Below are 121896 nucleotides of genomic sequence, written 5' to 3'. Positions count from 1 at the left end.
TCTACATCCTTTTTGCTGGATAGCAACAGTTCCATTTGTTGATTGAAAACACCATTTCAGTTGTTTTGACTTATCTGTATTATTCACTTTTCTTCTGTTGCTCTATTCTGCCATCTTCCATGTGTAAAATACAGTCATGCCATTATGATGTCACCATAGCATGTCACTCCCAGAAGGTTAAAAATGACAAATTTCAAACATAAGCATGTGGAGTATCATTTTAGACAACTTTAAGGTCCGCGATTATGAATATGATGTTATTTTTGACTTTTGATTCTTTACTAACAGTCTAACCTTCTATAGACCTCAATCTGTCTGGAGTTTTTTTTTTTTTTTTCTGTCCACCCTGGCCATCGGACCTTACTTATTCTATGTTAATTAATGTTGACTTATTTTAATTTTTTACTGTGTCTTCTATTTTTCTATTCTCCATTTTGTAAAGCATTTTGAGCTAAATATTTTTGTATGAAAATGTGCTATATAAATAAATGTTGTTGTTTTTGTTGTATCAGTGGGTGAAAAATTACAAATTTCTATTACACTCAAGAATGTTTTGACTTAGAACATTTCAATTGAAGCACACATTTTAATATTTGAAATATACTATGCAAATACTCATTAATTATAAACTTCTAATGAATCATTACATTTCTTATGAATACCCCAAATATTTTTCTTCAGAACAATTTTCTATTGGTTTTTATGAAGTGGGTTTGTTTTATATGTTTTTCTAAGTTTGTTGTTTATTTTTCTTTTCTTTTTCATACCCATTTAGAGTTTTGAACTATTTAAAGTTCAGTTTTAATAATAGTAATTTATGTTTGCATCTCTTTCCAGTGCCATTTTCTTTTGTATGGGCCAGTTTGTGGTGCGGTTGCCACTGCATTGCTAGATTATTATACCAAATATGCGTGACATGTGACATCACTGCCGCAATAGTATAAAGGGTAGCGGCATGCATTTCATGGCATCCAAGAGTGTGGGTATATCTCTTGATATTTAGCATGCAGATTTATTTTGTGTTTCCTAAATAATGAAGATTAGCTTTAAAGTTTGACTTTAATGTGCAGTTTTGTTTTTGGCTTGTTTCTGTAGTTTGAGTTTGTTGTTGCTCTGTTTTTTTTGTGTTTAAAGTTTTGTGTGCTTTTTTGCTATTGCTCTGTTTGTATGTTTCTTCTGTGGGTTATGCTCATTAGGTACATTTTTAGGTTTTTTGCGTGTTAGGCACACTGACTATACAAGACTATTAAGCTTTTCTGTGAATTAAATTTGTCTCATTGCTAGTTACTTTGATGCTATATAACTGCTAGTATCATGTGATTGGTGATATTATGGAAGCCATAATATAAAGGATGTCAAAGCGCATTTTCCCAACTTACCTTTTTAAGGAAAGATCTCACGAGATGCCACTACTCTGTTTTTGTTGATTTATTTTTATTTTTGTTAACATAAGCAAAAATTATGACTTTGATTTTTTTGTTTTTACTATGATTTTGGTTTTGTCCTGAACAGATTTTGGTGAATGATTTAATGAATCCTTGTGTAACAACCTTAGCTCAAGACAACAACAGTCCTTTAGTTTGGCCCTGTAAGAATCCTGCCTTTGATCTCTTTCACACTTTATTAATAAATCTGTCCAATGGAATATACTTTTCATTCATTGCAAAGAAGTAAAATGAATTACATACTGTACATACAGTACATTGAAAGTATTGTGATAAAAAGAGATGTTTTCGATAGATTTTAATGTTTAAGACACTACAGAACACAATTTGACCACATTTGGAGTGGTGAGTATCCTGTTGTGTGAACGTCTGCTTTTTGTGTCAGAATGCACGTCTATGGAAGGATAACTTAAAACAGACTGAGAACTGGCACAGTTATTACTGTTGTAAAATGCTATAAGTCTATTATTTTGTGAAAAGTTATTTCAGTAGGTCTTTCTCAACTGGGATAATGATTCTGTGTTTTTCACATAAATAGCCCTACAATATTTTACTGTTAAAACCACAGCTTTATGGACAGAAAGTAACTTGCAGCATGCATCCTGTTTTTGGAAATTGTGCCAGCACGAGAGTTGCTGGTGACAATGAAGTCATTTGTGTGGTGTGTTTTTGTGGCACACCTTCATGTAGGCACAGTGACAGGATATCGCAACATCGTTGGAAAGTCCTAGAGATGCTTTTGTGAACATGACAACGGCTCAGCTTAGTTCAGAGACTTCTTTAGCCACCACACCTCAGTTTAATCCTTTACCTCAAGCCAGCTAGTATTTATTAACTATTATTTGGAGTCAACTTTGGCCAGCATACTTATTCTGATTTTTTTTTTTTTTTTTGCATATTTTTAGGCTTCTTTGCCTGACTAATCTGACCTCTTCTGAGAAGACATTAAAATCATATAGCTTTTAGGCACGAGTACCTATTAAGTTGGCAGTTCAGAGTATGTTTTATATTTAAAATGGTTAACTTTCTACCTCAGTGGAAATGAAAAATACAAGTGTTGATCTTACCAAGTTAAGTGTAGAATGAATTGCAGCAAGCCTGTTCTGTCAGGCTATAATTTCACAATTATAATATGAAGTCATCCATAGACATTTCAAAGCATTTAAAACATTTTTAGTATAAAGAAAAATATGTGTAGGTTTGAGAAACTTGCATGAACTTAAAATCCAGCTCCTTCATTAACAACAGATGAGAACCTCTGATATAGCCGAACAGATACTGCAAAATTTCTTTCCATTCACTCACCATTGTGCTTATTTCTTCCAGGCTGTAATAATAACCAAATAGGTCATTATAGTTTCATTTCTTGGACGTTTTACAAAAACTGTACAAATAGAAAGTGCAATGACTTTACTGTATGGCAGGTGGACCTGGTGGTCCTGTAATTCCAGGCGGTCCTGGTGGCCCCATGGGGCCTTGATCACCTTTTGGTCCTGGAAGTCCATGAACTCCTGGCAAACCTGGGTGTCCTTGTACTCCTGTTGGTCCTTTAGGCCCAGGAAGTCCATCCGTACCTGGTGCCCCAAGATCACCCTTTTCTCCTTTAGCTCCATTTCCACCTGATACTCCAAAAGATCCTTTAATTCCCTTCATTCCTTGACTTCCTTTTGCTCCTTGAGGACCGTTTTCACCTGGGGGACCAAGAGGCCCAGTATTCCCTTTCTCACCTTGTATTCCACGACTTCCTAAATTACCTTGATCACCTTTCATTCCAGTTAGCCCTACAGGTCCTTTGGGGCCTTGTTCTCCTTTGCTTCCTTTTGGACCAGGGGGCCCTGGTAAACCTGTAAAGAATTTGGAAAACATTTAAAAAAATGTAAAACATTAGTTAAAGGTGGCAGGGACTAGTTGGCCTTGCCAACATTTTAGAAGAAATGGTTAAAAGCAGTGGTAGAGGTGATATCCCTTTGATTGGTACACTATACCATTCATACTGTACATTTTTATTCAAAAAATAAATTTTAGTTTGATTAATTTGTGTATTCTCACTGTATACAAAACACAAATATTAATATAAAATTGTCTTAAACATGATCCAAATTGTCCAGAAATGAGGAAGAAATTGATTTCTTGAACTGACAATATTAAATATTTATAAATTGTTTGTTGAAATTACTACATATGCAATAAACATATGAAAAGGGAATGAAAGATCTTTAGTGTTACACAAAGACTTTTTTTGTTTATAATGTAAAATCCTGTCTGAAAGACAGTTGTGCCACTAAATTAGTACAGTAAGCATATGTGTGCAGCTATATTTGATTGAGTGCTGACTTGCATCTCATTCTAGCCTTGCCATCATTCTTTAGCTTCAAGGATTGGGCTTTATTTTTTTAAAGGAAAAAATAACTTTTTGTACTAATTATGGAGTACTAAACTAAAGTAAAATAAAGAACTGGAATATAAAAACATTGTCCAGCGCTTTGGAAATTCCTCCATATCTATTATTTGGATCATTATTTAACTTTTAGTGGTCTTATGTGTCTTTAGCCACTGCCCCTTTGTAAGTAGTGTTTCCTGTTAATGCTTCATGGCATTTATAGTACTGACTCCCATTTACTAATACATCATAGTGTTTACTGTAAGTGCTGTTTTTTGAAGTAAGCTATTCAAAATTTGCTGGTTATCAAGCTTTTTTCCCCACTACTTTTATACTTTAGTAAAAAAAAGGCAGTCCCAAATAATTCTGAAAAGACATATAGATAACAGTTTATAAAACTTTTTACTTGCTCTAGTAATGAGATGTTCCAAAGCTTAAATATAAATACAACCAATTGTCAATAATTGAGCCTTAAGTATTTAAACATTGCAGAACCATTTGAACTTCCTGCAATTTCTTTGCAGCAGTAATAACCCCTTGGACTTTACCCAAGGCAGATTTCTGCCAAACTTTGAGGAGCTAGATATATATTGTATATTATTTTGCTTTTCCTGACATAAGATTGATGTAATCTACAAATAATAATACTGGTGAAAATATTGAGAAAACAAAAATGCTGCTGAAATCTGGATTAACAGCATCTTTAAATGAAAGGAAAGGCTAGAAAGTCTGATTTTTTCACAGCCTTATTTAGGAAGAAGAAGAAGAAGAAGAAGAATGTATGAAGAGGTTCAGTCCCTTAACATGCACACATACCGGTCCCGGTACATAACGACGATTTTACGACGTCACAATCATGTCACAGCCATGTGTGCATGCCCCTCTGTCATGCACCTCGACATACTACACATCAAATGAAAATTCAGAGTCTCGTCTTTCCGATGATATAAACCATTTTGACACACAACAACCACAGCACTGACACTAAATCCTTTTTTACAGAGAAGTAAATACTTTTTAAGAGCTGACTTTTCCTACCTTTGACTACCTTTGAAGGCTCTCTGCAAGTCAAACATCAATATTTCCGAGCAATATTGATTTCATTCTGTCTGTAAGGCTCCAGGGAATATAATCCAGTAAAACGATTAGGTCCAAAACACACGATAGATCCTCAAAGGGACAAAAACTCCAGAAAACGTTTTTTAACTCGAGACTAGCTCCGACTTTTTTTTTCAATTCTATTGGTCATATCAGACGTAATTTGTTTCTGGCACCTCGTATAGCCAACGAGTGTCACAGACAGCCGAACGATGACGCACAACTCCAAACCCTGGTAGAATCTACCAGTTTGATTGGACGCTGTGAGTGACACTCCAAACTTACAGCCAATGAGCAGCTCAGCACGTCGATATGTAACTTGCCATACCAACTTGTAAAAAACGATCGGAGCTGCGCGAAGCTGGCATTTGTGCCAGTCTGCAGACTTGGTGCGTGGTTGTTTATTGTGATTTCACCTAGTTTTTTCGCATTTTAAATATGGATAAAAGTACAGATAAACATAAATACACTCTCGATTAAATAATAGATGCATGTACGCGGCGTGACAGTGATCAATCAGACCAGGTGACGTCTAATGGCAGAGAGCGACATGTGACACGCCCTTGTGCTTTCTGCCTGCTAACGATTGCTACAATCAGTGGCACGTGGAAAAACGCTGAGCTGAATTGTAACAGTTTGTAACAAAATGTATATAGTTTGTGTGCATTTTATTAAAAAAAAAGTAAAAAATAAAATATATATATATATATTTTTAGCCCATAAGACTTGTTTTGACTATTTTTATATTGAAATGTGTATTTTTTATTGTTTTTATTATGGAATATGAATTTCCATAACTAATAGAGTGACACTGTATGTAGATATAGATTCCTTTATGTGTAAGCTTTCAGTAGAGCCCTCATTGATATCTGTGGGTTGAAGCATTCAAAAGTTATTGCACTTTTTCCATACGTTCCAAAATGTGGATAATGGATAAACCAGAGGTCCCTCTAAAAAGCCCCTGGACATGCCCACATAAAAAATGGTGTAAAAATGTCATTTTTACAGGTATTCTTTTCAAATTTGAAATGTGTGTAGTCAACAAGTTATTCTGTTGGTACATAGTGTGTTTCTGTCCCCACCTACCTACTGCAGCTATAGAGGCCTTTATTTTCACAAAAAAACTTAGGCGAGAACAAAAACATTCATTTTTTCTGTGAGTTCTAATGTGCATAACTTTTGATCAGTCACACCTACAGTGACTAGAGAATGTTACCTTTACAAAGAGACCAAACATGTGTTTATACTCCAGATAGTTCAATAACAGCAATGATTCTAATTTGGAGAGGTCAAATTACAAGCGATTTAGCAAAAATGACCCCGCTTGATAAGTTAAGAGCTTATTGTTTGTACTTGTGCATTGGAGGAAACTTAAGGGCTCTAAGGATGGTAATAACCCACCAAAACCTGGGGTGGAGCTGTTGTCTAATGCATTCTCTTTTCCTCCCTAAGCAGGATGGGAGACTGACTGTCATTCTACTACTGACGTTGCTTCCTCTGTCCACCCTCCTGGACCTGCCCCGTCCTGCTGGGATCATTTAAAAACACAGACATCGCTATCTTGAATCAATTTTATTTTGAACTTGCGTCTGAAAAGATGTCCTTTCAGTGTTGCTGAAAGCTATTTTGTTATTTATTTCTGTGCAATTATATGGGGTCACCTGGTTTGTGCTCTCGTTATAATGCATAACTGGCAGCACTGAGTGTAAGACAGGGAACACCTCTGGATTTGATACAAGTACTTTGCAGAGCACGCACATCCACATTTAGAGCCAATATTTAACTTAACATGAAGATCTTTTCTGTCCAAACTCCACAAAAAACACTTCCTGATAATCGTTTCATTTGCTTTCCTTTAACTTTTCATTTTTACTTGTACTCATCTCTCAATACAGACGTTTTGTTGATTTCATGTGAAGCACAATTTTAAACAATGAAAGCTGTTACTGTGCCAGACTCATTACCGATAAATGAAGCATGTGTGGGCACATTATATTTTTGTTTACAAGAGCATTTTCTGGAAGCAGTTTAACAATTTTTAACATTTAACAATATTTTAGTAAAAAAAACTGGATTGGATGACTTGACGAGAGGATTATGTACAACTATTAATCTCATGTTTTCGTGCAGAATGGGATAACAATGTTTCTGATATAATAGGGGATATGAAGCATATATTATCAATATTATCAAAACGTCCATGACATAATCTCACATTACATGTTGTTTTGTCTTTGTGGAGTTCTATATTACTCTACTTTCCACTTTTGTGTTCTTTATTGTGTAGCCTTTGTCAGAATGCCTAAACTCTCATAGACTTACCACTGTTATAAGGTATAAGGTACTTTATAATTTCTCCCCACCTTCCCGTCTACATCTGTAACCTCAGGTAATTACACAGAGTAAAAGACAAGCAGGAGTTTAGTTACAACTTTAAATAATGTATTACTGATAATATTCATAAAATAATAACAATAAGCAAAGTACATGTGAATATTGGCAACCACACAACCTGATAAATGCTAGATATGTAGTTTTTTGCGGCACACAGACTTGCAGTTACTTAAATGTCTTTAGTTAAGTCATCATTTGTAGCTTTTTTCAGGAACAGAAAATGAATAGAAAAAGGAATCAGAAGTAGCAAAATAACGGACTTAATTCTATAGTATATGAATAGCTAGATTCGACAGGGTTTACCCTCAATGAAAATATTTAACTTTCCGTGAGTTCACCCAGTAGCAGTACCGTAGTAATGTGTATGCCGCTTTTTAAATGAGTCTACCTTTAATTTATTGCTAAACTTTCATGACAATCTGTTTGTATGCATTCTTGATTTAGGGCCAATAATATAAGAATATAATGGGTTATATAGCAAGATTTCTCAAAGAAACCACCACTGAAAGTAGGCTAAGAGTAGAAAAAAGTAGTGTATACTGTGACAGTAACCAAGAGAAACATGCATAACACATTTCATGTAAATCAGTTGAATTGTTCTTGAGTGATGCCTGGACGTTCTTAACTTTATTTATATAAATATATGTGCGTGCGTGTTTATTTAGGGAGAGTACTGCGACAGGGCCAAGATCTTTAATTACAGTTTCAAAGGATTAACCCATGTCTTGCTTGTGTGTGTATATATATCTTGTCATGCAGATAAACACTTTTCTGGCTCATTTACAATACAATACAAAACAATTTATTTTTGTAGAGCCCAAAATCACACAAGAAGTGCCGCAATGGGTTTTAACAGGACCTGCCTCTTGACACCCTCCCCAGCCTTGACTCTCTAAGAAGATGAGGAAAAACTCCCAAAAAAACCCTTGTAGGAAAAAAAATGGAAGAAACCTTGGGAAAGGCAGTTCAAAAAGAGACCCCTTTCCAGGTAGGTTGGGCGTGCAGTGGGTGTCAAAAGTAGGGGGTCAATACAATACAATACACAGAACAGAACAAATCCTCAATACAGTATAAAAATAAAAAATTTACATGTACGAATCAGAATTTAACAGTAGATGATATCACATAATATGATTTGGATTTGTTTAGAGTCCTGGAGACCTCAGCCATCAAGCTGCCTTCCCCAATTGGCCATTACACAGCAGAAACATTGCTTGGCCAGCCAATCCGATGAAAGGACCCCTCTACCCCACGATTTCTGCGATCCTCCATCAGGAATGACTTCTTATGCAAGTTATGCAATACCCTGCCAGGTTAAAAGGGGGTGTTGTCAGTAATGATATAGTCTCTTTCCTTCCCTTCAGCACCAACAAGATGTCTCTTGAGGGCAACTAATCTGAGGTCTATAAAAACCTGATGCCCCGAATGTTGGCATCTCATTTGGAACGGGACTTAACAGAGGATGGAGCTACACAAGTCAGATCCACTCTTAATAGTCAGCCTCTTATAAATAGCCTTCCTGGATTCTCAGTTTGTCATATTTTGCACCCTCATGCACCTGTTTTGCTTAACAGCTGCTATTACAATTAAAATCAGCGACCCTCCTGGCACCCCAGTACTTCTCTGAACTCAGCCTGTGTGTTGTTCCACTCATCCACAAACTTAAGGACACAATAGCTTAAAAACCAATTAGTGAACCCCAATAAAATTTAAAACAGGTATTTGCATTGTAAGTGCTAGAAGCTTACTGATGTTGAACATAATAGCTCCAGTACATTTTTCTCCACAGAGATAATGGTTTTACACATTTTGGTACACATTTGTGCCACAAATGCAGCCTAAATTGGGAACAAGTTATGATTCTTTCATTTCACGCCACATAGGAAGATGCCGGTCAGCAATATTTTACTGCTAAAATCACATTTTTTTCCAATGAAAATCTTATTATTTAAACATTATTGTTTATAGCCAACTGCTTACGTAAAAGCAGTAAAAAAATTATTAGTAGCAAGCAAGTAAATTTAAAAGGAGCAGAAACGTATAATTTGAATACACCAGTGCACACTTAAACCCATGACAATAACAAGCATGTTTCAGAATTTCTAAAGATACACTATTATTAATCTCCAAGAGTGCAGTCATACTGTTAATGGGGGAGTCATCGGATAACAAGGATTGATATTAGATTAAGAAATTCACTGGGGCCACTAGGGCCCTCCAGGATTAGAGCTGGACCTTCTGCATGAAATTATACCATCTTCAGGATTTATTTTTGCAACTGTCTACCACTTTTAAAAGATGATCTACACAAAAAAAGTAAATTTATGGATTTCTACTAGGATTCTAAAGCTTAAATGGAATTTGAAAACAAAATATGATCAAAACAATTATGTTGATGATGTTTGCATCCTTTTACAGTATGACACAATACTTTTGTCTATTGAGCGGATAGCCCATTTTTCCATCTGGGATAGACATACTTGAGTGATTAAAGAAACTGTAAGTCTTAATTACAGTTGGGGATAACTGAGCCTGGAAATATAAATTAAAACATTTTTCCTTTCATTCAGAGACTACGAACAATAGTGTTTATTTTCTCATTGGAAAATAAAAGTCTGCTCTTTCCAAGTAACTTAGGCAATCATTGTTATTTTATTTGACTGTTTAGTACAAAAATCCTAAATTGCTTATTTTGTTCTCATATAGTGTATTGGAAGAGAAAAATATGTGTAAACAGGTTAGAAGCCTTTCACATAACAACAAGATTTTTGCCCAGTGTCCTGTATATAACAAATGACTGAAAGCTAATATTCACTTTCACATTATAGAGTCTTTGTCATTACACATAGAGATTCCATATTGTAGCATAATAAAAGGTGAAAACTCCAAAAACCTATGGGGCAGTGAATAGCTGCTACATCACTGTTGACTCAATGCCTGATATTGATGGTCAGTAAATGCTCTGTGACAGTCTGCACATATAAGTGGCAATGTGGCCTTGCCAAACAGATGGAAGTCCTCAGAGGAAAATTAAATATTTTTGTACCTCCAAAACAATCCATTAAGCCGGGGTGAAAAGAACTCAAATACTGTACCATGCAAGGGAGCTGAGGCATTATTATAGAAAGAACTGAATGGAACTGCCCCTGAACCTGAAGTAATTTGCCCTGTGGTTAAAACCCAGCAAAAGGAACATAAATGACCATCTCCTAACATGTTTTACAGAATTCATGTTGGGATTAAGGTAGAAGGAGGTATCAACATTAAGTTCATTATAGAGATAAGCCTAGAATAAATAAAAAAGAAAGAATGGTTTTGTATAGCAATCTTTCACCAGAGGAAAAATGAGTCTACCCTTGGCTGCTACATGAGCAAAATGGTTACTGGTAGGGTGTTGATACAGGAGATGCTCAAGGTGTTCTGTACAGGGGGCAGGTGGGTAAGCCTTCCTTTACAGTTTGCTAGGCACTTATTCATAATCTGTTTGGACTTCTTGAAGCAACAGTCATACAATTTTGCAGTATTTGACAATGAATTCACTATTTAGTTTCACTAGTCTATTTCAGCTCTGTTTGTGAGTAATCAGCAAAAGTTGGGACACCTGTGCAAATTGTTTGCTTCAACTTGCAAGTCTAAATTTACTCTAAATTTACTTTACTACAGAACATCTGTAGGTTGTAACCTATTTGATGTTCCTTGAAGAAGGCTCATTTGTAATATTGTGAAATGCAGTTTTTTTATATAGTTTTAGCTATACTAATCTTTAAATTTAAACTTCTGGAATATTATCACGTGCATGCGTATGGCGGGTGAGCAGCTTAAAGGCTCACATAATAGTAATATCCCACTGGAACACCAGAAGGCACTATTGACTAATACTTTTTCTTATTATCTCTCTGCAGATTAGAAGATTGACAACTTTAATATCTCTAAAGTCACCTCGGCGTTCACCTGCCTGGACATGCCTCTTCCTGCCAGGATGCCATATTTCCCGAAGCTCTGCCATCTTGAGGTAGTCTATTTAGTCATGGTGTTTATTTTTCAACACATTTATACAATTTTGTTTTGTTTGATCATACGGGGTTAGCCTTCAGTTGTCCCAAAACTTATCACTGCCTGACTCTTATACTACAGTATAAATATATCTCATTGTCCTTTAGGCCTTGTTTTCTGAAGATGAATCACTGCTCTGACATTTTCTGAATCTGCTTTTACCATTACAATGTTGCAGGGAGCTTACTTATATCATGGTAGAATTAGGCACAAGGTCAACATGTGTGGTCGAACTTGCTTACACATTTTAAGCCATTGCAATCTACTAAGCATTCATGTCTTTAGCATATGGAAATAAGCAACAATACTCAAGAAAACCCTTGCAGAAATATGCCATAATAGCATCACAACTGCTCATCTCATGATAGGCAACCATGAAATGGTAGCTAAAGTTATGTCTTACCTTTCAAAATGGTAAAGTTCTTGATAACCTGTGTATGTTTAATATCAACAAGCTTCATTTCCTCCATAACCATTGAAAGGTTTCTTATGTCAAAGTCAAGTCTTGAATTTAAGAAGCTGAACCGTTGCCTTAGTGATTCAGTGGTGTAGAGCATGTGAAGGACCGTTTGGTTAAGAAACTGGAGTTCCTCCGTGTGAGTATTCAGACCTGCAGTGCAAGACAGCCTTACATCATTAATGTACTTCAGCATGCTATGCACATGGTTATCAGTAGCATTGATATTAGCAAATATGGTACTTATTTCCATTTCATGGGATGTCATTCGTCCTTCGAGAGTCTCAAATCTTTCACTTGTCCTGTTCTCATAGTATTTTGAATGATAATGCAGATCTTGCATATTTTCTTCATGTTCATCCAGAAAGGCAGATATGTTGTCCAGTTGCATTTGCAGGTTCATTACTTGAAGTACGAGGTCATGCATGGTATCTGAATTGAGACTGATTCTTTGCAATGTGGTCGAGATACCATTTTGAATGCTTCTTGCAGCATCACTTGACTTGCTTGAAGAAGCTCTAATGGCTCCAAGAACTTTGCTGTAATTCTGCCAGTCTGTCACAATTTTTTGTAAAACCAGTGTCTCCTCCTCCGTCTTCCTCTGAATTGCACTTATCCATGAAGCACTTAACCCCACTGTAGAATTGATTTGGTGAACTGTGGCCTTCAAATCAAACTGATCTTGAACAAGGGATTTAAAGGATGAGTCAACTTCACTGATTACAATCTGCCAGCCATTTACCAACTCCAAATATCTTTCTAAAGACTGATTTATTAGCCTCAAAGAAAATGAGTAATTTTGAAAATCACGTAATAATCTGTTGTTTGAATAAAATAAAGTCTGTTGTGTTTTTGCTGCTTGGTCCAATGTCTGTTCCTGGACAAGAATCAATTTCTGAATATCTTCAAACTCCTCTTGTAACTTGTTGATCTCTAATACTGTGCCATGGCAGTCTGTACAGTTATTCGAAGATTTGCCATCTGAAATAAATTTTTAACAAACAAGCATAAGCTTTATACAGCTGTAATGTACACCAAATTTTAAAGTTGTTAAATTGACAATAATGTCACATTTTAAACAAGCAAATAGTTGAGATATATATACATAAATGAATAAAACTCCATTTAGAAAACATAAATATGTAAATAATTTCTGCATATTGTTAAGTCATTTAAGCTCCCTTTTTGAGCACCCAATCCCATACAAAACAATACACATTGGCATCAAAACACAAAATTATTAATTTTTTTTTCTTTTGTGCATAGCCTTAAAGAGGTTGTACAAGATTCCAAAACTATTTAACTGTTCTTGCATATGTTTTGTGTTGTTGGGAAGTTTTTTTCCTTGACTACATCATTTAGGAGCTAGCTGATTAGAAATGTGCTCAAATCTGGCCACGAAAGGGCAAATGAGTGAAGAATTTCCTTGTGGGTTTGACCTTAATGTTGTACCTAACCTATACTTTTTAAAAGCAGCACTATCAGTGTTCAAATTCTACTGAGAAAGCTACTGATTACCATGAATTAGCATTTTAATAACTGATTACGATTAATTTATATTGTGATAAGTAATTGTAATGAAGTAATGCAGCGTTTCCCAATCTTTTTTCTGTGGTGGAACACTCTTTGTAAGCAAAAACATCCCAAGACACACCACATTTTTTGGTAACCCCTAACACAGTATATCTCATACACATGCTCAACTGTCACAAGGGACTACCGGAGAAGCCAATAAAAAAGCAGCTGCAAGATCACAGACGTTGCAGAAATGACAGTTAGTGAGCACTTAGGTGGCTGCTCCCAAATGCTTCATCTCTTTGCCTACCCCTCTCTGCCTCAGAGGAAAGTCGTAATGCGCACTATCCACTAGTACTGTGAGGCTTGCTGGCGACACCCCAGCAGATGGACTTTAGGAGCCAGGAGATGTGTCTGAAGCACTCTCAACCTCCTGCAGAGCTTGTCCCTCTCAGGTTCAGACCCATTTGTACTGCACTAATATTTCCATGGCACATCTGCTTATCTCTCACAGCACACCACTGTGGTGCGGCACACTGATTGAAAAACACTGATGCAATGCTATTTGTAAACTGTGCTCCTGATGGCATAAGATGTACATACAGAGCCTATAAAAAGTATTTACCCTTTTGAAAGTTTTTACATTTTATTGTATTACATTGAATCAAGAGACCAGGTGGAAGGGGAGTAAGGCCAGGTGTATCTGAGGTGGATTCAAATTATTCTACGATGGTGTGGATGGGAGGAGAAATGGTGTAGGGGTTATCCTGAAGGAACAGCATGCCAAGAGTGTTTTGGAGGTGAAAACAGTGTCAGACAGAATGATGATTATGAAGATGGAAAATTAGGATGTGATGATGAATGTTGTTAGAGCATATGCCCCGCAAGTTGGGTGTGCGATGGATGAAAATGAAAATTTCTGGAGTGAGTTGGATGAAGGGGTGGAGAGTGTACCCAAGGGAGAGAGAGCGGTGATTGGAGTGGATTTCAATGGACATGTTTGTGAAGGGAACAGAGTAGAGATGGGTAGGCAAGGTGTCAAGGAGAGGAATGCAGAAGGTCAGATGATAGTGGATTTTGTGAAAAGGATGGACTTGGCTGAGGTGAATACCTATTTTAAGAAGACGGAGGAACACAGGATGATGTACAAGAGTGGAAGAAAATACACACAGGTAGATTATATACAATACAGGAGGGTCAGTCTGCAGAAGACTGGACACTGCAAAGTTGTATCAGGGGAAAGTATAGTTAGGCAGCATAGAATGGTGGTCTGTAAGATGAAGCTGGAAATCAACAAGAGGAGGAGAGTGAGGACAGAGCCATGGATCAATTGGTGGAAGTTGGAAAAGGAAGACAGTAAGGCTGAGTTCATGGAGGGGGTAAGACAGGCACTGGGTGACAGTGAAGAGTTACCAGATAGCTGGGCAACTACAGCACAAGAAGGAAGGGTGCCAACAAGAAGTGTGCTTGGTGTGACATCTGGACAGAGGAAGAAGGATAAGAAAACCTGGTGAAGGAATGGAGAAGTACAGGAGAGATACAGAGAAAGAGTTTGTTGAAGAAGATTTGTGATAAAGAGATGCAGAAAGTAGAAGTGGGATTACATCAGGAATCAGCTCTGAGCCCTTTCTTATTTGCAATGATGATGGACAGGTTGACAGAGAAGATTAGACAGGAGTCCCCATGGACTATGATGTTCACAGACGACATTGTCAGCTGTAGCAAGAGTGGGGAGCAGGTCGAGGACATCCTGGAGAGGTGGAGATATGCTCTAGAGAGGAGAGGAATGAAGGTCAGTAAGAACAAGACAGAATACATGTGTGTAAATGAGATGGTGGTCAGATCAATGGTGAGGATGCAGGGAGTAGAGTTGGCAAAGGTGGGTGAGTTTAACTACTTGGGATCAACAGTATAGAGTAACAGGGATTGTGAAGGAGAGATGAAGATGAGAGTGCAGGTAGGGTGGGATGGATGGAGAAAAGTGTCAAGAGTGATTTGTAACAGACGGATATCAGCAAGAGTGAAAGGGAAAGTCTACAAGACAATAGTGAGACCAGTTATGGGTTGGAGACGGTGGCATTGAACAAAAAACAAGAGACAGAACTGGAGGTGGTAGAGTTAAAGATGTTAAGATGTACATTGGGTGTAACAAAGATAGGCAGGATTAGACATGAGTAGAGACAAAGTCAGAGAGGAGATTGTATTGGTTATGGACATGTGCAGATGAGAGATGCTGGGTGTATTGGGAGAAGGGCGTAGCTGCCAGGTAAGAAAAGAGGATGGCCTAAGGACGGTTTGTGGATGTAGTGAGAGAAAACATGAAGGTGAGGGGTGTAACAGAGCAAGATGCAAAGGACAGGAAGATATGATGTGAACAGAGGTTTGTGAATGCACAATGCAATTGAAACATACAGACTTTCCTTTTGGGCATTTTGCCTTGCTATTAATAAAATAATTATCTAGTTACACTCATACTGTATACTCTTGGTCTCGAGTGAGTTCCTTCCATTGATGTCCAAATAAAAACACTGAGATGACAGGCTGCCCTCACTCTGCCAGACCACCCCTGCATTTTCTAATTTCTGAAGGTCTAGCCTATATTTTGTTAAGACCGTTTCCTCTCTTGAATCACTATGTAATTTATTCATGGAATGAGACAAATATTCTCTGGCAACATTTGGAAATATTTTGCAGCTGATGTGGCAATAATTTCAATAGTAAAATTGTCTAAGTAGACCAGTCATGACAGTAAAAGAATCATGCTATATACTGTTGTGACATTAAGAAAAAATGGTATCTCTCTTACCAAGTCCCTGGATCGTCTCCTGCACTGTGATGATTTTTTTCTCATAAAATGATTCTGATTTGACAAGATCATCTGAGAAAGAATCCACTTTCCTAAATACTGTTCAAAAGAAAATGAATATTTAATCACTTAATATTCTTACTGAAATCTTTTTCTGTTCTTACTTAACATTATTTGAACCAAAAGGTTTATATTCCATTTGCCGCTCATTATGTTTTCCATAACCTGTAAGTAAATACATTGTCCTTAAATAATACAGCCACCACTATGTCACATGTCAACAAGTTTGCATGCATGCCCCAGCACAGGGAGAATCTCCAACCATTATGATGTACAATGACACTGGTGATGTTATAAATCTATAAGACCTATATTAAATATTAAGTAGAAATGAAAAATAATAACATGAAAACAATGCTAACTTAAGCTTTGACAAGCATGCTCAAATAGATTGGTGTGTAAAATCACATGAACTTTTTACATTTTTAAAGACACATTATATAAAGGTGTTCTGTTAGAGTTGCTAATAAGGCAAGGGACACGGACCAAGCGATGGAGACAAAATCAAAAAATCAAATGGTGTTGTTGTGAAAGCCAGGACCAGCATGTGGGGTGAGTAGACAAGATGATCTCCTCAGGCAACACTTTGGTGAAGGTGGATCATTCATACAAGTGTACTATTTAACAATATGACATAATACAAAAATCATTACATATACTGTATGTTGAATGCCTAATTTATATGCTGGCTATAAAAATTGTGAGAGATATTTTTTTATTTTCAAAACATCTAATATGTCAGAGCTATTACAGGGAGTGCAGAATTATTAGGCAAGTTGTATTTTTGAGGATTAATTTTAATATGGAACAAACACAGTGCTATCAGTCAATCCAAAATGTTAATAAACCTGAAACCTGAATGTTTCACAACGGAAATGTGAGTGTGAACATCATCAGGGGAATACATATGTGCGCACAATTATTAGGCAACTATTAGTGTGCAGATTTATTATGCAACTAAAGGAAAAATGAAAATTTTCCCATCTCACTTGTTTATTTTCATCTGTTATAGTGAGAATAATAAACAAACACCTCAAAATTTACAAATAAACATCTCTGACATTTCAAAAAAAATAAATCAATCAATGAATGACCAATATAGCCACCCTTCTTTCCAATAACAGTCATAAGCCTTTCCATTCATGTAGTCTGTCAGTTTCTTGATCTGTTGACGATCAGCTTTTTGTGGAGCAGTGACTACAGCCTCCCAGACACTCTTCAGAGAGGTGTATTGTTTTTCTCCCCCGTAAATCTAGCGTTTAAGAAGTGCCCACAAGTTCTCGATAGGGTTTAGGTCAGATGAGGAAGGGGGGCCATGTCATTATTCCTTCATCTTTAAGGCCTTTACTGGCTGGCCACGCAGTGGAGAACTTCGATGCAAGTGATGGAGCATTGGCCTGCATAAAAATCATGGTCTTTTCCTGTATCACTGTTTGAAGAAAGTGTCTTCGAAAAACTGGCAGTAGGTTTGGGAGTTGATTTTGAGTTCATCTTCAATGCAAAAAGGTCCAACTTGCTCATCTTTAAAATACCAGGTCATACCTCCACGTTGGAGTGGAGCTCTGTGCCCATTACTGATCCACAGGTCCATCCATCTGGTCCATCAAGAGTCACTGTCATCTCATCGGTCCATAAAACCTTTGAAAAAAATCTGTCTTCAGATATTTCTTGGCCCAGTTTTGACGTTTCAACTTATGTTTCTTGTTCAGTGGTGGTTGGGTTTCAGCCCTCCTTACCTTGGCCATGTCTTTGAGCACTGAACACCTTGTACTTCTGGGCACTCCAGGTAGGTTGCAGCTCTGGAATATGAAAGTACTGGAGGATAATGGGTTCCTGGTAGCTTCACGTTTGATTCTTCTCAAATCTTTGGCAGCTAATTTATGTCTTTTGTTCTCAACACGTTTCTTGCGACCCTGTTGACTATTTGCAACAAAATGTTTGATGGTTCTGTGATCACACACCAATATCTTAGCAATTCCAAAAGTGCTGCATCCCTCTGAAAGACTTTTAACAATTTTTGACTTTTCAGAGTCAGTTAAATCTCTTTTTTGGCCCATTTTGCCTGAGGAAAACTAGCTGCCTAATAATTCTGCACACCTTGATATAGGGTGTTGATCTCCTTAGGCCACACCCTCCCTCATTACACAAATACACATCACCTGACGTGCTTAAATCCAATAAGCATTCAAGTTAATACAGCTTGGAGTTGAAATATACGCATTAAAAATGATGATATGGTCAAAATACTCACTTGCCTAATAATTGTGCACACAGTGTATTTGCACCACTTCACTGTACTGCGAACATCTGAGCATCAGAACCGCACATGTGCTTTTCAAGGCTATATGTCCATAACTGATACTTGCATTAATGTTGCTGATATTTCATATATTGTCTTGTGTATATATCGATAGCCATTTCTCTCTAGTTTTCTGCGTAAATTTCACATTTTGGCAATTCACATCAATTATCCATAACTCCAGCTCTTGATTTTACTTTTTTGTGTGTGTATGTGTTATATCTTTTTGAATATGTTTGTTAAGTTGGTGAGTTGAAGAGGTGGATATTTTTCCAGGTTAGGGTTATAGTACATGAAGTTTATATTACAGAGAACACCACACCTTTTCCAACTGTCTCTTGTTAATCTTTCATTCATTGAAAATGTTAAAATTACCGTGGGAGTGGGACTAAATCTAATATAGTATTTTTAGTTATTGAAAATGAGAATAACATGCAAAAAGGTTAAATCAGTCATGGTAGAAAGGAGTCCAATCCTTGAATAAAATGTCTTGTGACATTCACTTTTGGAGGCTCCATTTGGGAGTGACTTATACAAATCTATGTTCTGTCCTCTCCATCCTTTGCTCTCTATTGTCTTCCTGTTGACAAAAAAGGATGGTCTGAAAATGAAAAGGCACTTGAGGAATCATGTGGCCTCAAATGAGACAGCCCATGATGGCAGTGAAGGAGGTAGTGCTGAACAGAATACCTTATATTACAACGTTATGTTCCATTATCTTACTAAACATTAAGGGGTAACAATTTGTAACACCTAAATAAACTTGAGGGAGGGAGTGTTACACAGAGATTCTTTTTAGCTTGCATTCTGCTGTGCTGTACTTTTTTTTTTTTTTTTAATTTTGGTGCATTTATTTTAGGCTTCATTTTCTTTTTAGTTTTCTTATCTCTGATGTTTTTTTCTGCTTTTTAGAAGTGGGTTGTTTTAGACAGGCACTCACCACTAGCTACACAGTGGTCTCACCCTTGATATTTTTAATATACGTTTTTATGTTCCCTTTCATTTTCTAACTTTTAATTTTCTCTTTATTGATTGTTATTCATATATGAATCACTTACTGACAGTGTTAGTGTAGTTGCTTACCTTATGTCCACGTTAATGATGTTATTAAATCTATTAACTGTAATGGGATATGACCACTAATTGCTTAAAAGGCTTTTTAAACCAACATGTGGCCACTGCATCATTGAAATGGCATTAGTTTTAGTAAATATGTTTCACTAATGCTTTTCTCCTGTTTTATACATCTTGTGGTTTTGTGATCTCTTTCTACTCCATGTGACATCTTTTCTTCCTTCTTAGTCACAGCCAGTAACTCCCCATCTCTGCTTCCATAACCACCTCCTTCAGGGCCTTCCTCATTTTGGGTCGCTGGCACTCTAATGCTTCTTAATAAACGTTAAATGAATGATCCTACAAAATCTCAACCACCTACTTCTGTGGGATAGATGAATCCCCTCCATTCTGTTCTCTATACTTATGTCATTTAGACCTGTACACTTCTCTCTTTTCGTCTCATGTGTGGCCTCAAACCCTTCCTTCTATGAAACAGTGCTCTACAAGTATGGCTATCCTTGTGTCTGTAGACAAGAGTAAGATATCTAGCTAGAAATAAGCTATAGTAATCTCCTTTGAAAATCGGTGCTGACAGTTATGTTCTAGCTGCTTTCTGGCGCAAGAATTGATTCCTACTAGTGCTGGCAGCCCCCACTCCTTGTCTAATGTAGGAGATCAGGTGCAGGTGTTGAGAAGAGTGGACTCTGTTTGTCCCTTGTCTGCTTGTCTCCAGGATCTCTCTCAATTTCTTTATCACTTAGTTGGGTTGTCATCTTTAACAACTTGTACCAGCACAATTTTGTAGCTGGATAGGATATGCTGTAGTCTTGGGTTTGGGGCGGGCATTGAATAGCAGGTCATTTTCAGTGGAGCTACACCAAAGGCACAGGTTGGTGGAACTTGGAAGAATGTTATATGTGACTCTAATGAGGAAAAGCTATCTAGCTTGCAGTATTTGCAATGTGTCTTTCCAGTTCAGTTCTCATTTGACCACCCTCTCCCAGACTGTCCAGCCTTCTTTTCAATGCTGCCTTACTGCTTTCATGCTATAATAATAAACTCTTCCATTCTAAGTACTTCTGAGATTACCAGCTCTTTCCGCTCTTTTGTTGTGGCTGAGTTCCACGCCACAGGGGCTGTTGCTTAACTGAAATTCTTTCTCCCTGTTTGGGTTCTATCCAACACCTCCTGGTGTTTCAGTCTGTTAATGGCCTGGGGCAATGTCTAGCTCAGCCATCCAATTACAGTTTGTTTGGACCAGGGGTTTGGTATTCCTTGCAGACTAGTCTGGTGACCCTCTCATTCCAGCATTAGCCTTGCTTTCTTCTGTTTGTACCACATGCTAATTGACCTCAGTGGGAATAGGAGGATGCTCCTTCCAAACAGGTCCACATCAGACAGACACCATTGCAGGCTCGGCCATTTCTTTATGCAGTTGTTGGCCTTGGCATCCATCCTCAGTGTTATTGATGATGTGACTTCACAAAGCTTAAAGGGCCACATTAGTCTCTGGTATAAGGTGAACTGATATCACCAGGCCTTGTGTCTTGATCTATCCTTTGTAGACCTTCTGAGACTTGGTGTATGACATGGGTGCCATGTGTCTGTCAGAAAGCTCAGCTATGTAACATCTTCTTTGGCTCCAGATAGGCTGCTTCTCTACTAACAGCACTGGATCCTCTTCAGGTTGCCTACAAGGAACACAATTGATGACAGTATCATCCACTCATATATCCTGAGCAAAGCCCATCCCCAATTGGGGGAACGGGGCAATGGAGTGAGAATATTGGTTTTTTTTTTTACTTCCCTTGTGCATTCAGCACCGGGGAAGGTAAAACAGGCTTGATGCTACCACTTTTTATCTACAAGTCAATATCTGACCCATACAGTCAGTCATCTCTCAGGAGAATTCTTGTAACATCATCTATGCAACTCTGTAATCCTGGTAAACTCAGACCCGATTTTGAGTTAGCTCCTCAGGCCTTCTGTCTGCTGTTGATTGGAGTGATCTCCAAACCTACGGTGAAAAGGATGAAGAGGACGAGATTGAGCAATCCAGTGCTATGCCTTTTCCCAGCCAATGCTGGCAAGTTCTTGTGCCCCATGCAACTTGTAAGTCACTGAAGCACTGAAGTTGGTTATGAGATTCCAGATACATTTCTGGGATGTAAGAAATTCAAGGGCATATCCTTTCTTTTGCTTTTTTTTTTTTTTTTTTTTGAATTTCAAGACTTGAACTTAGTGTTTTGGATGTTGAATGTTGTTTTGAATTTTGTTTTTTAATATTGGGTTTTTAATTTGAACTTTGCATTATGTGATTTGTAACTTGGATTAATAGATAAAGTTTCCTTTATGGAGGGGTGTTTCTAGAGATTCTGCCCTTCTATATTGGGCGAATCACAATGCACAGGACACAGGTGAGCAAAGAAAACAATAGAGGACTCATCGCTATAGCATCTGCCTTTGGGATTCTTTATTTAGACTGTCACGGTCTTTTTTCAGTGCCTTTTACTGTATTTTTTGTCTTCCTATAACTAAATAAAAGCAAAGTGACTCTGCAGCACATTATTGGTCTTTACTAAACCTTTTTTATTTATTTTTAATTAAATTTATTTTTTATTTTTTTAATGCTGAGTCATGACATTATGATACTATTTGGACTTGTTAATTTTTGCATGGCATGGTAAACCTTTTGTCCTTTCATATTCTTAACCCAATCATTCTGTTATTGGGTTGTTGGGCCCCAAAGTTTATCCTAACGGCATTAGGGAGAAGACAGAAACCAGGCTAAAATGGAACTAAAATACATCTTGTATTGGGCAGATGTGAAGTCACCAAACTAACCTGCACACCTTTGAAAAGCAGAAGGAAATTCTACTTTCACAAAAATTGGGAAGACATACACCTGAACACCATGCTGTGATGAGGAGAGTTACTTTATATACCACTGTCCTTTAATGCTGCATATAAAAACATTTTGACCTGGATATTAAAATAGGAAATAGAAGGTAAAGCTATAAGGTTGCCCCTGTCTTCACTGTTCAATTATACATACCAGTGGATAGAGGTATTGAGTTAATGCATTGAAAATATTGTGCATTACATAGTCAGATTATGTTTTACACATTACTTATTATAGAAGCTTATTCCTGCCACTCCAAAATAAAAACTCAAAAATCACTGCACTATTTCACAGAAATACTGAGTTTTTTTGCGAAGATGTTGTGTCCTGTTGTTGGCGTAACATTCTACACGTGCACACAATTCTGCCATCTGCTGATAGCTGAGGAATAGTTTAGGCACTTGCATAGCTGGTAATTAAGTGAAAGAACTGAACAAAAGTTATTAGCATACATTTAATTCTTCATGTTCTGAGGGATAAATTTAATAGGCCTAGTTTAGAGACACAGGGATCCAGTGACTATCACAACACCACTAGGTGTAAGACAAGAAGCAAACGTGGTGGACCGGCACACCAGTCCTTTACAGGGCTCAGTCTCACAGCCAAGCAGAAAAGAGCGTGCAGCATGCAATATATGCACACAAACCTATAAATAAAGAATTAGTCTATTTGTGGTAGATATTTTGAAACAGTGTGACTGGGTGGCAGAGTGGCCAGTGTTCATACTATGAATCTTTAGGGGTTCAGGGTGTGGATGGAAAAAGGGATGAATGTTATTTACTTCACAGCACATGAAAGACTAAACACATTTATAACGCACAATAAATTAATCAAATATGGCTGTTTCTCTGATCAGTTTTATGAGGGTTCATATAAGGGCTAAGGTTTAATTAACAAATGATGACCACTGAAATGTGCAATTTTTCGTACAAAAGAAAAAAACATAACACAAAACTAATGCACTGTGTAAAACATTATGTTTTATAAGTAACAATATAACATATTTAGTTACTTTTTTTGTGAGTAATGAGACCTACCTGGAAAGAGGTCTCTCTTTGAACTGCCTTTCCTGAGGTTTCTTCCATTTTCTCCCTACAAAGGTTTTTTTTGGGAGTTTTTTCTTGTCTTCTGGGCAGCTGTCAAGAGGCAGGGCCTGTTAAAGCCCATTGTGTGCACTTCTTGTGTGATTTTGGGCTATACAAAAAATAAACTGTGTTGTATTGTATGTTATTGTAATGTAACTGAGAAGTAACATTCCCCAGCATTAGTATACAGAAGACTTTGATGGAATAGTTAACCTGCTTTGTTGGAACAGGAGGACATTTGGCTGAATAAATAAGAAGCTTCTGTAGCAGAGTAGGAGAACTGAGAACTTGAGATATAAATATTGCTCCTTGTGAATACCAAACAGGTTACTATGGAGTAAGAGTTCATTCACAGAGCCACAATTTTTCAGCCATGAGTCTTTAGTAATACTTTTCAAAGAGTAGGAGCCAAGACCTGACTTTAATAAAAACAGGATCACTTCTGTAGAACATTAGTTTTGTACTGCCTGTACAAATTTAATTTTAGTGGTATTATAGGTAACACAAGCTGGTCTGATTTCATCCCAAATCTGGATCAACCAGGAAGTAGACACTGGTTTATATTTCTGCCTAACCAATGATTAGTTTAGGCTGACCGCTGTCTGAGCTGTAACTAAATAAAATTCAGAGCACTGGCCAAATTCAGGAGGATGTTTAATATAATAATTTAGGATAATGTGAAATATAATCATTAGAGCTCTAACCGTGAGAACAGATTTTGAAACTATTATAGAAACATGTTTAACCTAATCTGTAGAAATAAGAAGGCAGTTTTCCATCTGTGTAACCAAATATGCATATATTAGTCCAAAATTATGGACAAACCGTTAAATGCTATCCAAGAATTTCTGTTCCAAGGTAAGAAAGATTTATTAAAGATAAAATTGTGATGTTTTGATTGTGAGTCTATTCTGTTTTTCTTAACTTGTTTTTTTCCTTGTCTATAACAGAGTTATGTCAGCTGTGGAGGTTCAGTTTACCCAAAGTACAGATATAATCACAAGACACCGCAGTGAGCTGTACTGTAGGTTTGAATTTTTTTAATAACTTTTTGCTATTAAAGAGATGTCAGGAGTTGTGCATGTTATGTGATAAAGAGGTCTGTTTCCAAGTGTGAAGACACACAAGGGCTGATCAAAAAGATCTGAAACCTCTGGAAGGGTTACTCATTGGGTAGTAATTTTTTATATAGTCAAATATTAGTTCCCATGTATTAAAATACATCAATTAAAAGTTTCCAGCATTTGTTATTTATAATGTATGCTCCTTGGTTCAGGACTATGTCTGTCAGCATGGAAGCTGAAAACTGTAAATCAACTATAGTGCCACCATTGAATTTCTAACCCCAGAGAACAATATGCTTTCAGAAAGTGATTTGGGCAGTGATTTTAGTCTAGTTCTGGGGTAGACAAAGGCAGTCCTGGAGGCTGTAGGAACTACAGGTTTTTGTTCAATCCTAACTGCTTAATAAGAAACCAGTCATTGCCAATAGCAGAACTTTATTTAATTGTATGACTTTGTTAGTGGTTTCATTCTGGCATGTCATGTCAGTCCTATATCACAGATATTTTCCTTTCCAAAGATATCCAAATTATTTGTAGCCTGAAGCAGATCATTAATTCTCTTTCCTTCACTTTTTTTCCTCAGTTTCCTTCCTAATATTTTCTTAAACGGGATCACTCACAATGAGAACACATGTGTAAATGGAAACAATTTAGATGCAGATCTGCTAGTCCCTTTGCCATTTGAATGTTATTGCTAAGGAGGAGCAGTTAAATGCACCTGTTTAAGATTAAAATGAGCCATTAATGGTGTGGAATGATAACAAGCAAAACACCTAAAATGCAAGAACCATAAAAATGTTTCTTGATCAATAAGGGCTTCGACTGTTACAAATGATTTCTCATTTGAGTTGGAAAACAAGTTGAGTGTCATCCACTAATCAACACTATACTCAATTACCCCATGAGCTTAGCTGACGTTAACCTCACCCACTATACCATCTAAAAAGTGGCCATTCATTACGTCCTACCAGTTTAGTGACATCAACTCATTAAAACCATAATCAAATACCCCTATGGCCGTTAGATGGCTTTAACCTCACCTCTACATGACACCTCCTGCAGTTTCACTTCAGCAGTAATTCTATTAATGCATCAAAAACAAAAGGCTTACCTCTCTAGGGAATTCCTGCATCCCATCTTCTATAAACTTTGTAAGACTGAATCTTCCTGTTACCACACAGTTTTACAGGGACATTTCAGTCCTACAAATTCCCATATTGAACTGTGTTCCCACAAATGGTCAGGAGGTGCTGTTGGTATGCCTTCAATGGGTTCCAGATATCTTTCTCCACTTGTCTTTTGCTCTTCTAGAGCACTTAGCACACTTGAAGGACAAACACGTAGCATAGTATTCATTTTCACTTGCTAACAAGATCTGGTATGGGCTAGCTGTAGTCCAAAAACTCTATTTTCCATCTGCACCACCAGTATTGACTGTGGTCTCCACTACAATATCTAAGTTTCAGTACATCTCTTTATATATATAAAATTCACTGTCTGTCTGTCTGTTCGCTTTTCACGAGATAATTACTTAACGGATATAGATTTGGTTTTTTCTATAATTTTCTTGAACATTCCAGTTAATTTTGTGACTAATCTCATTGTGCTATGTATCATAGTTAGTTTACGGTAGTGATTTATTTGCGCTAGTCTGAAACAGAGGCAGCGGGCATAACTTCAGGAGTCGGGTGCCGGGCATATATAAGTATAAAAAATGAATTATAGCATTAATGAAATTAAATTACATGACTTCCCAAATGGGTGGAAAGCAATAAAGCTTGAATGAATTGTGGAATTTCTGTAAATGTTACTGTGGACTTTATGATTTCAGCATGCAAGTTAGCTCTAACACAAACTATGAAATGCAAAATATGCAACTTTAATTCAAAATTCATTGGGTAATAATGTATTCATATTGTTATTTATCTAATTGATGAACATAATATAAGAGGTATATGTTTTAGGGAGATCATGTCAATTAATGCAAAATCTCAGAACAAGTTGACCAGCCCTAGCATAAAAACAGTAAGTAAAGTAAAACACTGATGTGTTATAGACCTCAAACATAGACCATAACCTTTTCTAAAGCCCTGCAATGTGTGACAATAAACCCTTTAATGACATGACATTATGAATTTAACAGGCAAGTCACCCCGTTTTGTGTGTTTTATGTAGCAAAATACAATGGCAGATGAAATCATCTCTATAATTCTTAAATGTGCCTTTTAATTACAGGATCTTTGGGAGGCTGATCTAATCCCACAGTATGGGGAGAAGGCAGGAGCAAATCCTAGATGCACATGTCCACACACTCATACAGGGACAGGTCAGGTCAGGTGAGGTTGGGGAGCATTTACTTTTACAGTGTGTTGCAGCACGCACCACACAATAAAACAGCTTGAGATCCTGGTTGGTAGCCGCCCAGGCAGATATGCGGTCCAGTCCCACCCGCTGGAAATGACCATCAATTTTCTGAAGCCAGATGTTACGTGGGTGACCCCATGGCCTGGTCCAGCCACTTGGGTCCTTAACAATGAGTATCCTATGAGCCTGATGACCCTCTGGGAATCTTGCCTCATGGCTATAATGCTGTAACTGACACTCCCTCACAATGCAGGCAATGTGCCTTATTTGGTACTTCATGAGCAACTGGTCATTCGACACCTTCATCTTTTTGCAGAGATATGGGGAGCATCACACATCCCTTTCCAGTGACCTCATGACAACCCTCCATTCTCTCATGAACTATCTACTGACTTCATAGGAAGAGTCACCAGAGACATGAATTTCGATGTCGAGGTAGGTAAGCCTCTCGACGAGGTTGACATTCCTTTGACAGGCAAACACACTGCTGATGATAATACAGGGTCCCCGTAGGAAAATTTTACTGCTAAAAGGTCGATCTTTGATGACTCATGAGACTTAAAAGAGTTTCTCATTAAAGTTTCATTTAAGAATCAGCTTTGTCACAGATGTTTCTCCTAAAATCCCTTATTAGAAAAGTATTAGATAAAAAGGAGACATGAGATACAACGTCAAAAGTTAGAATTTGGTTTGAAAAGCGTGTTAGATATTTTGAGATACCTTTCTAGTCATTTTTAAATCTCTTTCAAGATTTCATGTTTTACTTATTATTGGACAAATGCCTTTATCCAACCTTTTGAGATACAATTGGTAACATTTCTTTTGTTTTTTCCAGTTGGAATACAGGCAGAGGAAGTGAGATTTTTAAGGTCACACAATGTCAGTAGCACCTATAACCTCAGGGTTTGAAGTCTGAAGTCTTAACCACTTTGCCACCTTGCCTGCCTTTTCTTCCCTGACGAGTATGATCTAATTCGAACACAGGACTATAAAGCAGAGCACCTAATAATATGATCAGGAGCAAAAAGTGTGGTTTTGTAATCACAGTAAAGTGTTTTATTACCACAAACAACTGTCCATACATTTTGGTATGTATTACTGAGCACACAACTACTTTCAAATAGCAAAAAAACGTCAAGACACTATTTGGAAAAACTGAGCCCTTAGTGTGACTTTGTTGAGATCTTTTCTGAAGCACAAAGGAAGATACCTGTGAGAATACCAAGGTATTATTTCTCAGGAGAAAAATCTAAGAAGCATGAGACAATAGGAAATGTCTCCATTGTATTTCCTTCTAATCTCATTTTTGTCTAGGGAAAACCAAACAGATATTAAGGAGATTTTCTTTTTGATTTTCATTCCTGTAAATTAGGCAGTCAGGTTAAACTGCATGATTGGAGCGGAAACTGTAATGTTCTATAGAAAATCCATGGGGGCATAGAGAGAACAATATTCATGAAATGGACAGTGGTATATTGGACCTAGCCTCCTTTCAACTGTAAGGCAGTGGTGTTAACCCTGGCACTACCATACCTACCTCTTGAATAACAACAGCAATCATTTTGAAATCTGTTTTTTATGCCTCAATGGATTGCACTTAATATATTAAAACAATGGCAATAGAATACATTTTCAGTATACATAAACTATTTTTCACTCTCAAAAATAGAAAACAAGCTGTTTATAGTTCATATTTAAACATTCAAATGCCTCTTACATAAATTGATGCAGTATTTCATACTTCTTGTTAAAGTCCCGACTTATGTGTTATAAAATGTAATGTAAACAATGCATGTAATTCAGTGTAAATCAATATTCCAGTATTCTTGGAGTGCTGGTGCACACCTTTTGGGGTTCACTATAGTTAAAGGCTATGCACACTCTTTTTTGCAACATTGACTGAGAATATTTATGAAACTTTGACATGTCTTGCTTACCTAACGATGCAAGAACCACCACAGTTATGAAGAGAAAAGCAAAGAAGCCATATAAAACTTTTACAGCCATCTGAAGAGCCCGCATTTGCTGGCATCTAATGCAGGCATTTCCTGATGTCCCTGAAAGACCAAAAGAATTGCATGTTATCATATAGTATTTTTATGATTATTAGTGGGGTTTTATTTTGAAAAATAAAAATGACTGTACTATTTTTCAGTGTGTGATTAAGGAAGTTAAAAAACATAGTCATATTTAAACTTACTAATTCTGAGTCATATTTGGCTGAAACCTATTCCAGCAACATCACATCCATTCTCACACCCACACTAACTCACATGAGCCCAGTTTAACGTCTCCAGTACCCTTAATATGCATGTCTTTGGGATGTGGGAGTAAAAACAGAGTACCCAAATGGGATAATGAGCAATTGACAGAAGGACAATGACAATGCAGAGATCTGAACCAAATCATTGCGTAACTGTGGTGCGTAACTTAAGAAAATCACATAACAACGACAACAACAACAGCAACAAAAGAATAAATCAGTCTTTAAACGTGCATCTTCCTTACCTGTTTGCCCAATCCATGGACAACCTGAGACACCATGCCAGCCTATTGCAAGGCACCATTGGGAGGCCATTTAGAGTTTATAATTAACTTACAATACAATACACACCTTTAAATATTTACCCAATTTTCTTTTCACTTTAAATAGACAAACAAGCAATATGCATTGGACAAAAACAAGCCGGGTTTTCAATCAATTAGCGCAATATTGTATACTGCACCCTTATCTTGCTGAAATGTGTACATATGTTTTTTTCATTTACCCTTTTTTGATGCTTCCATTTTCATAAACTCCATGAGATTCAAGCGTTCCCCACTATCCATACAAATCCCTATTCTTGGCTCTTTTCCTTACTTGACTGAACTACTGCAACACTTTTCTGGCTGAGATCCTAACATCTGCTATCTGGCCTTTTCAACTTATCCGGAATACTCCTGGCTCACTTCACCAGTTCCACTTCTCTTGGCTTTCGTTCACTCTAGTGTTGAACTACAGGTTCCTGCACAGGTTTGCTCTTCACTAACACAAGTCTCTGGGCTCTCCAGACATCACATTCTGTTTTGGCTTCTCTACTGTTCATCTACTTGCCAGAGGTGCTAAAAATAAACAGTGCTACTATGTTTCTATGTTGCAAAATGAACTTTTGCAATATCTTGGAACTGCTAAGACCTTTTCCTCCTAAAGTCTCCTCATGAATATCTACTGATCCAATCCACTTTCATCCACTTATTGATGTTTTCACCTTGCCTTGAGACTGTAGTACTAAACTTTTTATTCACTGTTATATCCAATGCCTTTCATTATTTCACAGATATTTGTGTTGACAGTAGAATCACAATTTATGACTTGTATAGATTCACATTTTGCAGTGAAGTGATATGAGTATGTGATGAGGCTTTTTTGAAGTCACACTACACTATATGTGTAAATAAAATATTTATGGGAGAACCCAATAATCTTCTGCGGGTGTTGAGTCAGCCTGAGTCTTTCTCTTGGAGTCTAAACCTACCAGGGATATCATATGGGACAATGAAAATCAACACAGAAGCCTAAAAATAGCTGCACACACAGATTGATTATTTTAGATTAAATTCTTCTTAAACATGACGGTGCATGTAAGAGTGTGACTTTTATGAAAATAATTATTGCAGAAATAGTAACCAAAACATTAAAACTTTAAATGCAGCCAATGTTTATTGAAGATCTCAAAATATTTAGCACAACTGCATTACTGTAATTGAACATTTCCGGACCTGACATCTTGTCTTCCTGCTTAGGTCACTAATATTTAGATGGAGATGTCATAGTTTACATTTCTTCATTGTTGGAATATCAAGTCATTAACACTTCTCTGTGTATGTTCCTCATAAGAGTGATGGGATATGCAATCGTTAATAGAAGCATTAGTTGAAAAAGGCACAAGTATGCCTCTAATACAAGAAAATTACATTTTTTTTGGAATGGAAAGTTAAATTCAGTGTCCCAGTGCACCTTAATGCAAATAATTCTTACACAGCTGAAGAAACATTCTTCCGGACTGAGACACCAAAATACATAAACAAGCTTAAATATGGAAAAGGATACTTTTTGTTCAAAGTAAAAAAGCTTCAAGAAATGTAGCCTAAAGCATACATGTATATTTCAATATTTTTGTGATTTTCTAAGCATAGTTACCTTATACATGTTAATCTCCTAGCTTTAAAATAGGCTCTTAATGTAATTGCACTCTTCCTGTAGTTCTGAAATTAATATTGTCATATTGAAAGGATTATGCAATGTTCTTGAAGGCATTATTATAATTCTAAGAGGCTTAAAGTGCTTTTTATGGACAGTCTTCTAAGAGATTTCCCATTCAGAGAAGAAACATCTGTACAAACGTCAGAACAAACACAATCAAGCCCACGGAAATGTCCTGTATTTGCTGCAAAGTTGAGAAAAGTATAAAGCAAACTGAATATTAAATTACTCAAATAATTTTGGTTTATTTTCTGTGAAATGTCTAATAACCAATCAACGAACCAATGAATAAACAGTTTCTCACTTTCAGGTTTACTTCATCAGCCTTTTGCCCTCTCTTCCTTTCGTGCCACTAACAACTTTCTTATTAAAGACTTACAGGAGTTATGGCAAAAAGCAGGCTTTAAGCCCTGGGCACAAGTTACCTTAGACATAATATTCAAAAGTACTCCAGAGTTCAAGGATGTCTTTATTCTTCAGGGACTTTAGAATCTTTATTATTTCCACTATTTACTTGTTGCAATCCTGCATCACTGATTCTCTATACATAATTTAGATAAAAGGTCCCCAAGGAAGGAGCAAACATGGGAATCCTTTGCTACCATCTTTTCAACTAGAACAATTTATTTGGCTTTCTGTCAGATCTCATTTGCCTGGTAAGCATTTTGGTACCAAGGGGTATCATTTACATTTACAGTGATTATTGCCACTTGTTGACCCCTATTTACCCAGATATGCATGTTTAGGTGTTCCCAATTGGCCAGAGTGGATTTCAAATCTTTTCTAGTCCTTTCCCTTGTCATATAATAGTCTTTATGAGAACCACTTCCCTGAAGTTTCTGTTCACGCACTAATTTAAAGTAGAGGATGATACCATTTTGGTTATCTATGTATATAATTCACTAAGGCAAGACAACCATGGAAAGCACGCCAGAAGGGGCGTGGATTCACTAAGCCGCCGACAAGTGAGACACCTATGGCGCACGCATGAAGGAGCCACGCCCACCAACTCCAAGACCATTGGATACGACGACAACTCACAGAGCCACGGCCACCAACTCGGATGCGACGACACAGAAAAACCAGCGTCATTTATATTCGTCTGTCGTAGAGGTCACATGCTGCTCCAACCCAAGTTCACTGTTAATAGAGCCATGTTTCTCGCGGAGGTGAATCGCCATATGCAGTGCATACTGAACGAGAAATCAGCAGACAAGCATGACGGAGGGAGCGGAGTTGACGTCCTTCTCCTTTTCTCCCGTTCCACCCTCCGCGCCTGAGCGCCGCACGGACGATTGTGTGTTGGTTCGTTCCGTGCATTGGTTAAAACCCAATGAAGGAAGCAGTCTTTAAAAACCAATAAGCCCTGTGCCTCTGTTTCATTACCGTCTCACCTGCTTCACCAATGCAGGCCCCGCAACAGGCAACCAAAGTCTTTTGGTTCAGGGGGGAGTATGGTTACAAAGCTGAAACTTAAAGGAATTGACGGAAGGGCACCACCAGGTATGGAGCCTTTCGCTTCATTTGACTCAACACAGGAAACCTCACCCGGCCCGGACACGGAGAGGATTGACAGATTGATAGCTCTTTCTCGATTCTGTGGGGGGTGGTGCATGGCAGTTCTTAGTTGGTGGAGTGATTTGGCTGATTAATTCCGAAAACGAACGAGACTCCCGCCTGCTAAATAGTTACACGACATAACAGCGGTTGGCGTCCAAATTCTTAGAGGGACAAGTGGCTTTCAGCCACGTGAGATTGAGCATTAACAGGTCTGTGATGCACTTGTATGTCCGGTACTGCACGCGCGCTACACTGAATGGATCAACGTGTGTCTACCCGGCGTGGGTAAGCCGTTGAACCCCATTCGTGATGGAGACCGGGTCTTGAAATTGTTCCCCACGAATGATGAAATTCCCAGTACGTGCAGGTCATACGCTCGCACTGATTATGTCCCTGCATTTGTAAACCCCCCCATACATGATCGGGTGACTTGGTGGATTATATATAAAAAGGCAGCCGGAACCGCAAAGAACAATGAAAAGTCAACGTGGAAACCGACTGAGGCGGTGTTTGGAAAATTAACAGTCAACGTGACTCACAGGTGCGTCTGGACTGTACACAGACAAAAGCGACTCAGGTAGGGAGTTGGGGGCGGGCACATAAGCGGGCAGTGCGTACTGAACGAGCGCCGTTCAACCCCGTCCTTCGCTTTGGAAGGAGAAGGCGCACCTCCGGTTTTCAGTCACGGACAATTGTATGTTGGGTCGTAGCGTGCATTGTTGCAATGTTACTTTTCTTGGTGGTTTTTTAAATTACGGATTTTTTTAAATGTTTATTTTTTCCTCTGTGCTTAAAAATCATTTAAAAAGCGGCCTGATAATGCGGCGTATGCTACGCCGCTCGTTGGCTAGTATAAACTATTCTGTAGGAAAAACAAGTCCAGAAAGCTTGAAATTAGTTGCACTAATAAAGTCACATTTCCAGTGCTATGTTTGGTTTAGGTTGTCAGAGTACAAGAAAACATTACAGTACTATACAAATCCCAGATAAGTGATGTTAGAGAAATTGTTATATAATAAGATTTGAGCATTTAGAAAAAAAAATGTAAGAAATTAATCACTTAATTTAAGATTAAGAGGTAAAATACCCGAAACGTTTTAAAAAGAGAGAAAGCATGGAGATATTAATCAACAATATTACCCTGCCACAAAACAAGCTGTACTGGTCTAAGTTAAATACGTTTGTGGAATATATTTAGCTGTTTGTTGTCACTTGACCATTGTAGGCTGTTAGGTGTTTCATTTGGAGTACAGCAGACTTTTGTAACTGGCCTACTGTGACAATTTCTTTTTTCGTTGGATATTATTATATAAGTGACCTTTTGCTTTTTTTGTTTTATTAAATTTAATTTAGCCTGTTTAATAAACAAAATTTATCTATACATCCTAAATTATAGATCTGGCTATATAAGATTCTTCTTCTTTTTGACCTTGAATTCCAACTGCCTGGCTAAAGAGATGGGCCAAGTAGTTAACTGACCTTCTGGCTATTGCTGGTATTTATTGGCTCTGCTATCAATCAGAAAACAAATCCTTTGCATTCCTTTGGTCTTCCACATCCCAGGCCTTGTAACTCAACTCAGTGCCCACATTTTAAAAATTTTTGTTTTTTGTCATGGTAGTCAATTTTTTTATCCTCATAAATATGAGCACAACCCAATCATGCTATGCTTATTATCTCCTTAGGCTCTTCTAGTCTGCTCCATTGGTGTCATATTACAGCATACCGGACTGTATGTCAGTGACAAATGTCAGAAAGTTAATTAAATTTACTCACCAGTTTGTTCACATCTAAAGGAATGCATTTCTTCGTCTTCCCCTGTCAGTTCCTCTTCTGTAAAGTAAAAAATTCCAAAAGAAAGGTACATGGTTACAATTGATATACATTAAACCTGAATCCAATGTTTTTTTCTAATTGAAAAACATATGTGCCATGGAGGAAGGACAGACATCCTGGCCAGGATGAAATCTATCTATCTATCTATCTATCTATCTATCTATCTATCTATCTATCTATCTATCTATCTATCTATCTATCTATCTATCTATCTAGATGATTTTTGCATGGCCAAGAAGCCATAATGGAAGAACAGAAGGAGCAGAGACTTAGCCAAGCCAGAACATCCGACCATCTTCATCCCAACTAGGACATAGAAATAATGGATGGACTGGGCACAGCAGGTGGCAGTGTTCCTCTGGGCTAAACCCAGTTAGGACACCCAGAGGGTGGCATGGGAATTGGAGTCCTGAAGCGCAGCCCTGTCGGGGCCCTTGGGTGCCACTGGAGGGTGCTGCTAAGGAAAGTTGCCCTACTTTCACACTATCTGGAAGCTCTTTGGACAGGTCTATAGGGTGACACCTGGAGCAGTCCCAGGTCCAGTTTTAAAGAAGTCTCACATTGGGGAGTCAGAGACAGGAGGCAGCAGGCAACACTCACTTGGAGGAAGGAAGGAGAGAAGAAATTGATAGTTTGTCACATTCCTGTGTCAATTTTGGCTGGTACCTATTTGGAATGTGCTGCTAATATAGAAAAATCCTTTATTAGAACCTGGAGTTGTGTGGCAGCCCTTGTGGTTACATTTGTATGATTATTAAACATAATTATTATGTTCTTTTATAGATAATTGGTTAACGAAGAAACTAATTAAATTTTAGATTGAATGAAGTCATTCACTATGTTTTCTTTGTGAAATTCTGTAGACATTCCTTACTTTTTATTTATAACTTCACCTTACAGGTGAATAATGAAAAGAGCAAAAAATAAAGTAAGGCTTAGTAAATGGCAGTGTAAAGTGTATATGCCAAAAGAGAGGCCTACTTTTATTTTAATTTCCTTTCATTTCTTGAATATTTTGTATCATTTTAATTCAGAAAATTACTGAAAAACTACAACTGTAAAATCCTTTCCTTACAGCAGCCTTGTGAAGATTTAGAGCCTATAAAAATATTGACCCCATCCCCATTTAATATAATTATAATTGTTTCCATTGGTAGCCATGAAAAGCTTATCATTTTCAAAATGGAATAAAAATTCTCCATTCAACTACTGATCTTACTTAGACCAGTACAAAGTTGCCAGCCCATTATAGTGACTTATTTATAGACCCAATGTCGCTCACTCATATAAGGCCAATTTTGAATTTTAATATAAAATAATATACATGCATGTTTGGTATCTGAGGGAACTGAAAAAAAATCACAAACATCGGGAGAACATGCAGATTTCTCAGACACAATAGTCACAGTCTGAATTGCACCTGGTCCTCAGCCATATTGAGATCAGAACTGCAACCATAGTTAGGACCAGTCTGTACCAGCTGTACACTTCTAAACATTTAAAAAACAGGCTTCTATAAAATTGCTCAAACTTTCTTAGCTTGGATTGGAACACTAATTATCTTTGCCTGCCACATATTATTGTTTTCTTGTGAGGGTTGGCTGGGCCACTCCAGCTCATTTACCTTTTTATTTTTAAGACCCTCTGGTATATGATTTAGGTCATTGTCTTATTCTAAAACAAATCTTCTCTCAAGTCTGAGGTCTCTTGCAAACTGCAGCTGGTTTTCCTTAAGAAATTCTTATTACTTGCTTTTTCCTTGTTGCTTTCTATGTTCTTTGGGGTCCTGACATGGTGAAGTACTGCATGTACTTTGCAGGAATCTGCAGCTTCCTGCTTCACAGTAAGGATGAAGCTCATAAAATGATATAAAATCTTTCAACTACCAAAAATGTAACATTTAAAACCAAAAACTCTTGCTCTAGATAGGCTGTTTTCCACATGCCTCTTGGTTGTCTGTAGAGCTCAAATTTGTAAAGCACTCGGTCAGTTCCTGCCATTCCTGTGCCACCATGCCACCCTATATTCTATTCTATTCTATTATATTATATTATATTTTATTATAACAGCACTGACAAGCTGATGAGTCGCCAACAGTATAAGCTGGTATTCCATTATACAAAAGAGCAGCCTCAAAACTAGCAAGAATGCGAAAGTCGTATAAGAATTGTACCTTGTGTGGCAACAGCAAGTGCTCCTTTTAAGGATAGCGATCTACCTAAGAGAAACTTATAAAGACCAAGAATCCATTGGATAAGAACCCCACTTCACAACTATAATATAATATAATATAATATAATATAATATAATATAATATAATATAATATAATATAATATAATATAATATAATATAATATAATATATTATTTTTTCCACCATATTTTTGTTTTGCTAATGAGGTGATGTGCACCCATGACACTCTTTTATTCCTTCTGTCACAATGGTTTCTACTGTAGGTAATGTTGTGAGGTGTACATCCATGATGTTCTCACAGCCATTTTATAATTTGACAAGCATCACATAATAAGCACATCTGAACAAGTTTAGCAAAGGAACACATTTCAGAATAATCTACTGAAAGATTTTGAGGATTCCATCTTTGGACATTTTATCAGCATAGATTTCTTTATCCCCCTCACTTTAGTTCTCTTCATGATGCACTGACATGGGTTGTTAATTGACTTCAGATTTTTTTTTTTTTGAAACAGAATCACAGAGTGCTCCTTTATGAACAGATATTTATGTTAAAGAAAACAGGTCCATGTTATTAGTTTGAACAAAGGAAAGAAGTGAAAAGTGTTTGATATAATGACTTCTAAAATATATCAATATATATTTATATACTGAGTTATGATGCTTAGGTCCTAACATTGATTGCAGAATTCTCATATCTGAGGCATGGAATAGTGTATTTTTTTGTATAGATGCCTTAGACCTTTTCTGAAAGGTGGTCTTCATATTTTTGGAGGATATGCTATTCTAAACATATTAACATGTATGTGGCATTTCTTCCATTTTTTTACTTTGATTTAGAAAATATAATGTACCATACAAATTGTATCCCCTTGTTTCCATAATAGATAATTTCATTGAATGAATTCTTTTACTCAAACTGTTCCTTTAACTTTATCTCCTAGCTTTTTAGGATACATACTGTATTGTATATTTATTCTAGAAGTGTGAAATCAATTAAATTAATTATTTAATTTTTAATATAATTTGTTCTGCCTGAGCCTATGACATTGGAAAGACTGTCAAATCACCATTTTTATTACTTATAATCACTTTCAGTGTTGATCCCATTGTGAATACAATAGGAATTCAATATTATAACACAATAAACAAGAGCTGTTTAAGTGGGGTAAATAACTATTATCACTACTCTTTTTACAAAATTAGCAGCAATATTTGACAACAGATTCTTAGCAAGAGATATTATCTCTGTAAAAACAACTTGTAAAATATTTGTGTGAGAGAACCAGCTTTGTAGCCAAAATACAAATTTGATAGCTTATTCATGAATTATCCATAAGGTGACACCTTACCTTTAAAAAGCTGGTTTTCATAACCACGGTGGCTTTCTACAAGACAGAAATAGAAATAAACATAAATAACTGATAACAAGAAAGCAATGGCCTATATTCACAGTAATCCATTGTTAGATACTAGCCATGTGCACCCAACTATGTTGCGCGTGTTAAAGTTGTCTGTGAAGGGCTACCTGTTTAAACGCGGCTGCCAGTCGTGAACTGGGCCCTTCATCGAACAGCATTATGATTTTTTATAAGGTAAACTAAATTACAAAAGAAAACCCTTGGACATTGATTCGATAGGAATGGCCTACTCCGAATCACTGTCTGAATAGTAATTATGTGGTGGTGCAGGAGCATTTCTGCTTCTGTCTGTTCACAGTCCGTCTCGTTTTCAAGACACTATCGTTTCCTTTCACGATGTCTTCTCAACCTTTCTTCAATCTCACAGGTTGCTTTGTGGCAATCCAAAGAGTAAAGCAATATACATGGAGCAATGGTTATAAAAGCGGGACACATAGGTACCCAGACTCTTTAAAGCATAAATAGGGATCACTTCACTGACAGTTGAGCATGTACAACTGTGAGACGCACAGCTCAACGTAACAATAATAATTTCCGGAACGTGCTGTTACGTTGTCATTCATTTTACCCACTGTCTTTCTTTCATTCATATGTTACGTAGGCACGTACCTTTTATCTTCGGCAATCTCATTCTCTAACCAGGCCTCAGGAGCTAGCCAGCGTAACACTGTCCACCACCCCTTTCGTTATTCCGGCACATTGTTGACATCCGTGAGTAACAACAACGTACTAAACTGGAAGGTGGTCTACGCATGCGTGGAATTCGCGGACAAAGAACAAGATCTAAATGAAGATCGCTTTAGTTAATTTAAAGCACAACAATTTGTTTAGTTTGAATGTCTGTGTTTTGAGGTGTGACTGGAGTACTACAGTCTTCAGTAGTATAAGCCTGGAGGAGATTCTTAATGCAATGCCTATGTTTTAGCTGTCTCTCTACTGCCATCTAGTGTTTCTTCTTTTAATTCATTCGTGGACAAACAAAGATCAAGATCCAAATGAAGATTATATATAGAGATGGTGCCTTAAAACACTTTAAAAGCAATGAAAAAGGTATCCCCATTTCCACACCTGTTTAAGTAATTTTGCGGTTATATGGAGTTAGAACCTATCCTGGTAGCACTTGGCACAAGGCAGGAAGTAACCAAGGCCACACTCACTCACAACAGACAAATTTAGGGTCATCTTATCACGTTGCTCATGGAGTCCCGAATGAGGCACATTACACGCGTTGTGAGGGAGCGTCAGTTATGGCACTACGGCCATGTGGCGTGATTCCTAGAGGGTGATTCGGTTCGCAGGACCCTTATTGTTGAGGATCCGAGTGGCTGGACCAGGCTAAGGGGACATCCACGTAACACCTGGCTGTGGCAGATAGAGGGTCATTTCTGGAGGGTGGGACTGAACTGCTTGTCTGCCTGGGGGTCCCTAACCAGGATCCCAAGCTGTGTTGTTGTGTGGTGGGGGCAGCAATGCACTGTACCAATGCATGCTCCCCAACCTAACCTGACCTGACCTATCACAAATATATTTGGAATGCGGTAGAAAAACTAGAATATCAGAGAATCCAAGGACACATGACAAGAACTTGCCAACTCCACATAAACAGTGACCAAGCAAGGATTCAAACTCAGTTTTCAGCAGTTATGAGACATTGGTGTTAGCTACTATGCAACCATTGGACCATTAAAAATGGTATCCTTCTTTAGAACCTTATCTTCATAACTGTTTTAATTATCCTTTTTATTATTTTGAACTTTTAATTCCCTGTTAAGTAACTCCCAGGAAATGTTCATGCAGCTATGTGGCCCAAAATATATATTTTTTTCTTTATTTTGATATGCCCTCAGATTTTTGTTGGGGTTGACAAAGTAAACAGTTATTTTCTTTTCTAATCAAGTTTCTTGCTGTCCGTGTGTTAATATGACTCTGTTAAGTGGTCTGTCTAATCCTATCATGCTTGCCTGTATTAGGGATAAGATGACAATTTTAATGAAAACTCAATACAGCTCTGAGGCACAGATCTTTACTGTAATTCATCTGGTCCTAAGTCTGGTGAACACATATTTCAATCACTTTTACATCAAGGATGGAATAATTTTTTGGCATACAGAAGTAGGCAGTGTTAGGTTCAGTGGATGCCAACCATTTATACTTTGTGAAGCAATCTAAGTGGCTGCCTGAAATTCTCCAGCTCCAAACCAATTTATTGCTGCACATTGTGTATTCTTTTACTAAATAAATAAAATACAGGTCATGATGCAAGTATTGAAAAGCTAGTAAGATGTAATCAGTCTGGTCCTGCAAGATCTCTTTAACTCTAAAGTACAGAAGTGTCACCAGTTTAAGTTGCTGCTATTATATAGTATGTATATACAAATACAAAATAAAATATAATCTCTTTTAACAAAGTTACTCTCGATGTCAAACTCTGATTATGAAACATGTTTAGGTACATGCACACGTACCGGTCCCGGTACATAACGACGATTTTACGGCGTCACAATCATATCACAGCCATGTGTGCATGCCCCTCTGTCATGCACCTCGACATACTACACATCAAATGAAAATTCAGAGTCTCGTCTTTCCGATGATATAAACCATTTTGACACACAACAACCACAGCACTGACACTAAATGCTTTTTTACAGAGAAGTAAATACTTTTTAAGAGCTGACTTTTCCTACCTTTGACATACCTTTGAAGGCTCTCTGCAAGTCAAACATCAATATTTCCGAACAATATTGATCTCATTCTGTCCGTAAGGCTCCAGGGAATATAATCCAGTAAAACGATTAGGTCCAAAACACACGATAGATCCTCAAAGGGACAAAAACTCCAGAAAACATTTTTTAACTCGAGACTAGCTCCGACTTTTTTTTTCATTTCTATTGGTCATATCAGACGTAATTTGTTTCTGTCTGCAATAACCATGCTAAAGCATGTTACACGGAAGTGTTAGCTTCTGATTGACACCTAAGTTGGCCAATTACGATGGGTCTGGGGGGTGACTGGCACCTCGTATAGTCAACAAGTGTCACAGACAGCTGAACGATGATGCACAACTCCAAACCCTGGTAGAATCTACCTGTTTGATTGGACGCTGTGAGTGACACTCCAAACTTACAGCCAATGAGCAGCTGAGCATGTCAATATGTAACTTGCCATACCAACTTGTAAACAAAACCGATCGGAGCTGCGCGAAGCTGGCATTTGTGCCAGTCTGCACACTTGGCGCGTGGTTGTTTATTGTGATTTCACCTAGTTTTTTCGCATTTTAAATATGGATAAAAGTACAGATAAATGTAAATACACTCTCGATTAAGTAATAGATGCATGTACGCGGCGTGACAGTGATCAATCAGACCAGGAGACGTCTAATGGCAGAGAGCGACATGTAACACGCCCTTGTGCTTTCTGCCTGCTAACGATTGCTACAATCAGTGGCACGTGGAAAAACGCTGAGCTGTATTGTAACAGTTTGTAAAAAAATGTATATAGTTTGTGTGCATTTTATAAAAAAAAAAGTAAAAAATAATATATATATATATATATATTTTTAGCCCATAAGACTTGTTTTGACTATTTTTATATTGAAATGTGTATTTTTATTGTTTTTATTATGGAATATGAATTTCCATAACTAATAGAGTGACACTGTATGTAGATATAGATTCCTTTAGGTGTAAGCTTTCAGTAGAGCCCTCATTGATATCTGTGGGTTGAAGCATTCAAACGTTATTGCACTTTTTCCATACGTTCCAAAATGTGGATAATGGATAAACCAGAGGTCCCTCTAAAAAGCCCCTGGACATGCCCACATAAAAAATGGTGTAAAAATGTCATTTTTACAGGTATTCTTTTCAAATTTGAAATGTGTGTAGTCAACAAGTTATTCTGTTGGTACATAGTGTGTTTCTGTCCCCACCTACCTACTGCAGCTATAGAGGCCTTTATTTTCACAAAAAAACTTAGGCGAGAACAAAAAAATTCATTTTTTCTGTGAGTTCTAATGTGCATAACTTTTGATCAGTCACACCTACAGTGACTAGAGAATGTTACCTTTAGAAAGAGACCAAACATGTGTTTATACTCCAGATAGTTCAATAACAGCAATGATTCTAATTTGGAGAGGTCAAATTACAAGCGATTTAGCAAAAATGACCCCGCTTGATAAGGAGTTAAATTAGCCAGGCTTTATTTCCTTTATTTTGCTTTTTTGGTCTTGCTTTTGCTACAGCTAATTATCTCCTGTTGTATTTTCATTCCATCATGATGAAAGAACTTCTTTGGGTATTTCTTAGTTGTAGTCATTGTCATCTATCAGTCCATTATCTGTATCTGTTTTGCCCAAATGAGGTGAGTGGCTTCAGATGCAGGGCCGGAACAACCACTAAATGAGTGTCTATACTAACACTGAAAGCTCATGCACAACACAGCACACCCAGGTTAGCTTTGTGGAGACTGAACATTTCCCCTTACTCAAATTCTAAAAAAAAGTTACATTTTAAGTTAATATGATTGCTTTATGGCTGCCAGAAAGTTAGTTAAACTAAATATATGTAGCTGAAATATAACTTCACAAAACAACACAAATATTTATTATACTGTCATCTTAAAATACTAGAAGTGCATTGTGTTTGTTTTGTATTGTTTTTGTTCATTGGGATTTAAATATTCTAACTATTATATTTTTAAAAAGAGTACTGTATAATTACAATGTCTAGATGAAATTCTTGAAACATTTGTACATAGACTAAAGAGGATGTTGTGAAGAAATATATAACAAATGACACTGATTCACTGACCAAGTATGCCAAATATACCCTCCATTTCTTCCTGTTTTTTATACTTCTGTCTTATTCAGATTTACATTGTCAGTCTCTAAATAAGGCAAGATGAGTCATAAATGCTACTGATAATTAACATAACTCATTTTACCTCATAGAGCTAAAGTTTGTACTTGAGTGGTGTAGGGGAATGCGACTTTATTATTGTAGAAGAAGTTATATTGTAAGAAGGATTACAGACAATAATTTTACCATGTTAGAACTGTACAGCATATTAGAACCATAAGTTCAAGTTTCTCTTTCATTGACCTTGTTAAATCTGAAATAGAGGGTGTCACACACGTGCAATTGGGAGGCAGCTGAAGGCCCTGAATGATAGTAGTTCCACGCCATACCAGGGGGTGACGAGGTGCAGTGACAATCTCTCTCATTCTTCTGCAGACCATCCACGGGAAATCCTGCATGGTTCCGGCACCATTTATGATTTCACTTTCAGTTCTGGTGCCATTAATGACATCACTTCCAGTTCCGGGACCATTGATGATGTCATTCACAGTGCCGGCCCCATTGATGACGTCACTTCCTGTCCAGACAGCATCACTTCTGGTTCCAGTCCTGATGACGTCACTTACTGTCATGGCCTTTAAAGCCTCCATCTTTTCAACCCAAAGTCGGTTCTGTTCTGGACTCAAACTTGAATACAACTCATTTAAACAACCCTTTTTGCAGCCAGGGCACAATATATGGGTGGCTGCCCCAAACCTTTATGATGTCTTCTTAATCTTCTTGTGACAAGGGTCACGCATATTTAATTCTTAACACCTTTATTAAGACCAGTAACAACAACACCTCCATCTTCCTTCTTCTTAAAATCCTACCACCCCACACATCCACTTCTGGCAAGACTGGACTAGGAGCAGAGTGACACCATCGAGCAAAATGGTTAATTTTTTGGCAAGTCCTAAAGCACTAGAGCAGGGCAGTCTGGTTATTTTAATAAATTGTGTGAGTGAGCCACAGTTTTCACAAAGCCATTGACAAGCATTTTTTACAGCCTAAACTGGCATTTGAAGGGATGTTTCAGTTAATGTTGCTCTCTCTGTCCCTGCTAACTTAGACTCAGCAAAGAGTACCGCTTCAATTTATTTCCCAGTCTCTACAGTTTACTTAACGTTACAGTATCTGGTTTCAATACTAAATGTTCTCTCAGTTGTACACAAAACATTCAGTTGGTCTGTTATTAACTCATCTTGTGATCTTGCAGTGCTGCAGCAGAAATACACAATTGACTCACCTACAGGCTGAGCACACTAACAAAACTGAAAATGGCAAAGGAGAATGCTCTGTGCTGGGCTGAAATGGATAGCGAGTGCTGTCACTGTGGCTACAAAAGACTCGTCAGTCAGTTGCAGGGTAAAACAATTGCACTGCCCTTCTGCTACCAAACAGAGTATAAGAAGTGCACATCTCCTTGTTTTCTCAATGTTATCTAGTTCAGCCCTCAACAGGTACATCTTGAATAAATACAATACAATACAATACAATTTATTTTTGTATAGCCCAAAATCACACAAGAAGTGCCGCAATGGGCTTTAACATGCCCTGCCTCTTGACAGCCCCCCCAGCATTGACTCTCTAAGAAGCCAAGGAAAAACTTTCCCAAAAAAACCCTCGTAGGGAAAAAATGGAAGAAACCTTGGGAAAGGCAGTTCAAAGAGGTAGGTTGGGCGTGTAGTGGATGTCAATGCAATACATTACACAGAACAGAAGAAATCCTCAATACAGTATGAAAACAAAAAATTTACAAGTATGGAGCAGAACAACAACAACATTTATTTATATAGCACATTTTCATACAAATAATGTAGCTCAAAGTGCTTTACATGATGAAAAAAAGAGAAATAAAAGAGAAAGTAAGAATTAGAATAAGACAACACTAACATAGAATAAGGGTAAGGTCTGATGGCCAGAAAAAAAAAAAAAAAACCCTCCAGACCGCTGGAGAGAAAAAATAAAATCTGCAGGGGTTCCAGGCCACGGGACCACCCAGTCCCCTCTGGGCATTCGACCTAACATAAATGAAACGGTCCTCTTTGTATTTAGGGTCCTCTTGGAAGGACTTGATGATGATGGTCACGTAGACTTCTGGCTTTTAATCCAGAGCAAATGATACCAGCGTATCCAGGGCATTGGCAGTTCACAGGGTGCTGGCAAGAAATACGGTGGAGGAGGTAAGCCAAACTGCCATTCTCATCACCAAAATGTTATATCTGAAATAGCAGGTTACACGTGTTCAGTTCTTAACTTCCTTATTAACCTCAATAATAACACTTCTTGTTAAATCCTACCACCCCTCACATCTGCTTCTGGCAAAATGCAGTAAGTTGTAAAAAAAGACAGAGGAAGTGTTAGTAGAGACAGCAGATAGAAGGCACTTGTACAGAAAGGGTTAGGGTTTTCTGAAGTAGGAAGAGCAAACAGATACCTTTTGCAGATAAACAAAATTGAGAGAAAGGTCAAAAGTTTAAACCACAATTTCAAGTTCTATTGGTCATTGTTTGGACTTTCCACATGTGTAAAAAGTGACATACCTGGACCAATGATTAACTTCATAAATGCACATTTTGTCAACATGTTCTGATATGGTCTGTCAAAATTACATTGGAAAAAGAGAGGCAAGGGGTGACAGGCTTTAAAATGTTAGCGGCTTAAAGTAAAAGTATTGCTTTGAAGAGACAGAGAAGAACCAGGAAGGAGGAGAAGTAGGGAGGACACTGGTATGCAGAAATGTAACCTTAAGAGACTGAACACCACATACAGTATATAGGGTGTGTTGGCCACCATTGTCTATGGAATACCCAGGTTGTATTATTGGTGACTTGCTACAAATATAAAGGGCCAAAATGAGATTTAGATTGCTGAGCTCAACAATGCTGGTGTCTCTGGTTTGAGAACTGCCAGATGAGATGATGTGAACATGGAATGAGAATACCTTTTAAGCATCTCCAAGAGAATGGAGATTGAAGTAAAGTAGAGCTGAGATGGAGAATGTGGGTAAGTAAATGAATAGCTGCATATTGTTAACACCTTAATTATTACATGTGGACCACACAACTAGAAACATGGGTCAGATATTGCTGGTCAGTCCTCTGAGTCAAACAGATTTTTCCATTTACCAGATGCAGTGTGCTCTGATTTTACTTTCATGTAAAAAAAAATGTAAAAGCTGCAGAAATATATATATATAAAACTTCAACCACTGAACAGAAGTTCTATCTGTCATAGTAAAACATGAAAGACTAATTGATAAAAGATTATTTGATCTTCATAACCTTGCTCCCTTTTCATTCCATATTTAGGTACTTATTTTATTTAAAAGAAATTATATTTTTGGATATTTGTCTACAATTGGAGCACTGTCAGATATTATGACAATAAGTTTACTCAGACAGTCAGATTCCACATTTAACCTTACTCTCACAAAGGTCACTCTTACAGGAAGGTACCATTCAAAAACATAATCATAAAAGAAACATCAAGGAAAAAAAGTAAAATAAAAAGATTATTGTGATAACACCAAGCAAAGCAGGAAACACTCCCACTCACTGAAGGCCAAATGAAGGTTACCATATAATCTAATGTGAATACTTTTGATCTGTAATTGGAAACCAGATTATCCAGAGAAATGTTCATTTGAACACTGAGAATGTAAATCACTGGAGCTTTGAGCTGTGAAACTATAACCAGTACATCATTATTCCATCCTTACGTATAATAACCAATGCAATTGTTAATCTAGTCAAAATAATCACAATAAAATTTATTTTTCTAAAAGCTTTAAACATTTTGTTAAAAGAATAGCTGAAAAAAATAAAAGAAGTTACAAACATTAAGTATATACGTCCTTGAATTCTTTCCATTTTTGGTTTCTATTTTTTGTCTGATTATTTATTGTGTATCTCCTTCAACATTCTTTTTAACAGCAACACACTCCCTTTAACCCCAGTAAGCAGTTGCTCCTTCATCCAGCTAAAACTGACTGGTTCAGTGGTTTCTTGCTTTGTTTGATTTCCATTTCTTATGTTTCTGCCTGTTTCATATATTTTTCCCAGTCAGGTGTTGCACAGTTCTGCCTGCTTGTTTCCTTTGTAACAGATCTGCTAAATAACAATAGCAGTTGATTTAGACTTAAATTGTTTTTAGTCATTTTATATAACACTAGCTGTCCCCCGTGGCTTCACCCACATAGTAGTGAAACAGGACAAACTTTAAAAATCAATAAACAAACAGGTATCACTAGCTAAGTGGAGGCAAGGTACACACCAAAACGTGGTGACAGGTAGACCGATTCAAACAGAGGCTGGCGAGTGACTGAGGAGGGACCCGTCTGGCTCCCTGCTTTTGACATCATGCTTCCCCCTCCCCTTGGCCTGCAGCCTCTGTCTCAGATTAGCTCCTGCAAGCGAACTATGATGCTTAACGCAATGAGAGAAGTTGCTAATTCAACCGGCATGTTCAAGCAAATTATAGAAAAAAACCCAATCTAAATCCATCAAGTACTTTTTTCGTGAAAAGCAGACAGACATACAGACAGACAGATTTTATATATATAGAGATGGGATATCATCCATTGTCTCACTGACTTTTTGTTAAGTTCAACATGAACGATGAAAATCTCAGTGAAATTGTTTAAAGAAGAAATTCATAAGGATTGTCAGGAAAACTGACCCTGAATTAAATTAAGCAAATATGAGAAAGTTATGTCTCCACTGAGTGGACAGCTGTATCTCCTTTAACATTTCCTCTTAGTTCATGCTCTGCCGAGAGCAGTTACGGAAACCCCTTTTGTCTGTCCTTCGATGGCAGAGCCTGTTTCTCATGACATTTCATTTGCATCACATATGATAAGTATTTCGAGGCAAGGATGAGTCGGCACAGGCAAAAACCAGAGAAGTCCGGATTCTTTTTTTAGATGGTCTTCAACAATTACAGTAATAGAAGTAAGAGTAAAAGCTGAAAATATCTCTTTTACTGCATTGCTTTTCTAGAATAGAAGACCTTTCACATTTATCAAGCAAATATAGTCAAGTAAAACTGATAGGTAAATGTTGGCCATGTCCTGAAAGATGAATCTGGTGCTGGACTGTCACAGTGGCTCTAGGTTTTCATTCTTTTCAGCCTATTCTTATATTAGTTACTCTTAATGGAGAAAGTTATTTGATTAAGTGTTTTGCTTTTGCTCTTATTTTGTCATGACAGAGTATTCTTTCCACCCATCTATATTTTGTATTCCTGATAAATCTAGCAAAATGTTCTGTGGACCCGAATAAATATGCAGTCACAATTAAAACTCAAAACCAATGCTGTACTCCATTATCCCTTTTCACTCTTTGTCTTAAGAAGTGCTCAAGAGCTTGTCTTTCATGAGATTTTACCCTTTTCTGTTTTGTTTGTTTGTTTTGATTTAAAGTTCTGTTGCCTTATCAAGCAGTGACGTATTGAGGTCACGCACTTCATATTTTCAGCACACATGACTTGCTATAAATAAGCGTATCAGTGCCATTTAAAACAGTACATAAAATGGCAACATCCAAAGAAAACAGTCAAAACAACTTTGCAATACAGCATCATAAAAAATCTCAATAACAACACAGATAATGAAGAACAGCTTTTTAATGAGATCAGGTCACTTCTTGTCATGTTATCTTAAATAAGTAATAGAATAATTTTCAGAATAATATAATCCCAGAAGTAATCACTTACTTTTAATTATCCATTTATATCTTTAGAGGGAAGAATCATTTGGATTTCAAAGGAAAAGATGAGGTCTCAATAAAGAGGGGGCAACCATATAATTTTTGGTTTCTCAGGACAATGGTGAACCCATTTAGAAGGTGATGTGGTGAGTAGACCTTTCCTGTTTTTTGTATATTATGGAAAGATGATATTTCTAAGTATTTGGTATTTATTTTATTCTCCTTCTGTTTAAAAATGTTGTTGATTTTTAAGAATTATTTTGTGATTTATGTTAATAAATATATTTTAGTATTTTTAAATGTCATTTGTATTACTTATTGTACTTGTTGTTTGGTTATCTCCAGGGGCCTCAAAAATGTTGGGTATGCCCATTTTCACGCTCACATTGTGATGTATAAACACTAAACTTGGCGTAAAGCCACGCACATTTTCATGTCTCCTCAATCCCTTGAGCAAGTTCTCCACTTGGTTTTGTAAAATGCGACAAAACAGTGCTACTGTTGCTGTATGATTTCCCTTTATATTTTAGATTCACATCCCTGACACGGCAGGCTGCGGGCTGTTAATCCACGGAAGGCAGCTGGACCTAGCGGCACCTCAGGACGCATGCTGAAAGACTTTGCAGACCAACTGGCTGGGGTCTTCTCCAGGATATTCAATCAGTCTTTGTCTCAGTCCACTGTGCCATCCAGCTTGAAATCCTCTGTCATAGTGCCTGTGGCCAAGAAACAGACCATCACCAGTCTTAATGACCACAGGCCAGTTGCACTGACCCCTGTGGTTATGAAGCGCTTCAAGAAGCTCATCAGGAACCACATCATGTCATTAATTCCTCCCATGCTTGATCTGCACCATTTTGCCTACAGAGTAAACAGGTCTATGGAGGACGCTGTGGCCACTGTTCTCCATGCTGTTCTGTCCCATCTGGAACAGCAGGGGAGCTACGCACGGCTGTTCGTCTTAGACTTCAGCTCTGCCTTCAATACCATCTTACCCCACAGACAGGTGACCAAACTGTCAGACTTAGGACTTCCTATGGTTTCTTCCTTACCCTCTTTCATGTCACCACATTCTTACTGTATATCAGTGGTTCTCAACCTGTGGAGCAGGCTCCCCTAGGGTGGCACAAAGTAACAAAAATGGGGGCGCAAAGAAAACAAAGAAAACAAGAATCAAAAATATGAAAAAAACATCTGTTGATACCAAAACAAATTAACTTAAACTACATTCTGATACTAGAACAATAAATATAGAGTTAGATAAATGTCGATAAAAGTTAAGTAGGTATAATAAAATATGCATCTACATTTCAAAAAAAATATTAGGGGGGTGCGATTAAAACTGTTATGAAAACTTGCAAATACTTAAAGGTAGAGAATCGCTGCTGTATATCATATATTTTTTTTCCTTTCCAAAGATATCATCCAAATGATTTGCAACCTGAAATAGGTAAGGAATTGTCACTTCTTCACCTTTTTCTCTTCAGTTTCCTTCCAACTATTTCATTAAATCAGATCATTCACAATATGCACACACAAGTGTAAATGGAAACAGGGCAGTTGGAGAATTGCTGGTTCCTTTGTCATTTACATGTTATTCCTAGTATGAAGCAGTTAAAACAACAAAAGCAGCTGTTTAATACTAAAATAAGCATTTAAGGATGGGGAATCATTTCAAGCAAGACAATTACAATGAAGGATAAAAGTGTTGCTTGAGCAATAACAGCTTCAGTAGTAATAGTTGGCTTCTCTTTAAGAACTTGAGTTGGAACAAAAACCTGCAGCCACTATGGCATCCAGGACTGACTTTGCAGATTCCTGCTTTATCAGAACGGGTATCCTGGAGGCTGTCTGAAATATAAAGAGACTGTTATATACAGGTAAAAAAACTAATGTCAAAATTATTAGTGTTTACAAGACAGTTCCTTCTTTATAAAATAGCCTGGGATTGGAAGAATTTCCCACAGTGAACTGGAATTTCCTACATTAACTTTTACAGACAAGAACTGCACATTCTTCCTGCATTTGTAGTAGACTTTGATTAATCACACACCTTACTCATTTCTTAGACCTCTGTCCAGGATTAGAATCGGCTCCACAGATATGCAGCTGAACATCTGCTTGCCTTGGATATATATTTCACTTTTAGTCTACTGGAGTTTGTTTTAACAGTGCTTTTCTGTTTGTATTTCAAAACACGTACTACTTTTCTGTGTGAAGCTAAATGTAATCCCCTCATCTAATAATTATTATAATGTATCAGCCTTTTCTACATTGCTAGCTTGTTATGCAACTGGAAGAACTTGGTGCCACCATTTATTTCTCAGTATCTTAGTGATGTTCTTTTATCTGGAACAGGAAAGCATTTGACATACACCAAAGGGTGGCTATTATATCTGCTTTTCTATAACATATGCCTGCCATTCTTGATACAGCTCTTCCCTTAAGGCTCTCAACCAATTTTAAATCCTTTTTTCTGGCTTCTTTGTCGACAGTTCTCATTTATTAGATTAGGTGATACTGAGTGTTTGATTATGTATGAGAAACAAAAAGATAATATTGAGTATGTAATTTACCTGGATTGCATTACTCAATTGTAATATGTTTCAGTTATAGAACAAAATATTTAACTATTTGGATTTTGTTGCTTTTCTTTTAACAGATGCCATGTGAAAAGAGATCAAAGTAACCTTTAATGTCTGAACTGAGTACATTTAACTTTAAATTAAAAACTAACAAAAACATGAACTATAACTTTCCAAACCTCATTTTAGGTAATTAATATAAGAAATCATTAAATAAATTCATAACGGGCTAATAACCTGTTTTTATTGGTTCAAAAAGTGGGTCACAATGAAGCTATTTTATTGCACTTTTACATCGGATATGAAATGTCTAGTCTGGTTCTTAGTTTATTTCAGTTTGTTTTTCAAATCCTCTACTACTGATTTATTTGACATCATTATGAAATGCAAGAGGTATTGCATTACTTAACTTTAAAGAATGTTAACCCTATGTGTGAAATGAATATAAAACAATTTTACTAGGTGAATTAATATTTTGCTGTATTTGTACAAGATTGTTTAAAGTATAGAGTAAACGCTAAAGCCTGGATCACCTCAAGCTAACCCATGCACATTTTTCTTTCATCTTCTTCAAGTTGAAGCGGAAACATATGTAGCCTCTGGAATCACTCCTCCAGATGGGCTAATCTCAGATGTGCTGCTATACAGAAGTAGCCCCTTTGACTGACTTTCGGGTTGATTTTTACATCTAATATTCATGTAATATATGGAAAAAAGTGATGTTTTAATTGTTTGCAAAAGTCTCCTTTATAACAGTAAACACTACAAGCACATTTATAACACAGGAAATGGGTGCACAAGTAAAATGATTAGTAAAAGAGTTAAACTTATTCTGAGAAACTATACAAAGGGAATTTACCTAGAGTCATGACAAAATAACAAAAAAGGTTTGACTGAGGATCATGAAGCTTAGCAAAATTTGAATCATAATTCGGCATTAGTGTTCTAGGAACCAAAGTCTATTACGACAAAAGTGGGAGTAAGGAAGGAACTAAACCTGAATACACATCTGTTCATAAAGAGTCATTGCCCTTGGACACATGTCTTTGGGATATATAATGAAAATTGAGAATACATGGACCCAAAAGGAAAATGTAATTAAAAGTCAGGAACTTTGGAGAACTTTGACAAGTGTTAAAACTACAACCCTTATTCTGTTTTTACATCAAAGTAGCATTGTACTCAATATATTATAAAGTGTAGTTGCACCTGAAGGCAAGTCATGCTACAGAGTACACAATAATTCAGTAATTTAAATCTAATATAGGATAACATGAAACAAAAACATAAACATAATGTTGTATATATATATATATATATATATATATATATATATATTGTGGCAGACAATAATGGATCTTGCCCCACCGGGACACCTGGAAGAGGGCCGGACCGCAGGAGGGGCACTGTTTTTCCCTAGGCGCAAGAGAGCAGCCCCCCTGGATTTCATCAGAGCTGGGGAGCTCAACCCTGTGGGGATCCGTGGCCACCACCAGGGGGCACCTGGATGGTCCTGGTGCCCTGGAGGACAGTACTTCCGCCACACCAGGAAGTGCTGCCAAACCAGGAAGTGTGTACTCCTGGAGTAATTCTGGGTGCAAGGACAGCACTTCTGCCGCACTAGGAAGTACTGCCGGAAGACCATCACCGAGCACCTGGAGCACTTCCGGGGCGTGATAAAAGGGGTCGCCTCACTCCCTTCAAAGAGTCGGGAGGAGGAAGACGGAACATGCAAAAGAGGAGTGGAGGTGGCTAAAGAGAGGAGAGGATTGAGTTTAGTGTGGTGGTTGTGCACTTTAGTTGTGTGTTGTGTTGCAAAATAAACATGGGTGTTGTGGACATCAGGTGTCATGTCTGTCTGTGGCCGGGCTATCTTTCACTATATGCAGTATATATATATATATATATATATATATATATATATATATATATATATATATATATATATATATATATATATAAAAAATTGTATATATACAATACAATACAATTTATTTTTGTATAGCTCAAAGTCACACATGAAGTGATGCAATGGGCTTTAACAGGCCCTGACTTTTGACAGGCCCCCAGCCTTGACGCTCTAAGAACAAAAGGAAAAACTCACAAAAAAAACCCTAGTAGGGGAAAAAATGGAAGAAACCTTGGGAAAGGCAGTTCAAAGAGAGGTAGGTAGGTTGGGTGTACAGTGGGTGTCAAAGAGAAGGGGATCAATATAATACATCACACAGAACAGAACACACGTTATCCTCAACACAGTATAATAGTAAAATAAAAATATTACAAGTACAGAGCAGAATTTAACAGTAGATGATATCACATAATAGGATTTGGATTTGTTTAGAATCCTGGAGACCTCAGCAATCAAGCTGCCTCCCCCAATTAGCCATTCCACAGCTGAGATAGCGTCAGGCCAGCCAATCCGATGAAAGTACCCCTCTACCTGACGATTCCTGTGATCCTCCACCAGAAACGTATATATATATATATATATATATATATATATATATATATATATATATATATATATATACTTTATATTGTGATGGACAGCTAGGGCCCTTTTCCGGTTGGGAGGCTGTCACAAATAAAGTACTGGGGAAACAGTCTCCCTGAGAGCTAAATGGAAGCCCCCCTAGGTTGCAGTGGTGCCTCGAATTCGCACAGGGCTCCATGGGAGTTGGAGTGAGACACGGCCCTGTTGGATTCCGTAGGGGATGCCAGGTGGAGGTGTAGAGCCCTACTTTGGGCTTCCACCACACCTGGGAGTACTTCCAGATAATGCTGATGGGCCACCTGAAGTGGCTTTACTTCATTTGAGGAGCCAGAGTCAGAAAGAGCAGGATGAAGCATGCCAGAGGAGGAGTGGAGGCAGAAGACAGAGAGAGAAAGAAGAAGAGAAAGTGCTGTACTGTCCTGTGTTTATTACTTTGTACTGTGCTATGCACTGAGAAACAAAGTAAAGGGTTTCCACAGCAGAAAAGAAGACATTTTTGTTGTTGCAATTGTGCCTGGTGTCTGTTTGGGGGAGCTGGTGCACCCCCGGTGCCCATAATATATATATATATATATATATATATATATATATATATATATATATATATATATATATATATATATATATATATATATATATATATATATATATTTTAGAGAGAGAGAGAGGGAGAATATGGACTGGCTGGCATCCTAGCTGGAACGAATACAACATTACTTGCTGTGAGTCCTTTATAATGAACAGTGCTAATGGACAAATGGGTATCCTTCCCATGGTTCTGCATCCCAGCAAGATGCCTTTATAATGAATGGTCCTAATGGAAGGATGGGCATCCTGTACAGGATGGATAATTCTTTACGTAGCTGGGAAACTGGAATAACAAAAAGATAGAAGGGGACTGCTTCCTGTGCTCATAATTTAAACCCCAAAATGATTGGTGACAGTATCCCTCTGGTTACTTTCCCATGTACAGATCAGCAGGGTATCATGGGAGTTGTAGTCCCACAGGACAGTCCTGCAGGGTTTCATGGGAATCACCAGGTGAAGCTACACAGAAGACAATCCCTTATTTTAGGAAGGTTCCATCTGAAGTGTTTCCTGGAAGTGAGGCAGTGACAGCAGAAGTACTCCTAGGGATAAAAGAGACCGTACACCTCAGCCAGGTGAGTCACAGCCAGGAGCATTGTAGGGCACACTCACCTATGGATGTTTGGTAAAAGCAAAGGAAAGTAAAGAGAAGAGAAGAAAGGATTATATTGTACTGCATTTGAGGAATAATCCTGTTCTAAGGTATTGTATTAAACAAAGAAGTGCATAGTTAAACCTGGAACTGACATGGTACAATTGTGTCAGGGGTCTATGGCTCTGCTAAGCCCCCTGTAGGCCAATATATATTATTATATACACATATACACACACATTAAACTGTTTATGCAAAACCACAGTCAATGACAAACAAAAGAACACTAATTTTTCTTAGAAAGTAAATATGTGTCTACTTCCCTGATTATTTTAACCTTTTAAATAAACACTGTATAAACAAGTTTACATTCCTGGTAGCCAGGAGTTTTTCACTTCAAAGCCTGTCTGCTCTTACCAAAGCATAGTTTAATATAGCACTAGTAGTAAACTTCCCCTTTTATAACTGCAAGTGGAATCAGCAATACGTTTCAAAACCTTTAAAAATGGAATTGCCAAAATGTAGAGTACTTGCACAATATACCAACTCAACACACTAGGCACCTCAATGGGAGTTAAACAGAGTTCAAGCGCTGTGAAGCTGCAACACTACTTGCTGTGCCACTTTGCCATTGATGCCAGTTCTTGATTATTTGGATATTTTGTATTCATTTTAACCTCACACAAAAGAGTAACTTGAGTAATTACTAAAACCAGATGTTGTACAGAGAGATAGCCATGATATTGAAAACACATGGCAACAGAAGCAAACTGACGAATCAAAGGCAGAGATGACAAACAGCTGGCATTCACTTTTTGAAATCTTTAAATGCAGCATATTTGAAAGGCTTGAGAAATGGCCTTCAAATGTAAACAGCTATTGAAATATAAAAAATAATATGGAAAATTAATAACACAAACCAGACACACCCACTAAAAAGAACTTTACAGCTAGTTTAATAATTTTCCTGTGTGTGAATAACATTTATCCGTTGCAACACCCAAATGGCATTTGGAGACCACTGGCAAGCTTTAGATTACTCCATACGTATCTTTTGTTGCATATACAAAAAAATTTGGACGTGAGCTTCAGTAGCTTTTGCATCCGAGGAACCACATAACACAAAATATTCCGTGACATTTCAGGAATTATCTACCACTCTGATACTGATCTTTCTGATCATAAAATAGGTAATTACGATAGAAGATAGAAGATTTCATAATTAATAGCAGAATTACGGCATTTGAGGGTTCCTCAAGAGTGCCTCTTTCTCTTGCATGATTTGGATGAAAAACTAATCAGCACATTGTCATCTCATAACAGGCTTAAGATTCAAGTTTGGTATTTTTCCGTCCAGCTGTGGTAGCTCTAGACTGTCCTCACACACACACACACACACAGAAAGACAGACACACACCCATCATCGAGATATTGATGTTTTTGTTATGAAAGGACCCTAAAACGTCGACATCTGTCAAAAACTGGAGGTTTAAATTTTTTATGAATCTAAAGCTTTCACTCCTCTCCCATTGATGATAGGTTATGGAGGGGGAGGGCACAAAGCAAAAACAATACCAAAAACATTTATAAATAAATAAAGGTGCATGTTCCTAACAGACACACTGTCTAACTGACAAAAAATGTTTGACTATTTATATAGATGGTGTCACGGCGGACACGGACTGAGTGGCATCCCAGATGAGACAGGTGGTTCCTTGCCTGGCCAGGAAGCCTTTATCATGGAGGATGGAGGGAAGCAGCATCCTGGAGCCATGTGTTCTCCCAGTGTTATATGTGGCATTATCCCTTTGGTGGACCTCTCTTGTACACACCTGCGGATCTGCATGAGAAGTTTAGTCCAGAGGGGCAGCCATGCTGGATTTCTTGGGAGCTGCCAGGGGGTGCACTGGGAAGGGGTATTCCTTGCTTTAGGGAGGTTCTGCCTTACCAGGAAGTGTTTCCTGGGGTAATACTGTGATGGCACAGAAAGTAGTACTAGTATAAAATATAAAGGAAGCCACTCCAGCTCATTTAGGCAAGTTGGAGTCGGGTGTGGAGGAAGGACAAAGCTCACCTGGGAGGAGTAGAATTGGAAAAAGTATAGGAAAGAAAAAGGAAAAGAAAGAGTTGTGTCCACCTGGCCATTAGACCTTACTTATTATTCTTTATGCCTAATCTTATTTTTTATATTTTTCTTTCTTCACCTTGTAAAGCACTTTGAGCTACATCATTTGTATGAAAACGTGCTGTATAAATAAATGTTATTGTTGTTGTTGTTATGCTGTTAAAGGTATTCTGTAAAATAAAGCACTTCATTTGAACTGGAACTGTTGTGGTATATTTGGACACAATAGTTAAATACAACACATAGACAAATAGCACTTAAATAAGGAAAAACAGTTTTCATCTAATGGCCCTGCTCAATGATGTTTTATATTTAATGGTCAAAAAAGGGCACACTTAGTGTCAATTTACTATGGTTGCTTAATATAAATTATGGTAAATGTTTCTTGAATTTATTGTATTGTCTTGAAGCATAATAACATATTGATTTCTTTTGAATTTTCCATCGCTATTCTCTATATCGAGTAATTTAAACTGATTACATTACCAATGTCCCTTAAGAAATCAGAGCAGCGGCCATCTTTCTTTCTCTATCCTGACCCACTAACACTGAGAAATTTCAGCTAATGAATCATTCAGCAGAAGTGTGCCAGAAAACACAGTGAGGGCTTCTTTATACCAACAGCAATATTCCTGCATAATGCCTCACTGGGACTGGAACTGGCAAATCTGATTTTTTTCGTTTTTCATAAATCTCCTTTCTTTTCAGTCAATCTGGTGTGTGTTCAGACCATAGCATACAGTAAGTAATATATTTGTATAAATTTCTGTTCTTTTATGCATTTGATGTCTGTGTTATCCACTACATGAGAAAAATGAAGATGTCATATACAGTATATAATTAATTTATTGTCTAAATGTCCCGTCTGCCCAGACAGTCATGCATTATTTACCACAAGAAATAATCAAAGTAACTGCTCACTAGTTGATCAGGCACTGGTATACCTGAGCTATGGATATTTAAAACCATTAGAAATAAAGGGGCTATGCCTAGATATCTGATAAGCAGTCAAAGAAAATATAGTTATGTTCCTTTTTTATTTGCTTCTGCAATGTTTAACAGACTTTTGCCGTTGTGAATATCAGAAAATTAAAAAAACTAGCAAAATATGGTTTGTTTCACAATGAATTTCAAAAAAACATATTCAAAGGGTGCTGTGTGTTATCTGCCTTTTAAGGAAATTACAGAAATTACACCAAACCTGGTTGTCATAGAAATAAAACATATAAAGAAATGATCAACAGGAGGAGAACTGAATAAATAACAGAGTAAGACTACTGCCACTATTCTGAGCCTTAATAAAAAGACCTGAATACTTTGATTAATAAGCCATTCACCCACCTTCTCACCCATAGGTTACATCCTTGGCACTCTCCTTTCTAAACTCTTCTCTCTCTCACTCTTCTTTCTAAGTGGAGGCCTCTTCCTACTGTCAGAAAACCTTGGCTTGAAGCAAACTGAAAACTTCTTTTGTGGTCACTATTTTGGCAAGGCCCACAATTGTTTCCAGGGTTAGGGAAAGTCCTTTCTTTGTTAAGGAGACTCCAGGCAGCCCAAGGTGTTCTTGAGTTCTAGTACCCTGCATTAAAGCTGAATCACTAAGACATCTCCACAACTCTGCCTTCTCTTACATTTTTGGGGCATTTTGTTGTCTCGTCCGATGTTGGGTGCATATGGCATCTAGTAACTCTGATCCTCATGATCCTCTTACAACACTTTTGCCGTGTTCTGGTTCATTTGTCCTCCACAGCAACAGTTCAAGTTCAGTCCTGAGGTACCACTGTGGCTGAAAGTTTTTATTCCAACCAGTTTCATATATCTATGACTTTCTTTTAAGTCTATTTGTTCCAGTTTTTTAACTAGGTGACTTTTTTCTTCTCTAATGCAGAAAGGTGCTCTAAAATGGAATTCTCATTTGAAAGAAGCTCAAAAAGTTTTGTTTTTTTTCCATATCTTTAAATAGTTGACTGCCCTTAACTATTTTGTTTTTCGTTTACTTTTTTCCGTTGGCTCTGCTCCCTTAATTATATCCAAATACTGAAAATTAGGTAATGAGCACTGAAAGCACAGGTGCAATTGACACGGAATGCTAAAGTGCAGCAAACATTTGACAAGAAAAGTCTTAACTCAAAGGTTATTAAGTTCAGTCCCGTGGACCACCATTACTGCATCTGTTCATACCAACCAACGTCTGCTTTTAAGTATAGTCCACCTTCACTAAGAAAGCTACTGTATTATTACCAGTTTCTATTTTTGTGCCATGTCAATTTAAAAATGGATTTGCTATATTTTTTGGCAAGTAGCATGCATTTGTTTGTTACACTGAGGTGAGTCATTTTTCTTGTTTTTGCTCTTTTTAAAGTTGTAGTTATTTAGACCTTTTCTTACTAATTATCACATGAATGAATAGGACTTTAAGGTTGCTGCTCTCCTTTAGCATTCTGTGTCATTTGTACCTGTTTCTGCACTGCTCAACACTAATTGTCAATATCTAGACATTCAAACAGTTTTTTTAAACTCTACTGTATTTATTAAGAATTTCAAAAACAAATTACATCACTTTTCTACATAGTCACTGTCATTTGCAATGCAATTTTCCCAGCGTCGTGCCAGCTTTTTACTGCCCAATTACCACTCCTCCCACATTCACCGTTACCAATGAAAATATAAAAATGCAGAAACTTTTTGAACATCCTTCGTACAATTAACAGAGCAAATGCTGCTAAAAAATGTGAATTAAAAAGAAAATGGTTTAAGAAAGTTAAACATTTAAGGATATGGCAAAAATACAATCTTCTGAATTTATTGTAAATATAAAATATTTTGGTGAAAACGAAATGAGAGGAAAAGGCTTAGTACTGTAAGTAAACAATTAGATCAATTAGAAGTAAGACAGACCCACTGATTTGTGAAACTGGTTGGTATAAAAACCTGCTGCCACAGTGGTACCCCAGGACCGAACTTGAGAACCCCTGCTCTACAGGCCTCAGCAAACACCACCTACTGTAGGTCACCTCACAGTGTTCCTGTTGCACGTTTGGGTCATCATGCATAAGAGGATCTTCCTGTAGGAAACCTAGCTATCCCATAAAAGAATACAGAGAACCTCTCCTTGTTGCTAATATACTTATTCCATTTTGATGGATTTTTCTTGCAAGGTCTCCAAATGCCTTATGCTGTCTTATTTTTATCTCTGTCCTAGGCAAACTTTTAAAACATTTCTCAGTATTATTTATTTTATCGATTCCCAATTTATTTAGTATGGTGACTTATCCACAAGGGAAATATTTATGTTTTCATTTTTGATGGGCAAAAGATAAAAAGTAAGGGAGCCACAATGAAAATGTTACCATTAGGCCAATTAACAATCAAGTCTTAATAATAATAATAAAAAGAGATATAATCTAAAACTATTCATCAATATTTCAGAAATGGCATTCTTCATTATGTTGTTGCAGTGAGCTTGAAGTGACAGAGGAAAAAATAGAACCAGAAAATTAAAGAGTTTCACAGCACTGTACAAACAAGGGGAAGCGATGAAGTTCACCCAGCTGTATCCATACAAACCACAGTCAAGGAACAATTTAACTTAATGGATGAGTCTCCAGTGACACCGAAAGTTGGCTAAGTAGAAGTGATGTTGAATAAATGGACACTTAAACTGAAAGATATATTTTTGTGCATGAGGAACAAATCTATACTAAGACAACAAGTGAACTGAATAAAAAAAATATTTTTAGTGATAATAAAGGATTTCTTGTTTTTCGCAGATAAAAGTTTAGTTAAAATGTAACGAAATATTTTCTTTTATTCATCCATTTGTTTGGCATGGTAACATAAATGTGAGAGAAAAGTAGAAAATTTTCCAGTTGTGTTACGCACCCTAACTACGGCAAAAAACAAAAAAATCTAGCCTCATAGGTGGAACCATGGCATATGGAGAGAATGTGTGCTTATTCCTGTATGGCATCATTAATTACAGTCTATTCCAAAATACACACCTACGCTATGGGCATATACACAACACATTTTCAAATGAAAGATGATTACATGATTATTCTTCACATGATTTTATTAAATAGCAACACATGCTCAGTATTCAACAGCAGTCTTTTTATATAATACGCTACTGTGGCTGTACATTTGTCTGTCCAGGATTTTAAATCACCTGTAGCTCACAAACCGTTTAAACTATTGACCTGATATTTGGTACACATATATTACGTGACGTCTACTATCCGCTTTCAAGGTAATGATTAACCTCCAAGGTTATTTTTTTTTTATTTTATGTTATTGTAGAAGCAACTATCAGCAGCAGCCAGCAAGGTGGCAGTGTGGCACATGCGTACGGGCACCGTTCTCATCCCTACTACTTTTGCTGTCACTTCTCCTACCTCTTCATATCATAAATCATTCTTGAGGCAGATTGAAGACTTAAGTGCCAGCTTAAGTGAAAAATGAAAGAAAACGTACTAAGTAATTGCAACACAAACCCTGACTCAGTTTTAATGTAAAAAGATGCCGACGAAAGAAGAGAAGAAGCGGGCCACTAGGGTGGAGAAAAGAAGAGCTGCTCAGGAAGCAGCAAGTGCATCAACCTCTGAGCAAACAAATTTTAAACGTACAGAGAAAGAGTATGAAACTATGAATGCTCAAGTCAAGTGTATTCACTGCACGTTATTGTGCAGCGCACTGTTACTGGTCTACAATAATACATATGGGCTCAGGGTTTAGAAATTCTGCACTATTTGAATTGTGAAAATACGAGGATGTTCAAAACGTTTCCACACCTTTTTTTAACTCTATTTATTAAGAATTTCAAAAACAAATGACATCGCTTTTCTACATAGTTACCTTCATTTGCGATGCAATTTTTCAAGCGTCATACCAGCTTTTGATGCCCAATTATTATTCCTCATGCATTCACTGTTTCCAATGAAAATATATAAAACTCTTCTATGCCCACCAAGCTGGAATATGGTTTTCTTCTGTGAAAGGTGACCAAGCAGGTAATCAGACATTATGAGGTGAATCCAATCAGGGAAGGGCTATGTATTAAGCACCAACAAATCACAGCATGATTAGAGTCTTCATTTTCAACATTTTCATCAATTCACATGGCTGGCATTTTCAGAACTGTAAAGTTCAGGACATTTACAAAACTCCATTTTTGGAGGTTAAAAATGCTGTGGTAGCGTGGATGAAAACAGAGAATCATGTGCTACTGTTGTTCTCTTCTCCAGGTGCTGTCAGAACTTACAGAGGTTTGGAGGGTGAAAGGTTACAGAGGATAAAAGGTTATGGATGGTTACAATTCAAAAGTCCCAGGGTTAAGTAGGTCAGCACTTGCAGGGCTCGAGCATGTCCTGCTTCCATTAATGTTCTCAAGTGCTAGAATGTAGTAACTTTTATAACTTTAAGATAATTTGAATTTGGTGGTGAAAGCCAATCAGCCTATAACTACTACAACTAGGAGATTCTGTCAGTTGAATATAGGCTGATATTAGCGAAGGCAAAAAGAAAGACTATATAATAACAAACATATAAAAAGGATAAGCAAGAAATTAAACTTAATAATAAATAAAATAACATACTGAAAATAAAGGAATATTTAATAAAAAGTTTATGTGCTGTATTTGATGGCAAAGCTTATTGAATATTCAGGCCATTGAATGGTGATTGAACTTCACTGCAATACACCATGGTGTAAGGACAGAGTAGAAAAGTACCGGAAAGAAAAACTATCATAATCATCATCATTAATTATATCTTATGCTGCACTGCTTTAAAAAAGTCACTTACTAAATACACTGTAAAAAGTATTGGCCTAAAATAAATATTTGGACCATAAGAAGGAAAATTAAAAATAAATTAATTCCCCAAAAATATTCAAAAGGTTTGTTACAATAAATCAACTTGTGATGTGCATTTGTATTAATTTGCATTTGCATTGTTAGAGAAACAACAGTTTTACTCAGGATAATAAAAACTACTAATTTTTCATTTATGATTTTTCTTCCATAGAAAACATAAAATATGTAAAATTAATACATATAAAATGTGTATTTTAATTTTAATATTAAACCAGACAAACATCTGATGGCATGTGTTTTAGCTATTTAGCTTTTTGACTACCACTAACACAGGCTGCAATTGATTTCTGTTATGGCAGATTACTAATAAAATTTATAGACATTACATCATGTATTCCAAATTATACTGTACCTGCTTCCATCCCTGAGTAAAAAAAAGGGATCTGGAATTCATCAACAGTGTACTGCCACAGGACAGAAATTTGGCACTTTGTACTTGACCAGAGTGGATTGGGAAATGAAGCATAAACTTAAAAACCAATCGGCAGGTTGTACTCAGAGAGCTAAACAATTGTGCATCAAAGCCAGTCCAAATAACAAAATAGATATTTCTTAGAATAAACATCAATCACTGGGTATCCTAACATCCCAAACTTGAACAGTAAGATGCACTGTGCCAGATTAAATGCCATGTGATGCCATCAGCATGACCTCTGGGGCCACACCACTTAGCAATGTGTCATTTTGTCATGGCAATAGCCTCCCAAATTGACAATGCTGAATAAAAAACAAGATGGCATCACAAACAAAATTATAAAGGAATATTAATAGTCTCAAATCAAAACAAAGGTAGAAAACAAAACTGAAACTAAGTTTTCCATGCCTCAAAACCCCAATTAAAAAATTGTTAAACGCAGAAACAATATTATAAGCATAATTCAAAACACAGGCAATTACTACATCAAAAATGTAATAGGCAGCAGTAAAATTTATCAAAGTCTTATTTGATGATTATATTGTCAAATTTTGTGTTCATAAATATCAAACCTGAAGTGTTTTTTTCAGTTACTTACATCAGTGCTGGCTTCTTAATTTTTTTTTACTTAACACAGGAAACAGGAATCATAGGTAATGTTGGTTAAACCACAAAAAAAGAAAAGTAGACATGTGTTTCTAACTTTAAAATTGTATTAATAAATGAAAAGGAGTACATCAGATATCGATGCAACAATCAATTATTTACAAAGCATATAAAAACATAAAAGAAAAAACAACTTTCTCCGTCTCCTTTATCGATTTATCTGGGCTGCTTTGATCTACTGTAGGTTTGTTGGCAGTTCTATTAAGTGGTGTGCTGTCTGATGTGCAGTATTTTTGCTTCTGATAGTCTCCTCTCAGTATCTTCTCTCTCTCATATTTTTTTTTTTAATGTAAGGCCTTATATTATACCTATGCCAGGATTATTACAGTATAAATAACTAAATTAGCCTTCTGATAATAATTCTTTGAATAATAATAATAATTCTTTGCCTTTCTATAGTGCTTTTCTCACTACTCAAAGCGCTCAGCAATTGCAGGTTAAGGTCCCTGCTCAAGGACCCAACAGAGCAGAGTCCCTTTTGGCATTTATGGGATTTGTACCAGCAACCTTCCAATTGCCAGTGCAGATCCCTAGCCTCAGAGCCACCACACCACTCTGATGGGCAATATGGTCTACAGTGACCAGTACTGGAAAGCCATCTGGCTTATTTGGAAATTCTTTACAGGATACATGGAGTGAAAATTGTAGATCCAATGGTCTTTTTTTTTAAGACAAAGATTTAGTGATATATTGGTTAATAGAAGGTTTAGTTAGAAATTGGTAATAATATGTTAGTATTTCAGCCTTAGAAAACATATGTTTTTATTTCCGGTGTTCCCTCTTTTATGTGAATCGGTGATGCAAGTTTTCAGTTAGGAAGATAATAAGAAATGGACATTAGATTTAATAGCAGTGAAGATAATGCTTTTTTTTTAAATTTCATATTAATTCATAATGTTAAAAGTGTGGATTAATGGGACATACAGCTTTAGACTGCAGGATACAGTATTAATTCAAACGAGTCAACACAGAACTAGTCTTGTGATGCCCGACAAGATTCTCAAATGAGACTACATGTCTGGGGACAATCTGTTAAAAAGTTTGCAGCTGCTGCTGCAAAGGCTATGCCCATAGGATTTCTTCCTAAAAACCTGCCCCATATTTCTGCAGTTCGAGCATTTAAAGCCTCTGGAGTTTCAGGGAGAAAGCAAAAGAAACTTGAGAGAAGACTTGAGAGAAAATAAAAAGTAAACTTGCTCCTTTCGGAAGCTCAGTAGAACAAGGTAATGCTTAATTGATTAATTTAGACATTTTAATTAGTGCTACAACAGAGAAAACACACACAAACACAAAGACACACACGCAGACCGCAGCAGCTACATGGCTCTACGCATTTCAGAAGTACTGTAGCAGTAGCTATTGCATCACTATATGGCTTTAGATAGGCATTGTGAACTATTGACTATATACTACATGTTAACATCATTTAGACGTGCAGGCAGAGGGTCAGAGGATGATGTGCAGCCTTCTCTAATCTGATCTAAAAGTAAAAGAATTTATGAACCTCCTGCATTCTTTTGATTTGAGACAACTCATAAATCAGCCTACACATAAAGCAGGTCATACGTTAGACTTAGTGATTACTAAAGGACTGAAAATTGATATAAAACAGATCATTGATATTGGTCTATCAGACCATTTTCTTCTACTTTTAATATAGAAATAATGATAAAAAACACTCATGAGAAGCATATTGTTAAAAAACGCTTCTTTGACTCGGCAGCAGCTTTAAAACTTAGAAACATTTTAAGCAATCAGTCCATTTATAGTGCCAGCTATAATAGCGAAGATAATGTAAATAATAAGGTGGAAAGATTTAATTCTAAAGTAAGAGCTGCTGTTGACATCGTTGCACCTGAAAAGACAGTGAAAAAATCTTCTAGCATTGTTATACCATGGAAGACCCAAAGAGTGTCTGATTTAAAGAGAACATGCCGTAGAGCTGAGCGTCAATGGAGGAAGACTAAACTTACTATCCACCACGAAATATTAAAAGTCAAAATAACAGAATACAATAACACTGTCCGTCTTGAGAGACGCTGCTATTTCTCCAAGATTATAAATAACAATGCTAGTAATCCCAGAGTCTTATTTTCTACAATTGATCGCCTACTAAACCCAGGTAGCTCAAAGGAATGCCTCCTAAGTGCTTCCAGTGAAACCTGTGAGGCTGTCGCTGTATTTTTCAATCAAAAATTAATGATATTAGAAATAACATAGTATATCCCTCCAACACTAAGGATCCTCCTAAACCCCAGCATCCTGTTATAAACAAATTAAACTCTTTCACTAGGATAGATTTACCTGATTTAAAAAAATAATCTCTCAATTAAAACCTCCACCTGCGCCCTTGACCCGATACCAACAAGGTTTTTCAAAGAAGTATCAGGCGTGCTAATTGATAATGTTCTTGACATAGTAAATTGTCACTAGATACTGGGGTCTTCCCAGACTGTCTTAAGACTGCTGTAGTTAAACCCCTACTTAAGAAACATAATCTTGACCCTCAGCTCTTGAAAATTTTAGACCCATCTCTAACCTGCCTTCTTAAGTAAAGTTCTGGAGAAGGCAGTCATTATGCAGTTAAATGACCACCTAAATAAACATGCTATTCTTGATAAATTTCAGTCGGTTTTAGAACAAATCACAGCACAGAAACTGCACTCGTTAAAGTAGTAAATGACTTTGGGTAAATGCAGACAGAGGCCATTTATCTGTTCTCATCCTCTTAGATCTGAGTGCTGCATTTGACACCATTGATCACAACATTCTTAGAAATCGCCTTAGTCAATGGGTGGGCCTCTCTGGCAGTCTTAAATTGGTTTGAACCCTACCTGACAGGGAGAAAATTTTTGTTAGTTGTGGGAATTACAACTCAAGACACATGATATCCATATGGTGTTCCACAAGGCTCTATCCTGGGTCCGCTGTTATTCTCAATCTACATGCTTCCGTTAGGTCAGATTATCTCAGGGCACAACGTGAGCTACCACAGCTATGCTGATGACACACAGCTGTACTTATCAATAGCACCTGATGACCCTGATTCTATTGATTCACTAACAGAATGTCTGACTAGTATCTCAGAATGGATGAATAGTAATTTTCTCAAGTTAAATAAAGAGAAAACTGAAATTTTAGTGATCAGCAATAATGGATACAATGAGGCTATTAGAAATAAACTGGATACATTAGGATTAAAAGTCAAGACGGAGGTAAAAAGCTTAGGGGTGATTGTTGACTGTAATCTGAATTTTAAATCACATATTAATCAGATCATTAGGACAGCATTTTTCACTTAAGAAACATAAGTAAAGTTAGACCTCTTATATCACTGAAAGATGCTGAGAAATTAGTTCACGCGTTTGTTTTCAGTCGACTAGATTACTGTAACGCACTCCTCTCAGGACTACCCAAAAAAGATATAAATCGTTTGCAACTAGTGCAGAATGCAGCTGCTAGAATCCTAACTAGGAAAAGAAAATCGAACACATTTCTCCAGTTTTAATGTCACTACACTGGTTACCTGTGTCATTCAGAATTGACTTTAAAATTCTGCTTATGGTTTATAAAGCCTTAAATAATCTCGCCCCATCTTATATATCGGAATGTCTGACACCTTATATTCCAAATCGTAACCTCAGATCCTCAAATGAGTGTCTCCTTAGAATTCCAAGAACAAAACTTAAAAGAAGTGGTGAGGCGGCCTTCTGCTGCTATGCACCTAAAATCTGGAATAGCCTGCCAATAGGAATTCGCCAGGCTGATACAGTAGAGCACTTTAAAACACTGCTGAAAACACATTACTTTAACATGGCCTTTTATAACTTCATTTTAACTTAATTTAACTTAATCCTGATACTCTATATGTTCAATTCCTCAAAATAACTATTCATGGTGGCTCTAAAATCGTACTGACCCCTACTCTCTTTTCTGTTTCTTTTTCCGGTTTCTTTGTGGTGGTGGCCTGCACCTCAAAGCTTCATGATGCTCCAACAATGATGGATGGATTAAAAGGCAGAAGTCTACGTGACCATCATCATCATCAAGCCCTTCCGTGAGAATCCTAAATCCAAAGAGGACTGTTTCATTTATGTTAGGTAGAATGCCCAGAGGGGACTGGGCGGTCTCATGGTCTGGAATCCCTACAGATTTTATTTTTTCTCCAGCCGTCTGGAGTTTTTGTTTTTCTGTCCCCTGGCCATTGAACCTTACTCTTATTCGATGTTAATTAATGTTGATTTATTTTGTTTTATAATTGTGTCTTTCATTTTTCTATTCTTTAATATGTAAAGCACTTTGAGCTACTGTTTGTATGAAAATGTGCTATATAAATAAATGTTGTTGTTGTTCTCCCTGATTTTACTGGTGTCGTTAATCAGATTTGTTGATTTGGGTGTTTTGAGTACTGAAATCTGCATCTCCTGTGGCTTTTCATTATCAGCCTTCTTGACGACAGTCCTTTCGACAGGATGTGACAGACTGTTTACTTCAAATTCAAATTTTGCAGTTCATATTTTCATGAATATAGCGGGCAATTCTTTCTTTGACTCCTACACTATAATCATAATTCTGAACAAAAGAGAGCATACACAGCACCTGCAATAATGTACAGTATCATATCTTCTAATGCCAATATACAATTTGATGTTACAGAAAGGATTTCCTTGTAAAAGTTTATGTTTATTTATAACACGTGCAATATGCTCTCTGCGCATGTGGTACAACTGTAGACAGTTCATCATAATAAGAAGTTTACTCTCGTTTGAAACAGGTTAATGACTGCATCACTGCTCTCTGCAGTTCAAAATCACCACCCATGTTTTGAGTGCCACCTACATGAGGCAAAGGATTGGTTTAGAAATGTGACACTTGGTGAGCAGACTAATTGTTTCCACCCAATATTAGGCAAAATTCACTCGTGGTTGTCTCCAAACATACTGTATGTAATATATGTTTGGCTTCAGCAAAACTAACACCAATTGGGCAAAAGAAAATATTGAGCACAACTATAATGAGGAAGACATTAAAAAGAGTGAACTAACTGGCTAAAATGTAAACAATAGCAAATAATCATTTGAATCTAATTGACCTTTCAAAACTGCAGATACCAACAGAGAGGAAATTAAGTGTGATACTGGTACTCTGTCTGCAGCATTAAATGAAAGGAAAAACAAAGAGTGGGGAGTGAGTGCTACAGTTGTGGGTGAAAGCTGAATTAGATGTAATGACAATGTGGTATACACACTCAGAATGTTCATTGAACATGCCACTGGCTGAAGGGTGGCAATTAGCCACTGGTAAAAATTGAGCTTCATGTTTGATGGTTAATCTGAAGCACTTTAGTTTTGAAGTAAATGTTGTCAGAGGTGCCAGGGGTGACGACCCAGCCGGGACGCCATGAAGGACCGGAAGAGGGCGTGCGCCCGCCTTGGATCACGTGGGGGCCGCCACTCTGGTTGCTTTGGGGGCCACGGGTACAGAGCTTTGAAGCTCCACCCTATAGGGGCCCGTGGTCACCGCCAGGGGGCGCCCCCATGCCTTTGGAGCCCTGGACCTCAGCACTTCCGCCACACCAGGAAGTGCTGGGGGGAAGAAGAGCAGGGTCACCCGGAGTGCTTCCGGGGATGCAGCTGGCACTTCCGCCACACAGGGGCGTGCCGGTGGGTGATTGCTGGAACCCACCTGGAGCACATCCGGGTGATAATAAAAGGGACTGCCTCCCTTCATTCGAGACAAGAGTCGGGAGTGGAGTGGACTGAGCTGGAGAAGAGAGAAGGAGGCGGTCTGAAGAGAAAGGCATTGTGTGACCAGGACTTTGGGGGTTTTGTGGTGCACTTTAAGACTGTAAATATTGTAAATAAACGTGTTTGTGGGTGACATGAACATGTCTGCCTGTCTGTGTCTGGGCCAGTCTCCACAATGTACAGTATATTTACTATTTTTTTACTATAGCTAATTACTCGCTGTAATGTAAAATAGTTAGGTCAATTATGCATATGTAACAATTCTCATGAAAATAACAATCTGTTTAAATTGCACATCCGCTTCCCCATATGCGAGCGTCAGAGCCATGAACTGGGTAGCGCGTAGGGTCCACCCAGGGGTTGGTGATTCAGAGCCCCTAGTAACATTAAAGTATATATTTGTGCACAGTGTTCTTACTACTCACAAGTCAGTTTAAAAAAAGTTTGCTTAAAGTAACAGGTTAAAGTAGCAAATAACATTAAAGATCTTTTGATTTTTGCATTTTTTTGATTAACTTGAATCTTTGGATTGTCAAATTCTCATGAAATGATTGAGCTATCATAGATATGTCACATTGTAGGTTTCATGCATTCATTTATCAAATATACAATATGAATGGCGTACACTTTACAACTGTAAAGAAAGCTATGTTTTTAGACTAGCAAAACAGTGTCTGTATGACTTTATTTCTGAGTAAAACAAAACTAATAAATGTTGACAAAAAGAAAATTGATGAAAAACTGCAGAGCAAAACTAAAAAAGTAAAATTAGAAAATTAGTGAAAAACTACAGCTAAATCAAATCTAAAAAACAGAATGAAAAACTACATAAAGACTAGGACTAAAAAAAATCTTAAAAAATAGAAGAACACTGGTTGCTATGAATCCTCGTGTCACCAAGTTTCATGGCCATATAAAGGCTGCGTGGTCATACATAGGAGTGTCTCAGTACACTGTATTTGTGATGCCATGACAGTCTTGTCAATCACATTTGGTTTTATGAGTATCTAATCTTCCTAGAATTTTAGGAATTCTCTCAGTCCAGTTACATCTTGTGACACATGTCACCTCTCACAGAGTTGGGACAATTAGCCATGTATTGCTCATTTTACTGACAGAAAAGTGACAAATTCAAGACTTTATTCCTCAAAAGGATTCTACCTTCAGCAGTCCCACATTACATTCCGGTTCTAACCATTCATTTGAGAGAATGGATTGCCCATTAAATCTGCATGCCTGTTCATTTATGTGGTGTAGGCATATTTACATGCATTGAGGGAACACTTTCCATAGCTCCATGAAAACGAATACATACTTTTAATGAATAGATTTCAAACTTGGTGTAACACCAAAAGGCCCAGTGACAGTGATGGTGGATGAATACACTCAGTGAGCCCCATTCCAAGCATTTCTGATCATCAACATGACTTACAATCAATATATCATACATTTAAAATAAAAGAGAGTGTAAAAAGTGAAAAACATTTAAGTGACGTCAAGAATGACGATAAAGGAGGCCATGTGACCAAGCCTCTTCAGAGGTTGTTATGGGCCAGGCATCTTGCAGCACCTTATTCACGCGTCCTGATTGTACCAATTAAATCACCCAATATGTGTTATTTCAATTTCTCCATTTTTACACCAATATATATATTTATCTTTCAATGTAGAAAGGTGATTTGAACTTTGTGAATTTGTCTCTTTGGATGTTTGTTATTTTTGTCTTTAGCTTTATCATAACCACGTACTCATGGCTTTCCTTTGTGACCTTTTCAGTTAAGAGTACTTAGATCCTGCAGAGAAAAAAAACAGTTATCTTTCCGCTGTCAGTGGAGCCTTGTCTTTATAAATTTAATGTTGAAAAGCTCCCATTTTCTGTTATAACTTTATGTCATTCTGTGTGCATGCTGGAGAAGTAATTGTAAATATTTATAAAGTTTGTTTATTAATATAACAAAACTCAACACATTATTTTGGGAGCCTACAGTATAGTAGAAAATGAGAGAGTTGGTAGGTTTGCCTTTATTATTTAAGTGGTATCGCTTTGTAAAAAAGTTTGAGAAGCTCTGAACTACAGCATACTGTACAGCATTCCTGCAATTAATCTCTAAAATAATAAATGCAGTTAAAGGCTCAGACTTTTAAATAAACCTATTTTGCATTAAAAGACTAACAATTATAAACCAAAATTAAAGTTTAATTTAATTACATAACAGTCTAGAAAGTTGTAATATTGTTTCATTCAGTTGTATTCTATTTAAGCCAAATCTGATAAGGTTTAATGATGTCAGTAATTATAATAACTATAATTTACATTTTTCTTCTGTTTGACAAAACATGGATATCCAGAACAAATATTTCCCTTGCCCAAAATAAATATGAAAACCTATTTCCCTGTTAATGTTACATGTTAAGGTTTGGCAGGAAAAACTCAATTCAGCCCAGTTTTTCATTTCAGCTTATAATTAACCCAATCACTTTGAAATGAATGTCCATGTTTGTAGTTTGATGGTGGGGAAACATGAGAACTGCTCACTAACTAAAATTCAAGCCAGAGACTACAAACGTTCCTGCTGTGCTACCACACTGCCCAATGTGGGAATCAACATTTCAAATATATATATGTATATTTATATAAAATATATATGTATATTTCATCTACAAATATAATATGAATACAAATATGAATAGCTAAACGTTCCTTTCAAACACTTAACTACAAAAGGGTAAACTGCAAAACCTTTTTAAATTTCAATCATTGAACATTCTCTGGTCTTGATCCGTGACCTTTACTGCAAGTATAGAGTCTACTTTCTTTAATTATTGACAGCATTTTCAGGAATTCTCGAAGTATTTAGACCCTTTTCATTTCTGCACATTTTATTGTGTTATAGATTTAATTTTAAATGGAAAAATGTCCAATTTTTGCCCACCAATCATTACTCAATATTCCACAATGTCAAAGTGAAAATATGTTTTTAAAAAGGTTTGCAAATTTATTACAAATCAAAAACTGAAGTCTCTCATTCATATAGATATTCAGACCCTTAATTCAGTATTTTGTAGAAATCAGAGCTTTGTGTCCTCTTGAGTTAGCCTCTATAAGCTTTTCACAGATGGATTGAACAGTTTATCCCATTTTTCCTGGCATATCATCTCAAGCTCATTTAGATTGAATGGGAAGCATCTATAAACTGCCATCTTCAGGTCTCTCCAAAGGTTTAATTCTTTAATTAAGGTTTAATTCTGGGCTTTGGCTAGGCCACTCAAGGCCAGTCAGAAACTGTCAGCTTTATCTTGGCTGTATGCTTTGGGTTATTGTCATGCTGAAAGGTGAACTGTCACCCCAGTCTGACGCTGAGTGCACTCTGAAGCAGGTTTTCTTTAAGGGACTCTCTTTATTTGGCTGCATTAATTTTGCTCTCCAATCTGACAAATCTCTCTTTCCCAGCCACTAAGAAGCACCCACATGGCATGATGCTGAGACATACTTCTCTGTAGGGATGGTATTAAGCAGGTGATGAGCAGTGTCTGATCATTGCCAGATGTGGTACCTGGAGTTCTGCCCAAAAGTTCCATTCTTGCCTTATCTAATCAGAGAATCTTTCTTCTCAGTCCTTTAAACTGTCACATGCCTTTTAGTCAAGAGTGGCTTCCATCAAGCCTCTATACCGTATACTGTAGGCTACTGAGATGGCCGTCCTTCTGACAGGTTTGGCCATCTCAGGTGAGGACTTCTTAAGTTCTATTAGAGTGGCCATTGGGGTTTTGGTTACTCGACCAACTCTTGGGTCCAGGGCCTCATGTAGAACACCGTGCGTAGAACTCACACTATAACATGGAGTAAGCACAAAAGCGGGAATGTGCGTATGCACAGAAAAATCCAGATGCATAAATCTGTGCGTATGCAAACTTCCACGTTCTTCTGCTACATAAATCCCGGTCAGCGTGCATGTGCATATGCTTGCTGTCCCGCCCCGTCTCCTCCCAGAATTACACTTCTTTGAATATGCAAATCAATATAAATAGACCTTAAGCTCAGACTTCTGTGAAAAGTCAATGGGAAATGCAAGAGGGAAAATAGAAGAATTTCAGGGAATACCAAGTGGAGGCAAAGAAATACGTACTATTTGTTGGATTAAACAGTGGTATAATCAACAAAAAGAAGTTGATCGAGTGTCAGAAAAACTGGAAAGCTCAAGTGCACAAAGTCGCAAAGTGCTGTGAAAAGACGAGTCGTAGCCCACTGTTTCCACTGTTTGAGTGTCATATGAAAGCTTATTAGGGTACAGAGAAAAAAAAAGGCACACAGTGGGAAAAAAGCACGAAATGTCAACTTTAATCTCGAAATTTCCACTTTAATCACGTAGTTTATTTTGTCATCAAAGTAGAACATCATAAACTTCATCTTAAAATTTGATTTACTAGTTTCTCAAATCCCATCGTAACTAAAGTAGCATGTTAAATGCTTTGCTTTGTATTTGATCTTCAATGTGCTCTATGTGTGTGAATCACTGCGTGCTTCGGGGCTTCCTCTTCCTCCGACAGGACACAGAATCCATTACATTCGTGATACTACAGCTCTCTGAATAATTTAAATACTGAGACATATACATGATATCATTTTCATGATGATAGGAGTTAAAGCATGTTATTAAACATGGGAACACGGTGGCATAGTAATTGTTCATGTCGACCTTCGATGAAATAATTTATTGTAGCAGTACTGTTTCTTTCAAACGTACTAACCTCCAATTCCTGTCCTTACTTTTTTTTCTCCAAATACCCAATCACCACACAATCAGCTCTGTAATAGACGTTAAGCTATCTGTAAGTGTAGAACACTGATTCTTCAAAACCTTTAAGGAACATTGAAATATCTTCAAAGTACGTGTTTAATTATTCTATCCATCTATCCTTCTAGTGTCACGTCAGCACAAGCAAGAATACAGCGCGAGGCAGGAAAAATCCATGAACGAAGCGCAAGTCCCTTAGCTAGCGCTGTGGCACTTTGTCCTGGCATGTTTAATTATTAACAATATAGATTATTTAAATTAAGTTAATGTTTTATCTGTATATTATAATAAACATATTTTGCTGCATTTCATCTTAAAATGATATCATCATCATATGTAAATACGCACTTTATAAAGCGGCCCAGGTTGTGCAATATTATAACTGAAATGCAAGTTTACAGTGAGGTAATTGTACAGTTCTATAAGGAGCACTTGATGACTGATTGGGTGTGTTTAGAGTTCTTGGGATGAAACTCTTTCTGAACCGCAAGGTCCATACAGGAAAGGCTTTGAAACATTTGCCGTAAGAGCGCAGTTCAGTAGACAGCATGGCTGAGGCAGCATGTGCTTGATGCTGTATACCGATAATTCTCTTTCTCAGCTTCTGTAGATCTTTGATTCCCAACTTAGATACAGTGATATAAATACTCTGGTGCAGTGACAGTAATATGGAAAAAGATAATCTTCTGTGGCAACCCCTAACGGGAGCAGTTAAAAGAAGAAGAAGAAGGTGCAGTGAGAGTAACAATGCTAAAGCAGCTATTGTATTTAGAATAGTTTGACCATTCTGTGGACCATTATATTATTACTGGCTAATTACAATCAGATGCATTAAACTAATAAACAATATGCGGTTAATTTCAGTGTATTTATAAAGCCGCATCAGAGATATGGATCTGAAAAAGAAAGGGAAACCACACAGGAACAGTAGCACTGCTTTGATGCTGGGTGCCGCCAGTCTACAAAACCGAACGGAGAACTTGCGTACGCCAGGGTATGAGGTACCGTGAAAATGTGCGTGGCTTTATGCCAAGTTTAGGTTTTATACATTGCGATTTGAGCATGGAAACGGACTTACGCAACATTTTTGTGTGTACTCACCGTTTATACATGAGCCCCCAGGTGGTTCCAAACCTCATCCACTTCATAATTACTGTCCCTGGGAACACACAGCTTTAGAAATAGTTTTATACCCTTGCCCTGATCTACACCTCACTACAGTTTGATCATGGAGGTTTACAGGGAGTTCCTTGGACTTCATGACTTGGTTTTTGTCCTGACATGCAGTGTGAATTGTGGGGCCTTATAAACACAGGTGTGTATATATCAATTCAGTTTACCACAAGTGGACTCCAATCAAGTTCTAGAAAGATCTCAAGAATAATCAAAGCAAACAATTTGGAGTGTAGAAACAAAAGGTCCGTACTTACCTAAAAGAGAGATTTCAGTTTTTCATTTTTAATAAATTTACAAATCTTTCTGAAAAAATGTTTTCACTTTGTCATTATGTGTAATTGAGTATAGATTGACAAAAATGCAGATTTCTCCATTTAAAATTAAACTTATAACACAATAAAATTATTCCACTGTATATATACTTGCGGTGGGCTGGCAGCCTGCCCGGGGTTTGTTTCCTGCCTTGCACCCTGTGTTGGCTGTGATCGGCTCCAGCAGATCCCCGTGACCCTGTAGTAAGGTTATAGCAGGTTGGAGGATGGATGGATGGATGTATATATACTGTATTATCTTAATAGCTTTTATAAAGAAGAAAATGTACTATGCTATTAAAACAAAAATTTAAAGAGGAATTTAGCAGCTTGCTATTGTACATCATTAAAGATGTATAAAATTTGTTACCAACTTTGTCAAATGTTTAATTCATGTTAATTAAACAAGTCATTTCAGTGGTAAAACAGACTGATAAGACTGAAGAAAATGAACAATCCTCTTAATTACCTTTATTTTATCTGCAATATTTATTATGTTAACATTTTTTGTCTGTTTAAGCTTTTTGTCTAACAGCTGCTGTAAGTGCCAAATAAATTCAGTAAGTGAATTGCAGTGCTAGTTTTTTTCAAATTTAAGGTTTTTCTTTTTTAAATCTTTATATATAATACACTACCGTGGCTGTCTGTTTGTCTGTCCAGGATTTTAAATCACCTGTAGCTCAAAAAACTGTTTGAACTATTGACCTGAAATTTGACACACATATACTACGTGATGTCTACTATTTCGCTTTCGGGGTGATAATTGACCTCCAAGGAATCAACACTCGGCAGCGGCCAGCAGGGCAGCCGTGCGGCGCATGCGTACAGGCGCCGTTCTCATCCCTGCCACCTTTGCCATCACTATCCCCTACCTCTTCATATCTTAAATCATTCTTGAGGTGAATTGAAGGCTTAAGTGCAAAAATGAAAGAAAACATACTAAGTAATTGCAACACAAACTCTGACTTCATCAGTTTTAACACAAAAAGATGCCAACGAAAGAAGTGAAGAAGCGGGCTGCTAGGGTGGAGAAAAGAAGAGATGCTCAGTAAGCAGCAAGCGCATCAACCTATGAGCAAACAAATGCTAAACGTACAGAGAAAGAGGATGAAAACTATGAATGCTCAAGTCAAGTGTATTCAATGAACGTTATCGTGAAGTGTGCCGTTACTGGTATTATTTAATTCTCTAAATCTGATGTACCTGCTGCATAATCTCTTACTGAAACAGACCTGAATTACAGTGTTAGACAGGAATCATTATGCATTTTCCGTGCCCAACACTCAAACACAACATTTTTCAAGGAAATAATTGTAAGAAGACCAATTTATTAAAAAATAGATAAATAAAATAATAAGGTAATTTAGCCCAACAGAATTCCTTCATTCCATTTTCCCTTCTTGGTCCAAGAACATCAAGTTAAAATGCCATACAACAGCTGACATGCCTCTTTTATATTTACCTTGTCTCATCGTAAGCACCAATTTCTTTGGCTAAATAAATACAGTTCCTTCAGTCTTACCTTACAGCTAATCTACTGGAATTACGCTGGTAACTGTCCTGTGAATTTCCACAGATGCTTTTATGTTCATGTTGTAATACTGAGAACAAAACAGCAAACAGTGTGACCTGACAAGTGCAATATATAGCTTATGCACAACCTTTTTTGAATTGTACTCCATACTCTTTGCTTTGATATCCAAGTTATTCTTAATAATACAATGGGCTTGTGGACAGAAAGGAAAAAAAATGAAGGGAACACTTTGACAACACATCATATCTCAATGGGAAAAAAATCATGCTCGATATCTATACTGATATGGACTGGGTAATGTGCTACGAACGAAGGGATGCCACATTATTTGATGGAAATGAAAATGATCAACTTACAGAGGGATGAATTCAAAGACACCCCAGAAATCAACGTGAAAAAATGATGCGTCAGGCTAGCCCATTTTGCCAAAATTTCATTGCAACAACTCAAACTCATACTCAGTAGGCCCCATCGTGCTTGTATGCATGTCTGACAATGCCGGGGCATGCTTCTAATGAGATGACGGATGGTGTCCTGGGGGATCTCCTCCCAGATCTGGACCTGGGCATCACTGAGCTCCTGGACGTTCTGTGTTGCAACCTGGCGGCGTCAGATGGACCGAAACATAATGTCCCAGTGTTCTATTGGATTTAGGTCAGGCGAGCATGGGGGTCAGTCAATAGTATCAATTTCTTCATCCTCCAGGAACTGCCTGCATACTCTCGCCACATGAGGCTGGGTATTGTCGTGCACCAGGAGGAACCCAGGACCCACTGCACACGCAAAGGGTCAGACAATGGGTCCAAGAATTTCATCCCGATTCCTAATGGCAGTCAATGTGCCGTTGTCAAGCTTGTAGAGGTCTGTGTGTCCCTCCATGGATATGCCTCCTTCGACTATCACTGATCCACCACCAAACCAGTCATGCTGAACAATGTTACAGGCAGCATAACGTTCTCCATGGCTTATCCAGACCCATTCACCTCTGTCACATGAACAGCTGCTCTCATCTGTGAAAAACACAAGTCGCCAGTGGTGGACCTGCCAATTCTGGTATTTTATTACAAAAGTCAATCAAGCGCCACGGTGCTGTGCAGCGAGCACAGGGTCCACTAGAGAACAACGGGCCCTCCTCATGAAGTCTGTCTCTGATTGTTTGGTCAGATACATTCACACCATTGCCCTGCTGGAGGTCATTTTGTAGGGCCCTGGCAGTGCTTATCCTGTTCCTCCTTGCCCAAAGGAGCAGATACCGGTCCTACTGATGGGTTAAGGACCTTCTACGGGCCTGTCCAGCTTTCCTAGAATAACTGCCTTTCTCCTGGAATCTCATCCATGCCCTTGAGACTGTGCTGAGAGACACAGCAAACCTTCTGGCAATGGTAGGCACATACTGATGTGCCATCCTGGAGAAGTTGGACTACCTTTGCAACTTTGAGGGTATTGCCTCATGCTACCATTAGTGACGCTGACCGTAGCCAAATGCAAAACGAGTGAAAAAACAGATGAGGTGGGAAAAATGTCAGTGGCCTCCACCTGTTAAACCATTCCTGTTTTGGGGGTTGTCTCATTGTTGCCCCTCTAGTGCACCTGTTGTTAATTTCATTAACACCAAAGCAGTTGAAACTATTAACAACCACCTCTGCTACTTAACTGACCAGATCAATGGCCCAGAAGTTTCACTGACTTGATGCTATACTCAGATTAAAAAGTGTTCCTTTAATTTTTTTGAGCAGTATATTTTAAATTAAGAAAAAGACAATAAAATTAGCTAAAATTAAATAAAACTAACTAAATTAGGTCAACTTAATTAAATTGAGTTAAACTAGATTAAAGTTAATGTAGCTCTGTTCATCCAAAATTACCAAAGTTCTGTAGCTTTTAGGATGATCCAGGCAATAGCATGGCACACGTTCAAATAATTCTATAAATAAAATTAATTATTATTATTACTATAATTCCACATACCAAATATCTTTATTTTAAAAGCTTTAGTAGCAAAACAGTTCACACAAAAATAGAGAAAGAAAATTGATATTAAAGAAAAGAAAAGTTCTTGTTTAAGAAAATTTATGTTTAAGGCCTATATATCTTGTTTCATCTCTCTGAGTGGCCAGTCATACTTGAGGCATGCTAAGCAGCAAGCACGCTAAAGACAATCAGAAAACTGTATGCCATCTCGTATTTGCAAACATATCTAATAGTTCAGGTCAGTAAGACTGTTTCCTAACTGGCTTAATTGACACTCTGTTCTACAGATATAGCTAAGAAAGTTCTATCTCATGTTAACTTACAGGGTCTGAAAAGTTATATCAGTAATAGGTAGCTATAAGAAACAGATATTCTATAGAAATTAAGCAAACACTTATTAGAATTTAACATTAAACATCAACTTTGTAAGATTGGCTCTTACAGTTAAGTTAAAACCTGAAACAGCAGAAAGCATAAAGTGACGGTGTAGTATGTTACAGAGAGTGTGCATGAGTTTTAGGTTTAAATGTTTGCTCGCATGTCAGAGTTCAGGATTCCGATGACCTTAGGCCGTGCAGATGATCAGCTGAGTTCAGCAGGCGGAACAGTCTTCTACTGGGGTGGGTAGAGTCCATAATTTCCCTGGTCCTGCAGCAATTGTTATAGATATCCTGCAGATAGGGCAGTGCTGACATTAAGACACACTCTGCTGAACACACCACTCTCTGCAGGGCTTTGGGATCCTGGACTGAGCAATACCCAAACCATGATGTGCAGCTCTGTGTTACGACGCTCTCTATGGTGCCAGTGTAAAACGTTTTCAAAATAGGTAGGGAGACCTTGATTTTCCTCATCCGCCACAAGTGATAAAGGTACTGTCTTGCATTCCTGACCTGAGTTTGTGTGTGCTGGATCCATGTCATGTCCTCTGTGATGTACACACCCAGGTATTTGAAGACACTCACTCTTTCAACAGGAACTCCATTTGTGCGGATGGGACTGTAGATCTGCTGCTGCTTCCACCTAAGGTCCACCACTAGCACTAGTGAGATGTTATAAGCCTGGCACCACAGTGCGAGGTTCTCTATCTCATCCAGGATAGGCCTCCTCGTCATTGTTGGAAATGAGGTCTAAGACCACAGTGTCATCAGCATACATAACAATAGTGTTGTAGCTGAGCTTGTTCACACAATAGTGTGTGTAAAGGGAGTATAGTAGAGGACTCAGTACACAGCCTTGTGGAACTCCTATGTTGACAATGATAGTGTTGGATTTGGTATTGTCTTACATATTTTATTTCAATGTGCTTTACTTAATACTGTACATAGTTCACCTTTCTTAAACATTTCACGCTTATCTTTGATTATTGGTGGCATTCTTGTCCATCTGCCAGCATTTAAACTGTGCATCTGGTCATAGATATTAACAGTTAATATTGTTATTTTTATTATAGGTCCATAAAGCCCCTGCACTTTTTTCATATCTCATTACACTCATTACAAAGATACATTCATTTATTCTATTGCTTGTCAATTATGGTGTACAATTATCTTACATTTCATGATTTAAAATTTATCCTGTGGCCCCTCAACTGTCATTACTTTAGACTTTTTCCTTTGCCTACCGTTGCCCATACCATTAGCTGTAGACAGCAACAATAGAATCCTTTCCAGCTTTGGCAAGAAACATGTGAAGATATTTTCTTATTTCACCCAAAGAATACAATGACACTTACAATGACAAATGTCAGATCTGTGTATCATCCCCCCAGCAATCAAGTCTCATAGAAAAATAGATTTAAGATTTGGCACATTGATAAATATTTCTGCCTCTTGAATCAAGCAACATGTGTTTGAATCTCATGTCTCGAATTTGCCTGTGTGGTTTTTGCATGTTCTCCCACCTCTACAATGTTTTTCTTTAGGTACAATGAATTCAAAAAAGTATTCAGATGCCTTCCCTTTTTCACGTTTTGCTGTTTTTTAGCCTTGTGCTAAAATCATTTATATTAATTTTTTCCCACATCAAGAAACAGTCAATACCCTAAAATGTCAAAGCAAAATCAGGGTTTAGAAATTTTGGCAAATGTATTAAAAATAATAAACTGAAATATCACATTGACACAAGTACTCAGATCCTTTGCTATGACATTATTAAAATATTGCTCAGGTGCATCCCATTCTATTGGTCATCACTAAGATCTTTATACACCTTTTTTGAAATCCAGTTGTGATCAATTCAATTGATTAAACACTTAACAATGTGTATCAGAGCAAACACCAAGCCATGAGATCAATGCAATTGATTGTAGAGCTTAGAGACAGGGTGTCAAGGGACACATCTTGAGGAAGGCTACTAAAAAAAATCCTAAATTACTGAATTACTACCAAGAGAACTGTTACCTTCATAAGTCTTAAATGGAGGAAGTCTGAAAAAAACACAATTGTTCTTATTGCTGGTCACCCAGCTAAATTGATCAATTGTGGGAAAAGAGCCATGCTAAGAGAGATGACCAAGAACACAATATGTCTGTGCTCCAGAGAACCTTTTTGGAGATGGAAGAAATTTCTAGAAGGACAATCATCACTACAATACTCCAATAATCTGAGCCTTATGACAAAGTGGCCAGATAGAAGCCTCTCCTTATTAAAAGACACACGATAAGAGACTTGATGTCTGCAACAATGCACTGAAAGGACTCTCACACTGTGAGAAACAAGATTTTCTGGTCTGATGAAACCAAGGTTAATGTCATGTCACACTACTCATCACCTGTGTAATATCTTTCCAACAGTGAAGCATGATAGAGGCAGCTTCATGCTGTTGGTTTGTTTTTCAGAAGCATGGACTGGAAGACTAAACAGGGCTGTGAGAAACTGGAGCAAAGTGCAGAGATATTCTTAATGAAAACCTGCTTCAGAATGATCTGGACCTCAGACTGACCCAAAGGTTCACCTTCAAACAGGATAATGATCCTAAGCCTAACCAAATACAGAAGAGGAGAGGTTTTGTGACAATTCTGTGAATGACCCTTGCATGGTCCTACCAAAGCCCAGACTTGAACTCATTCAAGACCTATAACAAGTTGTATCATGTAGTGCTTTAAAAGGTTGAATTATTGATTTATCTGGTTGTTTTTAAAGCACCGTCTGATGGCTTAACTATCGCTAAAATGTAGCTAGCACATGAGTCGAGGTGATGTCAGAGTTTATTACTTGTCAGTTGAGGTTAAGTGGGTATATATTGGTTTGCCTAATTGCTAAAAAGGGGGAAAAAACAAACAAAAGATATTGATGGGAGAGGAACACTAGTCTGGGGTGTGGACTTTATCAGAGTGAGATCAGGATGGACGACATCACCTCTGCTGATTATTTAAACAAGGATAGAATTGATGGCTGTTGGAGAGTTCCATAAAGTGGTGGTATTTAAAAAGATTTCATATTGTGGAGATTCCAAATCGGCCCTGTTTAAATGTGGATATGTGAATAATTGCAAATAATTGAAATTCCATTTAGGATCAGTTTCTAGCTGATACTTCTGGGATAGGCATCAGCCCCCATAAAGCTAAATTGGATTAAAGAAGTTTAAGAATATCTGACAAGTATTTCTTCATATTATTATTGAGTATTAGGCTCTTCATTTAAAAGAATCAGGCAATCTTCCAAACTAACACCTAGGTAGATGGAGCATTACTAGAACATAAAGAAATACGATGGATCCCCTCCTCTCCTCCAAATAGAACCAGTTTGCTCCCCTTCAGATAAAAAACAGGGTGACCTAGAAGGAGATGTTGCCATCCTGTTTTAAACTAGCCATGACTGACAGAATAAGAAGTTCTAGAGATTTTAAGATTGTGTAAGAAGAGCTCCCCTGTGCGTGCTATGACTTGATGGCCCAAGGCTGTTACGGAAGAATAACTTATTTAAGACATAACCTCAGGGTTACTTCAAAATAATACCAAAGATTAAAGGATAAAATACTGAATTTGGAGTTTTAGCAATGATGGTGCAGAGCAAAAACAAAGTGCCTTGTTTTACATGTTCACTCTTTGTGTAGACTTTTTTCAGCTGACATAGTGTTTTAGTTAATCCATACAATCCAAATAAGATGTACAGTATTTCTATTCTACCACTGAAAATCCTCATATTTACATTATTGGCAGGGAAGCGAACTGTTATAGTTTAACAGCTGCATGAAGCAAAGTTGGGTCACAGCATCAAAGGTAAACATATCCACAAGTTAGCAGCTGTGTTTTATTTGACAAATGGAAAATTACAGAGCAGTGCATTTCTAAAATGTATCTTTAACCAAATGAGAGCACCAGCTGACTCAATGGAAGTCTGCTGTAATATCAAAACAGAAAGAGATGAGACAAACTGCCTTCTGTAAAGATTTTTATTGATGATTCATTCAATTAAAAGTTACATTCTTGTTTGGCATCACAAGGTAATCTCAAGTCATGTAAATTAAAGTAACCAAGTCACAGAAAAAGTCAAAGTGTGCTTTGGCCTTGATGCCCCAGAGACTATAAATAGTATTTTATATGAGTAGGAGCATCTGGACAGGAAACAAAAGTTATTGAAAATAAATAATCAGTAGATCACATTTCTTTGGGAAAAACAAACTGCAAATTACCTATAACTTGTATAACAAATTTCAAGTGATTGTTTTTCTGTGGTTATTATAGCACTTTTTATATTAAACATCTGAGAAACTGAAAAATTGGCTTTCAATTCCAAAGATTAAAGTTCAATGCATACTTCATACTTAATTTGGCTTAAATTGTTTGGAGTGCTACAATTCCTTTCTTTATAAGCCAGGCAATATCTTGACAGGGTCCACAGTTATGAAGTTTCATTGACCGAGGGAACACACATGTCCACTAAAGGAGTGTTGGGGTGCCAAGTGGGTCACCTCTTTTGATAACTAATAAGTTAAAAAGAAACAGGCACTCCATGGGGCTAAAACAGAAGTGGTAAAACAATATTGTCTGGAAGAATGCTGCAAAGTAATTCAAAGAGTAAGTCACACTGGTTAGATCGGAGGTCCATCTAGTGGTCTGTTTGTCCTGCTCTGACACGATTAATGCTGAGATTGTCATGGCTTTATAGTGCCTGAATGGAAGGAGACGAGTCAGTTGCCCTCACTGGATGGTTTCTTTGGGCTGTCAGTGGAAAAATAGACATCATCGTCAGCGACAGCACCCCCTCACGTCCCTGAGTGGTACTGCATACGTCTGATGAGCTAGAAGGTGACCCTCTATAGCTGATAAGTGATAGAAGAGTAAAAATCCCCAAGTTTAAAGGAATATTTCTTTAGATTTTTTTTGTGTGTCAGGCTGAGAGTCAGAGTAGCACAGAAAATGCATGTGGATGTTTGGGAAGGATGGCACGGTGGCGCAGTGGGTAGCGCTGCTGCCTCACAGTTAGAAGACCTGGGTTCGCTTCCTGGGTCCTCCCTGCATGTTCTCCCCGTGTCAGCGTGGGTTTCCTCCGGGCACTCCGGTTTCCTCCCACAGTCCAAAGACATGCAGGTTAGGTGCATTGGCGTTTCTACATTGTCCCTAGTGTGTGCTTGGTGTGTATGTGCGTGCCTTGCGGTGGGCTGGCGCCCTGCCCAGGGTTTGTTTTCTGTGTTGGCTGGGATTGGCTCCAGCAGACCTCGTGACCCTGTAGTTAGGATATACCGGGTTGGATCATGAATGGATGAATGCTTGGGAAGGTGAACGTTCAGGTATGGATTGGGAAAGAGGAGCATGTTAAAATGGGAGATGTAACCCACTAGTTGTTAAATGATGAGAAGGCACTGCAGTAGTATCAAGAACAATGAGAGGTAACGGTAAAACAAGAAAGAAATATTGTGTTTGTATCATGGCCAGACACTGGAAAAGCTACACCAGATGAAAATATTCTAAGCAGTCCAACATCACCTGCACTCCAGATGCACAAGTTTAGCTGCCGCATAGTACAGACACACGGTAAAACACAACTTCAGATCACCTCTGGTATAATAAACAGAAACACATGCCTATTAAGTAAATCGGCCATTGATGTCCCACATAGCAGGCATCGATATAAGTCTGCATTCCTTGAAGAACTCAGCCTAATATAAGTACAAGTTGAGACTTATTCAAAGCAACTTGCCCACCTTGTGCTTCTATTTTAATACTGCTACTAATTTCATGTAATTAATTTAAATGCATATGTAAATAAAGCATAAATGTAGGACAAAGGGCCAGAAACAACTGCAACAACAGCATAAGCAGGGTCTTCCAGGAACAGAATTTCAGTTTTGAAAGCCTTATGATGTTTGCCTCAGAGACACCATAGCCAATGGCAGTTTTGGAACGTATGGGTGTCAGAAGGCTTTAGTTTTCTGTGTTGCCACAGCCAATAAAGGTATTATTGGAAAGCACAGATGTTATAGCTGCTTCCAGACAAATCCTAATTCAAATTCTGACCTAGTCACTGTAGAAGTTTCTTGCTCTTTGGGCTGCCTCAGGGTGCGCTGGTTTTCTCTAAAACATATGCAGATTAGGTTGAGTGATGATGCTAAGTCAGTGTGCGACCTTGGATGTCTGTCCACAACTGTTTCCTGCCTTCAGCTTTGTGCTATTGGGATTAACTACTACACAGAAATAAACCGATCTGAGCAATGCATTCATTCATTTAAAGAAAGGTTTAGTTTTTATTGGTGTATCTCAGATGTAGAGTGACAGAGTTAAGGGGTGAGGGAGTATAAGAGAGGTTTTACAGCATGTTTTTCAGCTGTATCAATAAAAATTGATACAGTAAATACAAAATACAAACTTGTAACTAACAATTTCTATGATGGTATATGCTGTGCATTTCTGAAAACTGTAGATTTTGATAGTCATAAATTGGTTAGCTTCTCCTTTACTTTCTAGAACTTATCAGTGCCTTATACCAAAGTGGGTCAGAAACAACAACATTTATTTATATAGCACATTTTCATACAAATTATACAGCTCAAAGTGCTTTACATGATGAAGAAAGAGAAAGAGAAAAAAGACAAAATAAATAAAAATTAGAATAAGGGAACACTAATTAACATAGAAAAAAAGTAAGGTCTGAATGCCAGGGAGGACAGAAAAAACAAAAAAAAAAAAAACTCCAGACGGCTGGAGAAAAAAAAAATAAAATCTGCAGGGGTTTCAGGCCACGAGACCACCCAGCTCCCTCTAGGCATTCTACCTAACATCAATGACCTCAATCAGTCCTCATGGCGTTCAGGGTTCTCATGGAAGAACTTGATGATGATGGTCATATGGACTTCTGGCCTTTAATCCATCAATGTAGGGACATCACGGTGCTTTGATCAGGTGGTGGTGGCGCAGGTCAGCATAAATAAAACTAATATAGGGGAAACAGTTTAAGTAGAACATCTAAATTGTAGAAAGATCTGACAAAGACTATTAGAGAAATCCCATTGATATCAGAATTTAAATCATGGCTGAAGGAGCATTTTAGGATATTGTATTGTTAGGACTGATGTTGAAGTTGTTCTTTTATTGCTGTTTAATCAATTTTAATACAATAATTGAGTTGGCATTACTAGGTTTAATTGTATAAGGGTTTGGGGAGAATCCTATCCTAAAACATAGATATTTTTTTCCCACGCCCAGACATTTTGTTATGGAGACTCACACATATCTTGTTCTCTTATCCTTGCACTCGTTGACAAATCCTGCATTCATAATACACTTGCCACTGGAAGTACAGGTCATCTGGTACTGTGCATCAGTACTCCTATTAAAGGGCATCTCCTCTTTTCTCCATTCCCCAGACAGCAGTATTAGGCGTCAATGCAAGTAAAAGAGCAGGCAATAAACTTTTGTTCAGTCTTTAACATTCTTAAATATTTTTTAACTAAAAGGAAAGTAAATGGGTATGGCAAATCACCAACATAACCTGGTTATTTCAGGAGCTGTCATAGAGGATGCTGGCTGATATGCCCAATGTGTGTGCTGTTCATTCTCTTAAGGTTACATTGTCATTTTAACAGACCCTATGGCCAGGTTTATACTTCATGTGACACAACGCATGCTCCAGTGGATGCTGCTGCTACAGAAGCGTTGTACTGTGTATACTTGCGTGCATACTTTACATAAATCTGGAAGATTCCACCAGGTGGCAGTGTGAGACATCATCATGGTAAGAACAGGTTTGGCTTCGCTGTTTTGTGAATTTCCAGAAACATCTATTAAATTCCAAAGACACCTTGACACAATATCTCTGAAAATGATGTTTAATGATTATATACATCAATCCAAGGATGCGCCCATTCCAGCATGCATCGGGCGCGAGACAAAAACAATCCCTAGATGGAGCATCAGCTCATCGCAAGGTGAACACAAGCACACACATACACTAGTGTCATTTTAGCGTCATCAAATCCCCAAACCTTCATAACTTTGGGAGGAAACTGCAGCACACTGTGGACAAACACCAGGAAAACATGCAAACTGGCAAAACAAAACAGAAACTCAGTGTGACAGAGTGGCAGGACCTGCATCCACACATCACTGTATCTGTGATACAAGTCACATGCTTAACTTGACAATCTACATCAACATTTACTTAATATCTAACAGCTTTAAACACAGTTTTCAGTTAAAAGTTGTATTATTTCACTTTGCCTTGGGAAATCAGAACTAGAAGCCTGGGGAAAAATATAAAGAAAAAGGCAAAGTTCTCAAAAGTGTTTTCTCCCTCCCCTCTATTTAAGATACATCTAAAGGTTTAAATTCTTCCTAAGGGTATTTGAAGATAACAGGATGAAGTTCCACTTAGCTAATGCCACATTACATATGCACACAGTATATCTGACTGAGGACCAGCATTAAAGACCATCAGAGGAAGAGGTAACCAGTTTATTTCTGGCCTCAGAAGAAATACACAACTCTAGCAAGAACAAGTGTGGGGTGTAACCTGTGATATTTAGAGAGGGACTCTGCTCTATATGGAAGAACTGCACTGAAAACTTGCATTTGGACTAATTTAAGCAGGGTAGGGTTAACATATGGTTTCCATAAAAATATCCTTTTTTAAGGTACCCAGGCAGATTTTACCAAATTGGCAGTTTGTCCGGATTGTTCGCACTGCAGCTCATCGTTCTCAACCAGGATTACTTTTTGTCAGTTCACCTCCTTTTTTTTTTAAAGTATTACCTACTATATTATTCTTAAGAAACATCAGATAAACCAGCAATGACAGTAGATGAGTGGTTCTGAAAAAGGTGCGCCATGCCCATTATGGAAGTGTTAACATATGCTCACCACCCTCTCCACCAACACACTCTTTATGGAGAAGAACTGTAAGGGGAACCTCCCCATGGGGAGAAACTCCAAGAGGGACCCCCTCGTCCAGTCTTTTTTTTTGGTGTATCCTCTTTTTTGGTTACTGAAATATAACAACCCTAAACCTCTTTTGTCCCTTCTCTTTTATCATAAGTCTAACCTGAAAGCACCTACGGATGAGAGAATGAAACTGTTCTGGTTTACTAACAACAGCAATGTAATAAACACCCCTATAGTACAAAATACAATTTGTTTAAAACAGAATATGATCTGGCTACTTGAACACCTGTCTGGTGGTCACAGTTTATAGTGTTGACCTCAGTCAAAAAGCAGTGGCTAGTTAAAATCAATTGTACTGTACATGAATACTTGTTACCGCAATTACTAAATAAATTGTAATAAGGAAAGACTGATTGAATTATGAAACCATTTAACTGGTTTGAAATTTATAGTCAGAGAAACTGTAAATCTATTAAAAGCTAATAAATTAGCCAACAAATTATGAGATGCTTTATAATAATCCCTGGTTTAACAACCAAATTGTGGGTATAACTCATTTCATACATGTGACCCTGGCCACTATAAAGAACAGGGGAGAGGAAAAGGTCATAAACTAATTTGTCTTCATTTCTATTATGGAAGAGAAGAGAGTGAGTGGTGGCATCACTTCAGTTTGGCCAATCAGCTCTGACCCTTCCAGTTCCACAGAATATAAAGCAGGATCCGTCCAATAGGAGGTAGCCATCCTTAAACAACAATAAATGAGTCCTCATTTCTTGTGTTATACCTCATGCTGCCAAGATAGGCTCCAGCCTCCTGTATCCCTAAAAATAAACGAAGCCAGCATGGAGATTGATGAAAAGTCTCTGGTATGAATTCATCATTGTACTCATCTATACACTCTCCAAAACAATTTTTGTATCTTTTATGTATGTAATTAATTTACATCACTTTATAGAGGTTTGTTTTCAATTTGACACTAGAGAGACTTTTTCTGTTGACCAGTCTCAAAAAAAAGACAAATTTAAACTTAACTGTGATTTAATGGTGTTTAACAATAAAATGTAAAAACTCCCAAGCAGTTGAGACTTTTTATAGGCACTTTATAAACAATGCAGTGGAACTGAAGACTGCTTGTGTTCAAAGAGCTCTGAAGCTTCAGGTTGAAAATTATAGGTGATGGTCTGCAGTATGGGAATTTGTAAATTCAGGAGATCATCTTCACATTTTACTATCTAATCAATAACATTTTAGAATAAACATTTAAATTGGGGAAGAGGATTTTCTCCCCCCTTTTTTTCCTACTCTTGAAGTTTTACTCTGTCTGTTGGACTAGCTGTCTTTCTTATGGGTGGAGGTTGATTTGAACTTTGTTTTGTCAAGTTTGACTTGCTTGTATGGAATGTTAATTGCTTCTAATAAATTCTATACAATGTTTAAAAAAAAGTCCTCTTTTTGCCCAGGCAAATTTTATAAAATTGGCGGTGGTCCGTGTAGAAACAGTCTACACATTTTACATTTTTGATTCTTCCTTATTCATAGAAGTATGGTTTAAAAACACCATAAAACTAAGCACTGAGGGTCCTCGGGTTACAACACAGTTCCGTTCCTACAACAGTGATGTAACCCGAATTTTGGTATAAGTCGGAACACACCCTAGCCTAAGTCACTTACCTATCTTAACACATTTGCAAAATCATATTCGAGAACATTAAAACACAACTAAGCCACAGGAAAAGGGCATAAATATACTGTACTGTACACTGTACAGTAGTAACAGAAAAAATGAGTGTAAAAAAAATCTGTACCTGTATTCCTTCTCATGTCCCAATTTTTTTAAGTTTTTATGGGAAGTTGAGCGTTGTAAACTCAAAATGTTGTATGTCGAGACGTTGTAACCCGAGGACCCCCTGTATAGGAAAAAAGAAACTATTGCAATATCGAAAGAATGTGCAGTCCATTTGCTTGATTTTGCTGTGTACTTTCCAAACTTTTGATAAGCTCGTTCATTCAACTGTCCGAGTTGTTTCTTTTAACTTTTGCGTTCCACTTTGGCATTTATTGTTAGTACTAACCCAGCTAGGACACTTTTCAGAATTTGCAGCAAACACAAATTTATGTTGAGAGCTCAAGCATTTAATGGTATGGTGGTGCCTGGTGCCTATAATGCCAGTAATGTGAGCTGCAGGATATTACATACAGCATGACACTTCATGTTGAAGTACTTGCTTAAAATCAGGCCGTCCCTGTTCTTAAAAGCACATTTTGTAAGTATTTGTTCTTATTTGACTTCAATGTAATTATCTTATCAAATATGAGCTACAGTGAGTGTGGGATATAAAACAAGAGCTTTGTGGGCAGCCCTCTGAGCTAAAGTACATTTAGGACTATAAACCAGTTATAAAGTGGGAAAAACGTTGCCTTCCTTTTATGCAGCTGTACTCCCCAAACACCATTTATTATGATAGAAGCATACAAACTCATAAATGTAAATAACAGATGTATGCACTCATGAGCCCAGTCTCTTAAGTATGGATACAGATTACAGCCCCCTAGTTACATAGCTGATATAATGAACAGCAAGTGACAAATTGAATAAAGTGAATTTTGTGTTAGTGCTCTGCTCTTAATGATCATCTCAGCAATCCCTTCTTTTAACATATAATGCCAAAATGAAAATTGCATTTGACAGCAGATTGTTTATGTTCTTATTTAGTTGGAACATTAGTAATGTTACAGTCATGGACCATTAGGTAAAAACACTAGTGCTGATGACATTTCGACCACCCATACAAAGACCCAACCCTGGTTGGGGTGCCACAGGAACAATTTGGAGTCAGTTAACCTAAAACATGTGCCTTTGGCATGTAAGCAAACTGGAGTACCTAGAAGAATGCAGAATACGCTTGGGGAGATTGTGAACACTTCCCAAATATCAGAAATTAGCTTGCATAAAAAAAATCATTTGGGCTGTTGAGCCTTATTTCTTTTTAGACACATGGAAAACCAAACAGCACATCAAGCCCCGACTCCAAGCTTCACCAGGGAAAAGCTGCAAGTGCCCTACAAAGCTAGAGGGGCACCTAATATCTATCTATCTATCTATCTAACTTGCTCCAAGAAGCAAGCACAGAAAAAGAGGAGGATAAAGAATATAAGAGGTAAGCTGTAAGCAAAAGTAACTTCAGGAAAATTCAGCAAGGAATGTCATGAAGATGATGTCAGAAATAACAGAAAAACAAAACTCACCTGCTTCAAATCTGCCCTTTTGAAACTATGATTACTGCACATTGTCACACACAACACAAGCACGCCGAGCAAATCTAAGAACCTGCATGTGCACACTCACAAAGCCCACCCACAATCCTCTTAGCAGGCGCTGTCCCAGAAATCATTATGGTGACGCAACTAAAGAAGGTAGCAGTCTAAATAAAACAAATAAAGCACCTAGCAAATGCTGCCAGCAGTAAAACCTCACAACAAACACTTTAAGTCATCTGTTTATTGAAGCAACATTAGTCATTCTAGCTTCTGTAGCTTTCTTTATACATTTACATGTTTTCTAAACCTTTTCTCACTGTTTATTCATGCCTGTCCAAATGATGTGCTTAATACCAAGAAATATGTCCGTTAAGGGCTGTACAGTGGCACAGTGCTTACACTTTCTGCTCCATAGAAATATAAGCCATGTAGAAAACAAGGTGAAGATCCGAAGTGGGATGACATAACTGAACTTTAACCACAGCATTCCAGTTTAAATAAATAAGTGGAAGCCTTACGAGCCTTAGATGGCTCTCATTTAATTAGCTATTAAACAACTGAAAGTGGGAGGTGAGGAAAAAAGTGAAATGCTGCTTGTGTTGTCCATTCATTCTATACATAGTTTCTTATTTTTGGGCCGTTCTACATCCATCCATCCATTATTCAACCGCTATATCCATTCTACATTATATTACATAAGAAACCATCCCCTTTTTGAACTGACTTAATTCAGGGTTGTGTGGGCCAGCACCCGATCAAGGCCTTGTTCCTGCTTTCACATGGCACTCCCACTGTATGCACAAACCTGTGCCAGCCCCATTTAAATGCTCTAGTAACTACATACTGTACATCCATGGAGGAAAAACCTGGAGAAGCGCCACACCTTAGAATTTAGGTCCACACTGTTATGATTAGCCACTGTACACTACAGAAGGAACAACATCACAAGTTTCCAAAACTTAATCAAAGTGGTTTAAATATTTAACTTATTGAATTATCTATTAAGCACACAGTGCCTGAGCAAATTATCAACCAATTTACCAAAATAAAGCTTTTCTTTGAGGAAACTACTTCTAACATAATAATAAAGTCTAATTTCTAAAACCCCAAATTAAGAAAAGAAAAAGACTTAAATTTAAGCACTTTAAAGATCAAATGGCATTGAACCTAAACAACTTTCTTTTGATAATTTTCCAGATTACACATTAAGGGAAAACTCCCAAAGCAAACACACCTAAATTATTTTCAGAAATTTGAATCCTAATCAAAAAGGTTAAGTCTTGGGAGGAAGAACCAGCAAAAAAATCAAATAGCAGCTTTTATGAGACCATGTAAGACTTAACTTTAACTTACATTTTTGAACCAACTCCGGGCCAGAGAGACAAAAACAAAAATCAGTATGGAATGGTTTCCTACAGTACTCCCATGAAAATTTCCCTTTAGTGATTTGGCAGGAAATCACTCTACAGAAGATTTTACAGTATATTAATATGAATTGTACTGTACAATAAAATACAACCAAGTACATTAACTTATATTTATATTTGGAGACAAATGTAGAGTAAAATGAACAAGAAATTGAAGTGAACTTAATTTGAAAGCATATGTTTGACCCCAGCATCAAATTTCCATTTACATGGAAGTAAACAGGATAAAACCCAATGGTCGGACTTTCACCCTATCAAGGGGCCCTACCCACCTGCATGCCACATTCAAAGCAAGTTGAAAATTGATATAAATCAATTAAGTAAAAGATGTTTACTGATAAATAATTATACAGTATTTCAAGAAGTTGATAAATTTGACTGATAAAAACAAACAAATGGGAAATGAGACCAAACACTGCAAATAAAACAAAACAAAAATCATGGGAGGACCCACAGCATAATCCTGACGTGCACAGGTAGTGACCAAGCCCAAACCTAAACCTTGTCTTCTGGATCTGTGAGACAGCAACACTAACCACTGTGTCATCTTTAACAGAACAAGAGGATTTATTAAACTGGGACTTTACTAACTGGAGCTGTAAAATCAGCAGCTTTGCTCATTCCTCAGGATTAGGACTGAAAGACACCGGCCTGACTACTGCAGAATTTCATTTTGAAGGGTAAAATACAAAGCGAAACAAAAAAAAAAAAAAAAAGACTGATAGTAGTCTAAATATATTTGCATTCAGAGGTCTTGAAGCAGAAAATGTGCATGGCTGTCAAAGACCATAATATCAATAGTAGGACAGGGCAGCCAGAAGGTTTTTCAGCTTTATTAGCCTTCATTCAGGCAGTGTTCATTTTGAAATTCTCATCACTCTATGTATCAGGCAATGTAGCCATATTTAAAAACCCATTAAACACTGCTCTGTGAAATGTCAGAGCTGTGTTTGTAAATGGACGAAATGGATGTTTTACTTTAGTAGAAGACAAAAAGTCTTTAGCTATTTAAGTGAAAAAACAGATGATAGAATATGTTAGTTTTTTATTGATAGCTACAGTAAGTAAACAATGAATTCTAATCTTCTTCTTTATCATCTATTCCCACTTTTATGTGGGGTTGATGTGCCTGATCAAACCTCCTTACTGCTTGGTCCTGCACCTCCTCCCCACTCAAATTTCTTTCAAATCTTCTTTCATTTTATTTATCCACCTCTGCTTTGGCCTTCCCTGCTTTCTCTTCCCCTGTACTTCCATCACTCTTTTGCCCACATACTCATCGTCTCTCCTCTTCACATGCCCATACCACTTCAACCTATTATTTCTGTACTTTCTTAGATCTCTCTCCCACTTTTGTTGAACCTCTGAGTTTCTCATTTCTTACACTGTTCTTCTTTGTAATTCCACACATCCATCTCAACATTCTCATTTATACCACTTCCAACTTCTTCTCCTGCACTCCCTTTACTGCCCATTTCTCAGCTCCATGCATCATCTCTGGTCTTACCACTGTCTTAAAACCTTCATTTTAATTCTTCGATCACACAGTTCTCCTGATACCTTCTTTCAATCGTTCTACACTGCAATCTGTGGCTCACCACTACATCCAGCTCTCCGTTTTTATGCTACTGCTGATCCTAGACATTTATATGTTACCAACTTTTTTCAATAGCTCTCCCTACAGGCTAACTATTTATCCTAATCATCATTAAACCTCAAATATTCTTTCTTCTTCCTATTTGTCTTCCAAAGCCCTTCTCCATTCTTCAAACTTCCTATCCGTTTTCTCCTTATTGTGCCACCCAAAACAATGTATTAAAAAAAAAAAAACACCAGGTAGATTGACCTTTTATCTCACAAGTCAACACATCTGTAACTAGATCAATGAGGTAAGAGCTAAAAGAAGGTCTCAGGCTAATCTCCAATAATACTCCAACACTGCCTACAGCCTTGTGTCCTCATTCCCTCATGCATATTCTGGACAATCTTCACATGCTTAAGTATTCTTTTCCCCTTCATGCACCTGCAGACATCCTGATGCATCACCTTATCATAAGCCAACTCCAAATCAATAAACACCATTTCTTTAGTCTTCCCTATGATATGCCTCAATGCAAAGACTTCCTCAGTTGTTCCTCTGCCTGGCATTAAACTAAACTGTTCCTCCCTTATGGTGGTATCATCCCTAAGCCTTCTGTCTATAACCCTTTGCCAGATTTTCATCATGTGTGAATCAGCTTTATCCCTCTATGGTTTCCACAATCTTGACTATTTACCTTCTCCTTATAAATTAGTTATCAAACTGTCTCCCCACTGTCTCCCTACATTTCATAAATGTAAAATAGATATTTATACATAAATGTCTTAATAAAACAGCAACATCAGTTTCAAAATGATTTATTTTAATGTCCGCTTGTGTAGCATCCTAGTCAGTGGACAGACTCAGAGGACAAATACTGTAGCTAAACTCAAACTAATTGCCAATCCAGTAAGTCATAAAAGGCCTTGCTACATACAGGATACAGATTGTTCAATTTATGAATCTGCTTTGAACTACAGGTAGGTAGGCAAAGAGAGTCTGCCAAGTGATGAAAAGCTAAACATACTAATGTGTTTTTGTATTTATGCTATATTTATGAATTTATCTTTGTTTAGTTAATATTCATCATTATTAATAACAGATATTGTGAAAAGAATCCAAAGAATGTTTTAAAATATTTGTCCCCATTTTTTCAATGTTTCTCTATCTCTCAAAATAGATAGTTGAAATATAATATTCTTTTTGTTCTTAACATCAGCCATATCATACATATTACATACCAGGGATTTTCCTGCCTTGCATCCAAGCCTGTTTGGGTAGGCTCCAGGTTCCTGCAATCCTGCTCTGGATAAACAGGTTTAAATAATGTATATATTGTTCCTAATATGTCCTGCTGTCTCTGTCATTTTATGCCTGTCCAGAACCTTATTACCTGCACTTTCTCTGATCAATATGGGTTTACTGTTCTTATGGTGGGCTATTCAAGTTTCACTGCCCCCAACCTTGACACTACATGGTTGTTTTTCTTTGTTTCCTTCAATACAGCTAGGTGGGGTCTGCACACTGATTCAAGAGCCTTATTCTTCCTAAGCCCCCATGATTTTCATGATCACACCTGTCAGAACACAGTAGATTCTGTTTTCTGATTTTTGGTCTTTTCAGGCCTGCAGGTGCAAAATTCTGTATATAAATTGTTTGTTCCTGAGATGGAATCAGAGATCAATATGGTTGGCAGAAAACAACAAAGCTCAGTAGCTGAGATTTTTGAATGCAATATTGAAGGCATTCATTATATGCACTTTGTTGCTGGAGCAGGATATGTTATGATTTGTAGACATTTAGAGTAAAAAACCCTTGCACCTTAAAATTCACCTAAATTTCATTACAAATTGGCCCATTCTGGGCAATAAAAGGAAAAGAAAAAAGTGAGCGCAGATTTGTTCAGCACAAATGACATAGAAAATATTTTTAAAATTATAAAATTGTGTAAAATTGTTCATATTCAGTAACTGGTTTTGATTATGCTTGTTTTTATCAGACAAAAACAAAACCAAATAGTAAACTGTGTTGTGTAGTGTAGTAAGCTTCCACTAACATTAAACTCATATCCAGACTCGTTAAGTGCACAGTTCTGTCTCATTGTGACACAAAAACTAAACTCCATAGTAGCTCTTTAACAGTACCATAATTACTAAAACTAAAACTAAAACCAATATATATATAAATAAAATAGAAATGTCTTTGTAAAATAAAAACTAAACTAAAACTAAAAATACATGAAGAAGAAAAACTAAAACTAAACTGAATTTCCAAGTAAGGTCAGAAAAAATATAGAAATAAAAACTAATATAAAAAGACAAAATTATAATAACCTTGGATGCAAGTACGTTACATTACCGTATATACTCGTGTATAAGTTGGGTCTTGAAACCCAAAAAATCATTCATAAAATCAGACCCCGACTTGTACACTGGTTCAAAAATATGGTGTTTTTTTTATTTTTTTACATCTTCTTGCTTCTCAGACACAGCAAATTTTGTTGCAGCAGCACAGTTACCAATTTTTTTCACCACATCAACGACATTAAATTTAAAACCAGCTTCATATTTTTTTCTGATCAAATGCTCCATCGTAGATAAGGGATGCTCATACAATAAAGATGTATGAGGGTGTGAAATAAAAAAAACTCTAAACAGTACAAACGTGACTTTGGAATAGTTTGGGAGTTTGGGTATTATCGTGTGCTCATGTAGGAAAAATACATAGAAAAAAAAGACAGTGTGCTCCATGGTTACTATCGCAGGTGTGTGTTAGCATATCATAATCTCTTGGACGAATAGCGTGAGTTTTCCGCATTCGACTTATACGACCGACATTATAAAATACTAGAAAATTTATGGTAAAATCAAGCCCCGACTTATCCGCCTCAGAGCTTAAACACGAGTATATACAGTAGTTGATAGATTGCCCTATGTAATGAAATTCAGAACCTTTAAAATTAGGTGTGTTGAAGCGGTAATATTTGTTGCATGAGTATGGTTAAAATAAAACTAATTCCAAATCTCTGGAGTGAAAGTGGACCACATGGTGATGCAATAGTGCTTCTACCTCATACTGTAGCTTCTTATATCATGGTTCTGAATACCAGTCCAGCCACTATCTATTTGATATTTGCAGGTTTTCTTCCTGTTGTGTGGGTTTTCATTTTAATACTTCAGTTTTATTCACTCTTACCAAAAATCAGCAAACTGGCTCAGTGTAATAGACAGGATGAGTGGTAGCTCCCTATCACCCTGAATTGGAAGGAATTCAGAGAATGGCTGAATTCAATGCAGTATAAACTGGTCTTAAGTGTTCTTGTTTGGTAAATACCTAGTAGTACTCATATTATACATATACAGGTATACACATGCACACATAGGGGGCAGCTTAAGGTTTCTGGTGATAGTAATTTTCCATCACTCCAGGGGTTGGCTCTGTGTACTAACTCCTTTTCTCTACCTCCCTCTGAAGACCATAAGCCTGACGACTTGAACGCCACTGATGTCACTTCCCATTTCTGTCCACCTGGACCCACCTCTTTTTGCTGCAAGTGGCTAAAACCGGAAGATCCATTATCTTCGACAGCTGACATTTAGGAATCTGTCTGAAAAAATGCTGACAACGCTATTTTGTTAAAAGTATTTATTTTTTCATCCAATTATATAGGGTTTGCCTTCGGGTGCCCCAAACCTTTATCTTGTTTCTGCCTTCTTTCTTACAATTGTCACACACATGCACTTATGAGAAAGTTTACTGGCTCGGAAATAAATGTTTATCAGCCGAGCCTAGGGGTGGTGCTGTGCAGTAGTACTCTCTCCTCTTTTCTGTCATCTTACTTAAATTAATCAGTTCCATTTTGAATTCCCTGACTGTAGAGTCATTTTTTTATTTTTGCATCTTTTCAAGTATATGGGGCACAAAAACTCCAAACCTTTATGCTTGTTCCTGATTGTTAATATACAATATATGCAGTATATATATATATATATATATATATATATATATATATATATATATATATATATATATATATATATATATATATGTACAGTATGTATGAGCCAAAAGAAGTACTACATTTCAAACATTTATTCTACAAAAACACTACAAGATAAAATACATTTCATTACGACACAAGAAAGGGTATACAAAATAGATTTTTTTCACTGTGTTTACAAAATGATGTCTTCAAGGTGGTGGGCATCATTAGCAATGCACTCTTTGAGACGATTTCTGAATGCACACATGACTTGTTTGGCCATTTCAAGGGGAATAGATGCAATTTCTTGGCAAATAGTGTCCTAAAGGGCTTCAAGGTTTTGAGGTGGGCAATTACTCAGCTGAGATATTACCTCTTGGGGTGTGAATTCACTCTTGTGATGGACCATGCCCCATTACAGTGGATGACCTTGTACAAGGAGTCCAATCCATGCGTCACAAGGTGGTTTTTGGATCTGCAGACATATAATTATTCGGTCATTTATTGCTCTGGTGTACTGCAAGCCAATGCCGATGTCCTTTCTTTCCCGAGGAGTCTGGGCTTAGGGAGGGGGCCATGTCACACACGTGCGAGTAGGGGGACATTGTATGGACCAAGCAAAGGTAATTCCCCACCAGGCCAGGGGGTGGTGGGGTGCACTGAACCTTCTCCTGTTATCTCTACTGACCAGCCGCAAGAAAGAAGAAGGTCTCTTCCAGTTCCGGCGCCCAGAAGAATGTCACTTCCAGGGCACAGGCTGACGTCAGAAGGACATCACTTCCAGTTCCTCTACATCACTTCCGGTCTGATCCCTTAAAGCCGCCATCTTTTCCAACCCTCATCAGTTCTGTTTTGGGCTCAGTATTGTCAACAGCTGTGTGCTATTACATAAAACCATTTGCAGCCAGGAATATTATACGGGTGGCTGCCCCAAACCTTTTTATATGTGTCGAATGTGTTCCTTTTTACAGTGGAGTAGTCGGCGGGATGATGACCTCCTGGAGAGATTGGAAGTCAAACCTAAACCTAGGCTCGACACACGCTACCAATCCACAACCAAAAAAATATCAGATGGGTACCACTCCCGAGTTGCCAAGTGGGCGTCAGTCGGGGCATGTCGAGTCTTTTCCTTTTAACAATATATATATATATAGAATATACGGTAAAAAACGTTCAAGTTCACATTCCTTAGGTTAAAAAAATTTCAGTATTATTTTGTGACACAAATTTTTCTGATCTGAAAATAATAAGAAGACTTCACTTAGACTTGCTGTATAATAAGATGGTGACCTCTGGATTTTGCTTGGTGAGCCTGTACTAAATATGAGAAGAGTAAGTAATCAAGGATAGGGGCTGAGTAGATGCGTGACTGAAGGGGATGGGTGGAGGCTGTTTGCTCAGCACAGGGCAGCTGTTTCTATTCTATATATTAGTTCATATGTGTGTGTTGGTGAGAAGAGTTTCCTCCTTAGGGTCCCCACCTCAGACTGTTATATTAATAAAAAAGCAGCCAGTTGGCAACATTAAAGTTTATTCACAAATCCAATCCTTGGAGAGATTTTTGGAAAACATATTCTCGTTTCCCTCATAAAAAATGACCTTTATACACTCTAAAAGACCAGCACACCTGTTGCTCAGTAGACTTAGGAATGTTTCCAGCTAGTGGTTTCAATTTTCACTTTGCTGGATTTTTTTTATATCATTACACAAAAATTAGTTTTATTGTCATGCTGGAAACCAATGCTACTTCTGTGAAATTGTATTTTTTACATATGCTGTCCTTGTTTATCAGGGACAACACAGAAAACTGACACAAAATTGTGGTAGAACAAAACTACTTGTCAGCAATAGACTAATTTTTTTCATTTAAGTTGTATATCAAATTCATTCTTTAAAAAATCACCCCAGCAGAACAGCTGAATTAGTGTAAAGTAGACTATTCTAGCCCTTATTCAAATTATTTATTTTTTACATTTTGTGGACTAATTCTTTAATAACAGTTAATAGTACATGACCACACACTCTTCGGAATTATTAAGCTTTAAAACTTACCTTTCATAATTGTGCTGTCCTTTCCACTACACGGTGGGATGAATTTTGCTTCAGTCCTCTCTTTCTCAGGTTCTTTTTTAGAGTCTGTTTTACAGCAGAGGGGAAAAATAAAATGCTGTTAGGGGGAGGCGCACCAGCAACAATTAGGCTTCCGGCTCCCACTGGTGTGATCTGTGAAGTGTACACTTCAAAGCTTTGCTTTGATTTGAAGAATTTCTTGAAGATTTTTATTTAAAAGGCAAACCAGGCAGAGCTTGTCTTGGTACAGCACATCTGTCTCCTTCCCAGTCAAAGCAGCAAAGACATCCACACCAGAGTTTAAAGTCAGTTTTGCCACTAACTCAGCTTGATCTGTAGCCTATGTAAACTTCCTCTTTAAAAACTCACAGAAGGACTGAACTGGGCTACAAGTAACAAGTCTGTTTTACAGTGCCGATCAGACCAGACCAATTCGCGCTTCAAGAGAAAAGAAAAAGCAAAGAAAGAAAAAAAAAGTCTTTTTTGGAGACAATCCACTTCTAGCTAGGATAAACATGAACGTACGCGCAGCAGCAGAATACCAGCCGCTTCACGGTGGCTAATTGCTAACAAATGTTTTGTTCAGAGAATAAGGTCTTATTAACTTCTATGTCAGTGGTGTTCTTATTTTAACCTTTAAATGTTGTTTGACTCACTGTGACCTCACATACTGACAGAAGGGGTGCAAGCCAGTCTTTTCAAATCTGTCTGCTATTCCATTCCAGCCACTCCTTAAATAGTAGATTACAGTATGATGGTCACAAAATCACTTGAGCCGGAATAATGTGCTGAATACACCATAAATAATGAGGATAGACAGTGACACAGATGCATTTTTTAATTAAATAATACAAACATTTAAAATATTGTTAAAATAGAGAGAGTGGAGGGAAATGCCACAAGAGCCCAGAATCAAAACTTGGGCTATTAGAGTTGGGAGGCACCACCTATACTCAGTTTTCACAAAAATAGTTCTGCCAAGAAATATTTCAATTTGTTCAGCCAGCTTTTTGTATTCATTAAAAAGGGTACTAGTGTTATATTAAAGGTCAAAGTACTGAAAGTATAAAAAATGAAAAATAGTTGTGGCAAGCAATTTAATGAGTTGATGGTCTCGCATCGGTATTTATGGCATCGTGCGCTGACTTCAAACTATTCACTTGTGATCTGTACCCTCCTTTATTCTTCAGGGTCACAAAAGGACCTGATGTTTTACCAATAGGAGCGGTACAGTAACCATTCCACGACTGGAGACAGCATGAAGAAGTCAAAAAGTTAGCCAGCCAATACATCTTTATTCCAACAGAAGAACCTCATACAAACGCAAAAACAATAAGTTATGTTAACATCCATCCATCCATTATCATTTAGTTTAGTTAAGCACATGGTCACAAGTAATTGACATCATGCAGCCCTGGAGGAGATGCCAGCCCTTCTCTGTTGGCCTTTTTGTGTGCTTTTAAAGAAAATCATAATCAATCAAGCAGATGTCCAAACATGACATTACTGCAATTAGGACTCCATATTTTTGATTTGTTTAAGAAAATGAGCACACTAAGTTGATACATATTTTTAAAGTAAAATGACACTTTATGTATCATGCCAACAGTAAAAGAAACACAAGCCAACTCTATTGCGTTTTTGGATAACTAAAATAATGCGGTGAAAAAGGTTCTTTAAGTATCCATTCTTGTATATTGTCAATGCTACTTAAAAAACCAGTAGCTTCCAGATTTGATTTCAATCATCTTTTTATAAGAGACCAATTCTTTTCTTTTATATTTCATTCTGTAGGATCACAAATGAAAAGGATTATAGCCTACTGCTCTGAATATTACTGTTCTGAAATATTCAGCAAGCAACTTGTGTTGAGTTTAGTAGTTTTTTATTCTTTTTTTTCACTAACATAATGGCAGGTAAAAATCCAATATACTATAGCTCTTTATTTCCTAAACACCTAATCTTTTCAAAGAAATGTCAACGTGAGTGGTGCCTGATGTGGTTGAAAAGTAGGTGTGCTATTCATTTTGACGGGATCTCCTTGGGCATTTCTAGACATTGATTTAAACTGTGGGATATTCAACTCCTCAACATCAGTTTACCAAGTTCTTCATTTGGTGTTCTTTTTCTTGTATTGTAGGCTATACTATTGATACTCTATATCTCCAACTCATTATAATAACTATTCATGGTTGCTCTAAAATCTGTACTAACCCCTACTCTCTTTTCTGGTATCCTTTTGTTGGTGGCTTGCGCCACCACCATCTACTCAAAGCACTGTGATGTTCCAACAATGACGGATGGATTAAAAGCCAGAAGTCTGTATGACCATCAACATCAGTTGACTCCGTGAGAACTCTAACTGCAATGAGAACTATTTCATTTTTGTTAGGTAGAATGCCCAGAGGGGACTGGGCGGTCCTGTGGCCTGGAACCCCTGCAGATTTTATTTTTTTTCTCCAGCCATCTGGAGTTTTTTTTCTGTTGTTTTTTCTGTCCACCCTGGCCATCGGACCTTACTACTTTTCTATGCTAACTAATGATGACTTATTTTAATTTCTTATTTTGTCTTTTATTTTTCTTTTCTTCAGTATGTAAAGCACTTTGAGCTACTTTTTGTATGAAAATGTGCTATATAAATAAATGTTGTTGTTGTTATAGAAATGCACCCTTTCCAGTTATGTTGTATGCAGTTAGTCCATTTGGCATTAACGGTAATCCTCTTTTCAAAGTCAAAACAGATGAAGGGACATCTGTTGTGATGTGCTGGTTTATGCAGCATTGTAAATAAGTCGCAGAAGCAGATATTTTAAACGGGAAACCTCCGGGGTAGGTAAATTTTTTTTCAGGTTTTGTTTTTCAAGTGCTTCACATCCACATTTACTGGCTGATCAGTGCGGAAGTGGGACAGTATTCTATTTTATAATCTTTGGAGTATGGCAGATTTTCACAGCCTCAGTACTATATGCCATATGTGTAACAGGCATCTGTCTCCTAGGAATCTGAAATCTCACCAAAACCTAGCTAATACTGTACATATTTATACATACACTGAGATGCATTAAAACCAATAACAGATGAAGTGAATAATATTGATTATCTCACTATAATTTCATTTGTCTTGTGGGATGTTCCTGATATGCAGTGGTCAGTACCTACAAAAAGTGGTCCAAGGAAGGACAACTGTTGAGCTGACAACAGGGTCATTGGCACCCAAGGCTCATTGATGCATAAGGGGAATAAAGGCTAGCAACCTTGTCCAATAGTAACATAAATTGCTAGAAAACTTAAAATTGTCCATGAGCAAAATGTGGAAGAATACACAATACATCACAGCTTGCTGTGTATAGTGCACATGAGCATCAGAATTGGCCCATGGAGCAATAGAAAAAGGTCAGCCTGGACCGATGAACGATGTTTTCTTTTAGTTCATGAGGACAGCTAGGTGTATGTGCTTTGTTTCCTTAGAGAAGAGAAAACAGCAGAATGCACAATGAGAAAATGCAGTATGATGCTTTGTGCTATTATCTGCTTGGAAAATGTAGGTCCTGGCATTCATGCGGATGTTACTTTGACACATACCAACTACCTAAAGTGCATTGTAACCCACATACACCCCTTCATTTTAACAGTCTTCTCTGATGTCAGGATACTGTAGCTAGCTACACTGCCAAAATTGTTCAGGAATGATTTGAGGAACATGACGAAGAGTTCAAGGTGTTAAATTGGTCTCCAAATTCCCTAGATCTCAATCCAAACAAGCATCTGTGAGATGTGCTGGAAAAATGAGTCTGATCCATGAAGGCCCCACCTCGTAACTTATTGGACATAAAGGATCTGCTGCTAATGTCTTGGTGCCACATACCAGATAAACAATATTAGGCAGGTGATTTTAATGTTGTGGCTGATTACTATGTTTATATATATATATATATATATTTATATTTATATTGTGACTGCCGCTGCAGGGGGACGTTTCAGTCCTTCAGAAACTCCCTCTTAAACAGTGTTTCAATGGGAAACAAACTCACTATTACAGCTCCTCTTTGTGGGATCAGCCACCAGCTTGCCATGTGAGGTGGATATAAACATTTAAAAGACTGAGCCTCGGCCATCCTGAGGTCTCACTCTCCTGTCTCTCTTACCCCAGAATCCCTCTGTTGTACTCCCTTGATGAAGAATTCTTTGTGTGCTTTTGAGCAGGAGTTGCGTCAAGTTTGACAGCTGTTCCTTGTGATGCCGGATTGCTTCTGTAAGAGACTTATATATATATATATAGGGGAAGCTTAAGAATCTGAAACATCTGGTGTATGGCAGCAAAAAAAAATTACATTTGGCAAATAATACATGAAGGCATTATCCTCAGTGCTGATGCTGTGTGATTTCCAGTGCAAAAACAAGCTTCAGGGGATAGCTGCGGTAACTCTAAATTACACTAATCGGACATTGAATGAACTTCACAAAGAACAGAAGGATGATTGTTTATTTCACCACATAGAACTGTTTGAAGATTCTCCCAAAATTGGAATAGCATGTGTGGTGAAGCAGTGTGGTTAATGTTCTACTGAGCCTATAGTGCTAACAGCAATAAGAGCAAAAAACTCCGCATTTCAGCTTATTTCAGGTAAGCAGATATGTTTCTATAACTCATGTTGCTTTGTGTGCAAGTGACAGCCCTCACCCCACCAAGCTTAGTGAGAATTACAGTAGCATCAGCTTATATAGGGATATCTCTGACTCAACAGGTTTTTGGTGTCCTGGGAAAACAGTAGATTTTTGGCCTATGTCTCTTATAGCTTATACAATGACACTGATTTTCAAAGCGCTGAACAGAGCAAGTATATACAGCTGGAACCAGTCCTGGGGATTTCCATTCAACTAGATATTCAGGAAGCATGAGACTTCAAATCTGCTACAGCTTTTTGTATTTGTGGTGTGATATTTAGATCACAAGTATGCTCGTGTGGGGAAATGAAGTCTGCGCCAGTAACAATGCACTCAATATCAGAAACAAAAATACGCCTTCACCAAGACAAATAGAGTCCGAGTCAACTCACCTTCAGACTGTAAGTACTAATTAAAAGAAAAAAAAACGAGGGAAAGTTTCACAATTTAAAGAAAAAGAAGGCAATAGCCACTGCTATGGCTATTTGTTAGAGTACAAAATCAATTCTACTTTCTACAAGGTTTAGAGATATTTTTTTTAATTCAATTCTGAGACATTTGTTTCTTCAGCAGGCAAGTACATAGTCTTGTCGTCAATTTAAAATCCTTTTTATAATCCTTCATTAATCTACTTTGAACTTAGTATAAGATCTCTGTTGACTATTTTAACAACTTTGAATTTGTGTTAAAAAGATTTTTATTTTTAGTGTCGATGAATTTCACTTTTTCTGGCAAGATATAACAGACTAACTGGGACTGGACTGATATTTTTTGTACTTTTGCTGGGATAATAATTCCTTTACTCGTATATGTTTACGACACATTTTTCACATTTCGATGAGTTGTGTTGGCTACATATTTTTGTCTGATTAATATGTTTACAAATATTCTGCATGTTGGTCAGACATGCAAGTAAGAATTTCAATGTACCTGACAAGACTACAACCACAACTACCCATTTTACACGGCATAGAAAATAAAGGTAGAACTGCAATATTTACATAAGAAGTATGACATTTTCTTACATAAACAACATTGGTTTTACTCTGATGTGCAGTATTTGTCTATGCAACTTCTTTAATGTCATTTAAACATTTGAGGTGGATTTTTATTTGACAATATTCTTAATTGCAAGTGTTCTTTTCAGTTTTTACAAAAACCTCTTGTTTAATAAACAATTTAGAAGTGAATAGAATGGTGTAATCATCTGTATCTTCATAAAACGATTATAATAAACCACCAGTCATTCAAGTGTAATTGTTTATTTTTATTAAATCAGTAATACTTTATTTCATCAAGGATCTATTCAGACATCATGGATGTGAGTTATGAAAATAGCTCCTCCATTGCCTCAACCTAAATTCATCCCAAAATAAACCATCTGGTAGCCATTCTCTGGACGCCCCAACTATGTCAATAAGCTCCCAGATTTGTTAAACCAATACTATTACCACGTAATTAATATTTGAAAGCTCTACACTTGTACATGCAGTAAGTGTCTGTAGAATAACACTTTAGATTATCATTCATAATCATTTGTGGTGGCTCCAAAATCCGTGCTAACCCCTACTTTCTCTGCTGTTCTTTTTCTGGTTTTCTGTGGTGCCAATCTGTGCCACCACCACCAAATAAAAGCACCATGCTCTCCTTACATTGATTAATTAAAGGCCAGAAGTCCACATGACCATCATCATCAAGTTCTTTCATGTGTAGCCTGAATACCATGAGGACTGATTGAGGTCATTTATGTTAGGTAGAATGCCTAGAGGGGGCTGGGTGGTCTCATGGCCTCAGAACCCCTGCAGATTTTTTTTTTTTATCTTTCTGGCCATTGAACCTTACTTTTATTCTGTGTTAATTTTATTTTTTATATTTTGACTTTTTTCTCTTTCTTTATCCTGTAATGCACTTTGTGCTACATCTTTGTATGAAAATGTGTTATATAAATAAATATTGTTGTTGACATTATAAAGTTGACCTTGGAGCTTTGACTATATACTATAGTATCTGGTACACTTATGAGGAGCCTTGTGCTCAAATGCAGCACTTTCAGTTACCCGAGTGCCTATGGCATATGCATTTATATCAGATGTCATTACTAAAAAGTGAATTTTAAACTTGGTCATATATATCATAGTATCTGGCATTAAAGTCTCCCAGTATTTTAAGTTTACTCACTGAGCAATGAACCTGTTTTCATTAAGAAAGTGAATATTTTGAAAATCTATTAAACAAGTGTGAAGCTTGTGAGGTCCCAATACCTCTCCAAGGTCTCATTTGTGGAGAAAATCAAAATTATGCAAGCAACCACACACAAGCAAGTCTCATGGTTCCATGGCAAATGCTGGTACTTTTCAATTCCCACGTATATTTTTCAGCCTCCCTCACTTGCTGTTGCTTGGTCAACTCAAGCAAAGCAACATCACAAGAACAAATCTCCTTGTAGCGGGGCTACATAGTAATAGTGTCAAATGTTATTACTGAGTGCATCTTGTTTCCATCGTCCCGTTTACTGTTTGTGTGCGTCAGTAAATTCCATCCCCGTAAATACAAAGGGGGACGGATGATGGAAGGAAACCGCAGCCCCAAACCTGGAAAACACCTGTTAACTATCAATCAATTACATCCAGCCCAGGGCTATTTAAGCAATCAGGAGGAAACAAGGAGGAGAGAGGAGAGGAGAAAGAAGGAGACCATTTTTTCAGAACCACGAAGCAACTTACCTGCTGTTTTTTCACATCGCGCTTTTACCCTAGTTTGTTTTTCATTCCGCCGGACTGTCTTCCATCCCTTATCTGCAGAGACCCCGGGGTCGGATCATCATCCACCACACGCCGAGGAATCACGGTGAGGTTGCTCCATTTACCGGGAAATTCAAACAACTCACTTATCTCTCGTACAGTCATCTGTCTGCAGGACAGTTTTTATAACTGGATTATAATTCACGATCATTCATTGTTGTTATTCGTTGTTTGTTATATGTTACAGGGGCAAGGGAGGTTTTGTTGTAGTTATATATATATATGGTGGTGTCACCTTGTTGCTGTGGTGGAGGGTTACATATACAGTATATATATATATATAATTTTTTTTTCTATTTATTTATTTTGCATATTTCTTGTTGTTATTTCATTTAAATACAATTAATCAGTTTAATTTTACATGTCTGCTTTTCTGTTGTGCTTATATTTACACCGTCGATTGTGGGGAAAAGTTTCATTTGTTAGAGGTACGGCTTGACATTTAGATTCAACCTCAGTAAATTATCCAGGCCACAGGCCTTGGAGGTGTAGCTGCCGGCTGGGAAAGGGGTCGGCCATTACATCCTTTCTAAAAATAAAGCCTGCCTTTAACCATCACACTTAGGATTTTTACTCAACTTTTGCTTGCATTATGAGTTGTAACCCTACACATCTGCTCCATGCTATTTCTTCCTGCCAAACCCATGTGATATGCATTGATATCTAATTATAAGGCACTGGTTCACAAACACTTTCTCATAGTAAAGGCTGCAAAGGGTGGGCTCTTCTTGTTCTAGGCAAGGTTCTCCTTTGAATTGTTAAATTTCTTCATATTTTTTCACATGAATTCAGCAAAAGCAGAAGGATCCTGACAATAGATCTCTAAGGGTCTCTGAAGGAACAAAAAAAAACCTCTTTGCCATGACAGTGTTTGACTTTGTGATCTAATACAAAAAAAACAAAAACAAAAAATCAAATCAGCGTTTTGGAGGAAAACCAATGTTACATACTTAAACAATTGAAAGATTAGGGAAAACATTTTTAGCTACACACTGTATAGTCTAATTTTATAGCTTTTTTAATTGTGTACATTTTACATGAGCTTAGTTAAGTCATAAATGTGAAGTTTGGATGGGAACAAGTGATTTGATTTTTTTCTGGTATTATTCACAGTCTGTTGCAGACTTTTACGTGCCTCCCAGTGGTATTGTGTGAGAAGCATTCAAGCTCTAAATTACTGTAAGCAGACATGGAGCAGTGATTTGCTTACATCAGTGTCACTTCTGGTCTATTTTTTACTGACAGTGCTGGAAAAAGTACAGCTACGTTTTTGTAAAATAACAAGGGGGTTCAAAAGGGCAAACATGTTTAGTGTTTATATTCCTGCTTCACAGAAACAAGGCTAGTTGAACCTGAAGTGAAACACCAGACAAGTTTTGACTGATTGGTTATCAAATTGACCAACAGGAGGTCGGTCAGATAAGGCACTCAGACTTGTTTCACATGGCGCCATAGGGTTAGGGGGTAAGGGTGAAGCAATATCTCACCACCGCCAAAGGAACCAGTCTCTTTCTAGACAGCCTGCTGATGAGAACTTTCTCAAAAATGAAGAGAAAATGACCCATATATGAAAATCTCGAACACTACATATAATTGAGCAACAGGCTTTGTGATAGCTGGTAAACTCAGTTTAGGACATTTTGCCAAGTCAATTTTATTTTTGTGTCCCTGCAGATTCTGGAACATACAGCAAAGCCATCAGATCTTAAGATAAGAGCATATTTATTTAATTAATTAATTTTAGAAGGGAGACACAACGGAGACCACTGACTCATTTACAGTGGGTCCCAGCACACAGTAACACAAGAAATATAAATAAAAATAACATCAATAAAATATTTAAAATCAAATAATACCTGATAATTTACTACAGATTTAAAATGTTCAGGTGTGATCAGATGTTGGAGTATACAGTAATTGATTTTTCATACTGATTCCAAATTACAGGTGTGTTAAAGAAAAAAAACTTTCTTTTATATTAAAAAGAAGCAAAATGTGTTTTGCTTAGAATATGACCTTGTGTCCTCGTAGATGAACTTAAAGATCAGACCAGAGACATTACTGATAGCAAAGAGGTAATACACTCTGGTGATTTTTGGACTAATGGGACATTCTTTATTGGATTAAGGAAGGTCGGCTTATCTTTGCATGGTGAACTCTGTAAGCTTCACCTATGATAAGATGAAGTGCATTGTGACAGAATCTAGAGGCTTCAGCATTGTTTCATCAGCATTCATATAAAAAAAGCTAATTCCATTTTTCTATCTGCCACTGTTCTTATAAAAGAAATCCCTGCCTACTTCTCACAAAAATTTATAAGACCCAATCTTAATTACATTTGTAGTGATCTGGCACCTTTACATAAGGTGACTTAAAAGATTAGTATACATTACAGTTGAGTACACATACAAATTGGATTTAGGTTTGATAATGATTTTGTTTTTTACACATGTATAGGCAGGTAATTTACTTAATAGAGTCACGCAGATAGCATGTTTACATGCGCTTCAATAACCCGTTTACTCACAGAAACCTGATTTGTAAAATTCCAATGTAAAACCCGTATTCTAATTAGAGAAATCGGTTATTAATCTCTGAGAAACATGATTAACAGAGGTAGATTTCTCCGTGAACAACCTGATATGAGGCCATGTAAACCCTTAACTGGGTTACTGTTAAGGATTTTGTAGTCTGCGCATGTCGGTTGCATTCTGTCAGCCTGAGCATGTATTTGCATTGCACGTGCTTTCAGTAGCTACAAGCAGAAGTGACCAAAACACAAATTTCCAGAGGCAAATGTTTGGGTCATTAAATCATTCCTTCTTCTGGCTGAAATAATCTGTCTCAATATTTCAGAAATCAATACATTTATGCTGATGAGCTGAACGTTCAGTGTTAAACTCAGTAACACAATCATAAGAGCAGTAGGGTAACACATTAAAAAGTACTGCATTTTAAGTTGTCGGCTTACTTTTTAAAGTAATGAGTGACCTAATGCAGTACTTATCTTATTGAAATAAAAATACCTGCATTCTTATTATTCCAACAGCACGAAGCACACATATCAGGTTGGTCCTTTGCAGGGCTGAATCGCATCTATTTGACTGAACATATTTATAAAACACAAGGAAATGATCACAGACGTCATCCTAATTTTCTAATGATGACGATGATGACCATCAGCTCCTTAGCATTTTGCCTAAGGAGAATTTCAAAAGATTACTTGTTGATGTAAATGCAGATTATTAAGATGCCAGACTTCGGCCTTAACCAGGCTATTCACCTTAACCTGATTATGTGTGTACACATAAAATACTGAGAAAGTCAGTGGTAGGACTGAAATATAAACTTTCTGGTTTAATTTTAATGCCATAACCAAAACACTGCATTGCCCCTCACAGTTGTACCCGAAGTTCTAAAGCATCTATTAGTAAACCTTAATTGAATTGTTCTCAAACACATTGCCATAATGAAATAATCTCTTACAGGCACTCTCAAGTGACCACAGTGCACCTATGATCCAAGAATGCACTGTGTCTTTGCTTCTCAAAACTTTCACTCCGATGGTAGGAGGTTGCTGTATTTTAATTCCAGGACATGTTACACTTAACACAGAAGATTAAGAAATGTAAAGACAATCACTTGACAGCTGCAAATTATGAACATGTCCAATGGGACAATGTGCATGAATGTATGCATTTAGGGGTTTTCTTTTGCTCCAATCAGTTCCACATATGATATGTGTCATCGCACTTTGATAAATAAATAAACAATTGTGTCTCCTTTCCAGAAGAAAAATGTAATTAGGGTTTATAACCATGCAATTCAATATAATGTTGGCATCACCATTGTGCGTGAAATCTTATAAAGGGCTGTGATTAAGTCTTTACTAAAGAAAAATCCATAAGCAAATTATGATTAATTCATTTTCCGGACTCCACTTTAATATTACATGGTCATATGGAATCAAACCATATTTTAACAATGAGTAATGCAAGATGGAACTAATCCACCCCGAGGCACGCATTCACACAATGAGTTATTTTGAATGGCCAGTCAACTTATACATAGGCCTTTTGACTGTACCACAAACACCACTAGGTTCTAGTGAGCACAATACAGTCACAGAAGGCAGTCCATACTGCATTCAAACCATGAGCTACTATAACACCATATCAGGTAATGAATACTCCATCACAGTGAGTATTTTACATATTGATGTTGTAATGCTCTATGTTTTAAAAATAAAAGTACTCACTTCATGTACTTTCTTCCATTTTCAGTGTGTCAATATGGAATCTTAATCTGGATGAGAATTGCCCCCCTTCCATAAGCATGAAAGAACTCGGGAATGTCAATATGAAAAAAATATTCTGTGTCCATTTTTAATCCAGCACATGACTGCAAAATCTGGAGCAGCATTGAACACAAGACATGAATCAAGCTTGAGTAGTTCACCAGACCATCAGAATACAGATAAATGTAAATTCCCAAGCTTGACCAAAGCACTGGAGTCTCCTGTTATAATTAATCTTCATTTCAATGAGAGGAAAATTTAAATACCCAAAGACAAATCCACCTTCACCTGGGCAGAACATGCAGATTTGGAAAGTTGAACCCAGGACCTTGGAGCTGTGAAACAGGAGCATTAGCCACTGTAAGACCCACATATTTTTAAATTATTAACCATTATTGTGTGTAATAGACCATGAGTTCATGTTATTTAGAGATTTGTTTTGGAAATCTTATAACTAAAGAATTAATCAAGGGTATACGAGTATGTAGAAAAAAATTTCAGGACACTGAAAATCCTCCAAAAACGTCAGTATAAAGAAAAGGCAAAAATATGAAGAACCAGAAGTAATCTAAAATTGAAGTCGAAAAACCCACCATAAGGCCTATGATAACTCTAAGGGCATAACAGTTGAGATGGGAGAAACGGGTAAAACAAGTAGTTATAAGAGAGTGGTAAAACAAAAGTGATTGTTGAAAAAAGTCATCGATAAGATCTTGACTACTTCTTGCTAAAATAACTTGTGACACCCAGCAACCAAATGAAAGAAATTGTGTAATGTGATGAGATCAAAAGTGAATATTTTGCCCTCAGTGTTAAGTGCCATATTTGAGGTGTGTGTAATATGACATATCATTCTCAAAAAATCATAACAGGCATAACAGTGTCACCATCATTCTGTAAGTATGTATCAAGTTGTAAAAGTCTATTGACCATACATTGCAAAACGGCTGTATTAAAAAAATATCAAACATGAAATCCCTCAGAAAAAAAACTTCTATCTTTAGGCATGACAATTTTAAGAAATCAAAACAATTATTATCGATTGATTTTCTCAAAACCTTTAGTCTAGTTTTAGAGTCAAAGGCTCTAGGGGCCGTTTGACCAGAACAATGGTCTATTTCTGGGCACACTAATGCACATGCCCGCACTCACTCATTCATATCAAGACCACTCAGATTCACCATAAAACACATATTTAAGAAGCTGGATAAAACAAGCCTAGAATAAACCTACAAGGACTCTGAGAGAATCTAAAAACTCAGAATGGGCATCCGAGATGAAACAAACACAGCTATTTTTTGTGGCTGCTTGGTTTTCCCTAAATGATCCATTTTATTCCAGCATCCCAAAATTAGTAGCGACTCTTTGTTGGGCTGATATGATTTGAGTGTTCTGCTTGATGGAGTAGTTTCACATCCAAATATAATCTACTGCCTTATGCTCCCCATATCTGTTTGGGCTTTCATCTGGGTACTCCAGTTTGGCTTCCATATCCCCAAAGAAGAACATGATAAGTGCAGGCTGGCGATTCCAGATTGTCCCTCTTTCTAAAAAAATAGGAAAATATGGAATATGGCAAACCAGATGAGATCATGCAGTCCATTGTGTTGTTAGTTTATAGCTAGGCTGTCCCAATATCACATCCAGACAGTTCTTAAGTATAAGTAAGGGCACATGCGTAATGAGTGGGCCATTTGAGGGGCTAGCATACTGTACACACCTGTTTTCCTGCCTTTAGCCAAGTGCTGCCTGGATAGACTCCAGCCTTCACATGATCCTATAATGATTTAAGCAGGTTTGAAAATGAAATGAGAAAGCTCCTACAGTCATAGGCAACGGGGAGTGCTGGAGTTGCTGTGAAGAACAAGAGGTAGGTTGTCATTCCCAGTTTTATTATGCATAGATTAAAGTGTTCTTATCAGTGTAATTTGCATGCATTTTTGTGTGTACAAAATTAGAGACCCCCTCATTACCACACACAACCAATTTTATCTTCCCACATCCCTGAAAATAGCCAAAAGGCTTCAGACTTTGAATTGCACTGACATGAATGTGTGCAGGGCTACACTTTCCTGTATTATGTACAATAGAGGAATTCCATCAAGGACTTATTCTTGTTTCCTTCCTTTTGTTACCAAGATGATATCCAGCTGAATCAGATAAGCACAATTAAGGGTATACGGAGAGCACGTTCATAGTGAAGACCATCCTAAGGGCTTGAAATGCCTGTAGTTTTTATGATGAGAATGTTTTAAAGTTAATCTGATAAGAGGCAGGCACTGAATAAGAGTGCGAAAGCAGTTCAAACTAGTCAAAAAGAGCTGGAAAAAAAGAACATTCCTTTATTTGGGCAGATTATTAGCCAGAAGTCACAATATTAGCATCTTTATTGCAAATAAATCTGGAGGAGTGGCTGCATAACCCACTGAAGCAGAGCAGTTTTAGTAGATGACTTCAGACTTGCTGCCAAACCAAAACAGTAATTCATTTCAAGTCAGAACTAAAGATGTTGGAATGAAGCCGCAACCCTGCATTTTAAACTGCATTGAAGTTAGACAAGACACAAGCCAAACAAACAATAACCCAGCCACACGGGCCACGCTCTGCTGCATCCCACACTCGCCAGTTTATGCTTTTCTGACGTGGCCTCCTTGCTTTTTCCATTGATAATGTGGTAAGGAAGATCAGCATATCTTTATATCCCTTCTGGGGCTTTCAGAGGGCCAGATTAAGGTCACATCTCATACATGCAAGGCAAAAGCAGATGAACTTCAGAAGAAGGTACAAAAGCATTGGAGCTTTGTTTAAACATAAAAAGACAACTGTGTAAAATGTAGACATTTGTTGGGACACAAGGATAGATAGATAGATAGATAGATAGATAGATAGATAGATAGATAGATAGATAGATAGATAGATAGATAGATAGATAGTGTAAGAGACTCCAGCTGGGAGTGTAGAAGGATCCATACCCGGCCGGAAGACCAGTATAATGGAAGGACAGGGGAAGACATTCAATTTGGGTTATATTTTCCCCAGAACGCTAGTTGGCAGCATTAATAGGGCATGTTGGGAAATGCAGTCGAATGTAACAGTACTGTTGGGTTCAATTGGTGGCACTGGAAGTACTCCGAGGTCTAACATAAAAGGGAGTTGTCTGGCCTCCTGCAGTGAATCACAACTGGGAGAAAGGAAAGCAACAGTTGCCGGAGGAAGATAGATGGACAATGAAAGCAGAGAAAAAGAGCTGTATTTGGATTGTGGCAAGGTATTTTTGTATAATAAATTAAGTATTTGAACCTGGGACTTGTGTTTCTGCATTTGTGTTCGGGGACTGGGGCTCTAGGATCACAATAGACAGAATTTCCATGACCCCAAAGAAGAAACTCACTAAAACAATTTAAATGGATATTGTCAGTGTAACAGGTTAACACTGTGCTCCAACAATAAAATCTATATAATATTTTATTTTCATACTGATCTACAAATGCTTCATGATCGCTTTGTGGCATGCTATGTAAATCCCCTGGAAGTGAGATGATGTATAGCCTCAAATGCTTTCAGAAGCAGGGAGAAATAGTGAATCTTTTACTTACCGATTACATTTTATTTTAGCTTCTCCGTCACTCCAAGTACTTATCTTGGGATCATGGAGAAGGGGTATTGAATACTTATTAGCAGATGTACTAAAAAAAAAAAAACTTACATATACTATCAATGACAAATCTGAATTTTTGACACCCCATTTCTTTTTTGAAATAATTTTATTTGCTTTTGTGGTTTTTGCCAATTTTTCTAATTTTTGCCTCAACAATATTGTTTACGGTTGTTCTGTCCTTTGCCAGTTATTGTTTACAGAATTCATGTGACATATTCTATCACGTTATTAGTTCCCCCTGTACGTGATGGTTGGAATGCCTTATGAGGGAAAAGGCAGAGATACTTTTCTAAATAATATTGGATGATGAAATGTAGGTCACAAAATAAGAAAAGGTCAAAACTGTGAATTATTCCTTCTCTGTCATCACAGCAAAATCACTAAATAAAGATAGAATACAGTACATCTTATTTTTTGAATAGTTCTCTACATTGAGTGGAGGCACAGACAGCTATAAACAATTCTCAGTAAAATGCAAGTGTAGATTATACTAATTATTAAATGCAGAAGTGGTACACACATAAATGCATATTTGTCAAAACAAACAGAGAACAAGTTAGAAACTGATTAAACATAAATGGACTCACACGTGTATGTGGATCTGGCTCTGATAACTGACACATTAAGTTTATCAGGATCTGTGCCATTAGGTAAAAAACTATTTATAAGGATAAGAATGGGTGCTGTCAGAACATCTATTAAGTTTTTTACTAGGTTGGTTGGTACTGGGTCTTATTCTTATTATGTTTCATTTTAGAAATTATAATATTGACTTCCCTCTTTTGTTAAAATTACTTTAGGGGCACTTGCAAGATGAGACAAAGTTTGCTAATCTAGTATTAAGTTTGTGATCTGAAGCTGAAATCTGGGATGTTATATTATCAATTTTCTCAGTCAAGAGGTTCATGAAGTCTGCACTGCTAATGTCTGTAGTTTGCACTGTAGTTTAGAATTCACATGTGTTAGATTAGCCACTGTTCTAAACAGTCCTTGAGGATTATTACTGCTGCTATCTAATCTAGAATAGTAGTCTCAATGGGCTATAAAGAGAGATTCTGTGACCATAGCTATCAGAAATATTGACATTCACTACATGTTCAATACATTGTTGCTGTTTTTTTTTTTTCTTTTTCTATTTTTAAATATTTTCTCGTGATCCCTTTAGCATATCAAGTGAACCAAAGTTTGGGAAATGCAGCTTTAATACTTTCTGTCCATGTAATCAGGAAGACCTGCAGTTTTGTTACTCTCCATCTACGCTCCTGTTTTAAACATTCTAATTGAAGAGCTTTTGATATTCTCATTAAACTAGGGTGAGTTTCAATGTGGTTTTGTTTTGATTGGAGCTACTGTATCCAAAGCCATTCCAAATCACATGATAATTTGTTATTAGTTGATCCAAATTGTTTTCAACAAAGAGGTTATCAAAATAACGTTACATAAATTTTGAAAACAATGAGACAATGGATAGCTCCATTTTATAAGCTAAGTTCAAAATGGTGGTGCCCGCAATAAACAAAATTATGTTGCAATAAGATGTTAAATATTTTGAACAATTTTAACAATTGCCTTTAGCATGAAATAAACCATAAATATAACTTTCCATATTCTGAATCTCCCAAAAATATTCAAAGAACATGAAATAAACACTAAACAGATTTGTAAATTATTAATGAAAAACATAATTATAGCATTGATGGCACAAACCTTTTGACACCCACATATTAAATTCACTTTAAAATCAAGTTTTGAGCTTGAGCAAGTAAGGGGAATTTTAAACCTGGCTCCATACATTTTTTGACTTAAGAATTCTGAATGACATATTTAGTTATCAGGGGCCTCGTGTATAAATGGAATGTATGCACAAAAATGCTGCGTAAGCCAGTTTCCACGCTCAAATAGCGATGTATAAAACCTAAACTTGGCGTAAAGCCACACACATTTTCACGCTAGCTCAAACCCTGGTGTACTCAAGTTCCCCACTCGGTTCTGCAAACTGGCGGCACACAGCGTCAAAGCAGTGCTTTTGTTCAAGTGTGGTTTCCCTTTCTTTTTTAGATGCACATCCTTGACGCGGCATTATAAATACACTGAAATTTACCACATATCGTTTATTAGTTTAAGGCATCTGATTGTAATTAACCTGTAACAATATAATGGTCCGCAGAATGGTCAAACTATTCTAAACACAATAGCTGTTTTAGCGTTGTTACTCTCACTGCACCTTCTACATCTTCTTTGAGCTACTTAGGGGTTGCTACATCAGATCATCTTTTTCCATATTACTCTCACTGCAGCACTCAGAGTATTTATATCATTGTATCTGAGTGTGGAATTACAGCTCTACTGCAGCTGATTGGAAAGAGAATTATCGGTATATAGCATCAAGCACACACTGCCTCAGCCATGCTGTCTATTGAACGGGTTTCATACAGCAAATGCTTTAGAGCCTTTCTTGTAGGAACATAGCGGTTCAGAAACAGTTTTATCCCAAGAAATATAAACGCACTCAATCAGTCCATCAAGCGCTCCTTGCAGGACTGTTTGTACTTATAAGTACAATTACCTCACTGTAAATTTGCGATAGTTATTATATTGCACAACCTGACCTACTTTATAAAGCACATATTTACATCTGATGACGATATCATTTTTAAGATGAAATGCAGCAAAATATGTTTATTACATTATACAGATAAAATGTTAACATAATTTAAATAAGCTATATTGTTAATAATTAAACATATGAGGACACGGTGTCGCAGCGCTAGCTATTTCAGGGATTGTTCCTGCCTCGCTCTGTATTCTTGCTGGGGCTGGCGTGAGACTAGAAGGATAGATGGATGGAATAATTAAACATGTACTACGAAGATATTTCAATGTTCCTTAAAAGTTTTGAAGAATCGTCGTTGTAAGCTTACAGATGGCTTAACGTCTATTACAGAGCTGATTGTGTGGCGATTGGGTATTTGGAGAAAGAAAAGGAGGACAGGAATTGGAGGTTAGTACGTTAGAAAGAGACTGGGATTTATGTAGCAGAAGAATGTAGAAGTTGGTGTACGCACAGGTTTATGCATCTGGATTTTTTTGTGCATATGCATATTTCTGCTTTTAGTGTGAATTCTACGCACGGCGTTATGCATGAGGCCCCTGGCCTGCTTAAAGTATGTTTTTGAGAACATCTCACAGAACAGATAATCAATTCTGTTTATATATTGCTGCACGTAATTGTATAGTCACCTGAGAGAGTACTGACCTATCACAGCATTTGTGTTATCTGACTTAAGCATTTATTTGTGTTACCCGTTTAAGAATTTCTGGCAATTCTCTGTTTGTTTGGACAGCACATTTTGAATAGTATTTAAACTTTGAGTTTATTTTTTTAGTGTTCTTTAGTGTTTCTTTTTTTTATAAGCTACTTTTTTTGAGGTGCTGAATTCAATTCGTGCATTATTTTTTTATTATTTCATTTAGATTATTAGATTAGATTAATATTATTTCAGGTTTAGAGACATATACTTCATTTGTGCTGTCATATATTAATTACTGTGTGGACAATGTCACTGTCAACAAAAAGATTAAGGTCTACTCAAATGAGAAACCATGGATGAATAGTGAAGTCAAACAGCTGCTCAAAGAAAGGAACACTGCCTTTAAATTAGGAGACACCTCAGCCTATAGAGCTGCCAGAGCTAACCTCAAGAAGGGTATCAAGTCTGCTAAACTAATGTACAAACAACGGATTGAGGAGGACTTTGACAGTAACTCAAACTCACAGCGGATGTGACAACACATCCGATTAATCACAGATTTCAAAAAGAAAAATGACGTACAATACACACTGGTCAATATCAATGCCAACCTAGCAGAGGAAGTTAACAGTTTCTTTGCACGGTTTGACAAGGACAATAACCACCCTCCTGATAATGTGCAAGGACGTTTTCTCCAGGCCTGCGCTGACCAATTAGAGGAGGTATTTACATGTATATTCAACCTCTCTCTCCTCAGGTGTAGTCCCCTTGTGCCTGAAATTCACAACCATTGTGCCTGTTCCCAAAAAACCAAGGATAACCTGTCTTAATGACTATCAACCAGTTGCTCTCACCCCTGTCATCGCAGCTTTAAGTTTCTAGGAGTTACCATCTCAGAGGACCTGTCCTGGGCTGACAACAACTTGGCTACAATAGGCAAAGCACAACAACGCCTCTATTTTCTCAGGAAGCTAAGGAGAGCTGACCTCCCCAAGAAGCTGCTGGTTAATTTCTATAGAGGCACTATAGAGAGCATTTTAACTAACTGCATGATGGCCTGGTACAACACCTGCACCAAGACTGCTAAAGAAGCTCTGCAGCAGGTCGTAAAGACAGCAGAGGCCATTATTGGGAGTGAACTGCCATCACTCTTGTATAAGACTCGCTGTGTGAGATGGGCCAAAAACATTCTCAAGGACAAAACTCATCCTGGAAATTCTTTGTTTGAGTTCCTCCCGTCAGGAAGACGCTGTCCGTGTACGCACAGACTAAGAAATAGCTTTTTCCCATCTGCCATAAACTTTCTGAACTCTGAATCTCCTCAGCCTGAGATCATTTTTAATTGAACATGTGCAATAAGCTATATTGGTAATGTGCAATATATTAATGTAATACAATATATAATATGTAATGTACTATTCATTAACAGGTGCAATAACAATTTATGCTGCTGTACTTTGAGCAATAATAATTTGCTCTGCTTACTTGATCATTTAACACTGTATACGACATTTTTGAAATTATTTGACTTTTCTTTAAATGCACCTTGGGGCTGTCACAAAAAGTAATTTCGTTGTGTTGCACAGTAAAGTGCTTGAACTTGATTTAATTTGATATGTTACTTTTAATTATCAAACACTCATTTTTTGAGGTCTGTGAATTCAATTCTGGCATTTATTTTACATTTTTCTGCATACATTAATAGTCATTTAATTTTTTACCCCATCATTTTAACAACTGCCTACATTATTAGAGACGTGTCCTGGTCTGAAAGTAATTGATGCAGCAGGTTAAAAAGCTGATAAGTTGTCTTAAGGGATAGAAGACCCAGTTTTTCAAACCAACCTTTGCTCATTCTAGTTTTGTTTTTCTACTCTGGTTGCAACTGTTGGCTTTCAAATTTTTGACCAGAATTTTGTTGCACGTATTTGACTTG

The 121896-nt window shown here is 37.2% G+C and overlaps 1 protein-coding gene across 2 annotated transcripts; it reads right to left on the bottom strand.

Moving 5' to 3' along the window:
* Positions 1–1158: 1158 nt before the first annotated feature.
* On the bottom strand, positions 1159–101879 carry scara3 (scavenger receptor class A, member 3). Of its 2 annotated transcripts, XM_039749080.1 has the most exons (7): positions 101271–101879; positions 38163–38198; positions 34558–34614; positions 28916–29035; positions 16149–16247; positions 11774–12808; positions 1159–3289 (listed from the first exon to the last, which is right to left on the bottom strand). In XM_039749080.1, exons 1-7 carry the CDS (start codon positions 101275–101277, stop codon positions 2856–2858), a joined length of 1788 nt encoding a protein of 595 aa, XP_039605014.1. In that variant the 5' UTR covers positions 101278–101879; the 3' UTR covers positions 1159–2855. The 2 variants fall into 2 exon arrangements, with proteins under 2 accessions (XP_039605014.1, XP_039605015.1); XM_039749081.1 differs by lacking the exon at positions 38163–38198.
* Positions 101880–121896: the final 20017 nt, after the last annotated feature.

Source organism: Polypterus senegalus, chromosome 3 (genome assembly GCF_016835505.1).
Source record: "Polypterus senegalus isolate Bchr_013 chromosome 3, ASM1683550v1, whole genome shotgun sequence".
Lineage (NCBI taxonomy): Eukaryota > Metazoa > Chordata > Cladistia > Polypteriformes > Polypteridae > Polypterus > Polypterus senegalus.
This window is presented reverse-complemented; position numbering and strand designations above follow the sequence as displayed.

Coding starts and splice junctions, on each gene's coding strand:
- scara3 (XM_039749080.1), bottom strand. Junction 29,036..34,557: donor CTTTAGATGTGAACAAACTG/GTGAGTAAATTT, acceptor TTGGTCTTTCAG/GGACATCAGGAAATGCCTGC. Junction 16,248..28,915: donor GGTGGTTCTTGCATCGTTAG/GTAAGCAAGACA, acceptor TCTTTTGAACAG/TATTTAGGAAAGTGGATTCT.